Source organism: Salvia splendens, chromosome 2 (genome assembly GCF_004379255.2).
Source record: "Salvia splendens isolate huo1 chromosome 2, SspV2, whole genome shotgun sequence".
Classification (NCBI taxonomy): Eukaryota; Viridiplantae; Streptophyta; class Magnoliopsida; order Lamiales; family Lamiaceae; genus Salvia; species Salvia splendens.
Window position 1 is genome coordinate 37,357,252 of NC_056033.1, and position 136,132 is coordinate 37,493,383.

Sequence of the window (136,132 nt, forward strand, 5' to 3'; positions counted from 1 at the left end):
AGGTTGGATGTTTTTATATGATTAGATCCTCTAAACATATGAGTATTTGTGTGAAGACAATTTAAAAATCTTCATATAAATATACGAAAACGAATAAGAGGTTAACCTAAATTTGATTTATTGTTAAATTTCCATGGCATGCATGTTAGATGATTGACGATAAATGCAATAAACAAAAGTTGGAGGATGATGATTTCTAGAGAACTTTTTTGTATGCGGAGGCAATGGATCACAAAATGTTAGGGTTGGGAATGCATGTGATCCTCTATACATAATTTACTGTTCATGTTTCAGTTTTCATGTGTTATAATTTCTAGGAGTGAATTGCCTCAAAAGATCCTAACTTTTTGGGTTGTGACACCATAGACCCCTAACAAAAAAAATAGCGCCAGAGTCCCTAATGTTAAATATAATCACGAGTTATATTTTTTCGGACCAAAACACCCTCATGCCCTAATAGGGCATTTTTGTCACTCCATTATGGAGTTTTGCTATAATGTGATTTCTGCCACATTTCTGTCAACAACTTCTTATGTGATTTTCTAATAAGTTCTGGTACTTCATACGTAATTAAAATTCTGTCATTATTTACACTTTCTAAATTTTTTTATAATATACAGATTTATCATTATCTACAATAATTAATATGAAAAAAATAAAATGAGACCCTTTGTTCCTTATAAAACTCATTTTCTGGTATTTTTCGGTATTTCTATTTTTTAAAATATTACTCATGTTTCAATTTTATCATGAATGACAAGAAATTATGAAAATTTATAACTAAAGATTGAATGTTCGTATGATGTTAAAAATTTCAGTTTGAGCTAAATTAAAATTCTCAATAAAATATCAATCATAAAAATCGTCTAAAAGTTAGGCTTAGAGTAACAAATTAGTTCGATGATATATAATGAAATAATATTTTAAATGTTAGTGTTTTCAAGAAAGTAATTACTATATCATTTAATGAAATGTGAATTATTTTTTATTCTGTGTATTATTGATTCGGGTTTTATTGCATAAATAACTTCACTTTTTCATATCTTTTGTTTTTTTCTCAATGAATTTCCTACATGATATAACTAGTAGTATATTTTTACCACTATCTAAAAATATAGGGGTACAAGAATTTTTAACTGTACAAATATTGACAAAATTTTAATCACATAAGAAGTTGCTGACAGAAATGTGACAAAATTCACCTGTCAGTGATTTTAGGGATTGCCAAAAATGCCCTTCAAGCTATTTGTGCATTTTCGTCCGAAAAGTGGCTACAAAAATCTTCATTCATGATTATATTTAAGGTTAGGATATTCCAGCGCTATTGTTTTTTGCTAGGGGTCTATGGTGTCACAATTCAAAAAGTTTGAGACTTTTGAGACAATTCCCTCTAATTTCTAGTAAATGAAATGATATAATGTATTGTGAAATTAAAAATAGAAGTTGACTAATTTTAACGGATATACAAAGATTAATTAAAAAAAATTATTTTTAGAATCAGATTGTAATGTATTTTTGGGTATGACTGTAATCGGTACCCCGGAGACACGCGCACACTACACGCTTGGAGTATTACTTCTTTTTTTTTTGGTTTCGAATCAGATTTAGGGTCTAATTTAAAATCCACTCTCCTAGTAGTATATGGTAAATGCCTAGCTAGTTTTTATAAAATAATGTTCAAAATTTTCGTAAATTGAAAGTTTCTAATTTTAATGACGAGCCTAAAAAGAAAGTGTTTCTATTTTTTGTCTATTTTAAAATCCACTCGTAGAAACTATGAATAAAACTATATTTTCATAAATGGAATGAGAGCTGGTTGAGTAAGGGATCAACCAAGTAGTTGATTTGGGTATAGTGGACAGCGGCGGATCAACCAGCGCATGCATTGAAGCATAGCTATTTAATTTCCACTCTTTTTGGTTCTACTAATTAAGTAAACTACACAACTAAAATGAACAGCGGTAGCACAAAATAATGCAAAGACAAATTGCTGTACAGTAATGAAAAGATATCTATGTCTTCAGCTTTCACTGACAATTTCGTATCTGTGTGTCTGATCGATCAGTCAAATCACTAAAACAAATTAAATTTAAAGAGTACTAGTACTCATATATATGCATGGTATTGATATTAATTTTGTGAGCATTTCATTTCTTTTTACGTTTGATTTAAAGTGCCATATTGAGATATGGAGTATATGATTTAAAGTCTCATTTGTTTTTTCCGTAGTAGGTATAGATGTATCCACCATTCAACTACTCCTAACTCATTACACTCACATTGTATTATAAAACAAATATTTCTTTGTCTCCAAAAAAATAGACTAGTTTTAGCATTTTGTACCATCCCCTAAAATTAGAAAAAGTCAAAATATATAAAGGTTTTAACCAATTACACACCACTAATAATGTAGATCTCACCGTCCACTAACACTACTTCCACTACATTTTCCTTCTATCTTCCTTACTTTTTTTAATCTCTCTCTTACTTACTAATTACACATTAAACCCGTATCATATATAAGTTTGTCCATTTTTTAGGGACGGAGGGAGTATATAAAAGTAGGGTCTATATTTCTCTAAAGGTTGATTATTATGTAATACTTATATATATACATTTAGTGCAGATGATACTCATATATACCTCTAAAGGTTGATTATTATTATGTATCCAGACATTTACCAACTGATCAGGCATGCATAACGAACGAACGCACATTTAGCTTCGAATCTGCAAACAACAAAATATCTTGTTTTCAACGAACGCTTGTTAACATAATCTACACGTTCAATCACCTAGTTCTTGCTAAAGAATAGAATATAACATCACGACAAAGCGTATCATTTACTACAAATTAATCAATTATAAATAGTACATGCTAGAGATCGCACCAAAATAATCAATCAACCTATTAGTCACTTTCTTTAATAAATTTATTATTATTATTATTATTATCAACTCCTGTCACATTAAAATGATCTCTACCATAACAAATACAATCAGCGACATATCAGAATTAATGTGATTAATTTCGTATCATCCATGACCACTCAAATTAAGATCAACGTTACAAATTGTTTGTTTCCATTAATAGGAAAGAAAGCTTTAATACGATGCCTACACTATACATAAGGACAAATTAAATATAACCCTACAAACACATAGTAGAAGATTTAATTAAGAGTAGAATAAATGATGGAGTATATGCATATAAGAATAGTAAATTGGGAAATGTATCATGTATGTAGAAAAGGCGATGCTTAACTGCGAAAATAACTGGTGAATAAAGAGGCCATGCACACGTCCTTTTCTCACTTCCTCTCCCCCACATCTGCCGCATCATCATCTGCATGCTCTCTCTCTCTCTCTCTCACACACACACACACACACAAACAATGGCAATGCCGACCATGTATTTAGATCTATATATATGTACAATCGACAACTTGTACTTATATATAAAGAACGATTGTAGTAATTTTTATTATCTCAAATGTTTTAAATTAGTGGTCTCCTTTTGACCTATTTTTATTACAGAGTAACAATCTCAATATTCCAATCCAACTCAAAACCCGAAGATGGTGAAGGTAGAAACATTTTTTTCACCCCAAATTTTGCTGCGCGCGTCGTAACTTCTATTCTTGTTCAATTGCAAATATTCGATTCGCATTACTTATTAATTATTTAACATAGTTCAACGTTAATATGTGTAAACTTATGCATGCCAAGTGTTCATATTGTTGGATTAAGATTTAAGGAAACACAAGTAACGTCTCAAAACAATTGGAACAGTACTGATCATTACACAGGTTTTCGGATAAAAGTAATTAATACTCCCTAGTAGTATTTCTTTTCTCTTCTCCACGTGCACGGATGTAACACGTGCTTTATAGACACCTCCATGTAACAAGTTATAGACAAGATTGGTTCTAGAACTAATACTCCAATAAGATAAGCTGAAAAAATAAACGCTTCATCCCATTAAATTTGTATAGTACATATCAAGATGTTTCGATGTTCAAATAAGTTATACCTACGGAACTTCAGTATATAAAATTTTACGAACCATTCGGGCTAGCCTATAATTAAATTTCAAGCAATACCGACATCACTCCTTCCGTCCCAAAATACGTGAGTCATATTCCTTTTTAGGATGTCCCACTATAAGTGAGCCATTTGTTTTTTTAGCAAAAAATCATCTCTTACTTTATCATCCACCCACTTTATTCTCACTTTACTTCTCTATTTTATTCTCTCACATACTTTAACTCTTTAAATATCAATTCCTTAAATCCCGTGTCCAAAAAAAAGTTTAGCGTATCTTGGGATGGAGGGACTACTAACAATGAAACATTTTTTTTCAAATTCTCTATTCTCTAATATTAATTAACAGTGGTATATCATATTATTGTGAAGAGTAAACTACGCAAATGATTCCTGAACTATGCGTTCGCAAGCAAACGGTCCTTAAACTTTAAGAAGATAATGAACAATCCCCGAACTACGGTGCAATCACATTCATGGTACCTTTTCACTATTTATCACAATTTTTGCACAAAAAACGCCCTAAAGGCATGAAGGTCATTTTTGGATTATCATATCTAGGTATTGGATATGATATTTTCTTTATCTTTCTAGTAGGAGTATTAGATATGATATTTTTTTATAGTTTGAGTGCCTGAAATTATATTTTTCACTTTACTTTTCAATCACTTTATGTCAAATCATTTTGTTTCTCTTTCTCTTAAACTATTATAAAGTTAAAAATTAAAATAAAAAATACTATAAAATTCTTAACATATTAATTATAAAATTAATATTATAACTTTAATTATGAAAATAATTTTTAGCTCAATTTAATTTTGATTGTGATTACATTATTTTTTAATATTAAAAATTAATTTTTTAATTAACCCTAAATTTTTAATCATGAGATTCATGAGACTAAAAATAAAACAAAAACCCAATGGTGTAGTCGAGTGCCATTAGACTCGTACATCCTTAACCTAATGCTCAGGTGATAGATCACTTGGGTTTGGGTATGAAGTAGCCTTAAATCATTGAGTCAATTGTCCCACCCTTCGAGGTGTCTACGAATCAGAACAAGCGCTTGGTCCGACGATGGATAATACTTTGGTCTAATAACGAAAAAAAAATCACAAGCATAAAATTTCAATAGCAAGCAATTTATTTTAGAATGTCTTGTAAATCTTTTCTTGAAATTCTTAGGGTAAAATATTGATGAATTGTGTCCAACCGTAAGATAATTTGGTTGAAATCACAAAATTCCAACATAATGTAGACATCACATTCCCATTCTCTTAGTCCATTCGGAATCAATTTGTCTTTCATCAATAGTGTATTAAATAGTAAGTTGAACAATAGTCTCAGCTATAGCAGATGTACCTCAACTTTATGATGATCTACTTAATCCCACATGCAAGTATTGGTTTGGATTCGATAAGAAGACATATTGACATAACATATAGACAAATTGTGAGATCTAATGAAGCACACATCTGATGATTCATGTATTCAATCAAGATTTAGTGAGAAAATAATGGGACCATGGAGAGAGAGAGACAGTAATTTTAAGTTATAGGTAAAACCCAAAAAAAGAAAGCATGGGGAAGGCGGTTAAAAAAGCAAAAAACACATAGAGCCGGCTCTATACATACCTCGACTAGTCAATCAATCAATCAATCAGTCATATCAAATCAATCTCACGGAATTCCATTAAAAAAGAAATTTAAAGAAAAAAAGAAAAGAAAATGTCATCTTCAAGTGGTTTTGCTCCGGACCACCACCTCCTCTCTCCTTCCGGGCAGCTCTGTTACGTCCATTGCAAATTTTGCGACACTGTCCTCGCCGTCTGCATCTTCTCTCACTCTCTTTCTCTGTCAAAAATTCTCTCTTAACTCTGATAAATATGTATAAATATAGGTGGGTGTTCCTTGCACGAGTTTGTTCAAGACAGTGACGGTGAGATGCGGGCATTGCTCCAACCTCCTCTCTGTCAACATGCGTGGATCTCTCCTCCCCTCTCCCAACCTCACCCACTCCCTCTTCTCTCCCCACAATCTCCTGGTATAATTAACTCCCTTCTTCTCCTTTTCATTTTTTAGGGTTTTGATTTCACCCTTCTCTCCTGCTGCAGGACGAGATCCGCAACGCGCCGCCAAACTTGCCCATCAATCCAATCGACCCTTCTCTCTTCCCTCGGGAGATCGATGACCTTCCCAAGCCTCCTGCTGTTAAACGACGTACGCCACATTCTCTCTTCGACTTCTAATTTCCAGTTTTTTTTTAAATTTATTTTGGCTCTTTGTTCATCATTCTGTACAACATTTCTGAAAACCCTAAATAGTCTTTCCATTTTTACTAGGTTTAATTCGATTGAAACACTCTCACCTTGCTCATTTTTGTTAGTTTTGATTTAGCTCTTTCAAGATTGTTTTGACTGAAACTCTAAGGTGGTCCCTCGGGATTCATAGCGTCTTGGAAACAGTGAGGCCACAAGAAATTTTAGTGAGATGAAAATCATTAGATAATGATGAAGCAGTGATGAGAAAAAAAAGTGATATTGATGACAGAAATCAGTAAAGTAAATTGTCAGCACAGTGATTTTAATGTCTGTTTCTTGTTTTATTGTTTGTTTTTATTTTCTTTCTTTCTCACAGCCCCGGAGAAAAGACAGAGAGTGCCCTCTGCTTACAATCGCTTCATCAAGTAAGTTAAATTATTTCTTTTTCATTTTTTGTTAATGTATCCAAAAAAAATTGATTTCTAGTACTTCATCCCTTAGCTAAAATATGTATATGTGTTCCTAGATTAAGTAATTTTGCAGCTTCTTACAGCTCATTTAATGAGGAATCTGTTCTTCGGATGAGATTATTCTATAATCTATCAAAATTTATGACAAATATTGTACTAATTCACAATTTGTCATTATTGTTTGCAGAGATGAGATCCAGCGTATCAAAGCTGGAAACCCTGATATCAGTCACAGGGAGGCCTTCAGCGCTGCTGCAAAAAATGTAAGATTATGATAAAAGTCACTTCCTCTCTTTCAATTTTGCAACTAGGGTTTTTTATTTTTCATAAAATTGTTTTGGTGTTTTGTTCTATTTTGTTTTCTTGCATCCAGTGGGCCCACTTTCCGCACATCCACTTCGGCCTCATGCCTGATCAACCCGTGAAGAAACCAAATGTGTGCCAACAGGTAACCCTATCTCTAAATAAAACCCTAGGTTTCACACAATTCATCACACCAAATTTTATTTCAAAAAAAAAATAAAAACTTTTTGATTAGTTTTCTTGAATATTTCTTCAACTTGTTGATTGATAGGAAGGAGATGAAGTGATGATGAAAGATGGGTTTCTTGCTTCTGCCAACATCGGTGTGTCGCCGTACTAGCTAATTGCAGTCTGTGGTCGCGTGCCTTCTTAGTATATGTATTTTGCTTCTATGATTAGGGTTTTCTGATGTGTTATTATGCTGTGTTAAGACTGTTTGGACATTTTCGGATAGGTTTATGAGCTTCGAAATGTTGTGTTATGTTGGGAGAGGATTTTGATGTGGGCCGTGGTGCTTAACTGTAGTTAGCTCTAACTACAGATCTCCTAAACCCATCTGAAAATGAAGCTTGCTTTAATAAATCTAATGTATCTGTGTTTCCTTAATTAGCCCTATATACTCCATGTGTTAAATTATGATATTAGCTACACCCTAATTCCTGCGTGATGCTATGAAGAGATCATTCAATTTGTATAGACTATGGACCCAAATTAAATTAATGAATGATATTGCACACATTTGGGGTACGAATTATTTAAGGGTCAAGTTTCATCTTGTCAAATATTCCGATTCGAGTGCATATTTAGTAGAAGTAAATTTGTAATTCAATTCGCTAGCAATTTAGGTGTTTATCCCTGGTATGATGGAATTTGATGTGTCAAAACTCAAGCAAGATTTTCCATAATGTTGGAGCATATAATCTTTAATTAATTTGACAAGCGATATGATTTTAGCTATTTCGATGGTATGAGGAGTACAAAATTTGAAATGAATGGGATGATATAAAAAGGCCGAAGTGACAAAATTAAAAGCACTGCATTTATTTCCAGATTATTTGTAGTTGAGAAATACTCCGTATGTTGTTTTATGTAGTAAGGGTAAATTAGAGAATCAACCATTTTGGAGTTATAGAATAGTTGATGATGTTGTGTTGTAATTTTGATGAATATATTTGCACAAAAAATATAATTTGTGGAATATATAACAATAACGACATATAGTATAATGTTAATAGTTGCATTCCAATGATGCCCTAAGTCAATGTATAATATCCTACTTTCACGGTTTATAATGCCAAAAAATGTAACTTTTAGGTGTATCTCCACCATTAAACTAATGTTGGGCGAAAACCATAGATCTCCATCATCTGTTTTTTCATTTAAGAGTTCATATTTGATCTTAGTTTTATACCTATAAAAGTAGGATTCATTTCAAAATTATCCTTGTAACTATATATGGCTCACCACTCCAATTAAATTCTCTCTTTCTTTTTTTACTTATCGATTGTGTATTAAAACTTGTGTCATCTATATCATGACTATTTATCGTAAACACAGGGAGAAAAAATCTTCAATTTTTGTTTCCTAACTCATCTATTCGTCTTTTAGATAATGGTGTGTGCTAAGGCATTTCCATGTTTACTTCTTAGTTCTGTTCAACCCTTTTCACCCCTTCGTTTTCAAGTCGATAGAATCAGTTATATTCAACTCTTTTCATCCCTTCTTTTTTCAATGCTCTTTTCTAGATAGTACTCCATCTCATACTCTCTCTATCCCATTTAAAATGAAACGTTTTTCTTTTTGGATTGTTCCATTAAAAATGAAACGTTGCTTAAAATGGAAACATCTTTATCTTTACTTTTTCCCATTAACTCATAAAACAACACTACATAAAAACTCGTGTCAATTCCCAAATGTTGCATATTTAATGAGATGGAGGGAGTATTACCTAGTCACTTTTTTTGCACTCATTTTGAAAAAATTATACTGATATGTAGTTTAAGTAGAAAGAGAATAAAGTAAGAGAAAAAATACGAACAAGAAGACTCTCATCTACATTATTTTCTCTCTTACTTTACTTTCTCTTCATTTTAGCTATTTATTACTCTCTCCGTCCCACTTAAGAAGACATGTTTTTCTTTTTAGTTTATCCCAAATAAGATGACACATTTCATTTTTTGAAAACTTTCTCTCTCTAATTAATTTATCCAACTAATTTTTCTTCTCTCTCAATTATTTTAATACTTACACCCACTTTTTCTCTCTCAAATTAAACGCATTAACCAATAGCTCCTAAAATCCCGAGCCGGCTAAGAATTGTGTCATCTTAGCCGGAAGGAAGGAGTATAAATCTATCACATGGCGCAAGCTAAGCGGTTGATCATCTATACAATATACTATAAAATAGGAGTTTTGGGAGGTTTTGAATAATCATTTTATGCTGAGGGATTAAATGCAATTGATATAAAATTCAGAAATTAATTCTAATAAATATATAATCCTACTTAGTTGGTTTCCCACGTTTCTTCTTATCAGTGGAGATTAGTTTCCCATGTTTCATATATACGTGAGTGAGTGGGAGGTTAGGAAAGATAATTTGATTCAATTTCTCTTCTAAACGTTTCTACATTTCTATTTTCTTCTTCTTGGAAATTAAAAAAAGAGAGAGAGAAAAGAAAAATGGGAACAACAACTTTCATCGACATTATCGTGGCTATTCTTCTTCCTCCACTCGGTGTTTTCCTCAAGTTTGGCTATGGGGTACTTCTATTTCTCTTTCTAATTAATATTTTTTTTCTTTAATTTGATAGTATACAATTACTACTATATTTATATTTGATTTTGGTGAAGTTAACAGGTTGAGTTTTGGATTTGCTTCTTATTGACGCTTCTTTTGGTTACATTCATAGAATCATTTATGCTATATAGTATATTCTCACCCAGTAGACATATTCACCTCCCTCTCCCATTCCCAGGTAAATAAATACTTTTATGCTCTATTTGTCACTTTGATTGATGTTAGTTTGTAGTCACTATAGCTTTATCTTCTTGATTTGGATGGCTAGGGAAGCCTCCACAAAATTATGTGGCGTGAATTGTTTGATTGTGTACTTTCATGGGTCTCATACATTTTATGCTTTGCTCTATGGATGATCGTTTTATTACATATTGATTATTGAAAAATGATGAGTAATTATCCATTGTATTTAATTCTTTATTGTGATAGATTTTTATCTTCCTACTCCATGATTTAATGTTTAAACATTATATTCTGTGATTTGTTTCAAATTTATTATTCTTCAATGTTGATCTGTATAGATTTTTTATTCTCATATAACTAAAATTGTTACTCATATTGTTCATCGTTAATATTGATTCTAATTTGTTTAATTAATTGAAAATTGAAAATTAATGTTTTAAAAATATATTAATCTGTGACTAGTCCTCGTTAATGACTAAAGGTTGGCATTAGTTTTAATATAAGAATGAGTTTCGATTTATTTCATTCCCTATATCTAAATTGTGAGAAAGTTTGTATAAATAGATAAACAATAATTTTGGTAGATGAATAAAAATAAATAAAAAAATATGATTATTACTTAGAGATTAGTTCTTTAAGAGATTAATCATTAATTAATTTAGAGATTTAATCACAAAAAATAATTAATCATTGGACTATTTACTTAATTCTATCGGTGGATTTAATTATAAAGGAATTATTATAACAATTCCTAACAGTTAAATTAAATTAAATTAAGCAAACCTACTCCGATTAGTTAATATCTCTGTCCAATTTTTTATTTAGAATCAAACCCATTTTTATAATTAACTCCAGCCCACAACAACTACTAAGATTCAGCCCAACAGTAAATGATCTAGGGCCCACTAAAATATAAAATAAGCAGCCTAAACAAATTAAATAAAAAAAATGTCCGACTCGAAAATTAAAAGGAGCAACATGAATAGCAAAGATACACCACACTCCTAAACCTAATTTCCTACCCTAATTCTTCCAAAAAAAAACGTCCAAAATTGGTTTTTCACTAAGGGTCAGTCTACTAAGGAAGATAAATAAATACAATTTTTAGATAATTCTATTACTTTAAAATAGATGATTATCAAAATGTACCTAATATTAGTGTAGAAAAACAGAAGTAATACCAGTGTCGATATGCATGCATCCATATTCAAGGGATTTGAATTTGTATAATCGCACAAATATAATGTTTAATTCTTTTTTTGCTATTAGACCAAGAATGTCTTTGGTTAATTATGCACGAGTCCCAATGGCATCAAGCACGAGTCCAATGTCTTTGATTAATTCTTTAATATTCCCTTAAGCCCAATTGCCTCCCCTAAGCCCAATTTCCTCCACTAAGCCCAAACCTTGAAAATGGAGAAGCTAAAACCCCAGCTACTGCTTATTAAAAAATCGAAATATCAATATGTTGCTCCGATCGCTCCTCCGAGTAACCGCCGGCCACGCCTCACCATTCCGGCAATCTCAGTGGCAGCTGACCTATTGCCGGAGCATGGCCTTGGAAACCTCTAAAGGTGGTTCAGAGAAACCCCAGCCAAAATTCGATAAGAAAGCACAGTCGAAACCCGATCTAAAGGATAAGAAGCCTGAACAAGTGCTGGCGACCATCCTTGAATCTATCTCTAAACAATATGTGGAGCTCCGCTGCCGCCTGCTAGCGGAGGATAAGAAGAACCCCGCCCTTGACGTGGGGCGCCCTCTCTTCCCTTCCGCTCCGTCTCTCTCGTTGCTCACTGATAATGATGTCAACCTTTACTCTAATTCAGGTAATACATTGTTTTTTAAATAACTCAATATCGTTTATTGGTTGCAAGTAGGTTTGCTGTTCTTATCTGCTTTCATTTTGTTAGTTTCCGTCGGGAAATGTATTTTTCATCGCGTTTGAGCAGACCTAAAATGTGAATCAGCTGTTTGTGCATTCGGCACTCATGTAGCTTCCGTTTGATGACAAATTTTTTATTAGCTGTTTAGTTTGGTTTACTTAAACTCAGTTATGTGGTGAGAATGATCGTTGATTTGAATCTCATTGACTTGCAAAGTGTGGCCGTGGCATTTTCTTCATGATCAGTTCAATATGTCATGTGTTGTCTACAAACTTCCTGTGTGGGGAGCGTGATGTATATATAGATATAAAAAACATAAAAAAATAAATAGTCGTTGGTAATTTTGATTTTGTTTTTGAAAAAAACTAAAATTGAAATCGATGGCCACATGCCGGCCACCTATTGAACATCAGAACCACGTGCAAACTTGTTTGTGGTGTGGATATTGCGTGCATAAGCACTACAACGAAGTACTTACTTATTGCCTAAGCATGCGGGTGCATGCTTACTGCATCTACTAAGCACGCAGATGTGGATGCTCTTAGTTAAATTCCTACGAGAATTCTCAATTTCCCAATCCCCACTCGTAAATGACCACAGTCACTAATTTACATACAACGCAGACAATTTCGCACTGCCACATCCCCACCACCATGGCACCAACGCCGACCGCTTGACCCCACCATACCACTGCACTGCATTCATGCATTACCCGTGCCTGCTTGCTGACTCCACCTCCCAGTCTACAATAGGAATCATCCAAGGTACAGTAGCTAAAAAAACTTGTTTCACGTATTGAAATTACTCAGGGTTCCCTCCTTGCATTTAGAAGGTTCAGTTTCTTGCATATGTTTTTACCAAGCAGAATAATTCCATGGAAACATAAATGGAGAAGAGAACTATGTTCTGTCTTGCTCTGTATGCTCAAATGTGGAAGGTGTATAGGCTCGAAGTATTCACTGAATGTGCACATTTCTTTTACTAAAATAAAACCTAACTGGGGTCTGGAAGTAATTCTTTTAACTGTGAGATGAGGTGTGTATGCTGTCATAACTGGGGGAGGTCGTGTCATTGTAGAAGTCTCTTCACTTTATAAAGAGAGCAAAAAATTACTGGATGTTGCTATTGTTTCCAGGCTATCTCATTCCGAAATTTCAATTCTCAACCTTTGCAGAAGTATCATCCCTGCTGACAAAGAAAACATGCATAGACCTCATAAAGAAATGCAAATCCATGACTTGTTTCAAGCAGATCCAAGCCCAGGTCTTCACTCATGGTCTCCACAGCAACATTGATGTCTTGCACAAGCTCGTGGCATTTGCCACAGATGCTGACTTAAGCTATGCTGACATGATATTTGCTCAGATTGAGCTCCCAACTTTGTTTATCTATAATGTGATGATCAAGGCACATGTGAAATCTAGTAGTTGCAGAAAAGCCCTTTCGTTGTTTGATAAGTTACGTCTCAACGGATTGGTGCCCGATAATTATACATATCCTTTTGTCTTTAAGGCTGCAGGAAGGTTGAGGATGGTTCCTGAAGGGGAAAAGCTTCATGGGTTTGCTTTGAAAAGTGGGGATCTTGATGATTGCTATGTTTGTAATTCGGTTCTAGATTTGTATAGGGAATTAGGATGTGTCCAGAATTTGGCGAAAGTGTTTGATGAAATCCCTACAAGAGACTTAATCTCATGGAATGTCTTGATTTCTGGGTTTGTAAAGAGCAGCAGGTTTGAGGATGCTGTTAATGTTTATAGGAGGATCAGACTAGAGACAAGTTTGCAACCTGACGAGGCCACAATTGTAAGCACTTTATCTGCATGTACAGCACTAAAGAACTTGGATCTTGGTCGTGAAATCCATGATTATGTGAGTAAAAAATTGGGGATTACTATGATTATCGGAAATGCATTGATGGATATGTATGCTAAGTGTGGATGCATAGAGATTGCCAGAGGAATATTTGATGCCATGCCAGAAAAAAATGTTATTTGTTGGACTAGTATGGTTTCAGCTTACACAAATTTGGGTTGTTTGGATGAAGCTAGGGCTTTATTTGAGAGGAGCTCTGTCAAAGATCTTGTTTTATGGACAACCATGATCAATGGGTACGTACAGTTCAACATGGTTGATGAAGCCATGACCTTGTTTAGGTGCATGCAAATGAATGGCATTAAACCTGACAAATATACCCTTGTTACTCTGCTCACAGGATGTGCTCAATTAAGAGCGCTGGAACAAGGTGAATGGATTCATGCTTACTTGAAAGAAATTGGAATTATTATTGATGCAGTGGTTGGTACTGCTCTTATGGAGATGTATGCAAAATGTGGTTGCTTAGAGAAGTCTTTGCAGATTTTCTATCAACTGAACCAGAAAGATGCAGCATCATGGACGTCTATGATATGTGCACTTGCCATGAATGGAGATGCAGAAAAGGCTGTACAATTATTCACAGAAATGACACAGCTCGGGATTAGACCTGATGATATCACCTTCGTTGGTGTTTTAAGTGCCTGCAGTCATGGAGGGCTAGTTGAGGAAGGCCGTAAGCATTTTGATTCAATGACTAAGGTTTATCAACTTGAGCCAAAGTTGGAGCACTATGGTTGCCTGATAGACCTTCTAGGTCGTGCTGGACTCATGGAAGAAGCTGAACAGATTATAAGAGAGATACCAAATCAAGATAACAAGTTTGTCATCCCACTTTACGGTTCTCTGCTTAGTGCATGCAGGAACTATGAAAATGTTGAAATTGGTGAACGTATTGCCAAGAAGCTTCTAGAGGTTGAGTCCAGTGATTCTAGTGGTCATACACTTTTAGCCAATATATATGCAGCTGCCAATAGGTGGGAAGATGTAAAGAAAGTCAGAAGGAAAATGGATACCATGGGGTCCAAGAAGTTTCCTGGGTGCAGTGCACTTGAAATTGGTGGCCTTTACTAAATCTGGTTCAAACCTAACGAGCAGATTGTAAATCAGTACTTGAGTGCACGCGGTTGGAAGTTGGAAGCCAGGTATCTAATAATATATGATAGTGCAGTTTGGCCTATAACACATTCTCATGATTGATTGATGATGTTATGTTGTCCAAACAGTATCATAGATTTCTATTTCTCATCTTCTATTATTGCATATTCAGTTAAATTGCGGAAGATTAAGTTCGTATTTTTCATTATTTTTTCTTGATTCATCCTGGTTTATCTAACTGAGTTGTAATTTGGAAATGATAGTCCCATTTAATAGATATGACAAACTAACAACTGGTTGTTGGCTATGAAAAACAAATGATATTTTCCTAGATTCTCATTTTTTGCTTTTCAATTGTATGATACTTAGCTGTATTCCAAATTTCCAATCTCTTCACACTGAAGAAAGTTGTTCCTCTACTATGTGAATGCACGTCTTTGATCTATTCTACTTTACACAACTTAATGTGATTCCTCTGAAAAATTTTCTTTTTGTGGAGTGTCTGTTCGAACCTTATAGTTTAAGGATGTTGAACTGATTAGATTCCATATCTAATAATCATTGTGATTCTGCATTTTGTGCGAACTTCATAATAGTTGAGAATAAAGTTGAAGAATTTGTAGTACGTACTGATGCTCTTCTTGTCATTTTTTCTTTAGCCTTAATATTGATGAAGAATGTTTTTATAACGCCTTAACAGTTATCTCTTCTGAAACAGCATCACGACCTTTTGGGATAGATCTGAAGTAGTCAAGCTGCAGAGATTTAAATTATGAGGTGAGTTAGATAATTCTGATATAAGAATTGGAATGTCTGATGTAGGTTTACTGTGTAATTTAGAAAAGTTTGCATGTCGTGGATGTATTCAGTTTACTGATTATTTTGATTCTGTATAATGGGCTGGTAGCTTATTTGCTAAAGATTTTGAGGTTGAGTTCAAAAACTACTCAATATTGTACTCCGTATCTGGTATTGGTGACTTGTGACAACATTTTGTTCCCTTGCAAGACTTCCTTGTCTCCTAATATCTTACTGATTCTCAGGGATTCCATGATAAACTTAAAAGCTGTAACTTATCCTGTAGGTGGTAAAGCTAATGGTCAGTTTGGTTACAGACTGCAAGATCGACTAAAGGGGCGCAGGCTGGGTGAGGGCATTGAAATTGTAGAGGGACGAAAATTTATGCTGCTTCAGTGTTCCACCCTGAAGCCTTGAAATGTATGGTTTCTATGATGAAATCTTGGATTTCTGTTGAGAAATTTGTATGTGTGCTTATGGCTTGAAAGTACATTTCCATCCATATGTTTGTTTGAAGCCCTGATCTGTCACAAAACAAGTCTAGTATCTTTAATCAACCATCCTAAACGAGTCACAGTGTAATTAATAAAAATTAAAGTATGATCAGCAACTTGAGCAGAGGCCTCCACTCCTTCTCTAGCCTCTACCCTCAGTGAAAAGCCCTTATACGGAAACATATCTAGCCTTATCAACTAGTCTGCCAACTCATCAAGCTACCAAGTTGGAAAGACATGGAATGGATAGATAAAGAATCAGGGTGCATATGAGAGAAAAGTAAACTAAATAATCATGATAACTGGAGGGAGAAAAGTTGGATTCTTGTAATACTTGGCTTCATGTGGGATTGTATATTAGAGTGCTGGAATTTAGGGCTTTACCTTAGATTACTTCTCACATTTTCCTTCTCTTATTCTGCTGGAAAGAAGATAAGATGCTGTAACAAACCATTGGCCGATTCAGTTTACTGGCTACTCAACTCATGAAAGATGTAGGGTCAAACCTAGTTCACTTGGCTTGATTTCTTATATTTCATATTTGAACTGCAATACTTTCTATGTTATTAAATGTCTCATATTATTTCATAAAATTGTCAAAAATGTTTATGCGTGGTGAAGGATATGGTGGTGCATTTATTAACTTAAGTAAAACCTGAACTTGGAAGAGAAACTTGCTATCGTTCACTGTTCTGTATTTACAGCCATATTTGTTGCTGTAAGCAGCTGCCTGCTGTTATTAATATACTCTCATCTTAGACTATCATATGTTATTGGTATAAACATTATACATGCTATAATCATTTGCAAATTTGTTCTTTTACCTCTCTATTGACCTCATCGTTTTTGTTCTTTTTATAACTTGCTGCACTGAATCGATTGAAAAATATATTTGGTTTAGGAAGGCTAGAAGCAGAGAAAATAGCTCTTCAAACTACAGTCCAAGTTTAACGTAGACGTCTTCAGCCGGCCATATCTACTGGTCATCTGATGGAAGCGGATAGTAAAGCTGCCTATCTTCACAATCTTTGTGAAGAGCTGCACTTTGACCCACAGAAGGCCGTAGAAATTCATGAAAGTTTATTTAATTATATTGAGCTTTATTATAAAAGGCATTTATAGTTTAGTTTCTCATACTATTTTCAGTTGATTAAAGTTCATGATATACTTAACTCGTGAAAGTATTAATACTGTTTATGTATTTGCTATACAAGTTTTATTGACAACTTGTTTTTAAAAGAATTTATCTTCTTTACCCGTAGAAATTTTACGGAGAAAACTTCAGTAACTGGTACCTGTTAAACTTGAAATCATTTATGACGATGTAAAAACTTTGGAGCAGATACAGATTATGTTCTGCATTTCAAAGCAAACAGTCGAAGCAACTCATGCATATATCCGCAGAGGTGTATTTGAGAAGGTGATTTCTTTCATTCTTTTCCTTCAATTCTTATTATAATGTGCCAGATATGGATTCATTAATAATTAAAGATATCCAACAACGCTTTGTGATGTTAAGTAATTTGGATCGAGGATGTTCTGGCTTAGTAATTATTCAAGTAATCAGGTTTGCAATTGTATGTTTCCAATACTTAGCATGTCATAATTGCTTCTGGTGTATATGGATATGACGCCAAGGCTTGACGACATTTTTCTGCAACTGCAAGCACACCGATGTTTGCAAAAACAGAGTTTTGCAGTCTTCGCTTGCAAATTTGGCGACTACTTGTGCTCGCCAAAGTAGTAGGTATGCTATCCACTCGCACATGTACTCATATGCCTGTGGATGATCGCGCTAAAAGCACGATGTTTTTTAGCGTTATAATTACAATATTTCCTAAATCGTGATGTAGTTAATTAGGATAGTTTTAGGTGCGATTATTTTACGCTGTACTAGTATATATTTGACCTTTAAAAAATAAAATCTATGCTATATATATGTGTATTACAAAAGTGGAGAGGAGTTTATTGCAGATGAGTTAATGTGCATTTGGCCATATTCTAAACCTGCAGGTTGTCGTATTCAATAAAGCCCAAAAACATGCTATCTCATAAGCACTGCACATTTAGGTCTACAAATACACACTTTCCTCTTGGAGTAAAATCCTCCTCCTCCTTTCAATTGGTTTTGTTGCATATTCCGTGAAACAACTCAGATTTGTAAAATTTGAAAGACAAATTAATTGCAAGTGATGGGATGGATGGTCCAAGAAGTTGTCAACCTATCTCAAAGTAGACAATACATAACACAATCCACTATTGGTCTCTGTTTTTGTTGGCCGAGGCAGTCTCATGATGGACCCCAATAATTTTGTTTCAGATTAATTGGATTTTCTAGTATGTTTTTTTTTCCTGTGTTCACGGTTAAGAGTCTCAATTCTTTCAAATACAGAAAGTGAAGAAATGTGAGTTAAATGGAGTAAATACTAGTAGTAAATTATGAGTCTTATTTTCATATATTGCTATTAATTTTATAATAAAAATATAAGTGAAATGCGAGACTACCAAATTCATGATAAAAGCAAAAATAAGACTCCTGTTATTTGATTGAACGAATTAGAAAAATGAGACCCCTATTACCTGACGGATTATGTTGAATTTTATTTTTATAATTTCTTAGCCTCGTGTGAGAGGAGCAGGCTAGCATCAAATTGGGTGGAATTTAGGGTAGTTGATTGGTGTACCAATTTTGGAATGGCTAGAGTCAAAATTCACTTTTTTCTTTGATTTTTTTTTTGCTTTCCTTTTTCCTTTAACCTACCTTGCCATTTTAATTTAATTTTTTACTGCAGCCAATTTTAATTATTGTGTGTATTTTTGTTTTAAACTTTTTTTTAGATTTAGTTTCTTTTGTATGTTTTTGTATAAATGTGGTGTATTGTGGGTCCGATCGTACCAATTTATTTTAAAAAAAATTGGTAGAATATTTTACAATAGATTGATTTGATTATTCTCTTTTACAGAGCCATTGTGCTATGTTTTTTTTTCCTATTTTTATGCGATAAAATTTTTAATGTCATACTTACATTAAAAAAACGACTTTATATTTTTATGTGGCACAATGATAAAAGAATAAGCAATAACAGGAAAACAGCAGTGTCTGATGATGCGTACTGTTTATTGATAATCACTGTTTTATTCTATGAAGAATGTGTGCAGCTCCAGTGATATAAATATAATTTTGTTATGCGTATTTCTCCAGTGAAACAAATACACACGTGACTAATTTAACATATACCCAAGTAGTAGTATTATGTTTTTTCTTTGTCATTGATTTTGACTAATGTAGTATTCGAATTTCTATTATTTTACGGAAATTGTTTACAAAATTTAAATTAATACTGTATAATATTAAAAAAAAATTAATGAATTTGAAAAATTGGATTGATTTAGAGAGAGCTTGACTTTGAATATATGTATATTATATGTGAAAAATGGATAAAGAAAGAAAGAAATAACAACGTTGGACGGAAGCAAAAAATGCGTACAACAAAAGTGGGAGGGAAGAAGAAGAGCAGCCTTATAACATTAAATGAATCCTGCTGTTTCCTTGTTGGCAGGTATCATTTGCAGCCCTCCCTGCCATCTATATCCCTCTCTCTCCTTCTCATCACTCTCCATTTTCACTTCAAGCCATGGTACTACTACTGCCTTCTCTCTCTCTCTCTAGAAATTGTTTTTTTTATTTTTTGGTTTGAAGATATGATTTAATTAAACTGATGATCTGCAGTCGGAGATCCCAGGGTGGCTGTCTGCGCTTCTCACTGAGAAATTCTTCAGTCCCTGCATAATTCACCAAGACGAGAAGAAAAACGAAAAGAATGTTTTTTGCTTTGATTGCTGCGCCGGCATTTGCCCCTACTGCTTCTCTCATCACCGCTCTCACCGCCTCTTGCAGGTGTCTCCAGCCTCTCTCTCTCTCTCTCTCTGTAATTTCATGCTTACTAATTAACATGGTAGCTTGAATTTTGTAGATAAGGAGATACATGTACCACGATGTGATAAGGATTAGAGAAGCAGAGAAATTGATGGACTGTGCTCAAGTTCAAGTAACCAATTACTATTACTCTCAAAGCTAGGTAGGAAGCCTAGGCTAGGATCATATCATAATTAACTTTGTTGGTTTTTTGCAGTATTATAAAACTAACAGTGCAAAAGTAGTGTTCTTGAATCGGAGGCCGCCAACAAGGCCAAGCAAGGCTTGCAGCAGCTTTTGCATCAATTGCCACAAAAATTTGCAGGACTCCTATCTCTTCTGCTGTCTCTATTGCAAGGCACGTACGCCCATAATCGACACAGATTTTATTTATTTTAATGGCTGATGATGAAACGGTTTGTCTGCACAGATTCGACATTTAGAGAGAAATGGGAGGAAGGTTTCGATGTGCCTTCGCAAGTGCAATTTGGCTGCGTTTTCGGAAGATGGGGTATTGACGGCTGAACAGGAGCGTGGGCTTCTAATAACGAGGAAGAAAAGGAGCAATCATCATATCCGGTCCATGTGCACGCCGGTTTACGTTATGAACCGGAGGAAGAGCACTCCTCACCGTGCTCCACTCTATTGACCCCACAATTCCTATGTCACTTCCCGAGTTCGCCTCAAATCTTATTTTTCTTAGCCTCCGGTTCTGGTAGGAATAATATGTTTAAATTTACCATGGGTGAAAAATTATGATTTCGTAAGATTCTTGCCTAATTTTGGAATGTTTTGTCTATCAAACACGTATTCATAGGTATTTTCTTCTTTTTTTTGAAAAAAAACAAGAATTCTCAAATTTATTGCATGCTTCGAATTTAATTTTGGTTTAAATATTACTGAAGAAATCGGATATTGTATGTCTTTCTTTTTATATCTCCCTATATATATACTATTATGCGTGAGGTATAGTTATCCACTTATTGTACTTCCTCCCTCCATATTACTCACATTTTTCATTTTAGGTCATAAATTTTGTATTGATTATATTGGTCTTTTAAGTGTAATGAGAGATTAATTAATAATGAAATATTTAATTATCTCTAATATATTAATTAAATATTTTAATTTTTAATTTTAGTTAAAATAGAAATAGTATAAGTAGTTTGTGATGAGTTTAAATAGGAAAGTGCTAATAACACCAGATATGAAATAGTAGCTAGATAGGCTGTCGGCGAGGAGGATGAAAAGTTGGAACGTCCAAGCAAGTTTCTTTCTTTACTAAGGTATTAGTCAAATTGATCGTTAACGGAAGGATTATAGGTCAAATAATACATTTAATTTTAGATACTTACAAAATTTATATACTCAATCCCTCCATCTCCATTAATTAACTTGAGTTATTTATTTTTCTTTATAATAAAAATACTAATATTTACTTTATTTTCTTTTGAGTAAAAGCCAAATCTGGTCCTCAATATATGTTTATTTTATGATTTTGGTCATAAACTTTATCTTTTGAATTTTTGCATCCTGAACATTTCAACTAGGATCACAATCGGTCCTACACTAACTGTTCCGTCTATATTTAACGGTCAACGCATCATCTTCTCTGTCAAAAGCCGGGTGGCTGAGAATGCAGCTGAGCAGCTGCGTCCCTCTCAGCGCATTCGTCAGCAGAAGATGCCCCTCCGGCGGCCCCTCCTCCATCTCCCACATAAACTCCGTAGGAAAGCTCCCTATAATTGTACTGTTCCACCTCCGAGCTCTCCAGCTTCTTCATCCACCCCACCTTGATGAAGAACACCGTGAAATCCCCATTCAATTTCTTCCAGATCCTCCGCTGCACGCTGTAACCGAACTTCCCGTCATTGTGTTGCCACCACAACGCGTCGATTTTCCGAAGCGCCTCGGGAGGGATGAATTGGACCTCTGAGAAGAAGACGTAGCCGCGCTTCACGGCGGCGTCGCCGGCGAGCGCGATGATGTAGGACCAATTATGATTCGAGTTGAAATGTTCATGATGCAAAATTCAAAAGATAAAGTGTAGGACCGATTGCGATCCGAGTTGAAATGTTCAGGATGCAAAAAATCAAAAGATAAAGTCTATGACCAAAATCGTAAAATGAGCATATGTTCAGGACCAATTTTGACCTTTACTCTTTTCTTTTCACATAACATACTAATACATATACTAACTAAATACTTGTCCTTAATTCTCATTCTCAAAAGAAAACACCTCAAGTACTTAGGACAGAAAGAATACTATTTTTGAAAATTTTCAGTTTAAAAAATTTGATTTATAAGAGATTTATATCTCAAAATTATCCGATAATTATGTGTACAAATTTGTTTATTTTATGTGTGGCCTAACATCATGAACTTTATATACGTGTCCAATGTAACATCATGAACTATATCGATCACAGCAACGGTAGTTAATTTCGTAGGATCTCATCTGAATTGACAAATGACAATGCCTGAGTTTGTTTGTACTTCTTAGTAAATTCTGTGAAAGTTTGTATATTTGAAATATGAGAAATGAAGACATTGTGAAATGATTTAGTTATTCCATGAAATTTATTTAATGTTGAAAAAGTTATGTCATTCTAAAATAGATTTCGCCAGGTCATGCACTAAGGTGAATCATTAATTATATTTACATTGATATGTAGCAGTTACTAACACCACGAAATATTTAAAACTTCCAAATACTACTATATAGTACTCCGTATATAAAAATTCACCATTAACACAATCATTTCTTTCAAAGAATGGTCAAGTTTTGGCTAAACCAATTTTGCAATATGTATTGTCTGTGTCCACATCCACTCTCTATATATTCTTTCTTTTAGTAATGATAATTGATAAGTTTCACATAAAATCGATACAAGAAAGATTATGATATAATTAATGCATATTTTAAAAAATTGACAAGTCATAAAAATTCAGATAGATACTGTTTTTTCTAAACAAAATTCGACCAGTAAACCACAAAAAATGGTGATTGATTTCTTAAAAAAATGCTAGCATTCTCCAATATACAAAAAAATTAAAAAATTAATTATGGGAGGGGGGATGAGTCTTGGGTGGCAAATAATCAAGGTTGAAACCTGCAACATCTTCTCCTCGTTTCTTTTGAGGAATCCTAAAACTCCTTTTAGAAACTGAATTTTCCACACTCTCTCCTACTGATTTTTCTCCCAAATCACGATTGATCAGCTTCTCATCATTTCCCTGCATACACAATTTAACACCAACATATATATGAGAAATTGAGAATCGTCATCACTTTCATTTATTCATTAGAGAGAGAATTGAATTACCTTTATAAGAAACTCCTTAGCAAGAGGATGATTGTTAGCCACAGAGATAACTCTAGCATTGCTTGAATGAAGAGAGACAAGTAGAACAAGTAGAGCAATATTAGTGATCCACATTTTGATGCAATACACAAATCAGATTCAGATTTATATATATATATATATATATCGCTATAAAACAGTAATTCAGGTAATATGATAGCCAAAAATTGTGGGGGAAATGGAACACTATAAAGTTGGAGATTTGGTCCAATTAATCTGTTTAGATCATCATGGACAAAGATAAAAAGAGATGGAAAATTTAATTTTGGGATCACAAAGAAACTACAATCCTTGTGCTTATATATGATGAACAGCTGAAGACTCCAAAATAGAGATTTTTTCCATTTTGTCCCCTCGAAACAAAATTAATTAGTAAACAAAGCATAAAGTGAAAAAACATGAACAATATGAAAATAAGAGGCTGTCGAGTTTGTTGCCATCGAGGAATAATTAATTCACCTTTATTTCGCTTGTGTTTGTGTGTTGTGCTTCCTGATTTCTAGTTCTTGCTTCCCCACCATGTTGCATGCATGTGACAAATTTCTCATTTTTTTTCAATTTTAAACGTGAGAATATATGATCTACTATTAGTTTATTGCTACGTGTGAGATTTTGTGTTAAATTTAAAGTAATTGATTGTGTTTAGTACATTAGATTATTCTATGAAACATTTTCGTTTTCTTTTTTTTGTGTACATTTTTAATGGTATGTTGGTGCAATGAAATCCTCCATGGTATATACAAGACAAGGAATGCATGGTGAATTAAATAAACAAGTCAAATATGTATTTATGCTTTTGATGTATGCATCCTTTCAAGTTGTGTAAGGGTAAACTGATTTCAATGTATTTGAAGAGTAAATAAAGCTAATCTAACTAGGAAGCACACACCCAAAGACCAAAGTACATTGATTTTGTTGTGTGTGTGTGTGTGTTTTATTTGTTATTTCTATTGAACTAGTTGTATCTTGCCTTTTAAGGTTTAATATTTATTCGTTAAAACCGATGAAAAGTACTAAATTGATTCACTATATTTGAAACAAAATGAGATTTACTATCTCAAGTTTGTATGATATATGACCAAAATGTATCGACTCGTGCAAATAGTAGATTAGTAGTATTTATTTGTTAGGTATATGTATTGATTAAAATGCACATTGTGAAAAATCAATCACCAGATATATCCTTACATTATTTTCACATAATATCAGAACTCGCATCATATTAATCGTTTGTGTACTAAAGATTACTACTACTATGTAGGAGTATAAGAATGAAATATAAATTTTAAGCACAAAAAATTATAAGTTTAAACAGAAGTTTGAGTGGGAAAAGCAAAGCATATATATAAGTGAAATTAAGCGCAAAACCTTATTTCTGCGATATTCAATAATTAATTGATTTAACGCTCGGCAACGGTTAAGCGTGACACGTGGTTGTAAATCATCTAAAATAAAGTGGACACGTGGACATAATAGCAGTTAGGCTGCGTCTGATGTTGGTAGTTTGTTATGGTGGTCCAGGAACATTTCCCCTGCTTCTGCATAATGTTTCTTCATTTTCACATGTTTTTAAACACTTAGGGACAAAAGGTGATTCGCTCACCCCAGGCGCCCCCATAACCCGGCCCGACATCGCTATGGAGGGGTTCAAACACGGTACCTCAGCGGCCCATTAGGTGGGAGGAACTTACACTGGTAACCAGCACACAAGGAGCCACCACAGTGGTGAAACTCCCACACTGCAGCTGCCAGCATTCGATCCTGTCTGCTTAGGGACAATCTACCACCCAGGAACCAACTGAGTTAAGCCCGTGCGGGCAAACTTTTATGTAAAGGAGTATCCATTACTATTTTTTATTATCTAACTATCGTCAATTGAAGAATTATGGCAAACTTTACCACATTAGTAATGAGTCCGTAGTACAAAAAATAATGTTGGACTTATGTTAAATGGGGGTATATAAATATAAATAAAATACTACTACTATATGATATAGAGGGAACATCATTTTTGGTCCACGAACTTTGCTAAAGTATCATTTTAGGTCCGTGAACTTTGAGTTAGTATCATTTGAGGTACTTTTTACTATTTCCAAGTTTTTTTAGACGAAAATACCCTCAATACCTTAAAGTGTATATATTTTTAATAAATTTATCATATACTCATATTTTTTATAAATATCTTTACAATATATTTTTGACAAATTTTCTAAATATAATTTGACCTTAAATATTATCACTTAATTTTGTGACATGCAAGTAAAATTGGTTCTTCAATTTTTTATATTAATTTTTTTAAAAATTGTATAAAGAACTTTCTTTAATAATAAAAAATTAAATAAAGATCTTTTTATAAATATCTTTACAATATATTTTTGACAAATTTTCTAAATATAATTTGACCTTCAATATTATCATTTAATTTTGTGACATGCAAGAAAAGATCTTTATTCAATTTTTTATTATTAAAGAAAAGTTCTTTATTCAATTTTTAAAAAAAATAATATAAAAAATTGAAGAAGCAATTTTACTTGTATGTCACAAAATTAAGTGATAATATTTAAGGTCAAATTATATTTAGAAAATTTGTCAAAAATATGTTGTAAAGATATTTATAATAATTTATGAGTATATGATAAATTTATTAAAAATATATACACTTTAAGGTATTGAGGGTATTTTCGTCCAAAAAAACTTGGAAATAGTAAAAAGTACTTCAAATGATACTAATTCAAAGTTCACGGACCTAAAATGATATTTTCAAAATTCACGGACCTAAAATAATACTTTGGCAAAGTTCGTGAACCAAAAATGATGTTCCTCTATGATATAATATGGTTAAAAACAATATGAATAGAAATATAGAATTATAGCCCTTGATACTCGTCTATGTATAACGACAAAATTGCAAATAGCCGCCCACAATGAAAATGCTACTTTGGTTTGGTTAATCATAAATCAATAAGAAGGATGCTTACATGCGTGGAAGGGAGAGAAGCTTAAGAGCATCCTGTCACGTCCGACGAGCGACCATCTAGCGGCTCGTCCATCGCGGACATCCACGACCGCCTACCATATTTTCTATTGCACCACGTGACTTTCCTATTATTTTTAATCCTAAAATATGTTTTGTATTTAAAAATTTTAAATTTCCAACAATTACTTGATTAATTCCAACAACAATTTTACTTTCTTTCAATCTTAATACACTGAACTTTAATGAAGATCAAACTAAAAAATACTAATTAGATCTGTCATAGTTAATCCTAACACACTAAACTTTAAAGAAGATCTTCAACTACCGGGATTGTAATACAATCATCACACACCATGTCATCTTCTCAAGGTATCCAATCGATCCAACTTTAAGACGAAAGGAGCCTCAGAGTCGTACCTATACTGTGTACTCAAAAGGAAAAGTTGAGTTGTCTTCGAATGCTATTTCGACATTAGCAAAGATTCCCCATTGTCAACCCCGTGGCCCGAGCATCCATATCTTTCTTTTTAGAATCATATAGATAAAAGAATGGCAACATAAATGCTACAATCAAGCAAGAGAATGAATTAATGTATGTTTCTTTGACGTATTGATATATACATGTTGGGGGTCTGCCTAAACCCCCTGCCGTGATAGTGTTTGAAAAAAAAAATCAAGCAAGAGAATGAATTAATGACTATGTACTACGCCTTATGTATAGACATGTCCGGCCAGGATGAGGAATGGAAGGCGAAGCACCAGTAGTTTGTGCCCAAATTGAGACTATCATATATCTATACTATTTATGGAAATCCATAAAAATATGTGTAATTTCCATAATATGTGTATTTTCCATTTTCGTCCGTCCTATTAAAATATATTCATTCCATTTTTGGAAAGTTGTATCAATTTAATAATGTAGGATCTACTATTAATTAACCCTATTTTAACTATCATTCTCATTCTCTCTACCATTCTCCTCATCTCTCTTACTTTACTAATTTTATCTTAATTTTCATGCTATATCCATTGTCATATTTTTCTTTATCTCTCTTGCTTGACTAATTTTATCTTAATTCTCTTGCTTGACTAATTTTATCTTAATTCTTGTGATATATTCATTGTCCATATTTTTATTGGATGACAGAGTAGTCACTAATTGTACAAAACTCCCGCCTTACTGAAATGAACCCTAAATCCAACAATCCAAATTGTGATCCCATCAGCCAATAATCCAAACCCCAAATACAGGAAAAATGCCTGAATCGAAACTATCAGAATCGGAATCTGAAGATAAAGCTTCGTCGAAGGAGGAAACCGATAATGGAACTGCAAACGAGAAAGACACGCCTTTAGATCAGGAGAAAGCATCAGAGTATGAGAAGCAGAGATTGCAGAGAATCGAAGACAATAATAGAAGAATGGAGGCTCTGGGACTGCGCAAAATGGCAATTAATCTCATGGGATCTGCTCCAAAAACCCATAACAAGAGTAACGATAAAAAGGGCAATAAGAAAATTGTGGATGAAGACGAGGAGTATAATCCAACTCAAGAAGATGAGGAAATCAGCTGTTCAGAAGATGATGATGATAACGAGTTTTCACCCTCGAAGAAGACAAAGGTAATTATAATAGGTATTTTAGTATATTGATTTCATATTGTCTTATGCTTGGTTATTTTGGTTATTTTTTAATCTCTGTGACTTTTCTATTCCCATATAGTGTTGATTTATTGTTAGTTAATTTTTATGATAACAGAATGTATCATGCTTGGTTTAGAGGGATAATGTGCTGTGTAGTGCTGAATGCAGTCATAAAGCTGAGTTCTTTCTTATCTAACAAGGTTTAAAGTGAGAATTCTTGACATTGCTCTGCTTGAAAGTAGGCATGAATGAGGCAAGAGGAACCTTTTGCTAGTTTAGGCCGTTAGGGTGAGGGAACCTTTTGCTCGTTTTTATTGTAATGTTTGATTCTTCATGTGCTTTATCGTATTCGTTTTACATGTAGAAGGATATCCTTTTTTGAAGTCGTCGGGGTGGATTGATTTGGTTGGGTGCGAATGGAGAGAGCAGATCAGGGCTGGTTAGGATTAGGTTACCTTTTGATTACTTGGCAGCTGGATACATTGTCAGAACCAAGGAGGGCTATGTATATGAACTTCTATAAAACAATCATGTACTGCATCAGTAAATATAGATGTATTTCTTACATTTATGCATAGTGCATGTGCATTGATATAAAAACTATTTAGTACGTTTAAGCTTAGATGCTAAATAAAAATTCAAAATCTACAGTAATAGTGAATTTGTATGTTTGCCCGCCTTAAAACCAGAGTCCAAGATCTAGATCTCATTGTCGCTGGGGGTTTAATCTCTACGGTTAGCAGTGATATTCGACTGGTCATGTTTGTCTAGAAAAGTTGGTGTACCCGCTAGGCGCTACATCACTGGACAAGAACTAAAGTAAAATTGTTGTACCTTGTCCAGATTTATTGTGTTTAAAAGGCTATTAAGTACAGATTTTGTTATTTGGTATGTAAATGCCAAATATTAAAGATGATGTACTTCATAATCATATGTGATACATTGTGGATTGTAATTTGTGATAGGACATCTAGTTCATAATAGATCGTATTGAACAGCTAATAAGTTGTGTATGCCATTGCAATACACATTATGTATTTGTCCACTTTTTTTACGTATATATTGTTCCTCTAATAGTTTTCTGGCATCGTGACTGAGAATGACTGTTGAGTGTTATTTGTACATTTCCTTACGGCTTATCTTGAACTTGATACAGATGAAGAAAAATAGTACTATTCCTAAGAAGCGAGGCCCCAATAATCTTGACACGGATTTTGTGGATGATGATGATGCCTTAATGCAAGTAAGATTTTCTCCCTTATATATTGCCCTTATTCTTCAATTTCTGTTGGTTATAAGGTGCTAAGCTTATAAGATGTTCAAGGTTTCTGATTTAACCGTAGTGGGCATTCTCAACATATATGCTGTGTTGCAGGCAATTGCGCTATCTTTGCAAGATACTGAAACTTCTGGGGCTCATGTTCTGAACACTGTACCTTCCGAAAATGAGAAAAGAAGAGAAAATCTGTCTATTCAGGATCGTTCACGAAAGAAGGGAAGAAAACCAGTTAGTATTTTATTCGTTCTGGTGATTTGAATAAGAATATCAGTTCTCATTTGATTTCATCGATTCTCATATTCTTATACATGTCATCTTCGGTCAGCAGATAACTAGCCGAGTCAATATGAATGAAGATGAAATGCTTATACACTTCTTTCAGTTCGATGGTAATGAAAACTTTGTTCTTTGATTATTCAGATTATTTGTATAGTACAGATTATATTAAAAGTCAATCAAAGCATCTCTATGGTAAGAGCTATACATTTATAGAATCTTACAATTGATACGCAGAGACATCATACTCTAGAAATTCAACTAGTGGTTTGCATTTTGAAAAATAATCAATGTCGGTATTTTTAGCATCTTCCCGGTTCCTTCGCAATTGCTTACGAATGATTACACGAAATGTTAGCAGAATCTGGGAGAGGGAGCTTCTTTCTAAGAGACGTACAGCGACTAGCAGCCACCCATGACTTTACATGGTCTGAAAAGGAGATAGCTGATATGATATATTGCTTTGGTAGTGATGGAGATGGAAAGGTCAGTACATCTTTCTGCTTTCTCCAGAATTGTGTGTATTCTAGTTGGTAATGGTATTAGCTTTAGCTATGTACACTAAAGCTGCAGATGAGATTAAGTAATTGTTTTCATCCTACGTGCCGTTTCAGATTAGTTTTGAAGATTTCCGAAAGATCGTGGTTAGATGCAACATGTTGAAAGCTTCTGAAAAGGATGCAACTGGTAAGCTAATCCCACTCTCCTATCATGACATCCATCATCTTTGCAGAGCTCTTTTTTTGCAAATTCAGTGTTTTGATTTCCACCTGGTGTTTTTAGGTTGAATCGCAAAGTTTTTAGGTTGAATACGGGACCTACTTTTCCTTCTATGGAAATCCGTGTTCAGGCTAGTCAATCATATATATATATATATACATGTAATTGATTCTTTATCCTCAAGGCCCTTCTCTATTTACAAGTGGTGTACAATTTGTCATATTTATATTCGTGTTTTACTTAAGCATAGTGTTGTACAAGTAATCAGGTTCTAGAGAGTGGATTGCCAGATCTGCTAGCTTGAGACGAGTCGTCATTATGTAAAAGTATATATGTATCCTTGAAAAAAGGCTAACCACAGCAAATGAACTTTGAACAATTATAGAAACCAACCAAACCCATGTTTCTACAGTCAAACAAATCACTATCCAAAATATATTAAGCTCTTAAGTGACATGCATTCCCCTTCAATGTCCTAAAATGAACATGCGTGCAACTGATTCGGATATCTGAATGTGGCGACACAAGCACATTGGGTGATTACGTTCTCTTGAAAAGATACCCCAACAGGATCCCAATCAAGCCAAAGATGATGGCATACATGACGGGGACACCACCGGTGCTTCTGTGACCTTGACGCCTTAGGAGGTCCTGCATGCCATATCCAAATGAATAACTAAATTATTCTAGGTAGAATTTCAATACCCCATGTGAAGTCAAGAGAAAAAAAGCCAATGTCTTATTTAAGAAGTCAGACGAGTTTGCATGCATTCAGTGATTTTCAGGATCAGATAGATATATCTGTTAATTTGATTAGTTTAATGGTAGAGGCTTCTTGATGATATTGGTCAGTAAATAGTGCTTAGCATTCATTCTGCATCAGTAGATTGCTGGTTCTCAATTAAGGTTTGCCAAATCAAATCATTGGATTGCAAAATGGTCACATTCATTTAAAACTTTAAGATTCATGGCAGAAACCAGTTGGAGCACGGTAACCTAGCACACAACCAAATTACCATAGTTGAACAATTTAAACATGTTTCGTTATATTTCATCATGACCTTAAAAAATGTCTCGGAAATCAGACATGAAAAGGTTTACCAGTTCTTGCTGAAGCCTGCTATTTTGCTGAATAATAGATTGTTTCTCTTCAGTCAGCTTTGAGATGAGAGCCTTCACCTACAAACATGCCAAAGTCAACGATCAGCAAACAGAATATCCATATGCCTTTACGGCTTTACTAGTGTCAGGACGAAGATCATCTAAATGAAATCCGGCAAACTCATGAACTTCTAAAACATGCAGATGACAGGTATATTATAGGAGTAATGTCATAAAAGGGTCTATCCAGCTAGACAACAATCAGGAATCCAACTTTTAAATAACTACTACTACTTGATAACTACTGACAAGACATTAGGAGAAACAGAAAATGAATAATATAACCTCTGATGTGATTTCATTTGTTTCAGGAAATCCCTTTGACATCTGCAAAGTCATAGAGAGAATGAAAGATTATTGCTTCTTTGTTTAATCTGAAATATCTTCTTGCTAGAAAAATATATGCTACAGCATCCAATGCTTACCATGTTCAAATCAGAAGCTTGATTCACAGTCCCGTCCTCTGAGACTGATGCTCTAGGGGGGGAGCCTTCCTCTGACCCCTCTCGAACAGGTGAAGGTGGTCGAGGGGGTGGAACATAGGCTACTCTCAATTTGCATTCATCTACTTGGTTCCCCGAGTCTTTGTTGAACTAAATACAGATCAGGTGCATATGTTTAGCATCTTTGACAAAACATTCACAGCCCTAACAATCTTTGTTAATAGCATATGTTGCATCAAGAATCATAAAATTACCATTTCTGGAGTAATATCCTTTGAAGATAACCCAGGGTTCACCACTACACTCTGTAGGAGAAACTTATCCCTGCATTGCATATCCGGCGGAGCCTCTTTTTGAGCTTGCATGGTAACTGAATGAATGACCAAAGGATTCCAGACACACTGTTATGTAAAGACGCAATAACAAAATATCCTCTTGAAAATTTCTTCCATCTAAAAGTAACTGAATTTACATAATCCTTAGTTGAAATGTAAATCTAATCGTGAGCGCATGCATAAACATTTAGAGGAAGAGAGACGGGGAAGGGTAGACCTGTAACATCACAACTAGAGTGTGGCATCACAACTCCAGTGTTTGGCCTCACACAGTACTTCTTTGGATTCGTCGTTTTCACCTGAATACAGAAGCAGAAAACCAAAAGGTAGATAATTCAGATACATTGGAATCCACATTAACATTTCTTACTAGTGTTCTCTTCAAGTTCACAAAATGAATACATCACGAAATCCTAATCCAAATAAAGTCTATTAATGACACAAAACAGCTACCTTGAATGCAACATGATTCTCAGACTTGTTCGTCAGCTGCATCGAACATGAGATCTGCTTCTTCAATTCAACTATCACACAACAAAAATGCAAAAGATTTTAACCCAAGAACATAAAAATTCAAAGTGCGGATCTAAAAGAAAAAAATTAAATCAGCCTCGTCACTATTTCCCCTAAACCACGGATTCTTCTAGAACTAAATTGAACCAAAAACCTTCCAGCACACTAAGACAGACCCAAATTCGAAACAGAAACACAAGGGGCATCAGACTTACATGGGAATTGAAGTTCGAGAGGCTCAATTTGAAGGAGCTCGGTGTTACTCATCTCTCTGCCGATCGCTGGTGTCCGCCGGAGAAATGATCGTGTTATAGATTCCGGCTGGAGCGGCGGCGGAGATTGAATCGATCACCGGCGAAGATTGAATCGATCACCGGCGAAAGGCGATATTAATTAAGAGAGGTATGGGAGGAGAGAGATCTGGCTGGGGTTTTCGAATTTTAGGAAATTTTTGTGCTGCCTTTCTTCTCTTTGTTTAGAAAAAGATAAATAAATTACGTACCGTTGAAAGTGCAGCTGTCTCTTAATTTCACTTTGCCCCCATAAGTTTATATATATTGCATATTTTAGAATTATGCCAAAAACATATATTTTCGTTATTATACAAAAAATAAACGTCTCATTTTGTTATTTTGAGCTGCAATACTTGTCTCTTGTCTCAGGATCACGTTATTATACAAAAATAATAGGAGTGCATTTCACTAACTTATACTACTCACCATATGCATTTATGTATCTTCAAACTTGATCGATAAAAAAATAACTCTTCTATTAGCAGATAAAGGGTAAAACAGTTATGTTAATTTATTTTCTAATCCAGGTTGTATATTGGCTGGAAAATCAGATTATATGCTTAAGCAAAATTTTAAGAGAATAAATTTCTTCAAAGTTAGCTTACAAAAGTGAGTAATGAAGACATATACATCACAATTCTTTGTTCTTCAATTTCCAAATGTAATAAAAATTTAATATCCTACTATATTATACAGTTATTCTATAGCAAATTCACGTTGTATCTTATAGTATGAAATTTCATTTGTCGTAGTAATTGTCTGAAAATAATTTATTATGACTATAAATAAACATGTAACTGTTGTATTTAATAATGAGCTCAATAGATAATTTTATTTTATATACTAAAAATTTTATTCAAATTTTTTCCCTCGTACTATTTAATCATAGTTGGTGGGTGGGGGGGGGGGGGATTACACTTCTATAAACATAAGGGGTGAATAATGGAAATCGAGTAGTTAAAGGAGCAATGTGAGATTTATCAGATTCTCTTAACCAACCCCCTTTCTTTTCAGTACTAATAATTTAATTACGACACATTATTAGGTAGTAATGTACTTAGCAATAAAGGATACCTTTTAAGTTAAAATCTTGTGTAAATTAATTGTGAATCTTCACTTTTATTTTGTGGAGTATTTATTTAATTGTACTGTTTATTCGGTTTACTAGAACAATTAAAACTGATCCAGCTATTTCTAAAATTCATATTCCAATTTGTAATAACTAAATTTCTTGATTCTTGTTGGAGTTTGATCCCTAATTACCTTCCCAGCCAGGAATTGGAAAAGAAAAAAATCTGATTGATGCTTACATAGCATCCTATTTTCAGTGGATATTGTGAGTTATAGTTAAGTTGATGAAACAAAGAATAGAACAATAGCAACATAAAAAAAACTAACATATGAACCTAATTTAAAGTTACGTTGCAATCACTAATCAACAAGACAGTGAAATAAATATATATTTATTTTAGTATCACAAGGTTGTAAATTAGTACTCCATCTTTTTCATGTATATTCCAGCAGTATAACTATATAATTTCATATGTCCTTTTTATATTTTAAAATAATCTATAACAGTTTTTCTAAAGTAGACAAGAACGGAATTAAACTCATATAATCAAGTTACAACAGATAAAAGCAAGAAAATTAAATAAAATATATAAGTATTGTTTACAGAGAGACAAATATATACAATTTCATACATAATTATAGCGCATAATCAAGTGATTATCATGAACCGTGAAATGTCCATCTACACGATTGGCTGATTCCTTCACGTAAAAGTGAAAATAAAGGCAAAAGCATAATGATACCATCTATCTATACATATTTAAAGGGGGAGTTTTGAGGTATTTATGCAATTATCATTTAACCTTAAATACTATAATCTAGACATTTAAGAATAAAAACTATTATATAGACATTGTCTTCCATTGAATCATTTGTCATTGCATTTTAGTCATTATTGCATATTAATTGCCCAAAAAATAACTCACATCATCATTGTGTGCATCAAATTGTGTGCATCAAATGCACATCTTATACCAACCGTTTACAACAATCTAATATTTTACCTATATTTAATTATGCACATGCAAAAAAAAAGAAAAGAAAAGAAACCTACAATTTAATTTCTCTTATAAAAAAAGATTTGACTTTTTCATATAAATGGGATTAAGTGGGTGATTATTGCACCATTATTAGAGTAGTTGCAAATTTTGTAATTAAAGTATCCTATTGAAATCCATGTCCAAATTTTCCAAAGATTTGCGAGTGGTGCTACCGTTACTGCCATGAGAAAGATTACTAATTAAATCATTTTAATCTTTATCAAACCATTAAATATAATAATTATTGCAACACACCCTTCATTCTCTATATAACACCCAATTTAATAGTAGAAAATCGATTGGAACCAACATTAATAATATTTTTTTTGGTTTTAGTATTAGGGTAACCTAAGTGGAGAATGTGAAAAGTTTGAAGAGAGCCTCATGGTTCATTTTTTGCCCTATAAATATGACATTTGATCTATCCACACATACCTACTCACCTTATACAGCTCAAACTTCATCTTTTTGTTATTCCCACGAGTAGCAAGGTTGATACCATGGAACCATTCCACACCTTGCTCGATGATCTACAACTAACAAAAACTAATTCAATTATCAAAGTCTGTTGTATCCATGTCTATGAAGTTGTCGCTCCTAAAGACAAAAGCAATATCGTGCGTTTAGAATGTGTGCTTCACGATCGAATGGTATGTTGTTTTGTGCTTTTTAGTTATGTTTTTGCAAGTTATATGAAATCATTAGCTATGGACTTTTTTTGTGTTCAGGGCATAGGATTCAAGCAACTATTCCACAAATTTTACACGCAAGGTTTGGTGCACTAATTAGGGAAGGGGGTATCTTTCGTATACTCAATTTTCTCGTGAGGCAAAATTGGTCTCGCAATCCAGTTACAAATCATGCATACCACATTAAGATGATTTCAAGCACACAAATGTTTGAAGTTAGTGAGCCTCAATTTGAAAAAATGAGTGACGTTAACATACTAATTACTAGGTATGGACGGTTTCAAGCTTTGAGAGCATGTCAACTTGGAGATGGATCTTGCAATCTGGCAAGGGAGGATTTTCAAATTGATTAGTGCCTTTTGAATTTAAAATGCAAAAAAATCTCTTCTATCAGTAAGGATTATCAAGTAGGCTGATCCAACGTAAGATATCGAATACAGATCTAAAACCTCCAAAATAGAATAAGTGATCAACAAAGTAAAATTGAATTGGGACGGAGGGAAAATTTTATTGATATCTGGCTCATTTGTTGGTCATAATGAGTATATTTTAAAGTTAAGAGTTTAGGATTTAGGTTTCAGAGTTTGGGTTTTTAGTATATAGGGTCACTATATTGCAATGAAATGAAGCTCGACTAGGAAGTGTATAATAAAGAAGATTATAGATCAAAGAAATTCCAACTTGGGATTCTACTTTTTAGTTTCAACAATATACAATTAGAAAGATTAATTAGATTAAATTAAATGAAGGTTAATACATCATACTTAATTAAATTAAAGAAAAGTTTGAAACCAAATGTTGTTCAGTTGCTAAAATATTTTCTTAAGACTCAATAGGTTGTCACTAGAAAAATTAAATTCATTAATGATCCGCTTCATAATTTGTGTTTCTATTAATTAATGCAATAAAGTGAAGAGTTTTTAGATTAAAAATTATCTGTCAATTAAAATTATTTTTATTATTTGAAAGGTCAAATAATTATAACTCCATATATAAAAGGGGAGTTTTGAAAAAATTTAAAATAATGTTATTTTAATTAAAAATTTATATATCAATTAAATTTATTTTTATTATTTGAAAGGTCAAATAATTGTAACCCATTTACATAAACGTTTAAAAATAAAATACCATTAACTAATACCCTAAATAGTAAGCTCATTAACAATCCATATTACTCCATTTCAATTTTAATCCTATTGTATTCACACTCTATCAAATGGCGTGAGTATCGGAATGTGATCATGGGGAGCCCTTTGGCTTTTCACTTCTTATAACATTCATTACCTTAGTTTATTGTTTATGGTGCTTTAATTTCATGTCTTTCTATATTCTTATTTTGTGCCTATAAAAGCATCAAGTTGTATATGGATTACACACCAATAAAAGCATTCTCCCTCATCTCTCAAACTCTTTACATTTTGTTGTGTATTTTAGGATCACTGTATTGCTTGATTCTCGGAGCTCCATCAACTTGTCGGTGCCTAGCACTACATAATTTGTCTTGTGGAAAGAAGTCTTCTCTAGACTCGATTTATAGTTTAATTTTTTACTATTTTCATTGTAATTTTCATTCCAATTACGGTTATTTTTCCTGTAATTCTAATAGTTAGAATATCACCAGTATATGGTTAAAAATTTTTATCTATATATTTCAAATAATTCTTAAGAGGATTGGGACATCCCTAAAACATGCTCATCTTTACACAATTTATTATTTTTTTTATCAAAATTGAGAAAGTGAAAAAGTTTTAACTTTTTGATAATTAGGAAAAGTAAAAGTGGAAATTTTTTTGAAGAATTTGTCTAGAATTATGTGTGTGACTTCAATTTAATTTACTTGCAAAAATGTTTAATTGTGAATATGTGCTATACTATTGGAAAAATAAATTGTTTCCATTCAATGGTTCAACAATAAAGTAGTTTATTTAAATAAAATATTCATTTAGTAAATTCTCATAATTTTACTACAAACAATATACTAGAATGATTCCATAATTTCATTGTAAACCCACCACATATTTTAATCTTCTTTTCAGATACAACAAATATTTTGAGGACCTACTAAAAGTATTATGTACCCAAACTTGCAAAAACGTTGTACATCTAAGACCATTTTAATGTAAAGTCAGTGAGAAATAATTTGGTGATGTTAGAACAATTTTAAAATTATATCATGATTATTTTTGTTTTGATTTTGAATGCCATTGGAACCATTTTATGTAATAATTAATGTATGGAAGACTCTTAAATTTTGTGACAATAATGAAAAATAGACATTTTGCATAGTCAATATAATAAAAGTAAAACATTAAATGATAAGTTATAGTTATTTTTTGTGTAAATAGACTGATTTGTATTTAATAAAATTGTCCAAATAAATATTATTTCAGACAAAAATAAAATAAAATGACACAGCTAGAATTTAGAATCATTAAATTATTTAATATTAATTTTTTATAAAATAGATTTCTAAAGAATAAGTAATGTTTATACACCAATAAAATTTACTACATTTGATTCAAATGTATTATTGTATACATTTATAATAATTTATGATTTTAACCCTTATAATATTATTTTTTTTATTTCAAATCAATATTTCATATTTTGAAGAAAATAAAATGGACCGTGCATAGCACGGGTGTGATACTAGTTGCTAGTTGCTAATAGTATTTCAGTTTCTAGAATGTTTTATTTTTTTTCCTTCTAATTTTACGTGCGATCAAAGAACTATAATCATGGCATTATGGACACACTGACAGATAGATTTAAAATTTTACATTTAGATGCCATATGATGAACCCCTTTAAAAATAAAAAAAAAAGGAATGGGTCAGTAGGAATAATTAAAGGCACCCTGCGAAGAATATTTTTTAATGAAATATTTTGGAAAAAAGAAATCATTTACACGAATTGACTTGACCTTTCTACTTGATGCTTATGTGAAGAATATTAGATTTTTTTTTAAAAAAGGAGACTCATTTACACGAATTGACTATGATTTGATTCTATTTTTTTAAAAATGTAAGTTGTTACGGACCTTAGTGTGATAATTATAAATTTATAATAATAGAGCATTAATTTAATGGTGTTGATGATAGTCCAGCCAAAACCAACCCATTTTGTGCTTTTTTAATTGATTTTGGTTCCAGTTTGAATAAATGACCTGCCTGGTATAGAAATATGGAGTATTTATTTTCGACTTATTTAAACTCGATATATTTGAGAAAAGTTTATTCTAACTCAAATGGCAAAGTTCAATAAAAATTAAATTAAGTTCGTGAACTATTAAAAATATATATTAGTTTACCATTTAACACATAGCCTAAAATTTATTCTTAATTATGATATACTCCACAATTAGGGCTGGGGAAAAATACCGAAATATGGAAATACCGGCCTTATCGTACCGAAAAAATATCAAAAATATCGAATTTTCGGTATACCGTGATTTTCGGTACGGTATGATACCTTGCCGAAATATTTCGGTAAGGTAACGGTATGAATTATCATATACTGCGGTATACCGATGTATACCGAAATCTGGTATATACCATAAATTAAGGTATATATCGTAAAATATAAATATAATTATATATAAAATATATTTTATATATCTTTAAATTATAAAATCTATTGTGAAATATAAATATAATTATGAATACATTATATTTAATATATTTTTAAAATTATAAAATATAAATAATATTCTAAAACTCAACTATTTTCATTGATGTTGAAAGTAAGGTATACCGCAAAAGTATGGTATACCGAATTTTAGTACGGTATATCGAAAATTTTGGTAAGGTAATGGTATGATTTTTTGCATACCGAATTTACGGTAAGGTATACGGTATGATGGTTTCGGTAAGGTATACCGTACCTACCCACCCCTATCCACAATACACATTAGTTAAACTTATTTACTAAGAAACATTAAAAGTATTAATCAATTAATTTATTTTTACTATTATTCTTTTAAGAAACATTTTGCATATGATTACTATAACTAGAAGGTGTCATTTGGGTGGGCGACTTCTTCTAGCACTTGCCAAGAGAATTATACCACTCCAGAGAAAATTATAGTGGTCACGTATTTGGACCAATAACGTGACAGATGGATATGCTAAGCTATCATCAAAACTTTTCCCTATTTCTCTTTATGATAATGATAACTCTTGAAAGTCGAGACAAAAGATTTATGGGCCGCTTTTTTGACTTCACTTTAGAGGTGGCAATTAGCGGCTACTTAATATCAACATGAATATACATGGGGGCTCACTTGGATTTCTAAGATTATAGCCTATTATATTTATACTACTAGTATTAATTTATTAGTCATGATATGAGTTTGTTTTGCAATATTGAATCTAATGGAGTACATAATTGATGAAACAACTAAGGGACTATTATACAATGTTGTTTCTGCTACATAAATACCAGTTTATGATCCAACCTCAGCAGACTGCTGTTGATAAGCACGAGCAGTAAAACCAGCATACCAAGCAACTCTCATGAGTTGCACCCCAAGAACCAGCACCCAACAGCACACCAATCCCCTTACCGTGTGCACCATCCACGACGGTGCCCCGACCTCTGCCCCCAGCTTCAGCCCTCTCATCAGCTGCAACAGTCGATACGACTCATAAACAACCGGTGTCACCAACCACACCGGCGACTGCCAGTGCCACGTCAGCATCTCCGTCAGCAGTTGCACCCACAGAAGCAGGAAGTAAGGGCCTAAGAGCACTGCCCATGAGATCAAAGGCAGCTGAGGCTGAAGCAATCCTTTCTGGGAAGCAATGAACATCACTGAGGGAATGATGAATCCAGCTACATTTGCAATGATGTTCCAGAATCTGTAACTTGAAGGAGGCTTGCTGCTGCAACCTTCACTCTCCTTGTTTGGATGAGCGCTGGAGTCCGCCATAAGGAGGAACAGGGTCGCGCCAAGATTGAAAATGCAGTCTAGTCCGGTAAGGGATAGAAGGCTGGCTATGTTGGGGCCAAGGAAAATAGATGATATTGGCAGCCACAAGGTGGGTACAACGCCGGTCACCAAGAGAAGCAAGGGGCCAAGAAGCCATAGAGGCTGCCTAAGGTAGTGGAACTGCATAACAGGCTGCTTATTTGCATCCACATGCTGATGCTCCGTCTTAGTTATTGAAGCTTCAGCTGCCTCACTAGAAGAAGTGATGGTTTCAAAGATATTGCTAGACTCTTTGAGCAATGTACCTTCTTTCTCGGGAACATATGTTACTGGAGGTGGTTCCCATCGAGATGTGTTAGCACAACAAATGATCCGAAGACCACTGCTAACATATGGCAAGTTGCATCTGCCAAACAGACTCTGAGATTTATATAATTTAGGGGTTCTATGATGCAATCGGGAAACAGAATGCACCGGATTACTGGATGGAGACTGCGTAAACAATGACATGATGAGGTTCACTTACAGACAATGCTTGGAATTCAGCTTCCAGTTTACCTAGTAAAAGACAAAGAAGCACTTTAGAGAATAAGCTAGATCCTTCAAAACAAACAAACAGCCATGGACAACCGACAACATGATACAAGAATCATTAATGCGAATATTCAAAATCCGTAAGTTTCTTCAAGCTCACATGCTCAGTGTCGTGCACCAATTGTGTCCAAAACTATACCTACACATTCTAAATGACATACGAACTCAACTAAACTAAAGCTATTCTTATGTACAATAGCACAGGTGAAGCAACCCCATAACCAAAATCTAGTGGTAGCTTATTTACAACTAAGAAGACATTATTCTCCACAACAAGCCCTTCCCTGATCTTGATACAGGAGTTTCAACGAATAAAAGCGATCAAACCTCATGCTATACAAGACTAAACTCGGTTAACCTTTCACTAATCACTTAGATAGAATCTACTACCGTGACACACCAAAATCACCAGAAAGACAGTTTACACTTTACACACATACAAATCATGTACTGTAGTATTTTCAAAGCAACAAGAGACTAACATCTTTGTCTTCCTGCTTAAACCCACCATAACCAGAGATTAAGCATCTAAAATCATAAAACATACAGTAAAATTCCTAAGACGCAAAAAACTCAGTGAAGATTCATTTCTTTTTCAATTAGATAAACACGAAGGAGGGGGCGATGATCGGTTCAGATAGGATAACTAGCACCGGAATGTCTAAACCCTAATTTGTCTTCTTTAATTTAGGATTAAACACAAAAATAATTGAATTGAGAGTAGTACCTTGGGATGGCAAAGTGCAATGGGATTTGAGATAAAAATCTGTAGAATCATCCGCTAACCAAATCAGTGGGGATTTCGTAAATTTTGCAGGAGTTGTAGGAAATTATTTTTTCTGGACAGATTTTAAAATGGATTAACCCTCGACCTATTCGGTAATATTATTAGTGGATGGTATTTTACAATTGATACCAAGTGATAGTAACTGAAATCGGAAAAAATAAAACCAGACAGCCAGTTGTTTTTAAATTTGATGAAGAAACATGTTCATTTTCGACCACAGGAACAGAGTATTTACAAGATATTGTGGATTTTACTTGATGCTCTGATAATGTACTTACTGTATCCTGTAATTGATGGCCATGATAAGCAGAGGCTTGCATTTATCTACTACTATGCACTCTCTTATTACTATAAGCAGCTGGAAAATATCAAAAGAGTTGCCTCCTGCAATTGACCAACATCTACGGCAAACATACAAGTGCCCTTGAGCTAGCTGCCTTTTGCGAACAATTTCAACACCTTCTGCCCGGCTGTAAGATTCGTGCACACGAATGCTTCGCTTAGTTTAATCAACGTTGCAGAAGCCAGCATCTTCGAACCTCTCTTTGCTGCCAAGAGATGTTAGATAATTGGTGCAATTCACCTTTCGCACAAGTCATGTACACATGTTATTGTTATAACATATGGCAACGTTGAATTTCATGTTTGTGTTATGCTAAATGAAAATCATTTTTGGGGTGCGAAAATCATTTATGTTTTTAATTATGTGGTGGATTTTTTCTGTTGCCTTTTCTTTTGAGTTCGAATGAAGTATTTCAATCTGGTCAAACAATTTGAAGATTGGGAATTAGGTTTTGAAGGTCTCATATAAGATGGTTTAGATTATTTCTATCAATAAAATTTCGTGTTTGAAATCATGAATGCCTACCCTGCTTCACTAAATCTCTCTCTGGGTGCCTATTTTTTTTTTCTTGCTAACCATATTTTATTGAATTTATGATCGAATTCGTTAAATACTACTACTATCATTTACTATGAATGATTAAATTTCTTTTATATAAACGTCTAACTCCTTGAATACATAATAAAATCACACATCTATATATAGACTAATAAAATATAAACCAGCTAAAGAGGCTTACACAATAAAACAGGCCGAACAGTTAAAATACTACCACTACTAAATAAGTAAGACTCATAAGTCATAATCATTTCCATCACAATTTTTAGGTAATATTGAAAACTGACAAAAATCAAATAAAAAAAATGAAAAGCCAAGACTAAACATGTAGCGATATTTTGGGGGAAAAGTGTGGCTTGTTAAGTGAACAAGCGTTCCCATTATTCATCAATCATTTAAAATCCCATATATATTTTTGAATATTTCTTTACATCCACATTTATTGTGAAATCGCATTTTTCTTTTTGGATTAGAATGTGAGTAGGGTTGCAACTTCACGTGCCATCCGACCCGCTAAAAGTGTGTTGGAGTTTAAAGCAACATTGTGGGGATCCAACTTCACGTGAAATAGGGGAATTTTTGTGACCATCTAAAAATGTTTTACTTAATTAGTTTTTAAACAATAATTTATCTTTTATAATGTCTATCTCACAATATAGTTTACTGGTATACATTTACTTCATATGCCTCGTTGAAAAAGAAATTTCTTTTTTTAGAGGTTGCATTTAAAAATCACTCTTTCTACTTAAGTCATCACAAGGGTCCCATAATTAACTCCTATATAAAGGAGGGTCCCATCATTCTATTATTAAATTTAAATAAAAACATTTCCACAATATTTTTTTTTGAAAAATTAACTCCTATATAAGAGAGGAAATACAATTGATGTCAAGAGGGCTCGAACTCGCCACCTCATGCAATAATGTCTAAGCTCCTTGCCGCTAGAAGAAAGACTCTGGACAACATTTCCACAATATTAAAATGCATTAAAAATAGTCAGAATACTATTACAAATTACAAAAAAAATTAAAAATTTCATAATTAAATTCATAAAATTAAAAAAACTCACTACTCGTGACCGAATTTCGCTCAAATGGATGATGAATGTGTGTATTTATAGATGATTTTGGGATTAAATTATTTCAAAAAAACCGTAATAAAACGGCTATATTTTTGGGAATCCAAAAATATTTTTTTAATTTTAGTATTATTTTTTATTTAAAAAAGAAAAAGAAAATGAAAATGCCACCGGCCAATAGAAACGCGCCACGTCGCCCTGCTCAGCGGCACGGACGTGCTCTATGTATCGAGCAGAGCCGTGCCGTTGGCAAGAGCACAGCAGCGGACAAGGGTGTGTCGTGCCAGCGGCACGGACGCCGTCCTCCGCAACGAGCACCGCTGCGGATGCTCTAATACCCTTATCAACGTACAAGGCTTTTTGCAATACTTTATACATAAAGTTTCTACTCGCGTCACATACCTCTGAGGGATTTGGGGTCGGGGAATGTGGGATAGTTATATTTTTACACTCCCTCCGCCACAAGGTACGTAATTGAGACATTTCTTTTAAACAGAGATTTAAGAATTGAGTTGGTAAATGTGAGAGTGAAGAGAGTAAATGAAAAGAGAGTAAAGTATGAGAGATCATAGACTTTTTGCCAAAGAAGGAAATGACTAAATTATTTTGGGACAACCAAAAAAGAAATACGAATCAACTACCTTGGGACGGAGAGATTATTTAGTTTCAATTGCCAACACTCACCCTTAAATCCTTCAAGGTTAACATTTTTTTTCTGAACGGTTGGATAACTGGCCCTAATTTTAAGCCCAAATGTGCTGCTGGGGCAGTGTATTTTTTTTTGTTTCAATCAAGATATACCGTTGGATCAGTTAATTTTGGCTCACAATTAGTAGCCTGCTCTGATACCATGATAGAAATTTATGAGTGACATCCTAAAACCAATTAATAATAAGAGGAGAGACTCACGAAACTTATATAGTGATTTCAATTTTCCATAAACACCAATATGAGATAATTATATTTACTATAGTTTCTATTGCCAACAACTAACACACTTCAAAATGGAGAATTTTCGTAAATGTCCTAAAGAATTTATCGATAGTCACCGACTACTAGTGACGGTGGTGATGGTGTAAGAATTTGAGGTTTGGCCCTACGAATCTTATCTCCTTTTATTTAATTATTACATGATCTAAGTTTGTCAATTCTCACAACCACTTGGACTAAGGCTTGTTAAAATGCATCTACCAAATTTCACAATTTAGATGATCATTGAAAATTAATATTTTTATCTTGAAAAATAAAATTAATGTAAAATTTCTAATCACAACATAGAGTGTTTGTCCAATTAGGCAGCGTTGTCATATTGAATAAGATAATACTAAGATATAAAGTTATATGTAATATAAATCATAATAAATTTTATTCTAGATTAACTTAGTTATAAGAGTAATCGTATGATGAATAATCTTGAAGCAATCATTTAAGTCTAAGTGTTTTCCAAAACGGAAGTCGACCAATGGGACACTCCAATAGAAAGAACCCCCACCAACATTTATGATGAATGGATGATCTTGCGTATGACAAAAATGAAATTAAAACTTAGAAAAATTAAAAGAAAACGAATATACTTCACAGTTCACACATCGTGGTCGTGCATTCTTGTGTATACTCCATCAAATGGTCAAGTTAGTGTACTAACTAATTTAATATACTTAGATATACTAATTAAATCAACATATTATATTAAAAATGTTAACGGAATATGTTAATAAAAATTTATATTAACATTTAAATTAGTTAGTATTATTTTATTACAACCCCCTCTACATTATACTTCCTACCCCCTCTACATTATACTTCCTCTCTATGCTATATATGTGCGTATGCTATTTGGGGAGTGGACAGAGGGAGTATAAGGTTTCCTAAAAATAAAAAGGTTTAAATTTTAAGGAACAAACTAAAATAGAAATAGTGTATATTTCTAAGGAATGGTAGAAGTATAAAATACTCCTACTTTATTACTAGTATTAATTAGGGGTAACTTCTTTTAAAGTCACAAACTTTCCAAGAATTTCGGTTTTTCTCACGAACTTTAAAATGTTCGTTTAATGTCACGAACTTTACCGGGCGTTGCGATTTTCCCATACGACCCGACCCTGGGTTTTTCTGGCAGAAATATTGCTAAAGGGGCACGCCTTAAATCTTATGTGGCAACCGTCGGAAATATGTAAAACGACGTCGTTTTAAAACGCTCGTAACATCCCGCTTTCACTTCAGAGATTTCAGAATCGTATGACCCAATTCATCCCATTTTGCTCCAATATCACAGCGCTTAGAACAAAAATTCACAAACTCAAACTTCCCACGAAAAAACATCAAAAAAGTCTAAAGATTGAATTTTTACCTGGTTGGACGATGTGAGGATGGAACTGGAGGCAGAACACTCCCATCTTTACTGCAATTATTATCCACAACTCTAGAAGTGATTTTCTTCTTCACCACAGCACCGCCGCCTTCTGATTTTCCGCTCAAAGGCGAGTCCTTCACTTTCACACACCTCATCCTCTTCCTCTTCCTCTTCCCCCACCGCAGCTTATCCATTGCAAAATCTGAACAAAAAAAATCCTTACTATTTCAGAATCGTATGGGGGTGGGAGAGACTTACAGGTTTGGCGCCATGGAAGGTGAATCGCTGCTGCAATCGTTGCGTCCCCTGTGTTGCTGCTGCTCGTACTGCTCGACGGCATCGTTTCATGGATGTCGTCCGTCGTGGTCGGCGGCTAAAAGTGTCCACTATAGGGCGGACACCCTCAATAGCCCCGCCCCAGTTTTTGTCCATAGCCCCAAAATTTTGTTTCCGCCACTATGGTGGACACTTCTAATAGCCCTAAAATTTTATAATCAATTTTCATTTTAAAATGTTTTAAGTTTCAATCAAGTATAATTAAAATTATCGTAATGTAAATAATTAGAAAACGAGGTAATTGGTGCCGGATATTCGTTGTATTGCAAAAGGGTAAAATTATACAACGAATAATTAAAATAAAATACAACTAAAAACTCCGCCACCGTCTACTCAGTGTCGGAGTCGGCTTCCTCTTCTTCTTCTTCTTCTTCTTCTTCTTCTTCTTCTTCTTCTTCTTCTTCTTCTTCTTCTTCTTCTTCTTCTTCTCCTCCTTCTTCTTCTCCTCCTCCTCCTCCTCCTCCTCCTCCTCCTCCTCCTCCTTCTCCCTCGCTGCTTGATAAGTCGTATTCTAGGCCTTGGTTACGGGTGAGTATGATGTGCTTAATTGATTATATTTGCAAAACAGTTGTTTAAAGTGTGCAGGTTAAGCATTCTAGCCAGTAGGGAAGTTTCGGAATGTTCAGGTGAAGAAGGCGCCAGCATGATCTCATACTGATCAGTATTCGTGCTAAAACGGCTTGAGATGGAGAAGACGGATAGCTGGGACGGATTACCCACAATTAAGGGCAAAGAAGTCAAATTGCAACGAGGACTTACCCTAAAATCAAGGGTAGCCTCCCTATAAAAGGAAGCCAAATTGGAAAGAATTGGGGGGACGATACAACATTCACTCATTCAACACACCATCTTTAGGTAGAAAGTTCTCTCGGTAGTTTCAGTCTTTCAGCCGTGTCCCGCTTCTTGCCTCGCCGTAGCCATGATCACTTGACGTTCAGATGTTCCCAGAATTCCAGTCATCGTCCATTCCAGCCAGCAAGATCGTAGTTTAGAGTCTCATCGTCCGGAGTGGCAAAACACTTTTACATTACTTTCGTAGTTTTAAATTTCTCGCTTTCCTTACGTTGGATCTTGTTTACCTTTGGATATTTTCTGCTTTTGAAATACTTTGTTGAAGATCCGAACGTGTTTATGCTATGAAGTTGATTTCCGTTTCGTTTATTGTGGTGTTTCTTTATTCCCTTGCCTAGTTAGCTTAGATCTAAAGTTTCTCGGTGATTAAAGTGCTGATTCTCACAATTCCGTTTACGTAACAAATTTCTTTAGGATAGATAAACAAGTACTGTTTGATCGGAAAGTAGGTCGTTGCATGCAAAGCTTAGTTTTAATTTCTGAATCGTTCTTTCATGTTGACCAGTATGCAGAAGTCCAGTTTCAGTGTTTGATTTCGGATTTGATTTCTTAGTTTTGGATCTATGTTTGTGAGTTGTTAATCTGAGTTTTTTTTCCGTGTTGAATCTGGAATTGTTATCTGAATTTTGGAAGTGTTTGTTGAAGAAGATGATGTCTATTTCAATTGGAGGGGACCACTTACTTTTCAAGATGCTTTTGCTTTTGTCCTTCACTTTTAGTTAAGCCCTGTCAGCCCAGTCACAAAACTTCCACTACACTCTGAATATTCTGTTTAGCCCGAAATAGAAACCCGTACCTTCCAAATATTTTCTGTTACAAAATTGTCCCCCCATTCCACGTACACAGTTACATTCCAAATGTTTTCCTTACCGTCTGACCAGTAGAACACCTCCTTTAAGTTCCAGCCTAGGTAGAAACTCAACCCAGCGTGGTAGCTAACCAAATCTTCCGATTGTCACCGCGGTAGTTTAAGAACGCACCATCTCTGTGGGATTCGACCCTTACCACCACTATACTGATCAGTAGAAGTGGGTTGAGGAATCTTTGAAACCAGGTCTAGGTTAGTTATGATTTCTATCCTGATCAGTAGGATATATCCTTGCTTGAACGACACCTACGCACCTTAGGTCCTTTCACTGCTGTCGGTCGCGGTTTCTCCAGGAGCATCATCAACTAACCCCAGCCGACTCTCAATCCGATTGATGAGCCTTTTGTAGACGTTCCTGACGTACGGGTCAGATTCCGCTGCGTATTTGCTGCATACGTCTTGCAGTTGTTGCACCAACTGCACATCTATGTTATCTCTCAAGACCTCGTGGGGGGCTTGCACCATGTGCTGTGGGATTGGAGCGGGCTGGGGGATGCGAGATCCGGACGCGGCCGACGATAGGCGGGAGGCACTTCTAGCCCCTCTGGCGCTGCGGATAGAGGCATGTTGTCCCGGGGCCGTCCTCGCCTAGTGTGTGTAGCGACTGGTTCTTCGATTTGCTCGTCGGACTGCTCAAACTCGTGCGAGCCGCTTCCGCTGCTGTAGTCCCTGGCAAGGTTGTGCCTTGTACGCTTCGGCCCAGAAGCTGTGTTGACCTCTCGCGCCACGATGGCCTTGAATTCGGACAATCCGCGAGGACCATATACTCCTCCCACAGTGTGAACTTCGGCCAGTCCTCCATGTTGTATTGGCCAATCGATAGGGCCTTCACGTCTGTTCGCTTCGGCCACTCTTAGCATGGAGAAGGTTGTCCTGGTATATGGACGCGAACCGCTTGGTAGCCCGCAGAATCCTACCCCACTTTTTTCGGAGTTGTCGGGTTTGAAGTCCTCGTATGCCATCATGACGCGCCTCCAAAAGCTCCCCTCCGGCTGATCGATGCCCACCATGGGGTCCGATGTGATGGCATCCCACGCACTCGCCACGGCAATGCTCTCCTGTTTGGTGTAGAGCTTGCCCCGGTTGGAGCCAGACCCCACCGCTACCGCCGACGCCACTGCCCTCGCCACCGCCACTGCCGACGCCGCTGCCCGAGCCGCCACCGCCGCTCCCCGAGCCACGGCTGCCACCATTGCCGCCTCCGCCCCTACCGCCATCGCCTGGGGCCGGAAACGACGTTTCCACCCGTTTTGCCGGCGTATCCGGGACGTCGAAACTGAGCAGACCCATCATAGTATCCAGTGTTTCTTGATCTACTTGGGTGAAAGGAGATTGACTGGATTGGAAATGGGACTCCAGACGCGGCTGGTTAAGCTCGTCAAGTTGGGTCTGTAATCCCCAAATGCGGAGCGACTCAGATTCAGCTAAATAGGTTGGGGCGTTGGAGAATACATAGTCGACTGAGATGGCTGTAGGTTTGGGCTCGATGCCCACGGCGGGGAGATTGACTCCACATCCACGGCTGGGACGGAGACCCGCCATATCCCATCGACTGTGAAGGATAGCCGGCCGTATGGCTGTAAAGGATTGCCGCCATAGCCCGATTCCTGCGAGTCGGGTGATTCGTCGTCTCTTCCGTGTATTTTTTTAGACTGGAAGTGTAGATAGTGAATGGAGGGATTGTGTGAAAATGGGGAAAAAATAGGTGGTGGAGAGTGGTATTTATAGAGGTAATAAAAAAACAAAATTCGACCGCCGGCGCGCCTATAGCCGCGGCGAAAGGACGCCCGGCGCGCCCTCGCCCCCCCCCCCCCCCCGTCGCCTATCCGTCGTCCTACCGCCTCCATTTCCGCGTCCGCCCCGGGGGCGGACAACTCCTACACTATAAACCGCCCCGGGACCGCTCCCGCCGGGGCGGTCCCATAGTGGATACTCTAATGTGGACACTCCAATAGCCCCGCCCCAAAATTTGTCCATAGCCCCAAATTTATTGTCCACAGCCCCAAAATTTTGTTTCCGCCACTATGGTGGACACTTCCAATAGCCCCAATCTTTTTTTTCATTTATGTTAATTCAATTATATTTAAATTTATCGGACTATGCGTAATTAGAAGAAAATGGCTATACGTGATGAAATTAAAATTAAACACTAAACTTTCGTCGTATTAAAGTACATGAAAAATTATACAACGAAAATTTAATAGGTGATAAATTGAATTAAAAAAAATCAACCGCCGTCCACCGGCGCTTCCTCGCCCCGATTACGCCTGATGACCGTCCGCCCTGGAAAGTTCGTCCGCCTCGGGGCGGAAGTCGCATACACTATAATCCGCCCCGCCGTCGCCCCAACCCGCGGCTATAGCCCCGCCGAACCATAGTGGATACCCTAAGAGTCGTGGTCTGTGGTGGTCGGCGCAAAAAATTGTTCTCTCTCAATTCCTCGCAAGTGGGCAGGAAGCGTGAATTCAGATGTGGAGGACTTAGATTGGGGAAGTAAAAAAAATAAAAAATAAAATTCAATGTCATTGCCACGTCAGAAAAATAATCCACGTGGCGATCTACACTGCCGGAAAACCCGGCATGGGAAAACGGCAACCGACTATAAAGTTCGTGACATTACACGAACCTTTTAAAGTTCGTGGGAAAAACCGGAATTCTTGGAAAGTTTATGACTTTAAAAGCAGTTACCCCTATTAATTAGTGTATTTTGTTACTAGTATTGTTCATCTTCTTATCCTTAAGAAATGGGTGGCCATGTTTTTTACTTATGGAAATTTTCAATTTTTAGATCTAGTTCAACCCATTTTATCGTCCAACCCTTTGGGTATGTGGCATAAGATTGTTTCCGAAATTTTCAAAAAAATTGGAAGTAGAAAAAAAAAGACAAATATATTATTGGTAGGGGCTTAATGATACTATCTGATGTGTGTATTAACCCAAAGTAATTGTTCCTTTTTAGTTGTTCATTACAAATGAAACATTTATTAAAATGGAAACAAAACCATCTCTATATTTTTATCTCATAAAATAACACTATATAATATCTCATGTCAAAAAACAAATATTTCATATTTAATGGGACGGATCGATAAGTAAATAAACTAATAAAATTAATAGATTTTCAATTATGACCTAATAAACACTAGTTAGAAATTTAATGTACCTTAATATGTACCCCGCCCGTATGTACACATAATTTATATCTGATGCAGATACAGACAAACGCAGAATTGCAGTCACAGTGGAAAGACAAAACACTGTATTGGTGTCCAATGAGCATCTCTTTCAAATTATGCTGTTTCTTATCTTATGAATCATATATATGCCCTCCATTCCACACCACATATATTATTCAACCCAAACAACATAACTCAATAATATCATAACTTCATATATATATACGATATACTATTATGTTACTACTACATACCTATTCTAGACAAAAACAATAACAATTTTTTGTCGAAATGAATCACTCCTCCCGCTCTAAATCATCCAATTCCTTCTCCACAGATGCCCCCTCGTAATTCACATTTCATGATTTAGTGTGCATTTTTATTATTATTATTATTATTATTATTATTATTATTATTATTATTATGTGACTCTTAATTAATTAATTACTCCATTTTGGAACACAGATTGGACTACGAAGTGGCAGAGCTAGCATGGGAGAACGGCCAGGTCGCCATGTACGGCCTCGGCGCGCCGCGCCCCCTCAACAGCAAGGCCGCCGGCGCCGACACTCTGGAGTCCATAGTTGACCAAGCCACCTTCAGCCTCCCCCACGCCAAATCTGCCGCCTTGGTTCCTTGGCTCGACCACGGCGCCGTCTCCGTCTCCGCCTCCGCCTCTGCCGCCGCCGCGGCGAGCATGGACGCCCTGGTGCCGTGCAACAACAGCAGGAACGAAAAGCATGTGAACTCGACGCAGGTGCCGGGGATCGGCGGCGCGTGCACGGTGGGATCGTGCAGCGGCGCCGAGGGCCTGGCACGTGCGGCGGGGCGGGGTTTCTGCACGAGTTACACGAGCGACACGTGCGGCGGAGGGAGAGACAGCCTGCTTGATTCTTGCGACAGAGAATTCGCCGGCGGCGGCATCACGTCCACCTCCCTATGGTCGCAGGAAAACACCAGCTCCGGCGAAGATTGCACCAAGACCTCTGCCGAGGACCACGAAACCGTTTGTTACGGTAGATCACAGGCATGTTCCGCTTCTCTTTTTCTAGATATCTTATCCATTCTAAATTTGCTCAACTTTTATAATATTCGTTCACGTTGACAGCTACTTTATTCTATACATATAAGGAATGGATCTTGAATCAAAAAAAATTCTGCAAAACTCTATTTATTATCCTATGGTTTCTTATTTGTTACTGTATAGTACTAGTAAAAACTAAAAATAAACGTGCGACGATTTTAAAAATTATTCATATGTATCTGTTGAATATAAAGAAAGGATCTCGAAGATCAATATTTTTAATTTTCTGTTTATTTCGACAAAATATAAATATGACTATATCTTAAATTATTGTTTTCTTTGATTGCAGAGGCCGGCAGGAAAAAAAAGCAACAGAAAATTGGGAATCGGAAAATCAGCAATTATTTCAGCTAAAGTTAGGGCAGCTGCCATCCATAACCAGTCTGAGAGAGTAAGCTTTTCTTCCACTTTTCTAGTAATTAATATCCGTATTCTAATTCCATATGAATAATGGAGTATTTGTTGCTTATTTTTAAAATTTTAATTCCTATGCATCTTCCTTTATTAGGTTGCATGCTAATAAAATTAAAATAGTACTATAAATAAATGAATATATGTATTATGTATATGCACGCTTATGGAATTCATTAATTTGTTCCAGAGAAGAAGGGACAAAATTAATGAAAGAATGAAGACATTGCAGAAGTTGGTCCCCAATTCTAGCAAGGTATGAAAGTGGATGGACTTTTAAACTCAAACATATACAGTATCAAAATAAATTTGGAAAAAAAATGTGAAAGTCTTCATGTATATATGGCCAACTGCATACCGACAATTCTTACTTAGTTGGCAACGACAACGTTCCCCCATGAGAGGGAGAGAAAATCTAAGTTAAATTGGCATCACAAATAATTTTTGTACCTCACAAATTTAGTCGTTCACACGCTTTCCCATTTCGTACAATGAAAAAAATATGCATGATTATGTCTTAAAAAGTAAGCCTCAATTTAGGTAATTTGGTTTATTGATTGCAGACGGATAAGGCGTCAATGTTGGATGAAGTAATAGATTACATGAAACAATTGCAAGCACAAGTGCAGATGATGAGTAGGATGAGTGTGCCATCCATGAATATGATGATGCCATTGTCCATGCAACAACACCTTCAGATGTCTATGATGACTCCAACCATGGCCATGCCTATGCCCATGGGAGGAGTCATGGACATCGGTCGCGGCACTGGAATGTTGCCCATGATGCCCTCGTCCGCTGGATTCATGCCTTGGGACATCCAGCCTCCACCGCCCACGCCCGACTTTTTATCCAACCTCTTTGCTACTCAATCGCAAGTAAGTACTATTCCTGTGGAAGATCAAACATTTTATCCAACTTCTTAGTTCATAGAATTTCATCCCTAGATGAATTATCTAGCCTACCAAACATGCATTTATAATATGATACAGATTAAGATTAAAAAGACAAATAATTGTGAATGCAGCAGCCAATGACGGTCGATGGCTACACCAGATTGGCAGCTATGTATCAGCAGTTGCAACAAACGTCTGCGATGACTGCCTCAAAAAAATGATTTCAAAAATATGTAAAATAATAATTATGAATGCAACTCTTTTTTTGGGTTTGTTTTATATATTGAAAACGTGTTTGCTCCACGTCGATTTGATAAGGGTGGTTGTTGTTTATACATATAAACTAGGTAATCATATTTTTGTGCAAGGAGGATGATGAATTTAATTATGAGATGTATGTTAGATCTTTTTTTTCCTTCACTGTACACATAAATTTGAATTGTCACAGTAAATGCAAATATTAATTTAAAATATAGTAGCATGCTTGCCCTGATTATCATCATATGAGTATGTCTATTCGATCTGACTACTCAACTACAACATATCTAGTTAACATGAAATGTTTGTTTAAAGGCAAACACAAAACTTATTGTCATTTTCAACTCAAATTATTTTTCTATGATTCGCGGAGAGTCTTGTCGTGGGTTTTTAATTAATAGGAGTACTTAGTAAGTATTATGATCCAACCAATTTTAGTTGTCCCATTCTTTTTTGCATTAGCTAAGAATAACTATTAGGGTACATTATTCCAAACTTCCAAGTTTATGGTATATGATTTACAAATATTAATTAAGATTTCTATATAATAATTTGATTTAAAAATAAATATTAGTAGTATTATAATAGTATAGTTATTGAATTAGTAGTGCGACCATCCAATCCCAATAAGCACTTCATCTATCGCAATTTTATTGCCATACTACCAAGTTTTTTCAATTTTTTGTCACTTTTTCTTCAATTTCAATTTATTTTAATTTTGGATTTATTTTGTAATTATTAACATTAAAATTTGTGTTGAACATAACGTGATATACTTAATGGATGGAGGGAGCATTTAATTAATGTTTTGATCATTAATAAGGTATATAAAGATATAGTTTTTGTAATTTTTTGATTTTGTAATATCTATGTATTATTATCATTGTTTCAAAATGCATATTTTATAATTTTGACGTACCAGTAGAATAGATTTTATAAATGGTTTTGATAGCCTTAAGTCGACAAAGATATTTTTTAGTTTTTACCCTTTTTCCTTTGTTGCACCTGTAGGTGATGCAAAGTCGTTTATAATCATAGTAGTATTTCATAAGATAAGTAAACTTCCCTATGATGTCTGTGGAAATTTTGCAGAGGATAAGATATCCGTACATATGTCAGGCTTGACTTTAGTCGAGGTGGGATGATTCATTCAGTACAATGACACTCATTCCCTACAAGGAAATAATTGAACAATTTGAAGCAGCCATGAAATTGTGACAAACACATGCCAACTATTGCCAAGTGGGAATCAGTCTCATTTGCTTAGGGACAAAAAGGTGATTCGCTCACCCCAGGCGCCCCCATAACCCGGCCCGACATCGCTATGGAGGGGTTCAAACACGGTACCTCAGCGGCCCATTAGGTGGGAGGAACTTACACTGGTAACCAGCACACAAGGAGCCACCACAGTGGTGAAACTCCCACACTGCGGCTGCCAGCATTCGATCCTGTCTGCTTAGGGACAATCTACCCTACTGTGCTCTTACCGGCGGCACGGTTATGGGTCCGACCCTACTTTTTTTATCTGCTCTCTAGCAAGAGCACAACACCCACAGCTGTGCTCTTTCACAAGGACGAGTAACAATTCAATTTAAAATTCAATTAAACAAAAATATTTTCATAATATGAAAATTCATTAAAAAATCAAAATAACATTACAAATTATAAATAAATTTAAAATTACATAATTAAAATCCTAAAAATTAAAAATTACATAATTAAAATCCTAAAATTAAAAAAAACCACTATGCGTTGCCGAATTTCTCTCACATGTGCTTGATTAGGTCTTCTTGTAGCTCAATGTGGGTTCGGGTATCACGCATTGTGTGCCTTGTCTCGATCCTCTGGCCCACCGTCGTATCGCGCATTGTGTGTATTTATAGATGATTTTGGGAGAAAACAAAATAAAAAAAAATCAGAAAAAGCGGGCAAAAAAACGATCATATTTTTGGGATTTGAAAAATATATATTTTTTATCATTTTTAAAAATTAAATACCGAATTTTTAATAAAAAAATTTTCAAATGCAAGGACTATGACGTTGCCCAATCGCGTGCCGCCACGTCGCCTGCTCGCTGGCACGGACGTGCTCTTCGCAGCAAGCAGCGCTGTGCCAGCGGCGCGAGCGCAGTGGCGGTGGAGCTTGTCCGTGCCACCGGCACGGACGGACGGCGCTGGCACGGACGGACGGATGCCGTCCACCGCTGGGCATGCTCTTAATATCACGAATCAACCAAGAAGATTTAAAATTAATCAGACAAGCTTTTGTGACAAAGCTACAGCTCAAAGACTTTGCTTTTCCTACTGACTGATCTCAAAGTTCATCAACATAAAAATAAAATAAACGTAAAGTAGCTTTTCCATGTCCAGAATTCAGTATGTAGACGAACAGCACATGCTAGTCTTTGCGGACTAAGTAGAGCTTGCCCACAACATGAAGTACAGCAACAAAAGCTATGAAACCAATGCTCATCACAAGAACGACGTTTGGAGAAATTTTAAGCCCTGGGGCATCATCTGTATAGAACTGAAGCATGGTTCCACTAGTTCCACCACCCGCACCACCTCCACCTGTTCTTCTCCTACGAAGATTAGCTGCAGCTGCAGCTGCACTTCCTCTTTCTGGTGCAGCTCCACCTGTTGCCATTTCTTCACCCAAATCTCAACCTTCAGAACCAAACCACAGCCAAAGTTCAAACTAGGAACAGATAAGACCATTCAAGAATATATGCCATAAAGCAGAAAAATTAGAGTATGTTAATAACATAAATGCAAAAGCAAGGATGCACCCAAGGCATATTTTAGCATCCAACATGTATATTTTGGATTATAGACAGAGACTCCAAGCAGACGCATTTGATGGCATTCTTGGACACTTCCTAGAACATAGCCCAATAAGATGGTGCATACCAAAAATCATTAAGTTACTAGTATATCACTATAGATAGAAGCAATTGCATATCTTCACAAACATGTTGAAAACCCAAGAATTGAACCAAGTATGACACCAAATGCAATATAGGAAATTCCATCTGTTGTTCAGGTTGTTAAGTTGTTGTGCCTGCTTATAAATTCTCACTAAACTAGAAGGATTCACCATAATGAATACAAAAGCTCTAAATTAAAAACAGCTCAATGTTTGATAATTCCCCAGATCAAGCTGAGATCATCAGTATATACCAGTAACTCTGCTTCAAATCTGCCATCAAAGAATTTTTTTCAAATAAATTCATGGTTCAATTTTGAGCAATCCTATTACTAATTTGAACAACACATTTATAGAATGGCAATAATACTACAAAGTAAAAAATCAATCAAGTTATCTTAAGTCAAAGCGTGGAGATAAGTCTCATCTCGATGAATGGTGGCCTAAAAAGTTTTATTCATATTCTGAGATGAACTCAAAGGATCGGTTCCCCCTTCAAAACAACAAACACGAATACGACCCATTAAGAAAACTCCAAACACGAACAAGACCCGCTACCCTCAGACACAAACACGCCACGAACCACTTCGGGTCAACACGACACAATAACAACACGTACATGAGATGACACGATAACGACTCGATAACAACACGACCTGATAACGGTTAAACCTATTAAAAACATCCAATTGCTAATTACAAAATCTGATCTAAACATAAAAATATCAATAATTTCTTATTAACAAAATCCAACAAAAATCCAACAAAATTCAACAAAAATGAAAATAATAAGAATTAATAATATTATAATATTATTTCTTAACAGATAACACGAACCCGACACGAAATTTTCGTGTCCTTAACAGGTCGACCCGATAAGGACACGAACCCAATAAGCTCTGACCCTAACCCATTAATTTCGTGTCGGTTCGTGTAGTGTTATCGTGTTGTGTCAAAAATTGACAGCCCTATGCATAACGAATCAAATCATCAAATAAAGGAGAAAGGGAAAGGCAACAGATCCGACACGAATTTACCATAAGCTTCCAGAACCCCAACTTCAGAACTGAGATACGAAAACAAATCATATAGATCGATACAATGCAATAATCTTCAAACTAAAAATCCGTATAACATAAATATATCATCCGAAACAAAAAAAAACAGATAGATGAATTGCTGAATTGTATCCATTCAAAAAAATAAAATTCAGCTCACGGAATAATATTTGAACGAATATGTTCTTAGAGAAAACAAGATCTGCGCAGGCAATTCTTAAGAGCTACCTTTCACAACTTGAAGACGAAGTAATGGTCGAATTGGGATGTCTCTCTAGGGTTCTCAAATTTCGGATCGGAAATTGTCCTGTATTATGTTTACTAGTTTTACCGGTTGCTATGCACGGGCCATAAAACTTGTAAAAAATTCTAAGATAAATGAATTTAAAAAAAAAATTGATGATAAATATTGTATAATTATGCTTGCAGGCAAAGAATAAATGTTTAATAAAAAACACATTGTAAATATCGAGACAAATAAATAAGTGTCTATTTCCAATAAACAAATAATTTTTTTGAATTTGAAACGCAGATATGAGTGGAATAAATAAAATATAATACAGAATAAAGATGAGGTAATGACAATCCAATATGAACTTAAGCAAAATATGTAAAAAAACACAAATATTCATAAATAGGAACTTACACAAATATCAACAATCCAATAGTTCATAAGTTTTGAAAAACTTCTTTATAAACAATGTTAACAGTAGAATCACCATTGCCTTCATCTTCTTCATCTTTACACAGCAAAATCTTCAAACCTCCACGACTTGTGACTCTTAATATAGCAACATACAGTTGTCCATGATTGAAAATATTCCTCCATCATTAGAATGCACAGACGACATTATAGTGTCATGCACAGAAAGTTGTTCATCAGTGAATTTGGAAATAAATTCCAAATATTCCCTTACTAAACCTTCACGATCATAACACAACTCATCAGTAATCAGTCTATTTTCACTTGATTCAAAATACTGATTATCAGGATACGGCAAACCATGGAAATCACGCAAAGTTTTGCCAAGATTCTGCAACAATTTCTCAATCTCTGGCAATGCAAAATTCTGAATTTCATCCTCATTCAAGATCATACCTATAGTAATTAAGAATACGTTGTTAGAATTAAACTTATATTATAAATTGAAAATAATAACAAATAACATAATAAACATGCAACGAAATAATTAAAAAAAATAACTTACCAGGATAATTTGTTAATTTCCGGCGGTTATAAAGAACATCTTCAGACAAATATTTCCAACTTTGCCAAACAAAGTCCGGGCGTGAAATAGATTCCGATGTTAACAAACTCACAAAGAGCAATCTCAAAGAGTGAGCTGAAGCCCAAAAAGAAGCCTCTACACTTCCATCAACATATTTGCCCGCACTCATCAAGCTATTTGCCCGCACTCTCAGTTTTGGGTTCAACATTATGAGTAGCATTATGCTTTTACAGGTACGGATCTCTCGACAACGTCCAAGACTCTCACCTCCCAAAAGCATAGAGAGAGATGAACATATACCTGAAGTTGCATTCATCAAGCTATTTGCCCGCACTCATAAGAAAGTCGAAGGAGTAAGCTATCTCATCTTCGATTTTGTAGATTTTTCCGTAAATTCTTAGTATGATACTTGCAGAAATTAGTTATGTTGTTGTTTAAGGAATTAATATCATTTCATACATAAAAATCTAAATTTACAATATCATTTAAGTGATTCTAAAAAGAGATATTAACAACATTAGCTAAGAAAATTATAAATAAAAATTGTAAAATATTTTGATTATATATTAGATTTATATTATTTAAAAAAAATTAAACTATTAATAAATTATTAAAATATCAATCACCTTAGCCTTTGTCTTTAAATAATTTTGATGAAAATAATAAGTAAGAATAAATCAATAACAATAATTTATATTTAAAATTTATGGGAGAAGTCATAACTGCAAAAAATATTAAAAGTCAAAATTAGAGCCCAACTTTTAGATATAACAATAACGTTCAACATATAAACTTCGTGGTATCATAGTATGAGTAAAAAATCATAATACAACTATTATACTATAAAATACTACTATATTAAAAGCCCAAAACAAAGCCCAAGTATTATAATACAACACAAACTAATAAGCCTTCAATGTTTCAAACCCCAATATTTCTCTAAACCTACACGCCCCCCCAGTTCCCCTATCTCTATTTCTCCCTCTCTCCTCATCGGTGCAGCTACGCGCCACCATTTCCTTCTCTCTTTCTCTCCCCCCGCCTCGCTGCTTCGCCGTCTGCCTGCCCCCGCCAGCCTTGGCGCCCTCGCTGCAGCTCCACCACCCTGCTTCAACGGCGCCATGGAGTTCTTTGCGTGTCTGAACGGGTGTTCTGGTTGGTGCACCTGTCCTCCGACGGCCGGCGATTAGCCAGTGGCCTCGACCTGACTTTTACAGGATAGAAAGTGGGGAACAAAGATGGCTATTGTATAATTTTTTAGGATGTTGCAGATTCCATTAATGGTGTCTGTATTTATAAGTGTATTAACTTCTTGGTGAAGCCATTTTTTTATTGGATCAATTTTTAATCAATAATATTTGCCTTTTGTTTGCCCAATAAATTATTTTCCAGCCCAAAAATGTGTCACATGGTCATTCAAAAAACTCTCACTTTAGATATTGATAGATTGAACTGCTTTATCTTTATGTAAACGCCTTTAATTAATGTAGATAATTATCCGAATCTGAATTTTTATAAGAAAGTAGAACTATAATATATTTTCAAAAAATAAGAGTGAATTTTAAAATTAATCTATTTAAGTCAAATGAAGAGAAAAGGAAATAAACTAAATTTACGCTCTTAAAATTTGGAATGTTGAAATACTATATTCTTACTGCTAAATTAATATGGCGATTGGCGAATATATATTCCATAGTAAATTTAGGCGCAAAAATGACTAATATAAATATGGGTGAATTGAAAAAAATAATAATAAAGTTTGGTCAAACGAAAAATATCATGTGAACAAAATGTTTGACTATTTAAACGATGTCATTTAATACATATAGTCAATTATGTATTTAATTTTTACATATGTACATATTGTGTTGATAAACTTAGAAACTTAGCATGATGAATTTTTTTGCTATGGGATTAAAGTTATGGCCATTTTTTCGCAGTTTGGATTGGACTAAAGTTCATAGTTTTTTGGCAATTTTTCCCTATACATATAGATACAAAATGAACACAAAAAATTGTACTACCTCCAACAAGACTGAGTTTTATTGTTTCTACCATCAGCAGGTAAAAGTGTCTCATTTCATTTTTATACTATTACAAAATATTAGTGAATTTTATATACTACTACTAACATATTGTACTTATATTTTATTACAAAATTAATATATAAAAATTGATATAAATATTTCATTCAAAACTGTCTCCTTATTGTTCAAATGGTGGTGGCGCTATGGGTGAGCCCAAAAATATTTTGGGAATGAATCGTAAAGTCCAATCAAAATATTAGTAACCTTATTGGAGTTGGAAGAAATGAGCTCTAAGCCCACATGGGGGCGAATAGCAAACTTTCAAAGTGTTGATAAAAAAAATCACGAAGTGGTAAGTATAGAAATTCGAATACTCGAACGAGATTCTAGCACGACTATTGGGCAAGTGATAAGAGTTTGAAGAATAGTTAGTTTCCATACTCTTCAGGTTATTAAATCATAAGGATGATTATATTAATGAGATGGGTATTTGGGAGAGATGTGTTTTGATTTGGAGATTTATGTGGAGAAAACGTCTCTTTGCTTGAGAAGTGGAATTATCTGGCGACATTCTATTAGTCATGAATCATACTTCTATGACTGACTGTAAACATGAGTGATACAAGTGTACAATCTTTTTATAATTCTTCTGTTTTCTTTGTGTCTAAATTTTACTATTAATCTGCTCTCAAACAAAACAAAGATGATTCAACTTTTATACATAGATGATTGGCTTGAAGAAACCTTTTCTGTCGCCAGCCCAACTTCATATTTGGTTTATCATTCAAGCTAACCAGAGTCAACAATGTTCAGTGTGTGTTTTGCAAGGAAGAACTAAAGACCATGAATCCTATTTTTACAGTAGTGTCTAATATGGAACTTGCCTATTTTGTTTGCTTTTGTTTTTTTTTTTCCAAAATTTCTCATTTAAAAGCTATTACTAGTTTTTTTAGAATTTCAATATGGGTAAAAATATTATCCACCAAAAAGTGATCAGAAGTAATAAATATTTTTTATAATTACCAACAATCTTTTGCTAAATAAATCGATTGTTTAGAGGTATTAACATTTCATAAATTTCTGCGAGACATGACATTTATGTATTTATTTATTCTAATTTATTCAAATTAGAATGAGCTTCAATGTGCACATTATGCAATTAAATTGAGTGGGTGTTTCATATTGCAAAAATTAATACGAAACCGTGTGATATAAGTGGGCCAATTAAAATGGTACGAGTAGTACCATTATCAGTTTTGTGGTGGGAACAAGAGACATAAACAAATTTTGAGCACCTTATTTTTTCTGGCCTATAATGCTTTTGTCAAAACCATGACAAGTAATCAATTACTTTCACCTAAACCTCTTTTTGTAATTTATGCCGACAATGGATTTTGTCATAATCGAATTTCAAAGTCTAGATTTCGTTTTAGGAACGTATTTTTATTGGAAAATAGGATTAATGGACGATGTAATACGAAGAATTCATCTTGTTGTATTGAGTTCTTGAAATCTTGATTTTTTTTTGTTGATGCAAGAATAGGTTTGACTGCTTAAAGAACTACTAAATCTTACTCACAGTGGATTGCAATTTGCGGAGATATTTCAATTGGGACGAGGATTTAGGACCCGATTTTTCTCAAATTATAACTCGTGAATAGAAATTACTGCAACGACATTTTAACGATCTGGCAATTAAAGTACATTGATTTTTTCATGTTAAAAATGGGATTATAATTGACCCAATTTTATAACAGACAATGTTATTTGGTTGAACATTAAGGAATTAGCTAAAAATATTTGGGTATGTTGTAGTCTAATAGAATTTTAAATAAACATAAAAAATAAAATGGAGTCTAGAAATTAAAGCCAGTTGCTCTCATCCTAAAGTAAAAAATGACAATTTACATATTCTAGTATTTAAAAATTAGTACTACTATCAAATAAGCAAACTGCACTTTTATCATCACCACTAATTTCATATCCAAATCCACCCAAATATTTATCTTCTGCAATTTTTCTATGCAAATGGCAACTGAATAAAAATAGAATTAAAAAGAAGTCAGACATGGATATGCACACCATGAACATTATGCGTCCCACATATCTAATCTACTCACCAGTAATAATAGGCTCATAATTCATAACTCATCTGGAAAAAACAAAATTTTCAAATAATTAACTCTTGAATTTCCGCAGCAAGCAGGAAAGTAGAAAGAAGCAAAAGCAAGAAGAGTTGAGTTCCATACACAAGCGCCGAGCTTTCCTTTACATACGCGGATATGTCTGCAAATCTGGTGCGTTGACCGCTGCGTTGCAACGATAACTTCCAGCCGCCGATGCTTTTCGGTTTTGGCGGCGCCGAAACCCTAACCCCTGATTATGTCGTCCTCGCCTCGAAAAGACCCAATCTTCAACCCTAATTCCAACCACAAGAAGATGATTCCCAGCCCGGATGACGCATTGAAGCATGCTCTCCTCAAATTGCGCCCTCGCACCGTCTCGCAATCCGGGTCAACCTCTCCCTACTCCGAGTCTGAACCCGAATCCGATGCGTCAAACCCTAACCATCTTCCCGCCGCCGCCGACTGCACCGCTCTTCTCTCGGATGAGCTGCTGCTGAAGGTGTTGGGTAAAATTCATGACAGGAAGCAGCACATTGCGAATTCATTGGTTTGCAGGAGGTGGTGCGGGCTGTGCGGGAAGCTGGTTAAGTCGATTAAGTTAATTGATTGGGAGTTTTTGGAGTCAGGTAGAATGAGCTTTCGCTTTCCTAATTTAGAAGATGTTAATTTAGTTCCGGCTTGTATTAAATCTGCTAGAAATTCTGGTATTTTGTTGAGTAATAACTTGATTGAGGTTCGTCTGAGTTCGGGGACATTGGAAAATGGTGAAGGGCTGTTCGTTAGGAAGGGGGATGTTGTTGAGTCGAAGGCTATCGATGTAGGGGTAGCGATATTAGCTGAAGGGTGCAAGAATTTGAGGAGAGTAGTGTTGATGAATGTTAGTGAAGAAGGGCTAAATTGCTTGGCTAAGGAATGTGAGTTGTTGCAGGAGATGGAGTTGCATAACTGTGGTGATATGTCATTGAGGGGGATCTATAATTGCAGGAATTTGCAGATTTTGAAATTGAATGGTAATATTAATGGTGTTTATGGCTCTGTGGTTTCTGATATTGGATTGACTATATTGGCACAAGGATGCAGCCGACTAGTGAAGCTTGAGCTGGTGGGATGTGAGGGGAGTTATGACGGTATCAAGGCAATCGGGCAGTGTTGCCAGATGTTGGAGGAGTTAACGATATGTGATCATAGGATGGAAGGAGGGTGGTTGTCGGCCTTGTCATACTGTAGGAACTTGAAGAGTTTGAGTTTCCAGTCGTGTAAGAATATTGATGAAAACCCCGGACTAGATGAGCATTTAGGATCATGTATGATGCTTGAAGAGTTGCATTTGAGGAAGTGCCAAATGCGAGACAAGCAGGGTGTGAAGGCGTTGTTTGTAGTGTGTCAGAGGATTAGAGAGCTGGTTCTTGAGGACTGTTGGGGATTGGATGACAGTATCCTTACTTCTGCCACTGTTTTTAGGTATAAATCAACTCTTGCTTTTCTTACCTAGAACAAAATTATACCATCCTATGCTTTAATGTGTCTGTTTATGACATCACTATCTTCAAATACTTTGGCTTGGATACTAGTACTACTATCTAAAAAATAAGTAGAATCAATATCTGCCTACATTGAAGAAACAAAAACGTGATGCAATTTTACTAAGCTGCTCATCTTTTCCAAAATATGTAGTTGGGCATAGTTGAAATTTTTTATAAAATATGCATAATTTTTGTTGATATTCCACTGTGTTAAGATAGGATATCCAGTTTTCCAAATTCGGAGTAATCTTATTGTTGACTGCATATCGTAAGAAACTTATTGTCCAGTAAAAACTTCCTTAAACTTAACCGTTCTTCAATTAAAAAAACTATGATTGACTGGAACTTTTGCTCATCCCCAGATTTTGTAGATGATGAGTATCCTCCAAAAAGATATATTGTGAAAAAAATACTCTTTTTGCTTAAGCAGTTAGTAATTGAATGGTTAAGGCATACTCATTCTAATTTCTAACAGCAGGAGCATAAGATCTCTCTCACTGGAAGGATGCTCGTTACTGACAACACAGGGACTAGAATCCGTAGTTCTATCTTGGAAGGAGCTCAATATGCTCAGAGTAGTTTCGTGTAACAACATTAAAGACAGTGAAATAACCGCAGAACTAGCGACCTTATTTTCCATTCTCAAAGAGCTGAAGTGGCAGCCGGATTCCCGGTCAATCCTATCTGCTAGCCTTGCTGGTACAGGTATTGGACAAAAGGGCAGTAGATCTCTAAGATGGAAGTGACGACAAGCAAATGCTGATCTAACCACGATACGTCACATATTTGCTTATATCCATTTTATTTTGTATTTAATACAACTTTTCAAGGTGGTGTCGAAAAAATTGGGTTCGGCGCTTGTTGAAGATAAAGTACATCGGACCCATATGAAGATCTCCGGTAACCCAAATACGCTCTGTAAACTTGGTTAGCCACTTTAACCTGATACAGTTTTTATCCTTTGTGGTGTATTTTCCCATTCATAGTGTAGAACAGTTAGGTGTTGAGAAGATGGATTTTAGTGATGGACTTTTAGATGCAGACTGAAACTTTAGAGCATAGTCCATGATAACTGTGTTGGTGGCATAGCTTCTTTGTATTCGCCTATTCAAGCTGTATGAATTTCTCTTATAAATGAATACAATAGTTATTTTTGTTCCCAAAATGTGATTATTGATTGCTTGTATTTTTGTAATTTGTTTGACATTGTTTCATGCAAATCTTGATATCTGTTTTAGGATGTCAATCAAGTTCAGCTCAACTGATTTTTGGTCAAACTTGTTCGAGTTGAGGGCTAATCAAATGCTTTTATGGTTATAAATTTTCATCTCTGACACTAAATGTTTGGGTTTCGGGTTATTGCTGCTAAAATAAATGCTACTCCCTCTATTCCATATTTCATCTTCTGCACTTGTTTTGGGAAAAAAATGATAATAAACTTAAAGTAAATAAAGAGTAAACTAAGATCGAGAATAATATAGAGAACTCTTATCTACATTATTTTTTTTACTTTACTCTTTCTACACCTTAACTATTTATTAAGTACTACTCCCTCCGTCCCACCACAAGTGATGGATTTTTCTTTTGGACACGAGATTTAATAAAATGATATATGTTGAGTTAAGGGCATCCGGCATCAGCAGTGGGGCGCCCTAAGGCGCGCCCTATGCACCGCCACGTCAGCATTTTATCCTCCTGCCCTTCCACCTGCAGTGGGGCGCCTTAAGGGGCACCCTATAGGTTTTACTATTGTTTTTTAATTAATTTAAATGCAAACTAATTAAAAAAACACAACGGTTAACTAAAAAATGGCAAATACTACATTAATTAAAAAAAAAGTTACACGAGTTAGAAAAAAAGTTGTCTACTCTACAAAAGTCTCAACTTCCGGCGCAGCTCATCGATCAATCCCTGGAGGTATTCGAATTAAAAGTTGTATACTCTACAAAATTTTCGAATTTAAAAAATAAAAAAGCGTTGCATCGTCCGCGCCATCATCCGCGTCACCCACAGTGGGCGGACGATGGCTCAGACGATGCCCTATCGTCCGCGCACCCACAGTGGCGTATGATGGCGCGCCCGAGGCATCGGGCGGCCTATCGTCTTCCCCACTGTGGATGCTCTAAAGTGGAAAGAATAAAGTATGAGAGATGAAAAAGTAAAAGAGATAAATAGAGAATAAAGTAAGAGAGAAGGAATAAAGTAAGAGAGAGAATAAAGTAAGAGATAGTTGAAGTTTTGTTTTTAGTTAAAGAAGGAAATTGATCACTTGTAGTGTGACAATTCAAAATGGAAAGTTGATCACTTGTAATGGGACATTGTGAATATAATTTTTTAAAAACAAATGCAGAACGAGAAATGACGCTACTACTGTAGAACGGAGGGAGTACAATACATAATTATGATAAATAGTCATATTTATAGAATGGATATTTTTGAGATATATATGCTTAAACTTAAACATAATTAAATATTAATTTAAGGTTTGCTTCATAAAATAAAACATAAATAAATTTTGAGAAATTTTAAAACATGTTTTAGAATCCAAAATAAATCTTATAGGAGTAGTAAATTTGAATTACAAGATTTATTTATTTATTATTATATTATTAAAAATACAGTAGTACTATATATTTGTATTAAACATAAAATGGAAGTTAATTTTCTTTATAATTATTTTATTATTTAGATTATAAAATTTATTAATGAAATGTTGAATTAGTTGTTAAAAAAGGCAGAACAAAATTGTATCTAGGTCCGATTCATCGGATTGGCCTACCGATCAAGTTACGGTCAGCCCTACTTGAGTTGTGGATTGATTAAGTGTGGGCTATTCAAATTGTAATTTTATCGGATTAAAAATTTCATATCCAACCTTCTAAATTTAATGAACTATTTCTGCCTGCTCATAGATTTCGGATTTCCCCGAGATCCTAGGTACATGTACGCTATAGAGCTTCAGCCTTAATTCACTATTGTCCTTTGTCGGCTGAATCGTAAAATTAGTACTACTATAAAATAAAGAAACAGAAAATATAAAATTAAATAATAAAGAAAATAATGAATTAAAAAAGTTGCATTAGAGCATCGTTAACGCTACGGGCCGGGCAGCAAATCGCGAGTCCCGGCCCGTCCTACGCGTTAGACGGGAGAGAGTCACGGCCTGGGCCGGTCCCGGGGCCGCATTCCCGGCCTGGTGACCGTCCCGCGGCCCGGCCCATGCGCGCGTTAATTGGTGCGGGACGTGACGCAACGCTGCCCGGCCCAGGGTTATTTCGTGTTCGGGCCAGACCGCAACAATTTTTTTTAAATTCGAATTTTTTTTATAAATACTACTCCATCCATTTTCATACACATTCAACTTCATTTCAACTTCAAATCTCTTCCTAAAATTCGAAAAAATTCCTCCTCGTCAAATATTATTCGAATCTCAAATGTCCCGGTTGTTAGCAGAGGCGGTACAAGCAATCCAAGAAGAAATCAACAACGAAGTAGAACGCTACCAAGCTGCTAAACAAGCTTGGAACGAACAACAAACCCGGGTACCATGTACCCGGATGTATATTCACCGAGACCGTGAACAAGCTGTCTTGCGGCTTTTCACGGATTATTTCTCTAGAGATCCGCAATGGAGTGATCAGATGTTCCGTCGCCGGTTCCGGATGCAGAGGCCTTTGTTCCTACGCATTGTCAACGCAGTTGTAGCTCGTGACACGTATTTCTGCCAAACCACCGATGCTGTGGGCCGACAAAGTATATCGACGTTGCAGAAATGCACGCTTGCCATTCGTCAACTCGCTTACGGAACTACATCAGATATGTTCGATGAGTATCTCCATGTAAGCGAGCATACTGGACGGGAGTGCCTAGCTAAATTCTGTCGGGCAGTCGTCGAATCATTCAAGGATACATACTTGAGAAAGCCAACGACCGACAACGTTAGGAAGTTGGTCGACATGCACGAGCGGGCCCACGGTTTCCCGGGGATGCTTGGAAGCATCGACTGTATGCACTGGCAGTGGAAGAATTGTCCAATGGCTTGGAGAGGACAATACAATAGCGGGCACAAGGGCACACATCCCACGATTGTGTTGGAGGCCATTGCCGACAAACGATTGTGGATCTGGCATGCCTACTTTGGTGTCGCGGGGTCCAACAACGACCTCAATGTGTTGAACGAGTCTCCATTGTTCAACGACTTGTGTGTCGGGCGAGCGCCGAACGTAGAGTTCACGGCCAACCACCGTCGGTATAGTATGAGATACTATCTGGCAGACAGGATCTACCCTCGATGGCCCGTGTTCGTGAAGACTATCACATGTCCGACAACGGATCGGAGGGCATTGTTTGCCCAAAGGCAAGAGGCGGCTCGGAAAGATGTCGAGCGTGCATTCGGAGTCCTCCAAGCACGGTGAGCTAATGTGAAGGGAGCTGCCCGTGGTTAGCAGCGGTCACTAGTCGCCGACATCATGTATGCATGTATCATAATGCATAGCATGATTGTTTAGGACGAGGAAGATAATGTCATTTTGTGGAGCGACGATCCGCTCGCCAGCACTGGGAGTGACTACGTTGTCACCGACACGCCCGTGCAGGGCCTTCCTCCCGACATCCGCAATGTCATGGCCCGTTCAGCTGCAATGCGCCAAGAGGAACAACACACTCGCCTCCAAGCCGATCTAATCGAAGAAATTTGGACTCGCACCAACGTTTTCCAGCATTGACGTTATGTTTTAATGTTTTTTATTTTGTGTTTTAAAATTTCTATGTTGTAATTTTCAATCTTCGATCGAAATTAACTTTTCCGTGTTATAAAATTTTCGGCGTTTTTTATTTTACGTTTAAAATAGGTTGAAGTTGTGAATAGTGTCATTTATTAGTTGCGGCCCGGGTTGTGGCCTACAGGGTTAGAGCAGTTGGGGCCTAGGCCGCAACTGTAGAGGAATGATGATGTGGAGGGGACTTGGGGCCTGAAACCGGGCTGAGGTTAATGATGCCCTTAGAGCATCATTAACGAGGGAGGCAAGGCCGCAAAACGCGAGTCCCGGCGTCCCACCCGTTGGATGGAGGAGAGTCACGGCCCAGGCCGGTCCCGGGGCCGCATTTGCGGCTCGGTGACGGTCCCGCGGCCCGGCTTGGCCGGCGTTAATCGGGCATGGGCCGCATCCCGCGAGTCCCTGCCCAGCGTTACATGCTCTTCGGGCCGGGCCGCAAGTCCCCCCCAATTTTTTTTTCGATTTTGTGTCTATAAATACGAGACTATTGTGCATCATTCTTACGTGCATTATCCATTTCAATCCTCTATTATACCCTTTGTTTCGGCGTCAATGGATTGGTTCAACATCGATGAACGTCAGATGGACGAGTTCGTCAACTCGAACAATTGGTACATACCGGCATCGCCACCATCGCAGTCGACGCCTAGTCCGGAAGTCGGTAGCAACGTCGACGTAACATCACCGGTCAACACCGAAGAGTTCGAGATCAGTGAGATGGAGTCCGCTCAAGGGCGGGGCAAGGGCAAGGTCGGCGAGGAGGATGGGCCGAAGAAATACAGTCTGCAAGAGACAATGTGGCTTGCGAGGAACTACGTCGACGTCACCGAGGATCCTATCATCGGCAACCAGCAGTCCGGCAAGGTTTTCTGGGAGCGGATTGCTGAGAAGTATAACACTGGGCGTCCTAAAGGGTCGATCGAGCGTAGCTACGTCAAGCTGCGCAAGCATTGGGGTCGGGTCCAAACGGATATGAGCAAGTGGAATGAAAAGTGGCCAACGTAGTCCGGATGTGGCCGAGCGGGCACAGCGAGGCAGACCTCGTCGAGAAGGCGAATGAGGCGTTCTTCGCTGACGGGAAGAAGGCCTTCAAGTACTTCGACGTTTGGAAGCTCGTCGAGAAGAGCCCGAAGTACACCAGCGGTGCCGAGCCGACGGCAATTGGGGCGGCGAAGAGAACCAAAGTTTCCGCCTCCGGTAACTACTCTTCGAGCGAAGGAGGTCCGGCGATCAACCTCAACGTGACGGACGACGACGTCTTCGGCTCCTCTCCTAGCATTCAGAGCCGCCCGATGGGAACAAAGGCGGCAAAGAGAAAAGCAAATGGGAAGGCAACTGCGAGCAACTCCGCTATGGTGCCACCGCCGATCAATCCGTCTCTGGATAAGATGTTCGACTCTTTGTCGGAGATGAGTATTACATGGCGGATGAGCAAGCTGACGGAGTTGACATCGAGGGATACCTCGACGATGTCGGAGTTCGATCTCGAGTTGCACCGTGAGATTATCACCTACCTTCACGCCCAAATGAAGAAGTAGTAGTTGTGGCCTGGGTTTCTATGACTTGTATTTTTAATTTGCTTTCTCTAGGATTTGTAATGTTAATTTCTACTGAACAATGCAATTTCCCGGTTTTTATTGTTCAACGTATTGCATTTACGAGTCAAATAGGTTGAAGTTGTGAATAATTTCATTTATTAGTTGCGGCCCGGGTTAAGGCCTGCAGGGTTAGAGCAGTTGGGGTCTGTGTCGCAACTGTAGAGAAATGATGACGTGGAAGGGACTTGGGCCTGAAACCGGGGTTAATGATGCCCTTATGACTAACTGAATTGTGTGTGTTAGTTTGATAAATAAAACGTTGACGTGTTATTTACAAAAACAATTTCCAATCTGAAATTCAGAAACCAAGAGAGAAACCCCAATTCAACTATTTCTCCGCCTTCGACTTGCGAAAGGTAGCTCTTAAGAATTGCATGCGCAGATCTTGTTTATCTAATACCTATTCATCCGACTATTATTCTCTACGCTGATTTTAAATTGTTGACTGAATATAATCCAGCAATTCATCTATCTGGTTTTTCAGATGATATACTTTTGTTATGCGTATTTGTGATCTGATGATTATTGCAATGCATCGATCTATATGATTTGTTTCGTTTCTCAGTTCTGAAGATAGGATTCCGGAAGTTTATGGTAAATTCGTGTCAGATCTGTTGCATTTCCCGTTCTTTATTTGATAATCTGATCGATTATGCAGGGCTTTTGTTTATTCATGTCAAACAGTTGAAACACTGGTTTTCCTGTTGTGTTGTTTTGGAGTGGGAACCAGTTCCTCCAATTCGTCTCAGAATCTGAATTATAACCACTCCTTTAAAGTAAATGAAACACACCTCGTTGCTAATCAGTTCTATCTATAATTTGAATTCAGTAATAGGATTGCTCAAAATTGAACCTTGAATTTATGTGAAATAAATCTTTAATGGCAGACTTGAAGCACACGGCTCTGTTGTCTTGTTTATGTGTTTCCTTCTGTTACCATTTGAGTGTATGGTATATACTACTCCCTCCGTCCCGGGCTACTTGCTCATTTCCTTTTCGGCTCGGAGATTAAGGAATGAGTGTATAGGAAAGTCAAAAATGACGGCTGTAGGTGAAATTTTTTACTAAAAATGGAAAGAGTGCAAGTAACTTGGGACGCCCAAAAAGGAAATAAGTGCGAGTAGTGCGGGACGGAGGGAGTATATACCAATGAATGCCTCATCTCAGATTGATCTGGGGAATTACCAATGTGTTTTTAGTTTAGGGTTATTTTTATCAGTTATGGTTAATCTTGCTCGCTAGGTGAGAATTTATAAGCATATACATCAACCTAGCAACCTGAACTACAGAAAGTTTCCCATGATGCATTTGATGTTCATGCTTCATTCAGTTCTTGGATTTCGAAATGTGTTTCAAGATATGCAATTGCTTCTGTTGTAGGAAGTGCATAGGAATGCCGTCGAATGCGTCTGATTGCTTTTGATACTTTGCGTTCTTGCTTTTCATTTAGTAATTTGATTTCTTTTGACGTATCTCACATGCTCTACATTTTCCTCTTTCTGGCATCTATTCTTTAATGGTCTTATCTGTTCTAGTTTTAACTCTCATGCAGTTTGGTTCAAAAGGTTTTATTTTGGGTGCAGAAATGGCAACAGGTGGAGCTGCTCCCGAACGAGGAACTGCTGCTGCTGCAGCTAATCTTCGGAGGAGGAGAACAGGTGGAGGTGGAGGTGGAGCGGGTGGTGGAACTAGTGGGACCATGCTACAGTTTTATACAGACGATGCCCCGGGGCTTAAGATTTCTCCAAACGTTGTTCTTGTGATGAGCATTGGTTTCATAGCTTTTGTTGCTGTACTTCATGTTGCGGGCAAGCTCTACTTTGTCCGCAAGGAGTAAGTAGAATGTGCTGTTGGTCTACATACTGGATTCTGGGCGTGGAAAAACTACTGTTTTTTTATAAATTTATTTTGGTGAACTTTGAGAAAAACAAAAATTTTGCATAAAGAAGATTTGTCACAATGTTCAACATGAATCCACTGCACATGTATTTGACAAATCCAGTGCAATTTGACCGCAAAACAGATGCTATTGACAAGATCAAGGTTTTTTTTCTCAATACTAGCAGCAGCTACATATCTAATGACATTGTTCATCAACCATCCAATCAATCCAACAAACTCTACCAGTATCCAGAAGAACTCACTTACAGTTCAAGCTTATACACAAAACGTCTCGTCAAATAGCACACTTGTCCCATGTACAGCCGGAGCAAAAGGAGATATCTAATCATATTCCAATGGCGTTGCATCTTTCTGCACCATCTGTCAAGAAATAATGCAGCACAGAAATCATCAAGAACGTTAACTGCACATCAGCGTTAACAAAGGAAACCTAATCTCTTAAAAATCTTCTGGTTAGAACAGCAATGCTGGATAGGCGAGCAACACAGAACATGAATATTGACATTCCCATAAACACATAGGTATGGAGACAATCACAGATAAATCAACTCTGCAATTGCATCCATTAACACACTTGAAAGAGCTTGTCAAAATCAGACAATTTCAGACTATTCTGCCTCCTAATTTCATAGCTGCTTGAATTGATTAATAATTTACTGGTAAGACCTTAAAAATAACGAGTTTTTACTGCTCATGCAATGCCCCAAAGAAGGATATGGATTAGCTTGCCCCAATAAAAAAAAATAGAAAACATGAAATATACACATAATAAAACAAGGCAATGGAATTTACTATACTTCACCTGAGAAACATATTCTTTGATTTTGTCGTAAATAGGCGCATCTAGAGCTCTCTCAGCAAGCTCATAATGCACAATGTTGCCTTCGGGGCCATTAACTTTTTCTTTCTGCAAATATCTGCTCACAATACCAAGATTAGATATTGAGGCCAACCAAACTCTGTAAGAATGTTCTAACAATCACCTTTGCTGGACAAGTGTTTCTAACGCCTGTTTGGTATTTGAAAATTTTGGATGGTTTTCCTCATTTTCATGCAATCCCAAGCGCTTTAGATGATGCCAAAGATTTTCTTCAAGAGTTGCAACCAAAACAATTCTTTAGTATGATAACTGAAAAAATCTAAACAACAAATCAACACAAGTATAATTGAATCAGGAAGTAGCAACACCTTCTGTGATTTTGCCTCCTGCTAAATGAATTATCCCAATTACGACAAAAGTTAAGCCTGACATATGCACTGAACTCTTATCCTCTACAAATTTTCCATAGACATCAGAAGGCAGCTTACTTATGATTATATACGATTTTGCATCACCAACAGCTGCAACAAAGAAAAAAGGAACCATCAGGCTAAAAGTGTACCACCTTAATCAGTAGCCCTTGATGACAGGCTACCTTTGCAAACCAAGGCTAAAAAAGGGAAGACTCAACTTAGGCATTAATCTATACATGCTTGCCTTTTCCACCTTAAAACAAGAGAATATAAGTGCTATACTACTACTACTAAAGAACACTGTTAGTCATCTCTGGTTCCTATAGTATAACTATAAGGGCAAAGATAACATTTATAATCCTTCAGAAATTCTAGCTCCTAAACAAAGCAAAATGACCAAGCAAATAATCAAACACGTGAGCGACATTTCTCATTTCAATAAAAACAAAATAAACTCACACTGTTGTGATTGCGAAGCACGGCCAGTATTGGCTGCCGCCGAAGGCCGAGAACGCTGAAGTTCCCTCATTTCATAGCCGAAGATTGAAGAGAGTTTGGATTTGGCCTCGTCGATTACAAAAGAAGGAAAATTTCTCTGCTTATACCCTTTAGCCGTAACCAACTGAGTCAGTTCCTCCCTTCTAATTGGACAGCCTGAATTTTGCTCGGTTTTGAAGAGGATGTAGCGGATCACTTCCCCTACCAATTTATCCTTTTCCTGCGTCAAAGAGAAAAAGATATGCACATTAGCATCGACGAGAAAGTGAGCGATGGTAACCTTCACCAACATCACTGAATCAAACATAACAACGGGAACCTACAAGGTCAGGTATGTCAAACTGAGAGGCGATTTCAGGAGCGTAAGACATTGTAGTGAATCAAAAACCCTAATTGCGAGTCTTCCAAGCAAAATTGAAATTTTTTGTGCTGATATTTTTTGTGGAGAGTGGAGAGCGCCAAATTATTTCCCGACTCTTATTAATTAACTCACACTATAAGACCATCCACAATGCCGCCCAGTCGAGCGCCGGCGCTGGGCGGTCGCGTGGCGCTGGGCGATCCGTTCGGCGCTATTGCAGCGCCCGGATCGCCCAGCGCACCGCCTAGCGCGAAATTAAAATTTTTTTTTCGAAACACTATATATACGCGCTTTGCTCGTCATTTTCATTCGCACCACTTGTTTTAACGAGTTCTCTCTCTATCTTAATTTTTGTACAAGAGCAACAACGCGAAATGAGTAACGCTGGTGGTGGTAGTGGTGGTAGCGGAGGGGATGCTGAGGAGTACGAACGTCGAATGGCCGAAGCGTTGGACGCCTATACGACCAACGCGATAAACCAATGGATGGAAAGGGCCTTGCAGCCGGCGATACCTCGACCTCCCCCAGTGGTCCACCGCCGCAGTGTGATTGATCGGGATCACGTAGCTGCACATCAGCACCTATACGAAGACTACTTCGCACAGGAGCCTCGGTTCAACACCAACCTTTTCAGGCGTCGTTTTAGGATGAGCAGGGACCTGTTTATGCGTATTGTCAACGCATTGGAGTCTCGATATCTGTATTTCCGCTTCAGGCACGATGCGGCTGGCAGACCCGGCCACACACCTATTCAAAAGTGCACTGCGGCAATCCGGCAGTTGGCCTACGGAGGCGCGGCAGACATGTGGGACGAGTATCTCCACATCGGTTAGACGACTGCCCTGCAATGTCTGAAGAATTTATGTCTGGGAGTGATAGAAGTATTCGGTGATCAGTATCTCCGAACGCCTACCCCCGAAGACTGCCAAGATCTGTTGCGGATGCACGGGAGTCAGCATGGGTTCCCGGGTATGTTAGGCAGCATAGATTGTATGCATTGGGAGTGGAAGAACTGTCCCGCAGCCTGGAAGGGGTTCTACACGTCCGGCTACAAGGGAAAGAATCCCACGATGATCCTGGAGGCCGTAGCTGATTACCGGCTTTGGATTTGGCACGCGTATTTTGGGATAGCTGGTTCGAACAACGACCTCAACGTCCTCAACTCGTCGCCACTTTTCAACGAGCAGTGCCAGGGCGTCGGTCCGGCCATAATTTTAGTCGCCAAGGCAACCAACATGATATGGGCTACTACTTGGCGGATGGGATATACCCTAGGTGGCCCGTCTTTGTGAAGACGATCCGATGCCCAGGAGATGATAAGAAGGCCTACTTTGCGGCACGGCAGGAGTCGGCGCGCAAGGACGTGGAGCGCGCATTTGGTGTGCTCCAGTCTCGATGGGCGGCAATTAAGGGTCCAACGCGTTTGTGGAATGTCCAATGCATTGCTAATATAATGTACGCCTGTATTATCATGCACAACATGATTGTCGAAGATGAAGGTGGCGAACTGACCAATTGGGTCAACGACGATAATGAAGCCGGTCCAAGCCACGGCGTGGCCGCCCCCAACGTACGGAGTGGGGTACCTCACGATGAAGCCGGCCTCCTACAAGCACATGCCGACATGCGCCAAACGACGGCTTATATTCGACTCCAAAAGGATTTAATTGAAGAGTTATGGGCGCGAAGGATTGACCGCCGTTAGTTTTTTTTAATTATGTAATTTTTTTTAATTAATGTACTTTTTAAATTTTATTAATATTAGTGAATTTTCTTGTTTTTGTGTTGTAAATTTAATTCCGTATATTGTGTGATTGTTAATTATTTCATTTTGTATATATTTGTTAATAGTGATGTGGATATTATGTGGCTAGGCTATTGCTAGGCTATTTGCTTGTTTTGATGATGTAGCAGGAGGATTTTTAGTGCTGATGATGTGGCAGTGGCTAGGCTATGGCTGGGCTATTACTGAGCTATTCCTATTGTGGATGGTCTAACTAATAAATACTCCTAATGATTTATGTATATATATTTATATTATGAATCTTATTTACTGGACATCTTACATCTAGTCCATGCCCATTAACCAATGGCCACTTGGGCTAGGCCGGGAAGGCCCAACTCATGTTATGTTGAAAAATTAGTCCACTTTCTCTTTTGCTTAATTGATGACATTTTTCTCTTTTGCTTAATTGATGACATTTTATTCCGGCCATCCACAATAGGCGCCCAGCGACCGCCCAGCCGAGCGTCGGCGCTGGGCGGTTCGCTGGGCGATCTATTGCAGCCGTCCAGCGGGCGATTGGAGAGAGAAACCGCGCAGCGCTGGGCGGTCGCGTGGCGCTGGGCGGTGCGCTGGGCGGTCCGTTCGGCGCTATTGCAGCGCCCGGATCGCCCAGCGCACCGCCTAGCGCGAAAAAATAAATTTTTTTTTTCGAAACACTATATATACGCGCTTTGTTCGTCATTTTCATTCGCACCACTTGTTTTAACGAGTATTCTCTCTATCTTAATTTCTGTTCAAGATCAACAACGGTAAATGGATCTCAACAACGAGCCTAGTTCCAGAAGTAGCGGGTCACAAACTCCGGCGATCCCTGTGGGAAGTGGATGGGGACAGGTGCCCAGTTGATCAAGACGATGACCGAATGGCGGGTGGCGACGGATCCCGTGGAGAAGAGCGTGCTTCAAACCTTGCTCATGAGCCTGCAGGATGAGTTGGAGGCGATACGGAGGGAGGACGGCGGCAGCGGCGGCGGTGGTGGCGGCGGCGACGGAGGCGGCGACGACGGAGACGAGGAGTGAATTGTCACTCCTTTTTATTATTGTATTTTTTTAAAAATTTATGTACTTTTTTTTATTATTATATATTTTTTTTAATTAATGTATTTTTTAAATTATTGTACTTTTTTAAATTTTAATAGTATTATTAAACTTTTCCCGTATATGTCTCGTAAATTAAATTTCGCATATTGTGTGATTGTTAATTATTTCATTTTGTATATATTTGTTAATAGTGATGTGGATATTAGTGGCTAGGCTATGACTGGGCTATTGCTGGGCTATTTGCTTGTTTTGATGATGTGGCAGGAGGATTTTTAGTGCCTGCTGATGTGGCAGTGGCTGGGCTATGGCTGGGCTATTCCTATTGTGGATGGCCTCAAAAGAAAAAAGTGCCGTTGGGTAGTTAAAGCATAGTATAGTTTTTGGGTTTTTGGCACTACTCGACCCGTACCAAATAGACGCCCTTAGCATTCAAATTCACATAAATTTACTTTTTTCAATATGTTTAGTATATTTCACAAAGAATTCAACAATAATATATGTATGATGCAATCTGGGGGATGAGGCTAATATACTAACAATAATGAAGGGGCTCAATATTGAATTTGAATATATGCAAGATGGCAATTGGCAGAAACCCCTCTTGCATGTTTATTGTTAACACATGATGTTCTTTTCTTTGGTAAGACGAGAAGTTATACTCTTACATGACTTTCGGATTTGGTCTTGCTCTTTCTTTTGTTAGACTATCCACAGTGGGGAGCCCTAAAGCCCGTCCTATGCACCGTCACGTCAGCATTTTATCCTCCTCCCCTTTCACCAGCAGTGGGGCATCCTAAGGGGCGCCCTAAGTGGCGCCCTAAGCATTTTACTATTGTTTTGTTAATTAATTTAAATATTTTCAAATATATAAATGCAAACTTAGAAAAAATACAACGATTAACTAAGAACGACAAAAAATTCATTGATTATAAAAAAAAGTTACACGGGTTAGAAATAAAAAATTGACTATCATACAAAAGCCCCAACTTCCGGCTCAACTCATCGATCAACCTTTGGAGGAATTCAGCTCTGGCCGGATCCGTACACTTCATAAGGGCGTTGTGCGTATCCAACAACGTCCGTGCCATCGAAGCCGTTGCCAAATCCGCGTAGGCAAGTGTCGTCGGGGTCGGGGTAGGGGTCGGTGTTAGGATCGGCAATGGGGGGCGGCGGTCGAGGAGGATGTCGCCTTCGCCTTCCCCTTGTTCTTCGCAGCCTTAACGCCTATGGGACGCCGCCGGGAGGACATCGGTGTGCCGGAAGTCTCTTCCTCCGTGCACGTCTGGTTGAGGTCCACCGGACGAGTTCCGCTTTCGCTGGTCGTGTAACCACCAGTGTCGGTGGTCTTCGTCCTCTTCGCTGCACCGGTGTGCAGAATTCTGCCTTGGAACTTCTGCTTGTCCCTCAAGACCGCCCAGACGTTGAAATGCTTGAAGTCGACGTACATGGACTGGTACGACAACAACGCTCCATCGCGCACATCGTTCAAGCTCTCGCCGCTTCCCTGATCCCTCGAGCACTTCTCGTACTCCGCCGCGAACAGGTTGACTTGCTTCTTCACCTGATCCCAGTGCTTGTGGAGCTGCTCCCGTTGGCGCTTGTACGCGCTCGGCGCCTTCGCCTCATTGTAGCGCTCGGCGATGCGCTCCCAGTACGTGAGCTGCTTTTGGTTGTTTGCGAATATCGGGTCCACCAATATATCTACCCAACACCTCGCCAAGACGAGGGTTTCATCCGGCTGGTAGTCCATATGGCCGGGGGCGTACTCTTCACAAGTTGTCGGAGGTGGCAACTTGTGCGCCCTGTGCTTGGTCCGCTTCTTTCTGGCGGGGCGGGGGCGGCGTCGGCGGGGGCGGCGGCAGAGCGAGTTGGAGACGGCTCCATGTCGGAGAGACCGTACGAATCCGTACTGAAGTCCGGATGGTACTGCGTGTTGGCGTCGAACGACCGATATTCACCAAGTTGTGTACCCGGCCACCGTGCACCATCTCCAAACATCGGGCTACTAGGACTTGAGTATTCACCGAAATCCATTTTATAACGTAATTTGAGAGTTTAAAAGTTAATCGAAAAGTTACAAATGAAAAGTGAAGCTGGGGTATATATATAACAAAATTTTTTAATTTAAAAAAATAATAATAATACAACCCGTTGCATCGTCCGCGTCACCCACAGTGGGCGGATGATGGCGCGGACGACCGCGGACTAAGCGTCGGGCGCGGACGACGCATCGTCCGTCGTCCGCGGAGCCACAGTGGCGGACGATAGCATCGGGCGCGCTATCGTCCACCCCACTGTGGATGGCCTTAGCAACCCCATCCACCTTAATTTTCCTATTTATATACTGTTTAAGAATTGCTGCAAATTAAAACTATAGTTTTATTGAACCATCTCATTTGAGAGGAAAAATGGAACAACTTATGTCATTGGAAACGCCTCTTGTTGTTATGGGGTGTGTGCTCTTGTCAAGGAAAATTGTTAGACACATTTGGAGTTTCTTGGATGTTGGGAAAGAACCTGTCACTGTCCTTGTCACTGGCGCTGCTGGCATGTTAAAATGAACAAACAATCATTATTGATTGTTTTTTATGATACGAAGATAATATATTGATATTTGTTGATACCATAATAGGTCAAATAGGTTATGCCTTGGTTCAAATGATAGCAAGAGGGGAAATGCTGGGTCCTGATCAGCCAGTGATCATCCACATGCTTGACATCGAAGCCGCGGCTGACTCTCTCAACGGCGTCAAAATGGAGCTCATCGACGCCGCCCTACCCCTTCTCAAAGGTGTGGTGGCCACGACAGACGTGGTGGAGGCGTGCAGTGGCGTGGAGATCGCGGTGATGGTGGGCGGCTTCCATCGGAAGGAAGGTATGGAGAGGAAGGATGTGATGTCCAAGAACGTCTCTATCTACAAGGCCTACGCATCCGCTCTTGACCAACACGCGACTCCTCATTGCAAGGTATGTAGTAATTGTGATAATTAAATTAATCTTAATTCCTGGCGGATGCAAATATTTGGTATCTGGTGAATGCAGGTTCTGGTGGTGGCGAATCCGGCCAACACAAGCGTGTTGATCTTGAAAGAATTTGCTCATTCGATCCCGGAGAAGAACATCACGTGCCTAACGAGACTGGACCAAAACCGAGCATTGGGGCAGATCTCGGAGAAGTTGGACGTGGACGTGGGTGATGTCAAGAATGTGGTCATATGGGGGAACCACACCTCCTCCCAATACCCGGACGCCACTCACGCCACCGTCAACACCATCTCAGGGGAGAAATCCGCAAGATAACTGATTGCTGATGACAAATGGTTGGTATAAAATTAGTATTGATAGTTTTCATACAAGACTGATAAAATAAGAGAAAAAAGAAAAAGAAAAAAAATGGTTCAATTATTATTAGTGGAAAATCAGACGCACCTAGTAAGAGAAAAACTTACCATAATTAAACGAAGACTACCCAAATTGGAAAAAAAGAAATAAGACTATTTTTTAAGGTAGTAGTGAATAACGTTGGGCCGGTTTGTTTGTTTGGCAGGTTGAAAGAGGAGTTCGTGGCGAGGGTGCAGCAGAGAGGCGCGACGATTATCAAAGCAAGGAAAATGTCGAGCGCGCTATCTGCTGCGAGTGCTGCTTGTGATCATATGCGTGATTGGCTTCTTGGAACTCCTAAGGTATGCATGTCTTTCTTATCATTCTTGTTCTTTTGGTTTAGTAGTTTGTAATTTGTAAATAGTGTCAAACTACACGAGGAATAAAATCATATCAAGATATACAAGGAAGGAAATCAGAGGATATTACGTAATTGGTATGTCTTGGAATAGAAGATATGTAATTGATATGTAATTAAGAGTAGAATGATTTATTCCTTAGATAGAGATATTCTTCTCCTATAAGAGAAGCACGATTGTATACACTTTGATATACTGAAATAAGAGAACTCAATACATTCTCTGCATACCTACAATGTCTAGCTATTCTTGCACTGCATCTCTCGGTTTCCATGATATATTGGGGGTTTGGGTATTCGCTATTTCTTGTTGTTTGGGGCTTGGGTTTATTTTTTTAAAAGCAAAATCACAAGTTTTTGAGAAATTTACTCAATTTTATACACTTATACAAGCTCAATATAAACAGACCATCCAAATCCTTAGATCCGATAACGGGGGGGGGTGACTTTGTTACACTACCATGAACTGTGATTTCGTTGAAGGAGAATATTTTTACAACCAATCCGAGAGTCAGGGGGAGAATCATTCAGACCAACCGAAAGACGACTCACCTAATTGGTTGCCTTCCTATATAGTAAACCACACCTCCACCAACCAAGGGGGAGAGAGAGAAGCCCGTCGGGATACTTGGGAAGAAAAAAATTCCCAAAATCATCCGTCCAATCCAGACTCAGTCACTGAGGTCAGTCCATCTGAGATAGTTAGTGGTACAAGAGAGACACTATTCCTGCTATACAAAACGAGGCGCTAAATGCCACTCCAGAACTGCCAGACTCGATCTCGGATCCTGAGGTAACAAGTTCTGATTGCAATAGTATTCCTCAAGATAGTACGAATATTGTAACTAATATGAGACAGGAAGATGAGACTATCCAAAACAGTGAGGAAAGAGAATTAACGGAGATACATGACGATATGAATTGCCTTCAAGAAGTACACAAGGAATCCCCCCGAGGAGATATTCCCTAGATTGGAAGGGAAGAAAGACAAGATATTCAGTTCCTAACATGGTCCAAGAACAGCTCATAGAAATGGCAAGAGCATTTGAGACTGCACTCTATGAGAAGGAGGAAATACCTCAATCAGTTGAGGAAGCAATGCGGCACAAGCATTGGAGAACAGCCATGAAGAAAGAAATGGATGCACTCATCAAGAATCAAACTTGGAAAAAATGTTTGTTGTCAGAAGGGAAGAAGCCAGTCTGGTGTCGTTGGGTGTTCACTATTAAAAGGCGAATCGATGGTTCAATCGAGAGATATAAGGCAAGATTGGTAGCTAAAGGATACACTCAAGTGTACAGGGTTGATTATGCAGAGACCTTTTCTTCAGTTGCAAAACTGAACACTGTCCGAACCCTACTGTCGGTAGCAGCAAGTAAAGATTGGCAGCTCTATCAGTTCGATGTTACCAACGCTTTCCTTCACGGGGAACTTGAGAGAGACAAGGAAGTATATATGGAGGTTCCACCAGGATATGGGGAAGAATTTGGAAACGGAGAAGTCTGCCGACTCAGGAAGACTCTGTATGGACTAAAACAGTCCCCAAGGGTATGGTTTGGAAGGTTCTGTCAGACGATGGATAAGTATGGCTTTAAGCAAAGTCATTCTGACTACACACTATTCTTGAAGAAGAGAGAAGGCAAGGTGACGTGCCTGATTATCTACGTCGATGATATGATAATTACTGGAGATGATGTGGAAGAAATTGAAGAACTAAAGGTCAACCTTTTCAGAGAATTCGAAATGAAGGACCTAGGAGCATTGAAGTAATTTTTGGGAATCGAAAGCTAATCTACCTTTCCCATACTAGACCCGATATTACATATGCTGTTGGGATAGTCAGCCAGTTCATGCACCAACCTCAAGAGGATCATATGGAAGCAGCCTTGAGGATAGTGAGATACCTGAAGGGAACTATAGGCTATGGAGTGTTCCTAGAAAAGAAAGAAGATCTAGAAATCGACGGGTTCAATGATGCTGATTGGGCAAGCAACCATGTAGATAGGGCGTTCAACTGGAGGATACTTTACCTTTGTAGGAGGTAACTTAGTCACCTGGAGGAGCGAGAAACAAAAAGTTGTTGCCCTGTCCAGCTCAGAAGCGGAGTTTCGTGGGATGAAAAATGGACTGATGGAAATCATGTGGCTTAAGAGACTCCTAACTGAGATCGGTTTTCCTCCCACATGGAAGAGTAGGTTATTCTGCGACAACAAGGCAACAATTAGTATCTCTGAAAACCCAATCCAACATGATAGGACTAAGCATGTGGAGGTGGACCGACATTTCATCATAGAGAAGCTTGAAGAAGGAACTACTGAATTTCCCTTTGTCAGATCAGAAGAACAACTTGCGGACATTCTCACCAAGGCAGTGAATCCCAAGGTGTTTAAGGAAGTTTTGGGCAAGTTGAACATCAGGAATACCGTTGCTCAACTTGAAGGGGGTGTCAAACTAAACAAGGAATATAATCATATCAAGATATACAAGGAAGGAAATCAGAGGATATTACCTAATTGGTATATCTTGGAATAGAAGATATGTAATTGATATGTAATTAAGAGTAGAATGATTTATTCCTTAGATAGAGATATTCTTCTCCTATAAGAAAAGCACAATTGTATACACTTTGATATACTGAAATAAGAAAAATCAATACATTCTCTGCATATGATACGAGTATATCTACAAGATATTCTCATATCTCTATTATTTTATATATTATTGATTTAGCATATCTTTCTTATTTCTTGATCACTAAGTTAGGTTATTAGGGAGTATTATAAATAGGAGCCTTTGTTATCTTTTGAATCATTCATTCAAGAAATATCAATCCAGTTTATCCTTTATCGTTACTTTATCTTTTATTATACTTTATTTTCCGCAAGTTCATCTCGTCAAACCCTAATTGACCGAGAACCCTAGGCTGCTCGACGGGAGGATCCCGCGAACGAACCTAACCCTTCTCCGGCGACTTCGTGCTGCCGGAACCGATACGAGTACCCTCGTATCAGCATACCTACAATGTCTAGCTATTCTTGCACTGCCTCTCTCGATTTCCATGGTTAAGAAATAGTGTGTTTGGATTATTTTTAGGGAAGTTGGGTGTCGATGGGGGTGTGTTCTGATGGATCTTATGGCATACCGGCTGGCCTCGTCTATTCTTTCCCGGTTACTTGTAACAACGGACAATGGATCGTATAAGGTTACATGTCTCTTTTATTTCTACGTGATATACAATTTCCTATAAATACAAATAAATGAGGTAATTCAAAATATTGTTTTTAGAGTTACAAAATTGGCCTGAATTTTATTAAAGTAGTTATTTTTATTTATGAGTGTTTGTAAAACTGACTGCAGTTAATAAAATTAATTTGGTGATCATCCATATTTAATTTCTACTGTAATCTAGTATAATTGTTAATGATTATCTTAAATTCTGCCTCAAAGTTGGACCTAATCATAAGTATTTTATATAAAATTCAAATCAAATTTTTTGTTTTGGAAATGCAAAACCAAATCACTCCTAATGATATGGATTTAAAATGTTTAGATTGAATCCAAAATTCAAGAAACTAAAATCAAATTTAATATTTCAATTTTGTCGAAGTTCATAATATTTTATTCATCATTAATTATAAGCGATAGATTTTATTCAAAAATCGACGAATTTTATTCAAAATCGACGAATTTTCGAGGGAGAAGATGGACATCAATGCAAAAGAGTTGATGGAGGAAAAAACATTGGCCTATTCATGTCTTAATTAACCTTACATTTTCAACCTTTTATATTTTTATCATGTAAACTCTTGAAATATTTAATTAAAATATTAAAACTACTAAAAAATCACCCTGATTCAGTCCACTTCTATACAAATTGAGTTGAAAGAATGTGAGATAAATGATTTGGACATGAGCATGAACTTCAGCGCATCCACAACCGTGCTCTTGCCAACGAGCACGGTTGTGGGTCCGACCCCGCTTTTTCTGTCTGCTCATAGGCAAGAACACCTACATCCGTGCTCTTCCGCAAGGACGAGCACAAGGGTCCACCATTCCATTATTCAATTTAAATAAAAACATTCTACAAAATTAAAATACATTAAAAATGTCCGGAATAATATTACAAAAGTGTGCGCCTCCCTCTTTTATATACATGCACACAATATTCCACGTTATATATGTATATATTTAATTAATGTGCAATACTATTCTCCAAATATGGATAATAATTTATGTCACTATTTAGTTCTCCCATGTCCCAAAAATAGAGACATTTTTTTAGATATTTAGGATAACACAAGTTTTATTATATGATTGATAAAATAAAAGAGAGGATAACACAAGTTTTATTATATGATTGATAAAATAAAAGAGAGAGAAAAAATAGAAATGAATTATTTTTATAGGATATACTAAAATGAAAAGACTTTTTTATTTTTATATCTACATGAAAATACGCTGATGAATTTTGTTCATTTTGCACCATGAAACTGTTTTTGGGGTAAAATTCATCACCAAAACGTTAACAAAGCTAGTAGGAGTAATATTTTTATCCCCTAATGTCAATCATATACAATTTGGAGGTGCTATAAGTATCAATTACCATTACCACTAGCTCACCAACAACATAATATATACAACTTCACGCATAACGATACTCGAATTCTGGTATTGTATAGTAATTATTAATGCAATTTAATTATACAAAATCGTATGGACTATAGTCTATAGATAGGCCCGCATCTATGCAGGCCCGGCCCTGGGGGTCGAGCAGTGCCCCCGCCCCGGGCCCCCAAAACGTTGGGGCCTCCAAAATCCAAATACATACATGAGTATATACATGCTACTGGGCCAGGTCCAAGCAAGAAACAAGAGCCCACAGCAGAGAGCCGCAAAGGCAGGCAGCGCTAAAGCCTAAATACAAGCTAATATTGTCTTGGATGTATTGAAGTGTTTTATTACTACTGTTGTTATTGTTACTATTAGTTTATAGTATTATTATGGGGCCCCTCTTTTAGTTCCGCCCCTGGCCAATAAAAACTCAGGACCGGGCCTGCATCTATGAAGTGTGGAGAGCAGCGTGCGTGGAAGGATAGAAATTCAAATCCATGCACTTATCTACAACTACCTTTTTCTTTCTAAACCTTTCAATCATTCCAAATTTATCTAATGTTGACAAGTTTTAAAAAAACATCTTATCAACTAAATGTATGTTTTATCGACAGATAATTCAACGACTTGGTTTGCCCCTCGGTTTCAACATATATCAAAACATAAAATATTCAAAACAAAATGCTCATTTTTAGAATTTTGCTGGTATATTTATATTTTATGTTTTGAATATTTTATGTTTTATACTTACTCCGTCCCCTATTATATTGCGTTTTATTTTGATTCGTCTCTTATTAAATTGTCTTATTTTACTTTTACCCCTTATGATAGGCAATCTTGCATTCCACTAACAACATGTTTTTATATAACTAAATCCCATTTCCACTAATTTTTTAATTTACTTTATCTTACATTTCTTAAATTTGTATCGGATCAAAATGGGACGCGTATATACTAGAGGACGAAGGAAGTAGATTGTACTCCCTCCGTTTCACCATAGTTGAGGCGAAACTTTTCGGCACGAAGTTTAAGAAAATGATGTTGAGTGTGTTGAATAAATAGATAAAATAAGTAAGAGAGAGAAAAAGGTGGAGAGAATAAAGTAGAGAGAGTAAAGTAAGAAAGAAAAAATAATTACTGTATTATGGAAATGACTCAATTATGAAGAAACTTCCTAAAATAGAAAAATGACTCAACTATGAAGAAACAGAGGGAGTAGTTATTTACACAACCAAATCTTGATCATCACAACGGAAAGGATATCAATATAGTATAATGGAAAGAATTAGTGAACATGTAATGTGATCATTTTCCAACCAAAAATCTATTTGTCAGAATCAATTGTTGATATTTGTTCCAAAAAGGCCCTAAAAACAAACACAAATGCTCCCTAACGCCCATCCTATTCTTGAATTATAACAATGAGGTCCCAGCTTTATGATTTTTATCTTGATAATGATATGGTCTAAGATACTAATTGATGATTTCACATGCATAATAATTGCCGTGACTTGTTTAAGATTACATCAAATCACTTAAATAATTTTAGAGTTTTCGTGTCTATCTATCACTCACATCATCTATGCATATATAATGAATCTTTTTTTCTATTTTCAGTTCTTATATTTTAGAAATCTCCAATTAAAGAGTCATCATTTTGTTACACAAATTCATGATGGGATCGATTTTCAGTTCTTATATAATTTTTGTTACATAAATTAATGATTTCCATATACTCGATCGCCCATCACAACTTCAGGAATTGATTCAGTCTCAAGGGACTTTGAGCATCACAATTTATATAACAAATTTATGACTAATCTCAATTGCTATTCAATTAGTAATAGTTCATCCGTTCAAAAAAAATGTTCATAATGTTTAGTGGTATGAGATTTTATAATTTTGTTGAATGTGTGAGTAAAGTACGAGCCTCACGTTATTTTGTACTAGTATATTTGAAGTGGATGAAGAGTTTATAACCGGTGACCTCAATAGTTGCATTTGCGTAAATATTTGTAGAAGTTTGAAAAAATATGTACATAAAATATCATATATTAATTCATAATTGATAATAAAATCTAATTTGATATCAAACTTAATCTAAATATGATAATCTTGATATCTCCATCACTTACACGCTTATTTTGACTTCCAACTACATAATTGCTCAATCTCGTCACAATTAATTTGGATATAAAATGCATACATATGAGTGAGTTGACTTACTGTGAAAATTTTATTTTTTCTTAAAATTGTGAGATAGATTTACTTGCATTTGCAATGAAATTAAGTGCACTAAAAATGAATTTTTCATTTTTATGAAATACAAATTTGTGCTGCATTTAATGGAGTAATAAGTAAATATATTCTCTGTAAATTTTCATGACACCCAAAACAGTTTTGGTTTTCACAATATTTAAAAATTTTCATTTGAACCCTCTACTATTATAGTTGGAGGCCCAATGCAATTACATGTCGTGGACTCATTCAAATATAAAGCCCATTGGGCCGATCCGGTCAGCCCAAATTGAGTGGAATAGTAACGCCGTCGTTTAGTTTGAAAATGTTCCGCTCAAACCCTTCCACACTTAGCTAAGATTTGTTTCTGCAATCGAAGAAGCCCTTTGCGAGAGACACAGAGATATCACTCTCACTATTTCTACGCTCAAAATCTATATTGTGAAGCAGACGAACGCCGCCGACTTGATCTACCTGCTTTTAGCTGTTTGAATAGATTAAAAAATGGCGTTTGCTGCAAATACACCTGATATTTCCGGCGAGCGGCAATATGGACAAGACGTTCGCGCTCAAAACGGTATGAATTATCGTTCGATGTATAGCGCTTTTTTATTTGTATGTCGGATTTTCCTTCGATATTGATGTATTTTGTTATTGGAAATGCGCAGTGATGGCATGCCAGGCCGTGTCGAACATCGTCAAGTCTTCGCTTGGTCCTGTCGGCCTTGATAAGGTATTTCACTTTTAAATTCTTGTTTTTTGCGTGAATTTAAGTTAAGGCTGTCTTGGATTAGAATGATATTTTACCACTGAGTGCATTTAGGCTTCCGTTACATGTGAATTCTCCTATAACATCCTGAATCTATTGATGTTTTTTAATGCCTGTGATTAGGCTACGTGGAATGAGAAGATGTAATATAACAGTTGAGCTAAATTTGCAGTTAATTTTTGGCTAAGCAATTGTGTTCATGTGGATGTGAATATTTTGGAGGGGTTTCAGTGAATGCTGTATGTGGTTAATTCTTTTAGTGTAGGCATGTTTACTTATCAGTAATGAGTAGTCCCAGTTGAGGTACCCGAACATATTGTATGTCTTTGTGAAGGAAAGAGTAGGTATAATAAAACTAACAGCTTGATGTGCATAAGTCATGGACCCATCTGCATTTCCTACTATTACTTGTGCACAATTTTAATTGTGAAATCAAACTGGAAATTTATGTTTTATTTTGCTCAATATCTCATATTCTGCTTTTCAGATGCTCGTGGATGATATTGGTGATGTGACCATCACTAATGATGGTGCGACAATACTGAAGATGCTGGAAGTGGAGCACCCAGCTGCCAAGGTGAATGAATAAACTTTTGGCTTCTACGAAATCAGTTTTTGAACAACTAGTTCCTTACTTATGTTGCCTTCATCTTCAATTCGTATAGGTCCTTGTTGAGTTGGCTGAACTACAAGACCGTGAAGTTGGAGATGGGACAACTTCTGTGGTCATCGTAGCTGCGGAATTGCTTAAGGTAACACATCTGGACCTGGCAGCAAGATAAGAGAATTCTCTAATCTTGTTGTACATTCCACCTTTTATATATTTGGAATAAATTAAATCCTAAGTACTAATATGACAGTATTTTTCTGCAGAAAGCTAATGATTTAGTTAGAAATAAGATACATCCAACATCAATAATCAGTGGATACAGAGTAAGCTTTTGTCCTTCTGTACAGTTTTCCCAGTACATATTGATCTCTATATTTCCCTTCACAGTGTTATCTTTTGTATGTTCATGCTACATCTAATTGTGTAAACATTTTGTGGCAGCTTTCAATGAGGGAAGCATGTAAATATGTTGATGAGAAGCTGGCTGTAAAGGTTTACTCCCCTGACCATTTGATATCTATTGATTTTGTATAAAACATTTCCTGAAGTTTAAAATATAATAAAATTATGAAGAGGCTAGATATGCCATAATTTGAACTGGATTATCTTTCTTGTTTGGATAAACCAAGACTGCCTAATCTTTTAAGCATTTTGAGGTGTCCTGCTACAGTTTTTGGTTTATATGGCTTCTCTCATAACTCTTCTCTTTTAATCTCGCCTCTGAAGTGCTCCGTTTTCCCGCCTGCTTCATGAACATATGATAATGTTTATAAATAATAGGGCCAGTTATGATGGAAGCAATCTCAATGAAGGACCTAAGAAAGCAGCCTCCACAGGCTAGTGACTGTCCAACAGTTTCTGCTGCAAAACTCAACTGCTAGATCCTAACCCTAGTAGTCTCAAGGAACCATATTTCCTTCTGCGTGAGTTTCAGTAGGTAGGCAATTAAGAAAGGAAATAATATCAAATAAAATCAATCATAAAAGACACGTCTGTATGGAAAATGAGATAATCAAGGGAGTGCATAACTGATGTATTTGGCATCTCCCTAAACTAACCTTTTCGAATATTTTTAATAATTTTCTTAATTACACATGGCATAAATAACGTCCATTAGATGGAAAAAATCATTGACTTGGGATTAGTTTTGTGTTTTCCAAATATTTAGTATAAGGATATGAATACATCCCTATATATATATAGAATCTAATATTATTAATAAATAACGACTCCATAATAAAGATTATTACAGCAGCTTCATCCTTGGCTCCTTCTGAGTCAACCTGATGCTTCCGCCTCTGATAACCTTGAATGGTTGCTTGAATTGCTTCTGTATCAAGGTAGAAGTTATATTAACAACTTAAATAGATCCTTTGCCACTGGAAAGATTTAGAATGTTTTTTGCAGTCTAGCATTTGATTATACTGATACAACTACATCACTTTGACTGCCATTTTTCCATGTGTATATTAGGTAGAAAAGCTTGGGAAAGATTCTCTTGTAAACTCTGCGAAGACATGCATGTCCTCAAAATTGATAGGTGGTGATAGCGATTTCTTTGCAAATCTGGTAAGTTGCTTAGTGGTTGACAGTAGCCAGGAATGACAATTTCATTCTAAAAGTTTGAGTTGTGTGTCTGGCATCTGGCATGAAAGTGCTTCCTCTTTCCCCCTAAATAAACCTGGTTCATAAGATGTTCATTTAGCAGCTGTTTTACAATCATCTCATCACTTTATTTGTAGTCATAACTCAAGTTAGTTTCACTTCAGGTTGTGGAAGCTGTACAAGCAGTAAAGATGACCAATGCCAGAGGTGAAGTTAAATATCCAATCAAGGTTGGTACTTGTTGCTGTTTGATATTCCCTTCTAGTTATCCTCTCCCTTACTCAGTTCTCTTCTAAAAATGTTATTTTGGTTGGGGGAGGGGGGTATGGTTGGGGATTGACAGTTTTGCATTTTTCGGGTTTCATCAGAAATCCAAGAACTTGATCGTAAGAGTGCATTAGAATGTGAATTTTATTAATGTTGTATTTTCATATTGGGTTTATAGTAAAAATTAGAAGCTAAAAGGAAATACTTTCCTCTTCCCCTCTATTTAGTTTACAGCTTGTACGAAGTAAAAACACATGGACAATATCTTAAAAGTTGAATAGGAAATGTATTTGCTTCATAGAGCGCATTAATAGTTGACATTTACATTTGGTTGAAACTAGACTTATTGACTTGCTTTTCCTTCACCTTTCTATGTGAAACCCTGTGACCACAATGACAGTCAATAAACATGGATTTGAAAGGCTGGAGAAAAAGGTTTCTGCATATATGCATGAATTCTAGCTTCACATCATTGTTATAACCTTTGATCTGGAAGAAGTAGCTCAAATGGTATTGGTAATATTCAGGGAATCAATATTCTTAAAGCCCATGGTAAAAGTGCCCGAGATAGCTACTTACTTAAGGGGTATGCTCTCAACACGGGACGTGCTGCTCAGGGCATGCCATTGAGGGTTTCCCCAGCCAGAATTGCTTGTCTTGATTTTAATCTTCAGAAGGCAAAGATGCAAATGGGTGTCCAAGTTTTGGTCACTGACCCCAGAGAGTTGGAAAAGATTCGTCAAAGGTGATTTATTTTATTCATTCCTTGTAAGATATTGTGTCCTAAACATGGCAGTTGACTTCATTATATTCTAGCATCTTATCATTTGTTTATTGGGCATGGAGTTGGATCTATAATTGTATATTTCTGGCCCACACATTTGTTTGTATCAGACAAGCGTAATTAAATTTGCATGTTTTGGAGATATGCATTTTTACTGGTGTTACTTACTCATATTCTATAGTTGCTCGTGCATATTAAGTGCTGTTTGAAGGCCACAGCAATTTACCCACACAACATCCCTTAAGTTTAAACGCACTAACAATTGATTGACTTCTTGACTTGTAGAGAAGCGGACATGACAAAAGAACGTATTCAGAAGCTTATTCTGGCAGGAGCCAATGTAATTTTAACTACAAAGGGAATCGATGACATGGCACTCAAGGTCTGCCGTTCGCACAACCTTAGTTACATAGAAGTTCTTTCATCCTTTTTAGTGGCCGATACATAAATAACTTACTGTTTTGTTATGTTTTCATTTTATAGTTTGCTTTTTATTCATCCATGTAAAAATAAGCTAATCTTGTATGATAACTGGCAAACAGTGGAAACACTTCTGGAAAGGGTTGAAGTCAGAACCATTTTCATTAAGCCATGCAATAGAAAATTGCTGTATTGTGCTAACATATTATCTTTGCACATCTGATCTACTTGGTTTTCTCTTGTTGTGATTGTGTGCTATACTGTAACAGTATTTTGTGGAGGCGGGTGCAATAGCAGTGAGACGTGTCCGCAAGGAAGACTTGCGTCACGTTGCCAAGGCAACTGGTGCTTCTGCGGTAGGTTTTGCTTCTTATCTTCCAACTGCCTGTCTTATACTCCCTCCGTCCCCAAAGAATATGCACTTTGGGGTCGACACGAGTTTTAATGTAAAATTGGTGAAGTAAGAGAGAGGTAGAGAGAAAAGGTAAATAAAGTATTGTTAGTGGAGAATGGGTCCCACCTCATTAGAGAGAAAAGACTTTCCAAAAGTAAAAAGTGCATATTCTTGTGGGACGGACTAAAAAGGAAAGAGTGCATATTTTTGAGGGACGGAGGGAGTATCTTTTGTTTGTTCCCATAAAAGTCTAAAAGGAAGATAAATTATTAGTATTACGGATGAGTTTAGTCAGGGTTGTTTTAGAATGACCTAAGTGATAGTTATGCTGAAATCATGACTTGACGACTTGACCACCATATATAGTTACAAAAAGGGTGTAATGAATATGGCCAAGAAAGCAGTAACTAACAAGGTTCTAAAGAAGCTCAAGTGTGGCTTCATAACGATATGGTTGCTTAAAGAGGTCTCCTACTATTATTCATTTACTTGAGTTAATATTCCTGATTTCCTATTTACCATTTTGTCATTGATGATGCTACTTATAAACAACAAAATTATGCATTCAATATAAGTAAATAGTTCTTGAGAATTGTCTTTCTCAACAAGAAGCATAGGCTTATATGTTTTTCTTTTTCTAGCTATCAAATTTCTATTTTGAGATCTCTTGATTTGGAAAAAGATAGAGTGAAAACCTGTTATATCATTTTTTTATGTATTTGATCAGTCTTGGAGGAACAACGTACTATCCTTAATTGTTGCTCCTATACTGATACAGATTAGAGGAGTGAAAATAGGGAAGTGGTTGGCCAACTAATTAAGTAGAGGAGTTATCGCAGCAGCCAACTGAACCAGAGATTTTGGGGGAAGAGCTGGCTGAGTAAATCAACATTTCAATTTCGAATTTCTGTTACCTTTATTTCAGCACCTTAGTATCTATAAATAGGGAGTCTCTTATCAGTTTAGACATCTTGGGATAGATCAGTTTATTGGACGACTGAAGTCGTAGGCCTCTGCGGAGGATTATCTTGGGCCTCTTCGGAGGATTTCTTTTATCATTTGTTACTTCCATTCTTGTTCATTTCCTTATATTTTAATAATATCAGCCAAAGTGTGAGTTAGATATTCTGTCAAGCTCTTTTCATGCTTGATTAATTGAGTGACAGCCTTTACTCCTATCAATTGGTGCGGTGAACGTGGAGAATTCCAGGACGGATACGCGATTGGACGGATTGGAGAAGGCTGTAGCAGAGACGAAGTGGCGGTCCCAAGAGATGGCAGATCGAATCAAGGCATTGAGTACTAAGTTAGACGACTTCATATGGGAGTTTCGAGCTTCCCTTGCTTCACAGCTGATGACCTTTCCTCAGTTTGATGGATCTGAGGTTCTCGTGTGGCTTGCGCGGGCAAACCAATATTTCCTCCTCAACAAAACACCTTCGGATAGACGAGTCGACTTTGCCATGCCCGCCATAGACGGACCAGCCAAGCCTTGGAAGCAATTGCTCGTTCATCGCTGTCCCTCTTTATCGTGGGACAGATTTGTTCAAGAGCTCTTGAAACGTTTTGGTGATACAATCCCATCAGAAAGCCGCGTCACCAGCAATTCATCCAAGTACAACAGTGATGATATTGTTACTGTCCATGTTGCCAAAAACCAGCCAAAAATTCCACCCACATCCAGCAATAGTACTGCAACTATCCTACCCACCGTGACAGCACCATTGCTGCCCTCTAGTCCACCTACAACAGCCCGTCACGAGATAGCAGCTATTAAAACATCTACAAACCCCCCTGATCTCGGTACCACTACAGACAATAGCGCGCCCCTGCCCCTTCCAGTACAGCACGCCTTTCTACCACCTTCTACCACACTGCCTACACCAGCCACGGTGACAGAATCGCTGCTGTCTGCCAGCCCTGATATTCTGCAGATTCGGTCTCCGTTCCCAGCCGTGCTGCGATGTTTAGTTCCTGCTGCTGGCCACCAGTCCACGCCCATGGTGGTTCCCTTTTCGGATTCCCTATTTTCATTAGCGGGCGCTCCATTCTCCTATCTGGCCATGCTGCGATTCCTACATATAGTTGGCAATCTTCTATGGTTCGATGTTCTGGCTACCACCCGAAAGCATGAGTTTGAACCTCCACCGGAGAGAGTGATGTGTTTTGAATTTTAACTGAGCCTTGAGGGCAAGGCTGTTTCGAGAGTGAGGCAGTTGATACAGATTAGAGGAGTGAAAATAGGGAAGTGGTTGGCCAACTAATTAAGTAGAGGAGTTATCGCAGCAGCCAACTGAACCAGAGATTTTGGGGGAAGAGCTGGCTGAGTAAATCAACATTTCAATTTCGAATTTCTGTTACCTTTATTTCAGCACCTTAGTATCTATAAATAGGGAGTCTCTTATCAGTTTAGACATCTTGGGATAGATCAGTTTATTGGACGACTGAAGTCGTAGGCCTCTGCGGAGGATTATCTTGGGCCTCTTCGGAGGATTTCTTTTATCATTTGTTACTTCCATTCTTGTTCATTTCCTTATATTTTAATAATATCAGCCAAAGTGTGAGTTAGATATTCTGTCAAGCTCTTTTCATGCTTGATTAATTGAGTGACAGCCTTTACTCCTATCATATACAGGTTTCAACTTTTGCTGATATGGAAGGGGAAGAAACATTTGATTCGTCTCTTCTGGGATATGCTGATGAAGTAGTGGAGGAACGAATTGCTGATGATGATGTGATTATGATAAAAGGAACCAAAACCTCAAGTGCGGTATGTATTAGCTCTGAATTCTTTAATACTAAAATGATTTCTTGTCCTGTGCTGAAATGCTTGAGCTACTTCTGATAGTTTGCAATTTGATGAGTTGGTTGGTTCAACTCCCAATCCTTTATTCATGACAATGCTCAACTTTAGAATTTACTGTATAGATTAATATGTCTTGTTGTAACTTTCATTCAGTATTATCCATTTTGACCAGGAATTTGTTTTCTTCAGGTTTCATTAATACTTAGAGGTGCCAATGATTATATGCTTGATGAAATGGACAGGGCTTTGCATGATGCCATATGCATTGTCAAAAGGACTCTTGAATCTAATACTGTAAGATTCTGTTGTCATTTATTATGCCTTGTTGGCATTCTGTCTAATTTTTCATATTTTCTTATCGAACTTGTTTTTTTTATTAATTGTTCTCTATTTCTTAGACTTGATATGTCTGTAAGTTTTACTTAAATACTACACCTCTTGAAATGTGCTTGTTATTTTTATGCTTTAATTCAAATTTTAGGTAACGAATATTGTTCGTTATTATTCAAGCCAAATTTTAAACATTTATGTCTGACAAAAATGTAGACAATTGTCACAGATAAACTTGCCTCATGTTCTTGAGTCTGTGAAATATAGGTTGTTGCTGGTGGAGGTGCAGTTGAGGCGGCCCTATCTGTATATTTGGAGAATTTAGCTACAACTCTGGGGTCACGGGAGCAGTTGGCTATAGCTGAGTTTGCTGAAGCTTTATTGATCATTCCTAAGGTCCTTAAAAGCAAACTTTGTTCCTGATTTATTTCATCAAAAACTCATAAGTTATCTTTTGCCAACTGAAGTGCATATGGAATGTTTCCTTCTAGGTACTTGCCGTCAATGCTGCTAAGGACGCTACTGATTTGGTTGCTAAACTACGAGCTTACCACCACACTGCACAGACTAAAGCAGATAAAAAGCATTTGTCAAGGTATATATCGCATATTAGTAGTATTACACTGCTTATTTGTTTTGATTTTACTACCAAATGGTACATACAATGCATGTTAATACTAATAGTTATCAATATGAATAACAATTTTATATGTATCAAAAACAGATAAATCTTATTGCAATTTTTATAGATTCTTGGTAGAAAATTATCCTTACCTGAAATAGGTTATAAAAATATACACATATACACTGAATTTTCTACTATCCTTAAAATTATGATAAGGATATTTAGGTGTATCAGAAATGTAAGAATTAATTAAATAAAGTCATATATACACCTATACATGAAATTACTAAAACTATCCTTAGATTTATAATATGTAAGAATATGTACTTTTATAATAGTAATAGATTCTATAATGGCCTGTTTACTTTGAATGACTTGATAGATGTGGTTAGATTTTGTAACTCTGTTTGAAGAATATAAACTTATATTTTTGGTGAGAAAGGCTAACTACTATGAATTAGTAAATGACAAATGCTCGGGCCTAAGATTGTTTCTATGGTCCATAAGAAATTGTAACTTGCAAATCAAACACATGTAAAATCCATCTAAAAATTCTTTTCTTGACTTGACTTGCAAAGAAACAGACCCTATGAGAACAAAATAGCCTCAAATTAGCAACCTTAACTTCAATCATTCCCATCATTGTTAATTTTATTTTCTCTATTTACCGTTACCCAAGGATCTCATTTTCTGCTTTGGTAAGCGTTAGTAGTGTTTTGGAACATCTTTAGGAATTAGGATCTTAAGCATTTTTACATTGGCTGTTTAAATTGGTTAGCATAGAAGGATGATGGTATCATATTGGTTTGCTCTGCATTTATTAGTTACCTTCTGTTTAATACTAATTGATGTTGCTAGATGATTATAAGTCATACCAGTCATTGATGACTGTCACTTGAATCTTAAATCCATATTATGTGACACTTGAGTACCTGCATTTTGTCTGGAATTTTATTGTTTCACTGTTCTTTATTTTATATCCTAGAATCCCTAACATAGATATAATATTGAATTTCTTCATCATATGGTAAACGTAAATCTAGCAAAAATGCTGCAAAGAACAGTTGTTCTTGGCCTCAATGGAAGGCAGCTTTTTGTTGATAATACTTCCTTTTTTATTGCTGCAGTATGGGTCTGGATCTGATAAATGGTACCGTTCGGAACAACTTGGAAGCTGGAGTTATTGAGCCTGCATTGAGCAAAGTGAAAATAATCCAGGTAAGCCTGGCAACTAGAACGATTCATTGATCTTTCAGCACTAGACGCATTTGAACTCAAGAATCTGTTTTCATTCATTGCTAGTTTGCTACTGAAGCTGCTATTACTATTCTCCGGGTTGATGACATGATCAGGCTTGTTAAAGACGAGAGCCAGAATGACGATTAGGGGTTGCAACTTGGTTATATTTCGCAGGCTATTTTATCACATCGTAACAGTAGTAACTATGCACATTCAGTCTTTTGATTTCTTAGTGGTTTCGAAGCAGATTTTGAATTTTTAAACATTGCGCTGTCTATGATGTTTTTGTGTACTAGTACAATTTTCCAATTTTCATGTCATGAAGTGAAATCATGACACATTTATAACACATGCTGTCCTTAGGGTTATGTTATGTCAAACATATGTAGTCATGAATGCCTAAATGTGTAAGCACTAGTGAAATGTTTAATTATATTAATATAATTGATTTTTAGTTTTAAATATTTATTCATTAATATGACTATTGTGACTGAGAAATGGCGGATTCCTTGTAGATATATGATCCAGTGTTAGAAACTGGTCATGCTTACTTCAAAGGCTAAACTTAGTTTGTAATCACATAATATTGAAAATTGGATTAATGTGCATATATATCAAACGATACAAGTGAGGTTAGATATAAGATAAAGGGATATTGATATTTATTATCATGAAACTTTTAAAAATTTTATTTTTTTCACGAACTTTGAACTTGATATATAATAGCACAAACTTAAATAGTTGTTAAATTTTTTCTCATCGGTAACAAAATCCAACTACATTAAAATGAGATGAATAACCATACCTGGCTTTTAAGGACTTTAGAGCATCCGCAACGGTGGCGCTGCTCGCCACCGCCGTCCGCGCCGCTGCGCTCGCGCCGTGCCAGCGAGCAGCTGACGTGGCGCGCCCTCATTCGTCAACGGCATAGCCGTTGGGTTTAAATAATTTTTTTTTAAAAAAAATCGGTTTTTAATTAAAAAAACCGATAAAAAAAAATTTCACTTCCCAAAAATATTATATCCGTTTATAACCGTTTTTTCCCACTTTTTAATTTTTTTTTATTTTTTTACCCCAAAAATACACACTTTCATCTATAAATACCCCCAATTTCACTCCCAAAAATTCACATCAAACTACACAATTCTCATCATCATTCTCTCATCTTCATTCTCATCTTCAATCTCTCATATCCATTTTCATCTTCATTCTCTCATACCCTACAACATCACTATGTCCGGCCAAGGCGATAACCCTACGGGCTCCCACGGTTGGAACCCCGAATGGTTCGGTTCACAACCGTTTCCTAGTCCGGAAACGGAATATTCGGCCCCTCCTCAAACCCAAGATTCGGCCGTTCCGGGTGGCTACCGTCCATACCCAATCGACGACCAAGGTGCTTCCGAAGGACGATACGGGTGGACACCGGAGCCTAGGCCGACCGCCCCCTCCCAACCTTCGCAAGCTCCTACTCGCCGCAGCGGTGTCCGCACACCGTACACGCCGGCGGAGATGGATAAATTGTTCAAGGCGTACTTCGAAATCTCCGAAGATGCGGCGGTTGGCACGAACCAATCGGGCGATCACTTTTGGTGGCGCGTATCTCACCGGTACAATGCAAACCGGCCGCCGGGAATGATCGAGCGCAACGAGAGTATGGTGTGCAACTGCATCGGCCGAGCCAACGACGAAATTGGCAAGTTCAATGGCTATTTCCTCCAGGAGTCGCGGAATGCCGGGAGCGGCCGGAGCGAGGTCGACATCATCACTGCGGCGCTGAGCATATACCAATCCATGAACGGTAAGTCGTTCAAGTACCTCAACGTTTGGCAGGAAACGCGGTTCCACTCGAGGTATCTGGGAGGCATAACATCCTCCTCTAGCGGCTCCTCCAAACGGTCAAGGTCGGTATCCCTATCCGACTCCGGCTTCGAAGAAGTGGCTAGCCAACTCGCCGGAGCTAGCTTGGGTAGCCCCGACGCCGGACCAAGCGGTTTCCAACGCCGACCGCATGGAAGGAAGAAGGCGGCGGCCGAGCGCCGGCGCTCCGCGACTCCATCGGCCCCCGCCCCCGAACCCGCACCCTATGTTCCACCTCCACCCCTGAACAACTCGTTGTGGGCCCTTTTGGCCCAACTCAATATGGCCGATAGGTCAACTATGACCCCCACGCAACTTCAAACGCACGAGGGCATGATAGTGAGTCTCCAAAAACAATTGGGGTTGTTGCCGCCGGATGAGTAGTCTTCCTCGGGTAATATTAGCCAATAATTATGTAATTTTTAATTTTTAGTATTTTAATTATGTAATTTTTAATTTTTAGGATTTTAATTATGTCTTTTTTATTTTATTTGTATTTTGTAATATTTATTGTGATTTTGTAATGAATTTTAGTATTATGGAAATGTTTATGTTTAATTGAATATTAAATTAATTGTGCTCGTCCTTGCGTAAGAGCACAGTTGTGGGTGTTGTGCTCTTGCCAGAGAGCAGGCATGAATAATACCGCCCGGGCCCACAACCGTGCCGCTGGCAAGATCACGGTTGTGGATGCTCTTATAATCACATCACTATCATTTCAGTGGTAACCATATCTTATGTAATGTAATACCAAATGAAATGTAGCTGGATTTTGTCGTTGGTGGAAATAATTTAACATCTATTTAAGTTCATGAAATTATATGCCAAGTTTAGAAAAGTTTTGTGATATTAGTCGCCAATATCTCCATATTAAAATATGTAGAGAAGAGAATTACACACTATTACTATCATGATTAGTGGTTACTAATACAATTTGATTGTTTGGTTGGGAATTAGCAGAGGCAGCAGCAGCAGCGTTGATCATCTCCTGCAGTTGAGGCGGATCAAGATCAACAATGGCCGCCGATTCCTCAGAGAGATGATGCTTCATCTCTCTGTGTTCTTGGCATATGGCGCACCAGTGCAGGCAGCAGTGCACCGCACACGGATCACACGGTGAATCCTTCAAGTGGTATTTCCGCTGCAGCAACTGCCGCCCCATCCCGCTGTAGATGGCGCACACCCACCACGCGAACAACAAACCCTCCGTCACCAGGCACACCGTGTCCGGATCAATCATCCCGTTACACGCCATCGTTAATGCAGCGACTGCTACGCCACCTTCCACTCACGCCGCGTGCCCCACGCACGCCCTGTCCGGGGATATCTTCTCGTTCGTCACCGCCATGTTGCCGCCAAATAGAACGCACGGGCATAACAACCCTGTCATGCCTGTACGTATTTTATTTCATCAGTACATTCTCTTTTCCTACATTAGTCCTTTTTTCCCCCTTTTTTTTACATTTTAAAGAGAATCAATAATGATTCTCCGTTTCTTCAAGTTGAACTTACAACTATTAGAATCTTCAAGGCAGCCAAAGATGCCGGTAGCCCAATCTTCGTCCGCTGGAGGCACGTACGATACAGGTAGGGTTTGCCCACATAGCTCACATGTTCTACCATGTACCTGCAAGATTTCTCATCCAATCAATGAATCTCACAATTTAGAGCATTAGCAGCGGGGCGCCCTAAGGGACGCCCTAAAGCCCGCCCTATGCACCGCCACGTCAGCATTTTATCCTCCTACCCTTTCACCTGCAGTGGGGCGACCTATAAGCCCCACTAAAGGCCTCCCTATAGGTTTCACTATTGTTTTGTTAATTAATTTTAATGTTTTCAAATATGTCAATGCAAAATAATTAAAAAAAGACCACGATTAATTAAAAACGACAAATCCTACATTGATTAAAAATAATTAAAAAATGCCACGACTTGGGTATTCACCAGAATCCATTTTATAGTGTAATTTGAATGTGGAAAAGTGAATGGAAAGGTTACAAATGAAGGTGGGGTAGGGGGTATTTATATAAATAAATTTTCGGAATTAAAAAAACAAAAATGGGTTGCATCATCCGCGCTATCGTCCGCGTCGCCCACAGTGGGCGGACGATGCCCTATCGTCCGCGCACCCACAGTGGGCGGTCCTCGGGCTGCCTATCGTCCGCCCCATTGCGGATGCTCTTATATTCAAATTGTGCATCAATGCAATATGTATAGATCAATTTTTTTGTTTCTTGTTTATATATATAACCTTTTCAATATCAATGGGTTGGTTTAGTTCACCAGGAGTGATGTTTTGTAAGGCAATCTGATCCTCTGTTAACTTAACGTACGACCCTTCTTCCATCTCTCTCATTCAAAGCACTAATTAATTCATAAACTTCTTGGGAAATCTATGAACTCAGAAAGAGAGATTAATTATAAACTATTTTTAGTTTAGTTCATTATTGTTAAAGTGCCACATATTTGCTGAAATGAGGAAGTAGCAGTTAAGTTAGTTGGTAGAATTATCGGATCGAAAAACACTCCCATGCATTAATTTTTTAACTAGCTACGCTTGTACTACAATACTAGTATTACTACTATCAACTATGTGCAAGTTTTATTTATTAAATGGTTGAACATGTTATGGAAAATGACACTAATCTCATTACCGAGAAAAAATTACTATCATAAATATATATATAGTCTAATTTTAGTGAACTGCCTGAATTGTTACTAATTTAATTTTAAAATTAGGAGTATCAGTTAATTTTAATTCAGTAATAAGTCAAGTACTAACTAGATGTCTATCTTTAGCTAATCTTTAAGTTTATGATAATTTCATAACTTGCTTTCAATGTTTATTTCCTTGGAATTCACTACCAAATTAAACAAAATGTAAGCAAATGCAATATAGGTTGAATTCCAAAAGAAGGGGTAAAATTGCAAATATGCTCAAATTATTAAAACAAAATAAATTCCCAACAATAATCATTGTATTCTGGAAGAAGAAACAAGAACATCTTACCTTATCCAAACTGGAACAGTCATCAATCATCATGGGAGGCGGTTTCATGTTTTCAGCCAACTCCGCCTCCGCTTCGCCGCCGTTCCCCGCCGCAAGAAGCTTCCAAACTCCGGCTGTGTGCACTGAACTTCAACCATGCTATTGCTCTGATAACGACAGCTTTTTAGGGCCGGTTCCTTCTCGGGTCGAAGTTGAATCTGCAATTCTTCAACTCCAAAGGTTAAAGATCGCTACTTTTTTCCATTTCTTGTTATTCTTCTCCAACTTCTGATCTAATCGGGATCAAGGTTGTTTTTTTTTACTTTTAGATTGGGTAATTTGATGTGGGATATTTTGAAAAATACTCAATTTGTTTATGTATGATTGAATGATAAGGCTTCCTTTTGATAGAATTGAATCACATACCGAATTTGGGGATTTCAAATTTATTAGATTTGTGAAACCATTTTTGATGTGATTAGCTTGTTTTAATTCGTTAATTTCATATGCTGATATGAAGAAAATAAATATATGTAACCATCTAAACAGGGCAGCCTCAAGCGTAAGTAACCCTTAGAATAGTGAAGACTACTTTGACTTTATATTGATCTCAGAAATTAGGTCATTGTATAAAATTGGCTTTTGCTTGCAATTCTGTGGTGTCTTGGCTTAATGTGGAGTGTTCTAATCCTATGCTATAGTCAGGTTTATGCGTGACCAAATGCATCATCATCTCCACTTGCAATCTCCCGGGTTCACAAAATTCTCTGAGGCGTTCGCCATGATGCAAGCAGAACCACCTCTTCAGGTGCTTTTTCATTGTACTAGTTAAAGTTTTGTTAGAGAATTCTGTTTGATTATGTCTTTTTTGTTCAGAATTTGGTTACCTCTATCTCTTGCGATGAAGCCGTTTGGAAGGCCATGTTGAGTAACAAGGCGGTTGGTGATCTACGAGGCTCAATCTCTGCAGGTGGCTCCATTTTCTCTTCTTGCAAGAGTTGATAGAACAAATTTGTTTAGCTCCAATGATTGGTTTATACTGATAAATATGAATGCAGCTAAAGAAGAGAAGCTGGTGAGCTACCTTGAGAAGGCGAAGGCAGAGCCAGCGTTGGCGGATGTTATGCTGAAATGGATTTTGGATTTGGCCAAGTCCAAAGTTATGCAACTGCTTGAAAGCTTTGCGTCGCTCGTGAATGACATATTCCAGCCCCCTTCAAATGAAAATCCCACTTCACAACTTGATGACCTTCTTGACGAGAAGCTTAGGTCTTCGTTGCTGCTCTCTGTCGTCATCCTTCTCATTGTTGTTGTTGTCCGCGGCCAACAATGAGAGGTGTACAAGATAGCATCTCTCTTTTGCTTCACTTTCTTGAATTTTTACTTATTTGGTTTCTAAGTTTTCTTGTTAACTATTTGCTGTTTCCATTTGGTGAAACTTCTGTAGTTTCCATAGGCAACATGTTAGTCTAAGAAATAAACTAGTATAGTTGAAGCAAATGATAGTTTAAATCTCTGCACATTAGGATTTAGTACTTTTACCAAATAAATTATGACCTGCGTATAATAGTAGTATTAATTTTAAATACTCCGTATATGGTATGAGGTTATACGTGTATTTCAGTACATGAGTGTATTTTGTAGATTCAAAGTAGTATATATAAATGATTGATGCAAGTTAATCGCATTTTATGTTCCATCCCTCCATAAAAATAGTCTATTTTTTCTTTTTATAAATGGTCCACTAGAATTTATCTTTTTTTTTTTATATTATTATAACTGATGCCATCTATAAATAGGAAACGTTTGCTTTTCGATTTCTAGTTTGGTTTTTAGCCAAAATTCGAACCATAAAACCGATTCAAACCGAAAACTAAAATTTCATAAATATATCCACATATTTGCCTCACAACAATATTTAAATTGCAAAGATCCAATTTCTTTGTTGAATAGGCTGACATTTAACTACTAGTCTACTATCACAACATTTTTAATCAATTCCCAAATTGCATGGATCCATTTGTCCGATACTTTTGATTAGAACTCCTAATTAGTTTATTATGAAGCCAAAAATGATTTACGTTTGTAGATAATTAACAAAATTAGCCTAAATCATTGAGAAATAGACTATATATTAGCGACAAAGATAGTGATGGTGAGGTCACTTATCACCTTCAAATAGGGCTAAATAACTCCCTGTTGCGCATAAAGTCCCTACCCTTTGTTTCCAATAGTCGTAAGCGAAAAACATTTATATTTAACATAAAAAACTAATTAATTCTTGCGTTATTTATATTATGGTGAGGACACCCCCTTAAATTGGGAAATAAGGTAAATAAATTATACTGCCAACAGGATTAACCTTTAAAGAAAAATCGAGTAATTTTTTATATCTTAGTATTATTTTATTATTATGGTAGTCATTTGCTTGCTGATGAATAAATACAATGTACTTGCATAAGTTAAATAGTAGAGAATTACTTGATGAATATTTACGCTTTATATTTGATGTGAGGTTTCCTACCTCTGATAATTAACATATTACTACCTAATTTGAATTGTTGACATTTACATCTAGATGGGCTAGGAAGATTCCTTTAATTTGTAGTTTGGAATTTTTTTTAACTAAACTTAAATTGTATTTTGGCTTTATCATAAACATAGGTTTGCACGTCCAGTCCTAAATATATACGTATCATTTCATTTATCTATTCTTAATCCTCGTCCTTGGTTACATGCTTCAATTAATCATTGTAACAGGCAAAGTTAAATAATTGAGGACAACAATAGGAAATTACTAATAATTTAAATTTACAAGTCTAGGATCCTCTTATAATGCTTATAACACCATAATCCAAAACTAAGACTAAATCTACTGATGTGAATCAAATTACATTGTTATTCCTATAACTTTACATGATTTATATAGTTTGATGCTTGCAAAAGTGTGTTTTATGGTGTAGGAAGAGGAGTAAATGGTGAAACAAAGAAGGGAGCTCGGAGGGTGAAAAGCTGTGCAGAAAGCTCTCAAAAGTGGCCACCCGGCCGGGTGAATTTCATGCCTAATAATGTAACCGGCCGGGTGATTTCTGGAAGGCAGCGAGAGGACAGAAAGCTCTCAAAATTGGCCACCCGACCGGGTGGATTTTATGCCTAATAATGTACCCGGCCGGGTGGATAAATTATAACTGCAAATGCAGTTTCTTTCGGCAGTTTCAGAGAGAAGAAAAAGAAAAGAAAGAGGAGAGAGGTGGCAGAGTAGGTGACGTGAATTGAGCATTAATTATTCAACAAAGAATTGAGGAAAGAGGGTTGACTTGGGTGGCGACGAATTCAGAGAAGTTTCGGCCATCATTCCGACGCTCCGAATCCCAATTCCACTCAACAAGAGCATGCTTCCTATGGTTTTAGTTGCAAATTTCATCATGTGTTTAGGCTAAACTCTCTATGTTGCTCCAAGTTGTAATCTAGGCTTTATATGGATGTTTTTACACCATTGAACTCATTTGCTTGATACCGATAATGTGCTTAATGTTATTCACTATGTTTTTGGCTAATAATGTAGTGTTATTATTTCCTTTGCTATTGTCTCTTTAACATAGTTTAGGATTGTACGATTGTTGGTATGCTATTGAATTAGAATTGTTCAGAGGATAATTCGATAGTAGATTAAGTAGGTGATCATAGTAGATGTTTCTTTCTCTAGCGCTTCCGTAGGGGTTTGTAAACATTGAAGATTAGTTCATGGAACAAGTGTTCAGCTGACTATGAACTATACGTCACAAACATGTTCAGTGCAAGCGATTAGGTAGATTAATTAATCCCAAATATGTGCTTTTGATATATGTGTAGAACCATACAAGCTTAGTGAGCAACTTGGAGTGACATATTTTCCCATTCAAATAGTCTTTCGTTAATTAACTTGTAGCTTTATTTTATCATTAGCTTTTAGAAGTCAAAACCTTTCAATCAAAATCCATTTTAGTATGTCTTTTACTTGTATTGGAGTTAAATAAACTTTACCTTCCCTGTGGATCGACACTCGAAATACTACATTCGACTCTGTATTCTTGCAGATTCGTTGTAATATTAGAGTTAATTAATTAAACTTGATTGATCTTGCATATAATATATAATCTCTAAAATTACACATCAAGTTTTGGCGCCGTTGCCGGGGAGGCAATAGCTTGTTTATGCTTAATTGTTTTAGTTTTTATTTTATTTTGTTTGATTTTTCTTTTTGAGTTTTATAGGTACATTGTTCGTGTTCTACGGTGTGATAGCCATCTACCACGTCCGGACTTGAAGACGAAGGAGTGTATTATTTTAGGTAATATTTAGCTAACTCTTAGTTTAGTTTTTAGGTAGTTTAGTTTTTCACTTAAGCACACACTTTTTATAGTACTTACCCCGAAGTTGTCGAGAGGTCTCGCTTTCGGTAATTAGGAAATATTTTGTGTTTGTGCTTGGTGTATTTTCTGTTGTGTAGGTAATAATAAAAAAATAATAAAAATAGTGAATGCACACGCGATCACAGGGTACACCGCCGTTTGGACTACTCTGTTATCAAAGAAGAAGAAGGGTCAGAGGTTCAGAGTTTGAGATTTTTCCGGACTATCCGAGTCCAATCAGAAGTAACTCACTCTTTGGGTTAAGTGCAGAAAGAGATCAAGAGTCGGATACTGAATCAATGGCAGAGAACAATGAGATTCCACCACCAGTGGGAAGGTTTGGCGACACTCTTAGGTCGGGAATTGAGTACCCGGGGGAGTTCGCTTATGCAAACGACAACGTCAACATTCCACCTCACTACATTAGTTTGGTGAATGGAGGAAATCTTTTCCACGGACGGGATGAGGAAGATCCGGTGAGCCACCTCAATGCCTTTTATGAGCTAACAAACTCGCATAGACCTCCAAACGTGGAGCATAATTGGATTAAGAGGGCCCTATTTCCGTTCTCGTTGAGGGAGAAAGCAAGAGCATGGTATGACTCTCTACCGGGCTACAACATAGCAACATTCCAAGAGTTGAAGACTTTTTTCCTCTTGGAATACAACTCTCCAATGAAGATTGAGAAGTTGAGAGAGGAGATCACTTCATTCCGACAGAAGTATGATGAGTCTTTTGCGGAAGCATGGAAGAGATTCACGGAGATGATAAGGAAATGCCCAAGTCATGGACTAGCTCCGGGGCATGACCTTTTAAAACAGGAACTAGTCACTGCAGGCTAAAACAGGAACTTGGATGATTTGACGCATGATGAGGTGAGAGCCTTGTTCCAAAGGTTGGCCAACAATCAAAGGAATTGGCACAATCCAAGGCGAGGAGCTGATAAGGCAGGAGATACGTTTGGTGCTACAAAGGATGCGGAGAGAGTGACCGCAATTGAGGCTCAACTGGCGGATATTAGCACTCAAATGTCGTCGATGACAAAGGCAGTTAAATCTCTTCAATTGACTCCTCAACCCCAAGCTGTGACTGTGATGAGATGTGGGTTGTGCCAAGGTGGGCATCATACTGATCAGTGCCCAAGTCTTCAAGGACCTCCCGTGGAGGATGTGAACTACATTGGTAACAATCGCCAAGGGTTCAATCAAGGCAACCAATACAACAACCAACAAAATTGGAGGCCTCAACAAACGAGTTGGAATCAAGCTGGTCCTAGCAACACTTCGGGGACTCAATGGAGGAACAACACTCAACCTCCGGGTTATGAGAAGAAGCCATCAGTCGAGGATCAATTGGGACAGATTCTCTCGTTTATGACTAAGAGTCAAAGGGAGAATGAGAATTTCAAAGAGAAGACGGTGGAAAAGTTTGGACAGATGGAAGCTACAATGAGGAACCTCGAGACTCAAATCGGGCAGCTAGCTATATCATCACATACAAGAATCCCGAATATCATCCCAAGCAATACGGTGCCCAATCCTAAGGGCTATGAGCAGTGCAAGGCGGTTAAGCTAAGAAGTGGTTGCGAGTTAGGTTCGACACCATTAATTGACGGCCAAGGTACTTCCGGCATCTCACACGCAGGGGCGGATGAGATGTTAGGCTTGCATTCCTTGCACGCACGGGCGGACGAGGTATGTAAGGGAGGTCCCAAGTTGGTGCAGGGTGCCCAACATGGTCAAGTTCATGCTGCATCTGGCAGCAAGAAGTATGGTGAAGAATCCGATTCGAGTGTAAAAATTCGAGTAGAGAAGGATATCCGCAAAAAGATCCCGCTAAGTCCGGCAATGGACCCGAAGTGTCCATTTAATTTTCCAGATTTTATCCCCCGCCTCCTTTCCCAATCGAGAAGAAGAAGACAAAGAAAATAAGTCAAGAGAAAGGACTCGATTGGATGATGAGTATCATTAGGAAAGTTAGAGTAGATGTGTCCTTAGTGGATTTGTTCCTACACTTTCCTAAATTCTCCAAGTTTTTTAAGGACCTTATCGCAAAAAAGGAGAAGATACAAGAGGATGGTGTGGTGAGATTGAGCGCATTTTGCTCACAATTGGTGAAGGGGAAGATACCTGCGAAGAGACGAGACCCTGGGAGTTGTGTGATCCCATGTGAGATGGGAGATAAAAAGTTCCCAAAGTGCCTACTTGATCAAGGCTCGGGAATATCATTGATGGCTCTGAAGACGGCGAGGTCAATCGGTCTACAAGCGAGGATTGAGTCAATCGATATTGAGCTACAATTGGCGGATCACTCAATTGTGAAGCCACTAGGGATCATCAAGGATGTCTTGGTGAAGGTGGACAAGTTTGTACTCCCGGTCGACTTTGTTGTCCTAGAGATGGAAGAGGACAAGGACATGCCTATCCTCTTTGGTAGGCCATTCTTAGCGACCGGGGATGTTGTGATTAAGACCAAGACAAACACGGTGGTGTTTCAAGTAGATGGTGAAGAGCTGGTGATCGAGCAAGAGAAGGCGGAGAAGCGCCTATGGGAGCTTGGATAGAGGTAGACAAGGATGAAGAAGGTCGAGCCAACGACTATAAACAAAGGCGCTGATTGGGAGGCAACCCAAGTTTTTATGTTTTTATTTTTGGTTTCATATGTTGGAGGTTTTGTTTGCTTAATTCCTTCCTCTTAACATTTATTTTGAATTGAGTGTTTCTTTTTTGTAGTTTTTGTTCTTTTTGTAGGAGCATCATGGAGAGTGGATTGGAGTTTAGGAGGATGCACACCTGCAAAGGATTTTTACACCCACCCTCCCACCCGAATGCACTATGGATATCACGCCAAGTTTGGGGGAGTTTTCTTTCCCTTTACTTTATTTGTCTTCTGTGCATGCATTGAGGACAATGATGCATTCAAGTTTGGGGGGGGTTGTGAATGATTTGTGATATATATTTTTGGGTGTGTTGCATGATAAAGATGTTTTGAATCTATGTAGTTGACGGGTGCATGCTTTATCTTCGGCTTTCTGGTTAGGAAATCTTGCTTAATTTTACTTGAACTTTGAAGCTTAGGATGAATAGAATGAGTGCATGAATTTATTTGAAAGAGCATGTTGTGATTACAACCGATTTCTTGAGTTGAGGAGAGTATGAAAATCGCATGTCTTGTGGAAATTATTTTGGGTTGATTTGCTTTATCGAGTGAACTGCTTGCGTTCGTTTGTGTTAACGATTTGGGAGGATAAGGCACTAGGATGAACTCCATGGCCAAATGATCACATGCCTAGTCCATCAAATGATCCCCTAGAAGCTACCTTGAGCTTAATTCCCTATTATTTGTGTAAACACTTAGCCAATCACTTAGCCACTTAAATAAGCCTCATTTTAGCATCATCAATGGACCTTGCTACTATTTGGGTGCTAAAAACAAGTTTGAGCTTTGGTGATTTGAGTTTTGAGTGTTGGGTGGTGAAATGTAAAGAGTAGACATATTTAGACTTGATGTAATGTATAGGTGAAAAGAATGAAGTTCTTAGAGAAAAAAAAAAGACGACCTCCAAATTTGCAAAAGTCGAGGTCTTATATATAAAAAAAAAAGTTTGTGAAATAAAGTTAGAGCTTCTATTTGTTGCAATATGTAATCTTGTCTAGAATTGATCTCAAGTTTGGGGGAGTGAGAGTTTGGTTGTAAATCTTTGTTGTTTGATCTTTGGAAGGTAGTTGTAGGAGGGAAGAATTTGGCACTCAAATGTGTAGCCTTTGAGCTCACTATCCATATTTATCCTACCTCATCCCTAGCCACATTACAACTTTGAATTAAGACCTTGGACCTTATTGTTGATGCTTGTGAATGTTGTGTAAATAACTTGGTAGAGTTGATGAAGTTTGATTTGAAATCCGCGAGTCTAAGTGGTAAGTAATGCTTGACGAGTCAATGATGACGGTTTGAGTTGTATGATCACATGCTTAGACTTACTTTGAAATGCACCTTGACTTGAAGTTCTAGGTTGATGAGTGATGGTTCATGAGAGTGGGAAATCTTGATTGGAATTATTGGGGGTTTAGACTGTGTCATTCATGTCTCTACGTGATTCACTCTTTTGAAAACTTTTGAAAAAACTTTTGTGAGTTGGGCTTCAAAGTGTTGTGTTTTATATGATCTTGCTCGAGGACGAGCAAGTAAATAAGTTTGGGGGTATTTGATGTGAATCAAATTTACATTGTTATTCCTATAACTTTACATGATTTATATAGTTTGATGCTTGCAAAAGTGTGTTTTATGGTGTAGGAAGAGGAGTAAATGGTGAAACAAAGAAGGAAGCTCGGAGGGTGAAAAGCTGTGCAGAAAGCTCTCAAAAGTGGCCACCCGGCCGGGTGAATTTCATGCCTAATAATGTACCCGACCGGGTGATTTCTGGAAGGCAGCGAGAGGACAGAAAGCTCTCAAAATTGGCCACCCGGCCGGGTGGATTTTATGCCTAATAATGTACCCGACCGGGTGGATAAATTATAACTGCAAATGCAGTTTCTTTCGGCAGTTTCAGAGAGAAGAAAAAGAAAAGAAAGAGGAGAGAGGTGGCAGAGTAGGTGACGTGAATTGAGCATTAATTATTCAACAAAGAATTGAGGAAAGAGGGTTGACTTGGGTGGCGACGAATTCAGAGAAGTTTCGGCCATCATTCCGACGCTCCGAATCCCAATTCCACTCAACAAGAGCATGCTTCCTATGGTTTTAGTTGCAAATTTCATCATGTGTTTAGGCTAAACTCTCTATGTTGCTCCAAGTTGTAATCTAGGCTTTATATGGATGTTTTTACACCATTGAACTCATTTGCTTGATACCGATAATGTGCTTAATGTTATTCACTATGTTTTTGGCTAATAATGTAGTGTTATTATTTCCTTTGCTATTGTCTCTTTAACATAGTTTAGGATTGTACGATTGTTGGTATGCTATTGAATTAGAATTGTTCAGAGGATAATTCGATAGTAGATTAAGTAGGTGATCATAGTAGATGTTTCTTTCTCTAGCGCTTCCGTAGGGGTTTGTAAACATTGAAGATTAGTTCATGGAACAAGTGTTCAGCTGACTATGAACTATACGTCACAAACATGTTCAGTGCAAGCGATTAGGTAGATTAATTAATCCCAAATATGTGCTTTTGATATATGTGTAGAACCATACAAGCTTAGTGAGCAACTTGGAGTGACATATTTTCCCATTCAAATAGTCTTTCGTTAATTAACTTGTAGCTTTATTTTATCATTAGCTTTTAGAAGTCAAAACCTTTCAATCAAAATCCATTTTAGTATGTCTTTTACTTGTATTGGAGTTAAATAAACTTTACCTTCCCTGTGGATCGACACTCGAAATACTACATTCGACTCTGTATTCTTGCAGATTCGTTGTAATATTAGAGTTAATTAATTAAACTTGATTGATCTTGCATATAATATATAATCTCTAAAATTACACATCAAGTTTTGGCGCCGTTGCCGGGGAGGCAATAGCTTGTTTATGCTTAATTGTTTTAGTTTTTATTTTATTTTGTTTGATTTTTCTTTTTGAGTTTTATAGGTACATTGTTCGTGTTCTACGGTGTGATAGCCATCTACCACGTCCGGACTTGAAGACGAAGGAGTGTATTATTTTAGGTAATATTTAGCTAACTCTTAGTTTAGTTTTTAGGTAGTTTAGTTTTTCACTTAAGCACACACTTTTTATAGTACTTACCCCGAAGTTGTCGAGAGGTCTCGCTTTCGGTAATTAGGAAATATTTTGTGTTTGTGCTTGGTGTATTTTCTGTTGTGTAGGTAATAATAAAAAATAATAAAAATAGTGAATGCACACGCGATCACAGGGTACACCGCCGTTTGGACTACTCTGTTATCAAAGAAGAAGAAGGGTCAGAGGTTCAGAGTTTGAGATTTTTCCGGACTATCCGAGTCCAATCAGAAGTAACTCACTCTTTGGGTTAAGTGCAGAAAGAGATCAAGAGTCGGATACTGAATCAATGGCAGAGAACAATGAGATTCCACCACCAGTGGGAAGGTTTGGCGACACTCTTAGGTCGGGAATTGAGTACCCGGGGGAGTTCGCTTATGCAAACGACAACGTCAACATTCCACCTCACTACATTAGTTTGGTGAATGGAGGAAATCTTTTCCACGGACGGGATGAGGAAGATCCGGTGAGCCACCTCAATGCCTTTTATGAGCTAACAAACTCGCATAGACCTCCAAACGTGGAGCATAATTGGATTAAGAGGGCCCTATTTCCGTTCTCGTTGAGGGAGAAAGCAAGAGCATGGTATGACTCTCTACCGGGCTACAACATAGCAACATTCCAAGAGTTGAAGACTTTTTTCCTCTTGGAATACAACTCTCCAATGAAGATTGAGAAGTTGAGAGAGGAGATCACTTCATTCCGACAGAAGTATGATGAGTCTTTTGCGGAAGCATGGAAGAGATTCACGGAGATGATAAGGAAATGCCCAAGTCATGGACTAGCTCCGGGGCATGACCTTTTAAAACAGGAACTAGTCACTGCAGGCTAAAACAGGAACTTGGATGATTTGACGCATGATGAGGTGAGAGCCTTGTTCCAAAGGTTGGCCAACAATCAAAGGAATTGGCACAATCCAAGGCGAGGAGCTGATAAGGCAGGAGATACGTTTGGTGCTACAAAGGATGCGGAGAGAGTGACCGCAATTGAGGCTCAACTGGCGGATATTAGCACTCAAATGTCGTCGATGACAAAGGCAGTTAAATCTCTTCAATTGACTCCTCAACCCCAAGCTGTGACTGTGATGAGATGTGGGTTGTGCCAAGGTGGGCATCATACTGATCAGTGCCCAAGTCTTCAAGGACCTCCCGTGGAGGATGTGAACTACATTGGTAACAATCGCCAAGGGTTCAATCAAGGCAACCAATACAACAACCAACAAAATTGGAGGCCTCAACAAACGAGTTGGAATCAAGCTGGTCCTAGCAACACTTCGGGGACTCAATGGAGGAACAACACTCAACCTCCGGGTTATGAGAAGAAGCCATCAGTCGAGGATCAATTGGGACAGATTCTCTCGTTTATGACTAAGAGTCAAAGGGAGAATGAGAATTTCAAAGAGAAGACGGTGGAAAAGTTTGGACAGATGGAAGCTACAATGAGGAACCTCGAGACTCAAATCGGGCAGCTAGCTATATCATCACATACAAGAATCCCGAATATCATCCCAAGCAATACGGTGCCCAATCCTAAGGGCTATGAGCAGTGCAAGGCGGTTAAGCTAAGAAGTGGTTGCGAGTTAGGTTCGACACCATTAATTGACGGCCAAGGTACTTCCGGCATCTCACACGCAGGGGCGGATGAGATGTTAGGCTTGCATTCCTTGCACGCACGGGCGGACGAGGTATGTAAGGGAGGTCCCAAGTTGGTGCAGGGTGCCCAACATGGTCAAGTTCATGCTGCATCTGGCAGCAAGAAGTATGGTGAAGAATCCGATTCGAGTGTAAAAATTCGAGTAGAGAAGGATATCCGCAAAAAGATCCCGCTAAGTCCGGCAATGGACCCGAAGTGTCCATTTAATTTTCCAGATTTTATCCCCCGCCTCCTTTCCCAATCGAGAAGAAGAAGACAAAGAAAATAAGTCAAGAGAAAGGACTCGATTGGATGATGAGTATCATTAGGAAAGTTAGAGTAGATGTGTCCTTAGTGGATTTGTTCCTACACTTTCCTAAATTCTCCAAGTTTTTTAAGGACCTTATCGCAAAAAAGGAGAAGATACAAGAGGATGGTGTGGTGAGATTGAGCGCATTTTGCTCACAATTGGTGAAGGGGAAGATACCTGCGAAGAGACGAGACCCTGGGAGTTGTGTGATCCCATGTGAGATGGGAGATAAAAAGTTCCCAAAGTGCCTACTTGATCAAGGCTCGGGAATATCATTGATGGCTCTGAAGACGGCGAGGTCAATCGGTCTACAAGCGAGGATTGAGTCAATCGATATTGAGCTACAATTGGCGGATCACTCAATTGTGAAGCCACTAGGGATCATCAAGGATGTCTTGGTGAAGGTGGACAAGTTTGTACTCCCGGTCGACTTTGTTGTCCTAGAGATGGAAGAGGACAAGGACATGCCTATCCTCTTTGGTAGGCCATTCTTAGCGACCGGGGATGTTGTGATTAAGACCAAGACAAACACGGTGGTGTTTCAAGTAGATGGTGAAGAGCTGGTGATCGAGCAAGAGAAGGCGGAGAAGCGCCTATGGGAGCTTGGATAGAGGTAGACAAGGATGAAGAAGGTCGAGCCAACGACTATAAACAAAGGCGCTGATTGGGAGGCAACCCAAGTTTTTATGTTTTTATTTTTGGTTTCATATGTTGGAGGTTTTGTTTGCTTAATTCCTTCCTCTTAACATTTATTTTGAATTGAGTGTTTCTTTTTTGTAGTTTTTGTTCTTTTTGTAGGAGCATCATGGAGAGTGGATTGGAGTTTAGGAGGATGCACACCTGCAAAGGATTTTTACACCCACCCTCCCACCCGAATGCACTATGGATATCACGCCAAGTTTGGGGGAGTTTTCTTTCCCTTTACTTTATTTGTCTTCTGTGCATGCATTGAGGACAATGATGCATTCAAGTTTGGGGGGGTTGTGAATGATTTGTGATATATATTTTTGGGTGTGTTGCATGATAAAGATGTTTTGAATCTATGTAGTTGACGGGTGCATGCTTTATCTTCGGCTTTCTGGTTAGGAAATCTTGCTTAATTTTACTTGAACTTTGAAGCTTAGGATGAATAGAATGAGTGCATGAATTTATTTGAAAGAGCATGTTGTGATTACAACCGATTTCTTGAGTTGAGGAGAGTATGAAAATCGCATGTCTTGTGGAAATTATTTTGGGTTGATTTGCTTTATCGAGTGAACTGCTTGCGTTCGTTTGTGTTAACGATTTGGGAGGATAAGGCACTAGGATGAACTCCATGGCCAAATGATCACATGCCTAGTCCATCAAATGATCCCCTAGAAGCCACCTTGAGCTTAATTCCCTATTATTTGTGTAAACACTTAGCCAATCACTTAGCCACTTAAATAAGCCTCATTTTAGCATCATCAATGGACCTTGCTACTATTTGGGTGCTAAAAACAAGTTTGAGCTTTGGTGATTTGAGTTTTGAGTGTTGGGTGGTGAAATGTAAAGAGTAGACATATTTAGACTTGATGTAATGTATAGGTGAAAAGAATGAAGTTCTTAGAGAAAAAAAAAAGACGACCTCCAAATTTGCAAAAGTCGAGGTCTTATATATAAAAAAAAAAGTTTGTGAAATAAAGTTAGAGCTTCTATTTGTTGCAATATGTAATCTTGTCTAGAATTGATCTCAAGTTTGGGGGAGTGAGAGTTTGGTTGTAAATCTTTGTTGTTTGATCTTTGGAAGGTAGTTGTAGGAGGGAAGAATTTGGCACTCAAATGTGTAGCCTTTGAGCTCACTATCCATATTTATCCTACCTCATCCCTAGCCACATTACAACTTTGAATTAAGACCTTGGACCTTATTGTTGATGCTTGTGAATGTTGTGTAAATAACTTGGTAGAGTTGATGAAGTTTGATTTGAAATCCGCGAGTCTAAGTGGTAAGTAATGCTTGACGAGTCAATGATGACGGTTTGAGTTGTATGATCACATGCTTAGACTTACTTTGAAATGCACCTTGACTTGAAGTTCTAGGTTGATGAGTGATGGTTCATGAGAGTGGGAAATCTTGATTGGAATTATTGGGGGTTTAGACTGTGTCATTCATGTCTCTACGTGATTCACTCTTTTGAAAACTTTTGAAAAAACTTTTGTGAGTTGGGCTTCAAAGTGTTGTGTTTTATATGATCTTGCTCGAGGACGAGCAAGTAAATAAGTTTGGGGGTATTTGATGTGAATCAAATTTACATTGTTATTCCTATAACTTTACATGATTTATATAGTTTGATGCTTGCAAAAGTGTGTTTTATGGTGTAGGAAGAGGAGTAAATGGTGAAACAAAGAAGGAAGCTCGGAGGGTGAAAAGCTGTGCAGAAAGCTCTCAAAAGTGGCCACCCGGCCGGGTGAATTTCATGCCTAATAATGTACCCGACCGGGTGATTTCTGGAAGGCAGCGAGAGGACAGAAAGCTCTCAAAATTGGCCACCCGGCCGGGTGGATTTTATGCCTAATAATGTACCCGACCGGGTGGATAAATTATAACTGCAAATGCAGTTTCTTTCGGCAGTTTCAGAGAGAAGAAAAAGAAAAGAAAGAGGAGAGAGGTGGCAGAGTAGGTGACGTGAATTGAGCATTAATTATTCAACAAAGAATTGAGGAAAGAGGGTTGACTTGGGTGGCGACGAATTCAGAGAAGTTTCGGCCATCATTCCGACGCTCCGAATCCCAATTCCACTCAACAAGAGCATGCTTCCTATGGTTTTAGTTGCAAATTTCATCATGTGTTTAGGCTAAACTCTCTATGTTGCTCCAAGTTGTAATCTAGGCTTTATATGGATGTTTTTACACCATTGAACTCATTTGCTTGATACCGATAATGTGCTTAATGTTATTCACTATGTTTTTGGCTAATAATGTAGTGTTATTATTTCCTTTGCTATTGTCTCTTTAACATAGTTTAGGATTGTACGATTGTTGGTATGCTATTGAATTAGAATTGTTCAGAGGATAATTCGATAGTAGATTAAGTAGGTGATCATAGTAGATGTTTCTTTCTCTAGCGCTTCCGTAGGGGTTTGTAAACATTGAAGATTAGTTCATGGAACAAGTGTTCAGCTGACTATGAACTATACGTCACAAACATGTTCAGTGCAAGCGATTAGGTAGATTAATTAATCCCAAATATGTGCTTTTGATATATGTGTAGAACCATACAAGCTTAGTGAGCAACTTGGAGTGACATATTTTCCCATTCAAATAGTCTTTCGTTAATTAACTTGTAGCTTTATTTTATCATTAGCTTTTAGAAGTCAAAACCTTTCAATCAAAATCCATTTTAGTATGTCTTTTACTTGTATTGGAGTTAAATAAACTTTACCTTCCCTGTGGATCGACACTCGAAATACTACATTCGACTCTGTATTCTTGCAGATTCGTTGTAATATTAGAGTTAATTAATTAAACTTGATTGATCTTGCATATAATATATAATCTCTAAAATTACACATCAAGTTTTGGCGCCGTTGCCGGGGAGGCAATAGCTTGTTTATGCTTAATTGTTTTAGTTTTTATTTTATTTTGTTTGATTTTTCTTTTTGAGTTTTATAGGTACATTGTTCGTGTTCTACGGTGTGATAGCCATCTACCACGTCCGGACTTGAAGACGAAGGAGTGTATTATTTTAGGTAATATTTAGCTAACTCTTAGTTTAGTTTTTAGGTAGTTTAGTTTTTCACTTAAGCACACACTTTTTATAGTACTTACCCCGAAGTTGTCGAGAGGTCTCGCTTTCGGTAATTAGGAAATATTTTGTGTTTGTGCTTGGTGTATTTTCTGTTGTGTAGGTAATAATAAAAAAATAATAAAAATAGTGAATGCACACGCGATCACAGGGTACACCGCCGTTTGGACTACTCTGTTATCAAAGAAGAAGAAGGGTCAGAGGTTCAGAGTTTGAGATTTTTCCGGACTATCCGAGTCCAATCAGAAGTAACTCACTCTTTGGGTTAAGTGCAGAAAGAGATCAAGAGTCGGATACTGAATCAATGGCAGAGAACAATGAGATTCCACCACCAGTGGGAAGGTTTGGCGACACTCTTAGGTCGGGAATTGAGTACCCGGGGGAGTTCGCTTATGCAAACGACAACGTCAACATTCCACCTCACTACATTAGTTTGGTGAATGGAGGAAATCTTTTCCACGGACGGGATGAGGAAGATCCGGTGAGCCACCTCAATGCCTTTTATGAGCTAACAAACTCGCATAGACCTCCAAACGTGGAGCATAATTGGATTAAGAGGGCCCTATTTCCGTTCTCGTTGAGGGAGAAAGCAAGAGCATGGTATGACTCTCTACCGGGCTACAACATAGCAACATTCCAAGAGTTGAAGACTTTTTTCCTCTTGGAATACAACTCTCCAATGAAGATTGAGAAGTTGAGAGAGGAGATCACTTCATTCCGACAGAAGTATGATGAGTCTTTTGCGGAAGCATGGAAGAGATTCACGGAGATGATAAGGAAATGCCCAAGTCATGGACTAGCTCCGGGGCATGACCTTTTAAAACAGGAACTAGTCACTGCAGGCTAAAACAGGAACTTGGATGATTTGACGCATGATGAGGTGAGAGCCTTGTTCCAAAGGTTGGCCAACAATCAAAGGAATTGGCACAATCCAAGGCGAGGAGCTGATAAGGCAGGAGATACGTTTGGTGCTACAAAGGATGCGGAGAGAGTGACCGCAATTGAGGCTCAACTGGCGGATATTAGCACTCAAATGTCGTCGATGACAAAGGCAGTTAAATCTCTTCAATTGACTCCTCAACCCCAAGCTGTGACTGTGATGAGATGTGGGTTGTGCCAAGGTGGGCATCATACTGATCAGTGCCCAAGTCTTCAAGGACCTCCCGTGGAGGATGTGAACTACATTGGTAACAATCGCCAAGGGTTCAATCAAGGCAACCAATACAACAACCAACAAAATTGGAGGCCTCAACAAACGAGTTGGAATCAAGCTGGTCCTAGCAACACTTCGGGGACTCAATGGAGGAACAACACTCAACCTCCGGGTTATGAGAAGAAGCCATCAGTCGAGGATCAATTGGGACAGATTCTCTCGTTTATGACTAAGAGTCAAAGGGAGAATGAGAATTTCAAAGAGAAGACGGTGGAAAAGTTTGGACAGATGGAAGCTACAATGAGGAACCTCGAGACTCAAATCGGGCAGCTAGCTATATCATCACATACAAGAATCCCGAATATCATCCCAAGCAATACGGTGCCCAATCCTAAGGGCTATGAGCAGTGCAAGGCGGTTAAGCTAAGAAGTGGTTGCGAGTTAGGTTCGACACCATTAATTGACGGCCAAGGTACTTCCGGCATCTCACACGCAGGGGCGGATGAGATGTTAGGCTTGCATTCCTTGCACGCACGGGCGGACGAGGTATGTAAGGGAGGTCCCAAGTTGGTGCAGGGTGCCCAACATGGTCAAGTTCATGCTGCATCTGGCAGCAAGAAGTATGGTGAAGAATCCGATTCGAGTGTAAAAATTCGAGTAGAGAAGGATATCCGCAAAAAGATCCCGCTAAGTCCGGCAATGGACCCGAAGTGTCCATTTAATTTTCCAGATTTTATCCCCCGCCTCCTTTCCCAATCGAGAAGAAGAAGACAAAGAAAATAAGTCAAGAGAAAGGACTCGATTGGATGATGAGTATCATTAGGAAAGTTAGAGTAGATGTGTCCTTAGTGGATTTGTTCCTACACTTTCCTAAATTCTCCAAGTTTTTTAAGGACCTTATCGCAAAAAAGGAGAAGATACAAGAGGATGGTGTGGTGAGATTGAGCGCATTTTGCTCACAATTGGTGAAGGGGAAGATACCTGCGAAGAGACGAGACCCTGGGAGTTGTGTGATCCCATGTGAGATGGGAGATAAAAAGTTCCCAAAGTGCCTACTTGATCAAGGCTCGGGAATATCATTGATGGCTCTGAAGACGGCGAGGTCAATCGGTCTACAAGCGAGGATTGAGTCAATCGATATTGAGCTACAATTGGCGGATCACTCAATTGTGAAGCCACTAGGGATCATCAAGGATGTCTTGGTGAAGGTGGACAAGTTTGTACTCCCGGTCGACTTTGTTGTCCTAGAGATGGAAGAGGACAAGGACATGCCTATCCTCTTTGGTAGGCCATTCTTAGCGACCGGGGATGTTGTGATTAAGACCAAGACAAACACGGTGGTGTTTCAAGTAGATGGTGAAGAGCTGGTGATCGAGCAAGAGAAGGCGGAGAAGCGCCTATGGGAGCTTGGATAGAGGTAGACAAGGATGAAGAAGGTCGAGCCAACGACTATAAACAAAGGCGCTGATTGGGAGGCAACCCAAGTTTTTATGTTTTTATTTTTGGTTTCATATGTTGGAGGTTTTGTTTGCTTAATTCCTTCCTCTTAACATTTATTTTGAATTGAGTGTTTCTTTTTTGTAGTTTTTGTTCTTTTTGTAGGAGCATCATGGAGAGTGGATTGGAGTTTAGGAGGATGCACACCTGCAAAGGATTTTTACACCCACCCTCCCACCCGAATGCACTATGGATATCACGCCAAGTTTGGGGGAGTTTTCTTTCCCTTTACTTTATTGTCTTCTGTGCATGCATTGAGGACAATGATGCATTCAAGTTTGGGGGGGTTGTGAATGATTTGTGATATATATTTTTGGGTGTGTTGCATGATAAAGATGTTTTGAATCTATGTAGTTGACGGGTGCATGCTTTATCTTCGGCTTTCTGGTTAGGAAATCTTGCTTAATTTTACTTGAACTTTGAAGCTTAGGATGAATAGAATGAGTGCATGAATTTATTTGAAAGAGCATGTTGTGATTACAACCGATTTCTTGAGTTGAGGAGAGTATGAAAATCGCATGTCTTGTGGAAATTATTTTGGGTTGATTTGCTTTATCGAGTGAACTGCTTGCGTTCGTTTGTGTTAACGATTTGGGAGGATAAGGCACTAGGATGAACTCCATGGCCAAATGATCACATGCCTAGTCCATCAAATGATCCCCTAGAAGCCACCTTGAGCTTAATTCCCTATTATTTGTGTAAACACTTAGCCAATCACTTAGCCACTTAAATAAGCCTCATTTTAGCATCATCAATGGACCTTGCTACTATTTGGGTGCTAAAAACAAGTTTGAGCTTTGGTGATTTGAGTTTTGAGTGTTGGGTGGTGAAATGTAAAGAGTAGACATATTTAGACTTGATGTAATGTATAGGTGAAAAGAATGAAGTTCTTAGAGAAAAAAAAAAGACGACCTCCAAATTTGCAAAAGTCGAGGTCTTATATATAAAAAAAAAAGTTTGTGAAATAAAGTTAGAGCTTCTATTTGTTGCAATATGTAATCTTGTCTAGAATTGATCTCAAGTTTGGGGGAGTGAGAGTTTGGTTGTAAATCTTTGTTGTTTGATCTTTGGAAGGTAGTTGTAGGAGGGAAGAATTTGGCACTCAAATGTGTAGCCTTTGAGCTCACTATCCATATTTATCCTACCTCATCCCTAGCCACATTACAACTTTGAATTAAGACCTTGGACCTTATTGTTGATGCTTGTGAATGTTGTGTAAATAACTTGGTAGAGTTGATGAAGTTTGATTTGAAATCCGCGAGTCTAAGTGGTAAGTAATGCTTGACGAGTCAATGATGACGGTTTGAGTTGTATGATCACATGCTTAGACTTACTTTAAAATGCACCTTGACTTGAAGTTCTAGGTTGATGAGTGATGGTTCATGAGAGTGGGAAATCTTGATTGGAATTATTGGGGGTTTAGACTGTGTCATTCATGTCTCTACGTGATTCACTCTTTTGAAAACTTTTGAAAAAACTTTTGTGAGTTGGGCTTCAAAGTGTTGTGTTTTATATGATCTTGCTCGAGGACGAGCAAGTAAATAAGTTTGGGGGTATTTGATGTGAATCAAATTTACATTGTTATTCCTATAACTTTACATGATTTATATAGTTTGATGCTTGCAAAAGTGTGTTTTATGGTGTAGGAAGAGGAGTAAATGGTGAAACAAAGAAGGAAGCTCGGAGGGTGAAAAGCTGTGCAGAAAGCTCTCAAAAGTGGCCACCCGGCCGGGTGAATTTCATGCCTAATAATGTACCCGACCGGGTGATTTCTGGAAGGCAGCGAGAGGACAGAAAGCTCTCAAAATTGGCCACCCGGCCGGGTGGATTTTATGCCTAATAATGTACCCGACCGGGTGGATAAATTATAACTGCAAATGCAGTTTCTTTCGGCAGTTTCAGAGAGAAGAAAAAGAAAAGAAAGAGGAGAGAGGTGGCAGAGTAGGTGACGTGAATTGAGCATTAATTATTCAACAAAGAATTGAGGAAAGAGGGTTGACTTGGGTGGCGACGAATTCAGAGAAGTTTCGGCCATCATTTCGACGCTCCGAATCCCAATTCCACTCAACGAGAGCATGCTTCCTATGATTTTAGTTGCAAATTTCATCATGTGTTTAGGCTAAACTCTCTATGTTGCTCCAAGTTGTAATCTAGGCTTTGTATGGATGTTTTTACACCATTGAACTCATTTGCTTGATACCGATAATGTGCTTAATGTTATTCACTATGTTTTTGGCTAATAATGTAGTGTTATTATTTCCTTTGCTATTGTCTCTTTAACATAGTTTAGGATTGTACGATTGTTGGTATGCTATTGAATTAGAATTGTTTAGAGGATAATTCGATAGTGGATTAAGTAGGTGATCATAGTAGATGTTTCTTTCTCTAGCGCTTCCGTAGGGGTTTGTAAACATTGAAGATTAGTTCATGGAACAAGTGTTCAGCTGACTATGAACTATACGTCGCAAACATGTTCAGTGCAAGCGATTAGGTAGATTAATTAATCCCAAATATGTGCTTTTGATATATGTGTAGAACCATACAAGCTTAGTGAGCAACTTGGAGTGACATATTTTCCCATTCAAATAGTCTTTCGTTAATTAACTTGTAGCTTTATTTTATCATCAGCTTTTAGAAGTCAAAACCTTTCAATCAAAATCCATTTTAGTATGTCTTTTACTTGTATTGGAGTTAAATAAATTTTACCTTCCCTGTGGATCGACACTCGAAATACTACATTCGACTCTGTATTCTTGCAGATTCGTTGTAATATTAGAGTTAATTAATTAAACTTGACTGATCTTGCATATAATATATAATCTCTAAAATTACACATCATCTACACCCTTGAATTTTGAATTAAGTGTATAAGATTAAAGCTCTCAAATTTCAATAAATAGTAGACAAAATATCAACAAAAGTAGGGGTGAGCAAAAAAACCGGAAACCGAATATCCGAACCGAACCAAACTGAAATTTTGAAATTCGGTTCGGTTATTTCGGTTTTTTGGTTCGGTTCGATTTTGAAAATACAAAAATTTCGGTTTTTCGGTTCGGTTCGGTTCGGTTCGGGCGAAGAAAAAAACCGAATAACCGAATTATATATATATTCTATTAATTTAATATATTATATTATATATAATATATTCTTTTAATAAATTCTACTATATTATATGTATTATATGTATTATTAATTTTATATTATATATAAATATTCTATTAGTATATATAAAATAAAATAAATTACACACATATATATATTAATATTATATTTATTTGTTCGGGTTTTTCGGTTTTTTCGGATTTGTTCGGGTTTTTCGGTTTTTTAAGTTTGGTTTTTGGTTTTTCGGTTTCGGTTTTTCGGTTTTTCGGGTTCGGTTCGGTTTGAATTTTGAACTAAATTCGGTTTTTCAGTTTTGGTTCGGTTTTGACAAAAAACCGAACCGAAACCCGAATGCACACCCCTAAACAAAAGAGTAATATCGTCATTATGTTATCATAAGATAATTTTCGTGAGTTTTTTTATATCAACATAGTGTATTACAAATATCAATAATATGACATGAAAATATCAACACAACTACAAGAAAATATCAACATAGTTTTATTGATATTTTACCTACACTATATTGAGATTTTTTGCATTTGTTCATAAAATCTGCTTATCAACATGTACGAAAATTGAAATATAATTATAAAATTTCATCACCCGAACATCGTCGCAACATATGCAATTGAGATCTCGTTGGGATCCTTACAAAATTATCTTTAATTTGATATATATTTTGCGAAAAAATCATTTAAATCGAGAGAGTTATGCAAATTTAAAGTTTTAAGATGATTTTGATGAGAGAGAATTGACATTAATATCCTTTAAACTTATTTAATAATTATTTTAATTTAAAATATAATCCACATTATTTCAACTACTAAATCTCCTAATTTAATGTGATTGCTAATTAATTAGTAATTGATCACTCCCCTACAAGTCTATAATTATCTAAGTGAGAGCATAGCACCAATTATTTGGGACTTAGAGCATCCACAACCGTGCTCTTGCCAGCGGCACGGTTGTGGGCCCGGGCGGTACTATTCATGCATGCTCTCTGGCAAGAGCACAACACCCACAACTGTGCTCTTCCGCAAGGACGAGCACAATTAATATAAAATTCAATTAAACAATAACATTTCCATAATATTAAAATCCATTTAAAAACCATAATAAATATTACAAATTACAAATAAAATTAAAAAATACATAATTAAAATCCTAAAAATTAAAAATTACATAATTAAAATCCTAAAAATTAAAAATTACATAATTAAACTCCTAATAAGACTACGCATCCGGCGGGATCAACCCCAATTGTTTTTGGAGACCTTTTATCATGGTCTCGTGTGTTTCAAGTTGCGTGGGGGTCATAGATGACCTATCGGCCATATTGAGTTGGCTTAAGAGCATCCACAGCGAGTTGTTCGGGGGTGGGGGTGGCACATAGGGAGCGGGAGCGGCTTCGGGAGTGGCTTCGGGAGTCGAGCCGCGACGACGGTTGGCCGCCGCCTTCTTCCTTCCTTGGGGGCGGCGTTGGAAACCGCTCGGTCCGGCGTCGGGGCTACCCAAGTTAGCTCCGGCGAGTTGGCTAGCCACTTCTTCCGAGCCGGAGTCGGATAGGGCTACCGACCTTGATCGTTTGGAGGAGCCGCTAGAGGAGGATGTTATGCCTCCCTTATACTTCGGGTGCGTCCGCGTCTCCTGCCAAACGTTAAGATATTTGAACGACTTACCGTTCATGGATTGGTAGGTGCTCAGCGCGGTGGTGATGATGTCGACCTCGCTTCGGCCGCTCCCGGCATTCCGGGACTCCTGGATGAAATAGCCGTTGAACTTGCCAATTTCTTCGTTGGCTCGGCCGATGCAGTTGCGCACCATACTCTCGTTGCGCTTGATCGTTCCGGGCGGCCGGTTTGCATTGTATCGGCTAGAGACGCGCCACCAAAAGTGATCGCCGGATTGGTTCGTTCCAACCACCGCATCTTCGGAGATTTCCAAGTACGCCTTGAACAATCTTTCCATCTCCGTCGGTGAGTACGGTGTGCGGACACCGGCGCGAGATGGAGGAATCGGCATTTGGGAAGGGGCGCGATGCCTAGGCTCCGGTGTCCACCCGTAGCGCCCTTCGGAGGCACCTTGGTCGTCGATTGGGTATGGACGATAGCCACCCGGAACGGCCGAATCTTGGGTTTGAGGAGGGGCCGGATATTCTGTTTCCAGACTAGGAAACGGTTGTGAACCGAACCATTCGGGGTTCCAACCGTGGGAGCCCGAAGGGTTATCGTCTTGGCCGGACATAGTGTAATATCCGATTTTTTTTTTTTAATTAAGGAGTGAATTTTGTGAATATCTTGTTTAAGATATGGTTTGGTAAGTCTTATTTGATTTATATTGTTTTTGTGGATATGATTTTTACCTAAGCAATATGTAATTGGGATAATTAATTAATCTATGAAATAAAATCCTAATTAACAAAGTAAATCTCCCTCTCTCCCTATCTCTCTCTCGGTTTCTCTCCCTCACCCCCATTATTTTCTCAACCTCTCTCCACTCCCACATAACCGATGCACTTTCTCCCCTCTCAATCTCTCCCCCTCACCATCGCTCTTCTCTCAATCTCTCTCTCACAAGCAATCAATCTCACTCAATCTCGCGGTTGTTAACTTTCGTTGTGAATCGGAGTCGGAGGAGGAAGTAAAGCGTTCGAACTACGATTGAACTCTCCGGGAAAGGTAACCCAAGACCCTAACTCATGCTAATTTCGAAAACACATGCATATAGGACGAATTTGAGTTGTTTAGATGCTGAATAGGACTTGTGGTTATGTGTTGGTGTTGAGTATGTTTTTGGTTGTGACTGACAGTGGGTTCCGAACTGTTTTTGACGAATCAAATGATCTTCTTTTGGTACGAAATTTTAACTGTATAAACCTTGGTGTGTCTTTTGTGTGGTGTTAAAATTTCAGCTTCATTGGAGGTCGGGTGATTTTATAATGATTTTTGTAAGTAAACTGCTCAGTTCTGCGGGATGTACGTTTCTGGGTGATGTATTTATGTGCAATGGGTGTGAATCTGGGTGTTTTGATATTGTGATGTATGTGGGTGTGTTTGGCCAAGGGATGGCTCGGAGGAATCAGCGTTTGGTTCGAGTGGTTTGTGTGTGTTGGCCGAGAGATTTAGGGTTTGGCCTAGGGTGGTGTTGTGGAGAGTTTTGGAGGTTTGATCTCATGTTTTCGGGTGTGTTTTGGGATGTAGAATGTGTGTTGTGAATGTCGTATAAGGTTTGAGAATCGTTGGTTGGGGGAAAGTAGGTGTGTGCACGTGACCGAGCCAGGTGCCGAGTCAGGTGCCGAGACAGGTGTCGAGTCAGTGCCGAGACAGGTGCCGAGACAGGTGCCGAGCCAGGGCCGAGTCAGACGCCGAGACATGTGCCGAGCCAGGTGCCGAGACAGGCGGCCGAGGTACCGAGCCAGACGCCGAGACATGTGCCGAGCCAGGTGCCGAGACATGTGCCGAGCCAGGTGCCGAGACAGGCGGCCGAGGTACCGAGCCAGACGGCCGAGACATCCGGACGAGGTGCCGAGCCAGGACCGAGCCAGGCGGCCGAGACAGCAGGCCGAGGTACCGAGCCAGGCGGCCGAGACAGTCGGCCGAGACACCGAGCCAGGCCGAGACGCCGAGACAGCAACCGAGCCAGGCTCGGCCAGGACCGAGACAGCCGGCCGAGGTACCGAGCCAGGCCGAGACGCCGAGCCTTTTTCCGAACCTTTTCCGAGCCAAGTGAGCCGTTTGTGCAGTAAGGGTATGCCGGGGGTGTGAGAGTTGTGTGTGTGTCGTGTGCGAGTCGTGTGCGTGTCTTGGGTACGTGGTATGCGTGTCGGGTGCGTGCATGGTGTGTTTCGGACGTGTGTTTCTGTGTGCTTGACTTATAGGATGTTGTTAAGTGTGTGTATGTGTAACGTGCTAGATATTGAAGTCATCCACGTAGAAATCATGCATTGTCGTTTAAACCTCGTCTTCCTGGACTCTAATCGTGTTATTTGTTTATCTTTCAAAAAGGGTGATCTTTTACGAGGAAATTGTGGTTGAAGAAGGAAACTATTTAAAAGTTAAGCATTTGAGGTGGGCTTTCCTATCCTACTATACTGTGGGATCTCTTTATTACGGACTTTGTTCCGGAAATGTTTTTATGGAGGTGAACTGTTTGTCTTGCCAACTGTTTTACTTTGAAACCTATCTGAAGTGGTTTACCACATATGTTTAATCGAATTCGGGTCTGTAGGGCTGCGAACCCTCAGGCTAGTGTACACGAGACCGGGAGCCATCTGAGAGCAAGTTGGCCGGTCAAGTTGACCTGGGGTGTGGCCACGCCCCTTGTCACCCGTTGAATCAGATAGTGTAGGATGGTGGAAATAAGGGTGGAAATATCTGGAAATGACTGCGCAGTCGAATTTGTGAAATATGTTTTAGTGTACTTGGGTTATTTTTTTTACACTTAAAACCCCAAGGTTACACTGTTATGGCATGACAAACTAGGATTTTGGCGTGTGTCCACTGAGTGCATCAGGTACTCAGCCCTGCATGTTGTTTTCTTAATGTGCAGGTTGAGCGGCGATGGGGATGACGGATGTTGAGCAGTTAAGGTCAAAAGGTGTCTCACTTGGTTTCCGGATGGTGTCGTGTCGTCATACTCGACATTATCTACCTCTTGGTCTTTCCGCTGCTTTGTAATCCGATACAATGTTTTTATTTAACTCTGATTACTTTAATTACAGTAATGTCATCACAGTACAATGTTTTGAAGTGAACTTCCTTCTATTAAATGTTTTGGGTCAAGTATTCTTGTCCTCCCCCTTTCTTCCCCGCTTCTTTATTCCTCCCCTAGTCGCGATCCACCGTGCTTCCTATCCTTAGGAAATGCGGGCGTGACAGAGTGGTATCAGAGCGCAGTTTTCTTTCTGCACTGGATCCAAGAGTCTTTTTCTGTCTTGATCTAGTTTGTATCCCTGGATCAAAATAAATAATTGAGTAAGTTTTCAAAAGTGTCACTGGCTCAACATCCGACTCGTCGCACTCAACCTGAAATGAGGTAATGAAAAATTTTGGATTCTTGGAAAGTGGAGGAAATGGTGATTTTGGTTTTGTTCGAACGTGGAGGAAAAGAGTTGAGTTTTCGAGAAAGTGTGGAATGGTTTTTGAGTGGTGGTTAAATTTCAAAAAGTTTTGGAGAAAATGATTTTTGGAAAGTTTAAGTAAATGTTGGTGCATGTAGAAGGGTGCAAATTGATGTGAAAAGTTGGAAATTATTTGAGTTATGAATTGTTGTTTTGTGTCGAATTTATATGAAAGCATGTGGCTGATGTGTGATGATATGATGACGTGAATGTTGAGGTGAGCTTGTTATGTGAGAATGTGTTGGCCTTTTGAATGATTGAATTTAGACGTAAGAGGTTTTCACTAGTGCTTCTTGGACCAATAGTAGATAAGAATTTTTTTTGGGATTTTGAACACCAACGGGTTGGAGTTAGAGTAGCGATACGTTTGCTTATACACATCTTTCTCTTCTTCGGTTATGCACTCTGTTTTTTTTTTTACGCGAGGCGATTGTTCTTTTCCTAGATGGCGCGTATGATCCGAACCCCGCGACGGAGTGATCGTGATAGACTTAGGGCACAGAGGGTACTCAGGGAGTATAGAGTGTACCGGAAGAGGGATCACATACCGTTGATCGAGTTCGTAGCACACTTCGACACCCTCTGGAGGGCAGCTCAGGAGTTCGGAGTGACAGAGTATGACGGCATTGAGAAGCTAATAGAGTTGCTCCCTGACAGCTGGAAGGAGTGGGCTAAAAGAACGGCGAGGAGGTACACGTGGCATGAGCCCGTTACCGAAGACATGGTGGACGACATGGCTGGCTTCCGGAAGGCCGTGTATTGTGCACTGGTAGACTCTCGCGAGGAACAGCCCCCACAGGATGTGCAAGAGAGGATCGTGTATCAGGACAAGTACGTGAGTATGTACGAGGGTGAGCAAGGGTTTGAAGATAACTATGAGGAGGAAACCGAAGAGGATCCCGAGGAGGAACCCGAGGTGGCTCCGCAAGGGAACCCCGAGGAGGACGATGACGAAGACCCGGAGGAAGGGCCTATGGATGAGAATGATCGAGTCATAGTTTAGAGATAAGAATAGTTCGATGTCTCTTTAGGTTTTGCTTTTTAGTACGATCTGCTCTTGTGAAACAACGTTTAACCTTCTTTCTTTTAATGAGGATTTGGATTTGATTTATATCCTATGTGTTGTATCTTGAACCACACGAAGTTTTTCTTTTTTGAGAAATTTTTGAGAAGGTGGTAATTGTGGATGATATTTGTAGTAACACTTTATGGATATTGAATCAGAATGCCGCCAAGACGTGGACGCCACCCACGACAAGGACCCAACGCTGAGGCACCACCTCCACCACCGCCTCCACCACCACCTCCACCCCCGCCTCAGCAAGAAAGATTCATAGTGACGTTCTCCAGGCAGAACCCCCCTAAATTCGATGGACAAGGAGATCCATCAAAAGCTGAGGAGTGGATACGCGGCCTCGAGCGTATTTTCAGGGTCATGGAGTGCACGGATAAGGAGCGCATTGCTGGCGCCACCTTTCAACTATCAGGTGCTGCCGATTACTGGTGGGAGACTCGGCAAAGAACTATGAATCCTGCACGCCTCGAAGCGCTATCATGGGAGGAGTTTAAAGTGGAGATTGATAACAAGTATGTCCCAAAGACGTACAGACGGGCCAAGGTGGTAGAATTCCACACGCTGAGCCAAGGCCGAATGACTGTAACTGAGTACGACCGAGCCCTCGCGCAGATGGCACGATATGCGCCCGAGTTGATGGATACCGACGAGAAGTGGGCGGTGAAGTTCCGGGCCGGGCTCAAAGATGAGATAAAGGCCGCTTTGGCTAGCCGAGGAGAACTCTCCTACTCGGAGATCTTGACTTGTGCACTGGACGTGGAAGATGCACTCCCTAAACCAAGAGTAGTGGCGACAACAAACGCGACACCCCTACAAGCTCAGCCAAGTCATCAAGGGAAGAGGAGGTGGGATGGTGATCAAACTCAGTATGGTGGCAAGAGGCCACAACTCATGAGGAACCCACCCTACAATGGCGGAAGACAGAATACCTATCACCCGAGGGCAAACTTTCCGCCGAGGAACCCTCAATGTGGAAGGTGCTTCAAGTACCACACCGGAGAGTGTCGAGACCCCAGGTGTTTCAGCTGTGGTGGAAGTGGCCATTACTTCCGAAGTTGCCCAAATAAGAACATGGGAACGGGAACGAGACAGAACCAGTTAGGCTTCCGTCCACAATCCCAGGCACTACCTGCACCTTAACCGCAACAACGCCGCCAAGGACTGCCGTCGCAAGCAAGGGCCTACGCCTTGAAGGGGAAACAGCCGGCAAGCGGGCAAGAAACCTTTGGACAAGGAAATTTGGCAAGTATGGGCACACTTCTCAACATGCCTATAGTTGTCTTGTTTGATACGGGTGCATCGCATTCCTTTATATCAACTGCTTGTGTGGATACTTTAAGATTATCTACTGTTAAGATCGAACCCACAATGAGCGTGACCTCACCTGTAGGCGGGACTATAGTTATATCCCGATCTTGTGCGAGTGTGAACTTTGGAATAGGTGAACTCAGTTTATTGGCTCTTAATTTGCAAGTAATGACGATGGGGAGTGTAGACATAATCTTGGGTATGGATTGGTTAGCGGAGAACCACGTTACCCTTCATTGTAAAGAAAGGGAAATTTCGTTTGAAACCCCAGGAAAAGAGCCGACGAGGTTTTACGGAATCTCAATGAACCGACGCAAGTCCATTGTCTCCGCGCTGCAAGCCACTACAATGATGAGGAAGGGATGTCCAGCGTACCTTGTTTATTTGAATGGGGAGGAGAAGAAAGACAGGAAGATAGAAGATGTGGCGATAGTGAGTGAATATCCCGATGTCTTCCCCGATGCATTGCCGGGACCCCCACCCGACAGGCAAGTAGAATTCACGATCGATCTGGAGCCCGGATCGGCACCAATATCCAAAGCACCTTATAGGATGGCGCCAAAAGAGTTGGAGGAGCTTAAGGTGCAACTGCAAGAGCTACTGGAGTTGGGATTTATTAGACCTAGCGTGTCGCCATGGGGAGCACCAGTTTTGTTTGTAAAGAAGAAGGATGGATCGATGAGGATGTGCATCGACTATCGAGAGCTAAACAAACTGACGCTGAAGAACAAGTATCCACTACCAAGGATAGACGACTTGTTTGACCAACTTCGAGGGGCAGGAGTCTTCTCTAAGATGGATTTGAGGTCTGGGTACCATCAGCTGAGGGTTCGGCGAGAAGATGTACCCAAGACGGCTTTTCGAACAAGATATGGTCACTATGAGTTCGTTGTGATGCCTTTTGGACTGACGAACGCCCCGTCAGTGTTCATGGACCTTATGAACCGCGTGTTCCATCCATTTTTGGATCGGTTTGTCCTAGTTTTCATCGACGATGTGCTCATTTACTCAAAGAACGTGGAGGAGCACAAAGAGCACTTGAGAACCGTCCTAGCAACTCTAAGGGACGAGAAACTATATGCCAAGTTCAGTAAATGCGAGTTTTGGCTCAAGGAAGTGAACTTTCTTGGACATATAGTAACCTCAAATGGAATTCGTGTAGACCCGGCCAAGGTGGAAGCTGTGCAGGAATGGAAGTCACCTTCTACACAAAATGAAATTCGAAGCTTTTTAGGACTGGCGGGCTATTATCGAAGGTTCATTGAGGGTTTCTCGAAGATAGCAAGGCCAATGACTCAACAACTGAAAAAGGGAGTCAAGATGAATTGGACACCAGAGTGTGAGGCGAGCTTTCAGTTGTTGAAGGAGAAATTGACCACCGCACCAATTCTAGCTGTGCCGGAGTCAGAGACTGACTATGCGGTGTATACAGATGCGTCGAAGGTGGGACTTGGATGTGTGCTTATGCAGAAGGGGAAAGTGATTGCGTATGCATCGAGACAATTGAAGCCCCATGAGCTGAACTATCCGACACATGACTTAGAACTGGCAGCCGTGGTACACGCACTGAAGATCTGGAGACATCATCTCTATGGAGTCCGTTGTGAGATATATACGGACCATAAGAGTCTAAAGTACTTCTTTGAGCAAAAGGAGTTGAACATGCGCCAACGTAGATGGCTCGAGTTGGTGAAGGACTACGATTGTGGTATAAACTACCATCCGGGAAAAGCAAACATAGTGGCCGATGCTCTTAGTAGGAAGTCTCAATCTCAGCTGACCACCTTTCTTACTACCGAGGTGAATCTAATCCAAGAGTTCAGTAAGATGCGGTTGGAAGTAGTGAGAATGCCCGAGACTGTGGAAGGAATAGTAGCCACGTTGGTGATGGAACCCGACTTAAGAGCCAGAATTGTGGAAGCTCAACGGCGAGACACGTTACTAGAGCAGATTCGCTCAGAAGTGAGGACGGGTGAACTCGGAAATTTTCGTGAGGCAGCGGATAATGGTCTCACATACAAGGGAAGGTTGTGTGTGCCTAAGGACGAAGGCCTGAGGAAGGAAATCATGAGAGAAGCACATGAAACCCCATACGCTGCTCATCCAGGAAGCACCAAGATGTATCAAGACATGAAGAGGCAATTTTGGTGGAACGGTATGAAAAAGCATGTTGCAGCATTTGTGGAGAGATGCCTAGCATGTCAACAAGTAAAGGCGCTACACCAACGGCCCTATGGGAGATTGCAACCCCTCGAGATTCCAGAATGGAAGTGGGAACATATTGCAATGGACTTTGTGTCAGGACTGCCAAAATCCCAGCGAGGAAACACTGTGATTTGGGTGATTATAGATCGTCTCACCAAATCTGCTCATTTTGTACCGGTTCGTGCTACCTATGGATCCAACCAGTTGGCTAAGATATATGTGCGGGAGGTTATACGTCTGCATGGAGTACCAGCGACAATTACATCCGATCGCGATGCTAAATTTACTTCTAGATTTTGGACGAGCCTGCAGCGCGAGTTGGGGACTAAGTTGAATTTTAGTACTGCCTTCCACCCACAAACCGATGGGCAGTCAGAGAGAACGATTCAAGCCTTAGAGGATATGCTGCGGGCCGTGGTGCTAGATCGAGGCTGGGGTTGGGAAGAAGTATTGCCATTGGTTGAGTTCGCTTACAATAATAGTTACCAAGCGACTATCAAGATGGCTCCATATGAGGCATTGTATGGAAAGAAGTGTAGATCGCCACTTTATTGGGATGAAGTGGGTGAGAGAAGAATTCTCGGACCAGACTCTGTAGAAGAGATGATAGAGATCGTTCGACAAATCCGTGGGAGAATCAAGGAGGCACAGGATCGACAGAAATCATACGCTGATGTTCGGAGGACCGATCTACAATTCGAATCTGGAGAGAAAGTTTTTCTGAAGGTTGCCCCTTCTAAAGGAATAACTCGTTTTGGAGCGAAAGGAAAGCTGAGACCCCGATTTATCGGACCGTATGAGATTTTGGATAGAGTCGGTGCGGTAGCCTATAGATTGGCTCTACCACCAAGCTTGGGAAATGTGCACAATGTCTTCCATGTGTCACAATTGAGGAAGTATGTGTTTGACCCCACACACATAGTTCACCAAGAAGAGATGATGATCCTAAATCCCGATCTAAGCTATGAGGAGAAGCCCGAGGCCATTTTGGATCGAAGGGTGCAAGAATTGAAGAATAAGTCAATTGTTTC

At 38.0% G+C, this 136,132-nt stretch overlaps 12 protein-coding genes, 3 non-coding genes and 3 pseudogenes across 31 annotated transcripts; 9 read left to right on the plus strand and 9 right to left on the minus strand.

Moving 5' to 3' along the window:
* Positions 1–5,684: 5,684 nt before the first annotated feature.
* LOC121765735 (axial regulator YABBY 1-like) lies at positions 5,685–7,683 on the plus strand. Its single transcript, XM_042161948.1, has 7 exons — positions 5,685–5,870; positions 5,944–6,087; positions 6,158–6,263; positions 6,681–6,729; positions 6,962–7,037; positions 7,148–7,222; positions 7,349–7,683. Exons 1-7 carry the CDS (start codon positions 5,772–5,774, stop codon positions 7,415–7,417), a joined length of 618 nt encoding a protein of 205 aa, XP_042017882.1. The 5' UTR covers positions 5,685–5,771; the 3' UTR covers positions 7,418–7,683.
* Positions 7,684–11,509: 3,826 nt separating this feature from the next.
* Positions 11,510–17,425, plus strand: LOC121792584 (pentatricopeptide repeat-containing protein At1g31430-like). Of its 7 annotated transcripts, none has more exons than XM_042190580.1 (6): positions 11,510–11,883; positions 12,564–12,704; positions 13,076–14,957; positions 15,611–15,687; positions 15,995–16,128; positions 17,104–17,425. In XM_042190580.1, exons 1-3 carry the CDS (start codon positions 11,523–11,525, stop codon positions 14,884–14,886), a joined length of 2,313 nt encoding a protein of 770 aa, XP_042046514.1. In that variant the 5' UTR covers positions 11,510–11,522; the 3' UTR covers positions 14,887–14,957; positions 15,611–15,687; positions 15,995–16,128; positions 17,104–17,425. The 7 variants fall into 7 exon arrangements, with proteins under 7 accessions (XP_042046514.1, XP_042046512.1, XP_042046513.1 ...); XM_042190578.1 differs by having other exon boundaries at positions 15,629–15,687; XM_042190579.1 differs by having other exon boundaries at positions 15,629–15,687; positions 17,108–17,425.
* Positions 17,426–21,687: 4,262 nt separating this feature from the next.
* On the minus strand, positions 21,688–23,558 carry LOC121779466 (annotated as a pseudogene).
* Positions 23,559–27,600: 4,042 nt separating this feature from the next.
* LOC121792585 lies at positions 27,601–30,610 on the plus strand. 4 transcript variants are annotated; one of them, XM_042190589.1, is made up of 7 exons: positions 27,602–28,082; positions 29,260–29,346; positions 29,479–29,631; positions 29,711–29,771; positions 30,020–30,144; positions 30,273–30,345; positions 30,442–30,610. In XM_042190589.1, the coding sequence occupies exons 1-7, from the start codon at positions 27,717–27,719 to the stop codon at positions 30,444–30,446; spliced, it is 870 nt and encodes a 289-aa protein (XP_042046523.1). In that variant the 5' UTR covers positions 27,602–27,716; the 3' UTR covers positions 30,447–30,610. The 4 variants fall into 4 exon arrangements, with proteins under 4 accessions (XP_042046520.1, XP_042046521.1, XP_042046523.1 ...); XM_042190586.1 differs by having other exon boundaries at positions 27,601–28,082; positions 30,273–30,610; XM_042190587.1 differs by having other exon boundaries at positions 27,601–28,082; positions 29,479–29,610; positions 29,708–29,771; positions 30,273–30,610.
* Positions 30,611–30,694: 84 nt separating this feature from the next.
* LOC121792586 (vesicle-associated protein 1-1-like) lies at positions 30,695–33,306 on the minus strand. The gene is made up of 8 exons (XM_042190590.1): positions 33,046–33,306; positions 32,771–32,841; positions 32,535–32,616; positions 32,237–32,352; positions 31,965–32,132; positions 31,825–31,866; positions 31,480–31,557; positions 30,695–31,029 (listed from the first exon to the last, which is right to left on the minus strand). The coding sequence occupies exons 1-8, from the start codon at positions 33,095–33,097 to the stop codon at positions 30,919–30,921; spliced, it is 720 nt and encodes a 239-aa protein (XP_042046524.1). The 5' UTR covers positions 33,098–33,306; the 3' UTR covers positions 30,695–30,918.
* Positions 33,307–40,268: 6,962 nt separating this feature from the next.
* Positions 40,269–43,109, minus strand: LOC121792588. Of its 3 annotated transcripts, none has more exons than XM_042190593.1 (3): positions 42,512–43,109; positions 42,174–42,212; positions 40,269–41,410 (listed from the first exon to the last, which is right to left on the minus strand). In XM_042190593.1, the coding sequence occupies exon 3, from the start codon at positions 41,360–41,362 to the stop codon at positions 40,367–40,369; it is 996 nt and encodes a 331-aa protein (XP_042046527.1). In that variant the 5' UTR covers positions 41,363–41,410; positions 42,174–42,212; positions 42,512–43,109; the 3' UTR covers positions 40,269–40,366. The 3 variants fall into 3 exon arrangements, with proteins under 3 accessions (XP_042046527.1, XP_042046526.1, XP_042046525.1); XM_042190592.1 differs by having other exon boundaries at positions 42,174–42,285; XM_042190591.1 differs by lacking the exon at positions 42,174–42,212 and having other exon boundaries at positions 42,512–43,108.
* An 8,868-nt stretch (positions 43,110–51,977) lies between these two features.
* On the plus strand, positions 51,978–54,613 carry LOC121765745 (transcription factor UNE10-like). Of its 2 annotated transcripts, none has more exons than XM_042161960.1 (6): positions 51,978–52,144; positions 52,263–52,824; positions 53,171–53,272; positions 53,483–53,548; positions 53,856–54,170; positions 54,320–54,613. In XM_042161960.1, the coding sequence occupies exons 1-6, from the start codon at positions 52,089–52,091 to the stop codon at positions 54,407–54,409; spliced, it is 1,191 nt and encodes a 396-aa protein (XP_042017894.1). In that variant the 5' UTR covers positions 51,978–52,088; the 3' UTR covers positions 54,410–54,613. The 2 variants fall into 2 exon arrangements, with proteins under 2 accessions (XP_042017894.1, XP_042017900.1); XM_042161966.1 differs by having other exon boundaries at positions 54,323–54,613.
* Positions 54,614–56,667: 2,054 nt separating this feature from the next.
* LOC121766900 (protein transport protein Sec61 subunit beta-like) lies at positions 56,668–58,780 on the minus strand. Its single transcript, XM_042163133.1, has 2 exons — positions 58,658–58,780; positions 56,668–57,112 (listed from the first exon to the last, which is right to left on the minus strand). Exon 2 carries the CDS (start codon positions 57,090–57,092, stop codon positions 56,844–56,846), a length of 249 nt encoding a protein of 82 aa, XP_042019067.1. The 5' UTR covers positions 57,093–57,112; positions 58,658–58,780; the 3' UTR covers positions 56,668–56,843.
* Positions 58,781–63,748: 4,968 nt separating this feature from the next.
* LOC121792589 (F-box protein At5g51370-like) lies at positions 63,749–66,499 on the plus strand. Of its 2 annotated transcripts, none has more exons than XM_042190596.1 (2): positions 63,749–65,272; positions 65,813–66,499. In XM_042190596.1, the coding sequence occupies exons 1-2, from the start codon at positions 64,068–64,070 to the stop codon at positions 66,078–66,080; spliced, it is 1,473 nt and encodes a 490-aa protein (XP_042046530.1). In that variant the 5' UTR covers positions 63,749–64,067; the 3' UTR covers positions 66,081–66,499. The 2 variants fall into 2 exon arrangements, with proteins under 2 accessions (XP_042046530.1, XP_042046528.1); XM_042190594.1 differs by having other exon boundaries at positions 63,750–65,272; positions 65,810–66,499.
* A 5,499-nt stretch (positions 66,500–71,998) lies between these two features.
* LOC121792591 (protein transport protein Sec61 subunit beta-like) lies at positions 71,999–73,743 on the plus strand. Of its 2 annotated transcripts, none has more exons than XR_006048901.1 (2): positions 71,999–72,063; positions 72,366–72,483. XR_006048901.1 is itself a non-coding variant. In XM_042190599.1 (2 exons), the coding sequence occupies exon 2, from the start codon at positions 73,293–73,295 to the stop codon at positions 73,542–73,544; it is 252 nt and encodes an 83-aa protein (XP_042046533.1). In that variant the 5' UTR covers positions 72,004–72,063; positions 73,273–73,292; the 3' UTR covers positions 73,545–73,743. The 2 variants fall into 2 exon arrangements, 1 of the variants encoding a protein (XP_042046533.1); XM_042190599.1 differs by lacking the exon at positions 72,366–72,483 and adding an exon at positions 73,273–73,743 and having other exon boundaries at positions 72,004–72,063.
* A 91-nt stretch (positions 73,744–73,834) lies between these two features.
* On the minus strand, positions 73,835–75,822 carry LOC121792590 (non-structural maintenance of chromosomes element 3 homolog). 2 transcript variants are annotated; one of them, XM_042190598.1, is made up of 6 exons: positions 75,664–75,822; positions 75,302–75,560; positions 74,798–74,950; positions 74,593–74,698; positions 74,412–74,526; positions 73,835–73,969 (listed from the first exon to the last, which is right to left on the minus strand). In XM_042190598.1, the coding sequence occupies exons 1-6, from the start codon at positions 75,709–75,711 to the stop codon at positions 73,931–73,933; spliced, it is 720 nt and encodes a 239-aa protein (XP_042046532.1). In that variant the 5' UTR covers positions 75,712–75,822; the 3' UTR covers positions 73,835–73,930. The 2 variants fall into 2 exon arrangements, with proteins under 2 accessions (XP_042046532.1, XP_042046531.1); XM_042190597.1 differs by having other exon boundaries at positions 73,835–74,012.
* Positions 75,823–80,935: 5,113 nt separating this feature from the next.
* Positions 80,936–86,031, plus strand: LOC121769874 (annotated as a pseudogene).
* Positions 86,032–89,460: 3,429 nt separating this feature from the next.
* Positions 89,461–99,426, plus strand: LOC121792592 (T-complex protein 1 subunit alpha-like). Its single transcript, XM_042190600.1, has 17 exons — positions 89,461–89,692; positions 89,784–89,848; positions 90,372–90,461; positions 90,550–90,636; positions 90,758–90,817; positions 90,936–90,986; positions 91,968–92,063; positions 92,264–92,329; positions 92,894–93,111; positions 93,436–93,532; positions 93,840–93,926; positions 96,600–96,734; positions 96,960–97,064; positions 97,368–97,496; positions 97,592–97,695; positions 98,853–98,943; positions 99,028–99,426. The coding sequence occupies exons 1-17, from the start codon at positions 89,620–89,622 to the stop codon at positions 99,109–99,111; spliced, it is 1,638 nt and encodes a 545-aa protein (XP_042046534.1). The 5' UTR covers positions 89,461–89,619; the 3' UTR covers positions 99,112–99,426.
* A 2,268-nt stretch (positions 99,427–101,694) lies between these two features.
* On the minus strand, positions 101,695–103,171 carry LOC121779473 (annotated as a pseudogene).
* A 629-nt stretch (positions 103,172–103,800) lies between these two features.
* LOC121765759 lies at positions 103,801–105,399 on the plus strand. 2 transcript variants are annotated; one of them, XM_042161986.1, is made up of 4 exons: positions 103,801–104,053; positions 104,515–104,621; positions 104,690–104,783; positions 104,872–105,399. In XM_042161986.1, the coding sequence occupies exons 2-4, from the start codon at positions 104,523–104,525 to the stop codon at positions 105,144–105,146; spliced, it is 468 nt and encodes a 155-aa protein (XP_042017920.1). In that variant the 5' UTR covers positions 103,801–104,053; positions 104,515–104,522; the 3' UTR covers positions 105,147–105,399. The 2 variants fall into 2 exon arrangements, with proteins under 2 accessions (XP_042017920.1, XP_042017912.1); XM_042161978.1 differs by having other exon boundaries at positions 104,519–104,621.
* A 3,491-nt stretch (positions 105,400–108,890) lies between these two features.
* On the minus strand, positions 108,891–108,997 carry LOC121793189. Its single transcript, XR_006049027.1, has one exon. It is a non-coding gene; the product is annotated as a small nucleolar RNA R71 (small nucleolar RNA).
* Positions 108,998–114,610: 5,613 nt separating this feature from the next.
* On the minus strand, positions 114,611–114,717 carry LOC121793190. The gene has a single exon (XR_006049028.1). It is a non-coding gene; the product is annotated as a small nucleolar RNA R71 (small nucleolar RNA).
* Positions 114,718–120,330: 5,613 nt separating this feature from the next.
* On the minus strand, positions 120,331–120,437 carry LOC121793191. The gene has a single exon (XR_006049029.1). It is a non-coding gene; the product is annotated as a small nucleolar RNA R71 (small nucleolar RNA).
* Positions 120,438–136,132: the final 15,695 nt, after the last annotated feature.

Coding starts and splice junctions, on each gene's coding strand:
- LOC121792586 (XM_042190590.1), bottom strand. CDS start 33,097: ATGAGTAACACCGAGCTCCTTCAAATTGAGCCTCTCGAACTTCAATTC. Junction 31,558..31,824: donor CAAATGAAATCACATCAGAG/GTTATATTATTC, acceptor GCATGTTTGTAG/GTGAAGGCTCTCATCTCAAA. Junction 31,030..31,479: donor GCAGGCTTCAGCAAGAACTG/GTAAACCTTTTC, acceptor TATGGCATGCAG/GACCTCCTAAGGCGTCAAGG.
- LOC121792590 (XM_042190597.1), bottom strand. CDS start 75,711: ATGTCTTACGCTCCTGAAATCGCCTCTCAGTTTGACATACCTGACCTT. Junction 74,951..75,301: donor TGCTTCGCAATCACAACAGT/GTGAGTTTATTT, acceptor TCTTTGTTGCAG/CTGTTGGTGATGCAAAATCG. Junction 74,013..74,411: donor TCAAAGAATATGTTTCTCAG/GTGAAGTATAGT, acceptor GCTGATGTGCAG/TTAACGTTCTTGATGATTTC.
- LOC121792591 (XM_042190599.1), top strand. CDS start 73,293: ATGGCAACAGGTGGAGCTGCTCCCGAACGAGGAACTGCTGCTGCTGCA.
- LOC121792584 (XM_042190580.1), top strand. CDS start 11,523: ATGTTGCTCCGATCGCTCCTCCGAGTAACCGCCGGCCACGCCTCACCA. Junction 11,884..12,563: donor CAACCTTTACTCTAATTCAG/GTAATACATTGT, acceptor CATACAACGCAG/ACAATTTCGCACTGCCACAT. Junction 12,705..13,075: donor TACAATAGGAATCATCCAAG/GTACAGTAGCTA, acceptor TATTGTTTCCAG/GCTATCTCATTCCGAAATTT.
- LOC121765745 (XM_042161960.1), top strand. CDS start 52,089: ATGAATCACTCCTCCCGCTCTAAATCATCCAATTCCTTCTCCACAGAT. Junction 52,825..53,170: donor TTTGTTACGGTAGATCACAG/GCATGTTCCGCT, acceptor CTTTGATTGCAG/AGGCCGGCAGGAAAAAAAAG. Junction 53,273..53,482: donor TCCATAACCAGTCTGAGAGA/GTAAGCTTTTCT, acceptor AATTTGTTCCAG/AGAAGAAGGGACAAAATTAA.
- LOC121765735 (XM_042161948.1), top strand. CDS start 5,772: ATGTCATCTTCAAGTGGTTTTGCTCCGGACCACCACCTCCTCTCTCCT. Junction 5,871..5,943: donor TTTGCGACACTGTCCTCGCC/GTCTGCATCTTC, acceptor GTATAAATATAG/GTGGGTGTTCCTTGCACGAG. Junction 7,038..7,147: donor TCAGCGCTGCTGCAAAAAAT/GTAAGATTATGA, acceptor TCTTGCATCCAG/TGGGCCCACTTTCCGCACAT.
- LOC121792592 (XM_042190600.1), top strand. CDS start 89,620: ATGGCGTTTGCTGCAAATACACCTGATATTTCCGGCGAGCGGCAATAT. Junction 89,693..89,783: donor AGACGTTCGCGCTCAAAACG/GTATGAATTATC, acceptor GGAAATGCGCAG/TGATGGCATGCCAGGCCGTG. Junction 92,064..92,263: donor GCGATTTCTTTGCAAATCTG/GTAAGTTGCTTA, acceptor GTTTCACTTCAG/GTTGTGGAAGCTGTACAAGC.
- LOC121792585 (XM_042190586.1), top strand. CDS start 27,717: ATGCCTGAATCGAAACTATCAGAATCGGAATCTGAAGATAAAGCTTCG. Junction 29,347..29,478: donor ATGATGATGCCTTAATGCAA/GTAAGATTTTCT, acceptor GCTGTGTTGCAG/GCAATTGCGCTATCTTTGCA. Junction 29,632..29,710: donor TTAGTATTTTATTCGTTCTG/GTGATTTGAATA, acceptor TTCGGTCAGCAG/ATAACTAGCCGAGTCAATAT.
- LOC121765759 (XM_042161978.1), top strand. CDS start 103,866: ATGGGAGGCGGTTTCATGTTTTCAGCCAACTCCGCCTCCGCTTCGCCG. Junction 104,054..104,518: donor GCAATTCTTCAACTCCAAAG/GTTAAAGATCGC, acceptor TGCTATAGTCAG/GTTTATGCGTGACCAAATGC. Junction 104,622..104,689: donor AAGCAGAACCACCTCTTCAG/GTGCTTTTTCAT, acceptor TTTTTTGTTCAG/AATTTGGTTACCTCTATCTC.
- LOC121792589 (XM_042190594.1), top strand. CDS start 64,068: ATGTCGTCCTCGCCTCGAAAAGACCCAATCTTCAACCCTAATTCCAAC. Junction 65,273..65,809: donor ACTTCTGCCACTGTTTTTAG/GTATAAATCAAC, acceptor AATTTCTAACAG/CAGGAGCATAAGATCTCTCT.
- LOC121792588 (XM_042190593.1), bottom strand. CDS start 41,362: ATGTCATTGTTTACGCAGTCTCCATCCAGTAATCCGGTGCATTCTGTT.
- LOC121766900 (XM_042163133.1), bottom strand. CDS start 57,092: ATGGCAACAGGTGGAGCTGCACCAGAAAGAGGAAGTGCAGCTGCAGCT.